The following is a 144,179-nucleotide window of genomic DNA, read 5'->3' as shown; positions in this document are numbered from 1 at the left end:
CGCCATCTCCCCAGCCCATCCCCCAGCCAAAATCCCAAAGAGAACAAATTCCTGCAAGGGAACTTGCTCGCTCCGCGCAAACACCCAACTCTGTGCTTCTGCAGAGGCAAATCTCCGGCAGCGAATCTGACTCCCTCCCGCTGCCACAGGGCCCCTCCTGAAGTGGATCACCTAAGGAGAAGCGAGCTAAGCCTGCCCCTCCTGCCCCCGTGCACCTTGCCTACCCACCCCAGCTAATACGCCAGATCCCCAGCACCACAAGCCTGGCAGTGTGCAAGTAGCCCAGACGGGCCATGCCACCCCACAGTGAATCCCGCCCCTAGGACAGGGGAAGAGAAGGCACACGCCAGTCTGACTCTGGCCCCAGCGGTGGGCTGGGGGCAGACATCAGGTTGGACTGCGGCTCCGCCCACCAACTCCAGTTATACACCACAGCACAGGGGAAGTGCCCTGCAGGTCCTCACCACTCCAGGGACTATCCAAAATTGACCAAACGGAAGAATTCCGCTCAGAAGAATCTCCAGGAAATAACAACAGCTAATGAACTGATCAAAAAGGATTTAAATAATATAACAGAAAGTGAAATTACAATAATAGTCATAAAATTAATGGCTGGGCTTGAAAACAGTATAGAGGACAGCAGAGAATCTCTTGCCACAGAGATCAAGGGACTAAGGAGGAGTCACGAGGAACTGAAAAGCGCTTTAAACGAAATGCAAAACAAAATGGAAACGACGACGGTTCGGATTGAAGAGGCAGAGGAGAGAATAGGTGAACTAGAAGATAAAGTTATGGAAAAAGGAAGCTGAGAGAAAGAGAGATAAAAAAATCCAGGAGTATGAGGGGAAAATTAGAGAACTAAGTGATACACTAAAAAGAAATAATATACGCATAATTGGTATCCCAGAGGAGGAAGACAGAGGGAAAGGTGCTGAAGGGGTACTTGAAGAAATTATAGCTGAGAACTTCCCTGAACTGGGGAAGGAAAAAGGCATTGAAATCCAAGAGGCACAGAGAACTCCCTTCAGACGGAACTTGAATCGATCTTCTGCACGACATACCATAGTGAAACTGGCAAAATACAAGGATAAAGAGAATATTCTGAAAGCAGCAAGGGATAAACGTGCCCTCACATATAAAGGGAGACCCATAAGACTCGTGACTGATCTCTCTACTGAAACTTGGCAGGCCAGAAAGGCTTGGCACGATATCGTCAGTGTGCTAAACAGAAAAAATATGCAGCCGAGAATCCTTTATCCAGCAAGTCTGTCATTTAGAATAGAAGGAGAGATAAAGGTCTTCCCAAACAAACAAAAACTGAAGGAATTCGTCACCACTACACCAGCCCTACAAGAGATCCTAAGGGGGATCCTGTGAGACAAAGTACCAGAGACATCGCTACAAGCATAAAACATACAGACATCACAATGACTCTAAACCCGTATCTTTCTATAATAACACTGAATGTAAATGGATTAAATGCGCCAACCAAAAGACATAGGGTATCAGAATGGATAAAAAAAAAAAAAAAACAAGACCCATCTATTTGCTGTCTACAAGAGACTCATTTTAGATCTGAGGACACCTTTAGATTGAGAGTGAGGGGATGGAGAACTATTTATCATGCCACTGGAAGCCAAAAGAAAGCTGGAGTAGCCATACTTCTATCAGACAAACTAGACTTTAAATTAAAGGCGGTAACAAGAGATGAAGAAGGGCATTGTATAATAATTACAGGTTCTATCCATCAGGAAGAGCTAACAATTATAAATGTCTATGTGCCGAATACTGGAGCCCCCAAATATATAAAACAATTACTCATAAACGTGACCAACCTTATTGATAAGAATGTGGTAATTGCAGGGGACTTTAACACCCCACTTACAGAAATGGATAGATCATCTAGACACACAGTCAATAAAGAAACAAGGGCCCTGAATGATACATTGGATCACATGGACTTGACAGATATATTTAGAACTCTGCATCCCAAAGCAACAGAATATACTTTCTTCTCGAGTGCACATGGAACATTCTCCAAGATAGATCATATACTGGGTCACAAAACAGCCCTTCATAAGTTTACAAGAATTGAAATTATACCATGCATACTTTCAGACCACAATGCTACGAAGCTTGAAATCAACCACAGGAAAAAGTCTGGAAAACCTCCGAAAGCATGGAGGTTAAAGAACACCCTACTAACGAATGAGTGGGTCAACCAGGCAATTAGAGAAGAAATTAAAAAATATATGGAAACAAACGAAAATGAAAATACAACAATCCAAATGCTTTGGGATGCCGCGAAGACAGTCATGAGAGGAAAATACATTGCAATCCAGGCCTATCTCAAGAAACAAGAAAAATCCCAAATACAAAATCTAACAGCACACCTAAAGGAACTAGAAGCAGAACAGCAAAGGCAGCCTGAACCCAGCAGAAGAAGAGAAATAATAAAGATCAGAGCAGAAATAATATAGAACCTAAAAAAACTGTAGAGCAGATCAACGAAACCAAGAGTTGGTTTTTTGAAAAAATAAAATTGACAAACCTCTAGCCAGGCTTCTCAAAAAGAAAAGGGAGATGACCCAAATAGATAAAACCATGAATGAAAATGGAATTATTACAACCAATCCCTCAGAGATACAAACAATTATCAGGGAATACTATGAAAAATTATATGCCAACAAATTGGACAACCTGGAAGAAATGGACAAATTCCTAAACACCCACACTCTTCCAAAACTCAATCAGGAGGAAATAGAAAGCTTGAACAGACCCATAACCAGCGAAGAAATTGAATCGGTTATCAAAAATCTCCCAACAAATAAGAGTCCAGGACCAGATGGCTTCCCAGGGGAGTTCTACCAGACGTTTAAAGCAGAGATAATACCTATCCTTCTCAAGCTATTCCAAGAAATAGAAAGGGAAGGAAAACTTCCAGACTCATTCTATGAAGCCAGTATTACTTTGATTCCTAAACCAGGCAGAGACCCAGTAAAGAAAGACAACTACAGGCCAATATCCCTGATGAATATGGATGCAAAAATCCTCAATAAGATACTATCAAATCGAATTCGACAGCATAAAAAAAGAATTATACACCATGATCAAGTGGGATTCATTCCTGGACTGCAGGGCTGGTTCAACATTCACAAATCAATCAATGTGATACATCACATTAATAACAGAAAATATAACAACCTTATGATCCTGTCTATCGATGGAGAAAAAGTATTCGACAAAATTCAGCAGACTTTCTTAATAAAAACCCTCGAGAAAGTTGGGACAGAAGGAACATACTTAAAGATCATCAAAGCCATTTATGAAAAGCCCACAGCTAATATCATCCTCAGTGGGGAAAAACTGAGAGCTTTCCCCTGAGACCAGGAACACGACAGGGACGTCCACTCTCCTCACTGCTGTTTAACATAGTGTTGGAAGTGCTAGCATCAGTAATCAGACAACAAAGGAAATCAAAGGCATCAAAATTGGCAATGATGACGTCAAGCATTCACTTTTTGCAGATGACATGACATTATAGGTGGAAAACCCGATAGACTCCACCAAAAGTATGCTAGAACTGATACATGAATTCAGCAAAGTCGCAGGATACAAAATCAATGTACAGACATCAGTTGCATTCTTATACACTAATAATGAAGCAACAGAAAGACAAATAAAGAAACTGATCCCATTCACAATTGCACCTAGAAGCATAAAATACCTAGGAATAAACCTAACCGAGGATGTAAAAGATGTGTATGCTGAAAACTATACAAAGCTTATGAAGGATTTTGAAAAAGACATAAAGAAATGGTAAAAACATTCCATGCTCATGGATTGGAAGAATAAATATTGTTAAAATGTTAATACTACCCAAAGCTATGTACACATTCCATACAATCCCAATCAAAATTGCACCAGCATTCTTCTCGAAGCTAGAACAAGCAATCCCAAAATTTGTATGGAACCACAAAAGACCCCGAATAGCCAAAGTAATTTTGAAGAAGAAGACTAAAGCGGGAGACACCACAGCCCCAGTCTTTAGCCTCTACTACAAAGCTGTAATCATCATGACTGCATGGTATTGGCACAAAAACAGACACATAGACCAAAGGAATAGAATAGAAACCCCAGAACTAGACCCACAAACGTATGGCCAACTCATCTTTGACAAAGCAGGAAAGAAGATCCAATGGAAAAAAGACAGTCTCTTTAACAAATGGTGCTGGGAGAACTGGACAGCAACATGCAGAAGGTTGGAACTAGACCACTTTCTTACACCATTCACAAGAACAAACTCAAAATGGATAAAGGACCTGAATGTGAGACAGGAAACCATCAAAACCCTAGAGGAGAATGCAGGAAAAAACCTCTCTGACCTCAGCCACAGCAATTTTTTACTTGACACATCGCCAAAGGCAAGGGAATTAAAAGCAAAAATGACCTACTGGGACCTTATGAAGACAAAAACCTTCTGCCCAGCAAAGGAAACAATCAAAAACCTAAAAGGCAACCAAGGGAATGGGAAAAGAGATTGGCAAATGACATATCGAACAAAGGGCTAGTATCCAAAATCTATAAAGAGCTCACCAAACTCCACAACCGAAAAACAAATAATCCAATGAAGAAATGGGCAGGAAGCATGAATAGACACTTCTCTAAAGAAGACATCCAGATGGCCAGCAGGCACGTGAAAAGATGCTCAATGTCGCTCCTCATCAGGGAAATACTAATCAAAACCCCACTCAGATATCACCTCACGCCAATCAGAGTGGCTAAAATGAACAAACCAGGAGACTTTAGATGCTGGCGAGGTTATGGAGAAACGGGAAGCCTCTGGCACTGTTGGGGGGAATGCAAACTGGTGTAGCCGCTCTGGAAAACAGTGTGGAGGTTCGTCAAAATTAAAAACAGATCTACCCTATGACCCAGCAATCGCACTGTTGGGAATTTACCCAAGGGATACAGGAGTGCTGATGCAGAGGGCCACTTGTACCCCAATGTTTAGAGCAGCACTTTCAACAATAGCTAAATTATGGAAAGAGCCTAAATATCCATCAGCTGAGGAAAGGGTAAAGAAATTGTAGCTTATATACACAATGGAGTACTACGTGGCAATGAGAAAGAATGAAATCTGGCCTTTGATAGCAACATGGATGGAACTGGAGAGTGTGGTGCTAAGTGAAATAAGTCATAGAGAGAAAGATAGATACCATATGTTTTCACTCTTATGTGGATCCTGAGAAACTTAACAGAAGGCCATGGAGGAGGCGAAGGAAAAAAAAAGTGAGAGAGGGAGGGAGCCAAGCCATCAGAGACTCTTAAAAACTGAGAATAAACTGAGGGTTGATGGGGGTGGGAGGCAGGGGAAAGTGGGTGATGGGCATTGAGGAGGGCACCTGTTGCAATGAGCACTGGGTGTTGTATGGAAACCAATTTGACAATAAATTTCATATTAAAAAAGATAATAATAATAATAAAAAGTTCGTGAGATAGTGTAGCAGCAGCTTTTCAGGGATTATGGAAATTCACAACACATCTGGCACCAGGCTTCACCCTGAACGACCTTGTTCCAGCACCAGCGAATGTGGCCGTTTTCTGGGGTCCAGTGGGACCAAGTGGCTTCAACAGTCTCTACCAAATGTCCTTCCAGCAGTGGAACTGCTTTTCTCCGTGTAGCCCGAGGACCTCCCGGCCCCTACTCTGTTCCCGGGGATTCGCCCTTCCCACCAGAGCACCACCAGGTATCGAGCTGCAGAGTTGCAGACTTTGTGCTTCCCTTGCTTACAGTCTTAATGGAATATAAACCCTCTCCTTTCTCCCTTTTTAGTTTAGTCCCCGTGGCTATTTCCAATTTTCCACTTTCTCTCCAGCTGCTTTGGGGGAGGGGTGCTTTTCCTGCATTCATCCCCCCCTGCCCAGTCTCCACCTTCTCTCCACCCACAAAAGCACCTCCCTTCCCATGGCTTCTCGTTCCCCAAGTTCACCTCTCTGCGCCACGTACCTGCTGAATTCTGGGTTCCGGTTGTGCAGATTGTTGTACTAACCTCCAGTCAATTTGCTAGGTGTGTGGGATGGTTTAGTGTTGGTCTGGCTCTATTTCATGGACACGAGACACACAAAAAACTTCCATGCTGTTCTGCCATCTTCTGTCCTAAGAAACTTTTAATTAACCTGAGGTTGAATTTTTTTCTCCCATGCGGTCTTCTAAAACCTGTAAGTTTACATTGAATTCTACACTCCACGTCAAGTTAATTTTTTTGTGATGGCGTGAATTCCTTTCTTTAAGTTTTTGCATATAAGTGTCTAATGATTCCCGTATCACTTGCTGAAAGCAACATTGTCCTATTGAAATATCATTGGTGCTTCTGCCAAAAGCCAACTGACCATTTATTTCTGAATCTATTTCTAAACTCTCTATCCTGTTCCATTGATCTGAGTATCTATCTTCTTTCATCAGTATCTTTTAAGTAGGGTTCATGCTCAGCGTGGAGCCCAGTGTGGGGCTTGAACTCATGAACCTGAGATACGACCTGAGCTGAGATCAAGAGTCAGACACTTAACCCACTGAGCTACCCAGGTGCCCTACAAATATCTTGATTATTGTGTCCTTGTGCTAGTCTTCAAGCATGGGAGAATGAGTGCTCCTACCTTGTTCTTTCTCGAATTTGCGGTGAAAATCTTCTTTAAAAAGAAAAGTTCAGGTAGTGGCCATCGTTTTATTAGAATTCCAATACCCAGTTAATGGAATCTGGGCTCCTTGAAGAAATGGTTGATTATTAGTCAGAGGTAGGAGTTATACAAGGTGAGTCTGGAGCATATGTGCTGCTGGAAAAGAGGGGAGCACTTAACATAATGTTGGGTGGTCAAAGGGATCGAGAGACCAGACGAACGAATTCCCAATGGCTAAAGCAACAGCAATTTAAGCAACAAAATAAATGGCAAAATAAATAAAGTACCATTGTACTATAAACCGAAATAAAAAATAAATATCCATCAGCCCATACCAGGATAAAAGAATTGATCAAATAGATACATGGGGGCAATGAGACAAAATTTGCATGCAGAATTCCAAATACAGCTCCAGGTATCATTCTACTCTTGCTTCAAGGAGACGGGTATAACTCCTCGCTCTCTAAGTACGCACTGCACATAATGATTTCCTTCCAAAAACTCTTTACAGAATCATATGGAAGGGAAAACAAAGAATAACTTTACAATGGAACACCTGGCAAATAGTACCGGACTGAAGAAAGTTATCATCAACAGTGACAGGCCATATTCATAGCACGCGCTCTTGATACAATGTGGTAAAAGTGACTCTGGACCTGTGTGGGCTTCCTCCCCAAATATATGACACCGGTCTACGCCTGAGAAAAATATCAGACCAATCTCAACTGAAGGATATATTTTTTAAGTACCTAGAAAGTCCTCCTCAAAACTATCCACATCATCAAAAACAAGGAAAATCTGTAACACCCAGGGGGAACTTAAGAACACATGACAGCTAACTGTGCTGTGGTAACATGGATGGGATCCTGGAATAGAAAATCTGAGTAAATTATGCATGTTAAATCATAAAAAGATATATCACTTTTGTTTCTGAATTGTAACAAATATACACCATTAAGATAGCATGTTAATATAAGAGTACAGTGTGTTTGGGAACTCTGTACTATCTTTGCAATTTCTTTCTGTGCATTTAAAATTGTCCTAAAAATAACCTGTATTTAAAAAAGTAAAATCAGCATGTAGGTGACGACCAAAAAGAAAAAATCTTACTTGGTTTCGGATTTGAATTGACTTAATCCTCGATCAACTTGGAGAAATCATAACCATTTTGAAGCTTCCCATCTAGGACCATAGATAGTGTAGTTATCAACTTACTTGTCTTAATTTCTCTTATAAGTACTTCATAATTTTCAGCACATAGATGGCACATACATTTTGGCAGATATACACTAATTTACTGTGATACTGTAACCAAATTAACATGAGTTTGCTCCTTGGTGAGTCACAGAAAGGAACTACACCATGTGAGGTGTCACAAAAAGGAAACTTTATTTGCAACAAATGAGATCGTGGGCAGTAACTTCCAAAGTCATGACTCCCGAAGCAACGGTGAATAGGTTCCTTTTTTCATATGAAAAAAAATTTTTTAATGTTTATGTTTGAGAGAGAGAGAGAAAGCAGAGTGTGAGCAGGGGCGGGGAGGGGCAGAGAGAGAGAGGGAGACACAGAACTCGAAGCAGGCTCTAGGCTCCGAGCTGTCGGCAGAGAGCCTGACTCGGAGCTCGAACTCACAAACCATGAGATCATGACCTGAGCCGAAGTGGGACGCTCAACAGACTGAGCCACCCGGGAGCCCCTCCTTTTGTTTTGAATTAGGATGAAAAAGAGGATCCACGTCACCATAGGTAGAGGAGGGCATGAGGTCACACATGCACCTCAAGGAAACAGGCCTCCACGCACACCGTGTGTTGTGTAAATAAGTCTTGTGACAAGGCGCGTGCTCCTCCTTGGGTAGAGATTTTAGAATTATAATGGGGTAAAGGTATCATCAATCACTCTAGAGGTCACTCCATGGTCCATCTGAGCAGGTGTGAGTCAGGATGACACTCAAACTGTCCCCGGGGGATCTGGGCAGGCTGAAAGTTTTTGTCAAGACAGTCACTATGTTTGAGGGATGGTATTGCTTTCCACTTGCCAGAGTTAAGAGAGACACCGGTAAGAGGATTTGCTTAAGGAAAAATTTGGGGAAAAGGTGGGTGAGTATAAGCTGGTGGGCAGTAAAGGTCACATCTTGGGGTCTAGCAAGTGACAATACTAACGTAAATGGTTTTTTTGTTTATTTCAATTTCCAATAGCTTATTTTTAGCACATAGACACATTACTGAATTTCACATACTGTCCTTGATCTGGAACCAAATTAAACTCACATATTAGTGTTAGGAGGAATGAGGCGAAACGCTGGGATTTTCTATGTTGGCAATTATGTCCTTTGCAAATGGGTGTCGTTCCTTTTTGCATTCCAATCTGTATCCCTTTTTTATTTCTTGCTTACTGAACTGAAATGGCCTCCCTTGGGATGGTGAAGAGGGGTGATGAGTCCAGATATCTTTGCTTCTTTACCGGTGTTAAAGGAAAGCACTCAATCTTTCGCTGCTCAGTAGATTACTAACTGGAGGGTTTGTTTCTTTCTAATGTCATTATCATATTGAGGAAAATCTCACTTATGCCTACTTTACTTATTCCTAGTTTACTGAGACGATTTATCATGAAATGATGGCGACTTTGGGGTGCTTTGCCTGCATCTACTACCACTACACGGCTATCACGTGGTTTTCCTTCCTCAGCCTATCATTCAGGTCAATCACCCCAATTCATTAATCTTGCACATGTGGAATTAGCCCCACTCCATCATGATGTATAATCTTCTCAATAAGTTGTTCCGTGCAATTCGATGTGCAACTAACTATTTGTTAGGAATTTTTGCTTGTTTTGTGCACATGGGCTGTGGATTCTTGGCTATCTGGTTTCACTATCCAAGTAACACTGGCCTCACAGAAAAAGATGGAACATTTTCGATTTTTTTCTGTCTTCTGGATCACGTTTATTTCCCCTTTTAAATTTGACTCTTTATTCAGTATTTACTAGAATTCAGATGCACCAGACAACCCATCTGGGGTCCTCTCTGGATTGTTTTAACTACAAATTGAATAACTCTATCTGGACATACAATGAGTTCAAATTATCAAATTCTTCTTAAGCGTGTTTTGAAAGATCAATTTTTTCTAGAAATCAATGTCTTTTAGGTTTTAGAATTCATTGGCAAAAAATTCTTCATCATGTTCCCTTATAATCATCAGTAAATCCTTCAATATCTGTCCATTCACGCTTCAAATTGGTCATTTAGGCCTATTCTTGATCGGTCCAGCTGGAGGTTGATCACCGTCGTCGGCTTTTGCAAAACTCACTGTTATATTTGTTTTATTATTTCTTTTATTTCCAACTTCACTTATTTCTGCTCTTCATTTTGTGATTTCCACCTTTATTTGATTTGGGTTTTGTGTCTTTTCCTTATTCTACTTTCTCAAGGCAGAAGTTGTGATTCCTGATTGGAAAAGCTGCTTCCAATGTAAGCATTTTCCCTGTGAACACCGAACGAACTGCCTCCACATATTTTGATCTCTTGATGATTTGCTCTAATCCAGTTCAAACTACGCCAAATTTATCCTTTAGAACAAACAACGGCAAAAACATTTTTTAAATTTTCTTCATGACTTAATCTGAGGGGAGGAAGAATTTACTCCAACGGACTAAACTAAAGAGTTTCAAATGGAGCTTGACCTTGCCACCTCACTTTTAAACTTCTTGCCTCCACAACAATGAAAAAATCAATGTGTGTTGTTCAAAGACACCCAGGTTGTGGTAGTTGTCACGGCAGCCCAAGGGATCACTACAACACCCTGTAACCAGCACCGAGATTACTACACCCCATATTATCAGCACCTGAGTTGCACCTTGGACATGGTTTCTTTCCAAGCATAACGTTGCACCATGGTAAAGACTAGTCATTTCCCATTACTATTCGTTTTAGGAATACTCCATATGGCAGGAAATTTTGTCCTCATTTCTAATAGCATAGGTTAGAGTTACCTGGTGTAGAACCTTATAAATAACTGGAATGTTATAGGAGGAGTGATTTTGTGTCTGGGTTTTTTTCTTGCTCAACTTACGTTTGTGCTTTTAATCCACAAAGACACGGACAGAATGAAAAGAAATACCATAAACAGGTGCTCAGAGACACAATAACAGGACATCATAAATTGAAGTGAATCAAATAAAGATTTTTTTTAACTGGTGAAGATTTTATTGGCGAAACCAAACAGACTGATAACACGTTGCAGTGGTAACCAAGAGAGGAAGCAGGAATTCTTGAATGCTGTTGACTGCAGATAGAGAGGTAGAGCATCTATTGTAATATTCAACGTCTATGCAAATTTAATGCAGACACATTTTGACACAGAAAAGACACTGCTAGACATTTACCTTATATATATGCTCTATGGCAAGTAAAATAGTACAAAGTGCTTTCATCCACACAATTCTAAAATTCTGGGACAAACCTAAACATCCATTGGAAATAAAACATTTATCAGTGTAACATTTGCAGAAATTTATACAAGTAATGCAGCTACCTATGTACTGATATGGAACACACGCGTGGTACATTTTCAACAGAAACATAAAGGATCGTTACTGTCGTTTGTAGCCACATAACATTTTGTTTAGCAGACGGCCTGTGTATACTTGTACTTTACTAGAATACCTCTGGAATACTATATAAACCAGTTACATGTTGTGCCTCTGAGGTGGCAACCAGGTGAATAGAGGACAAGATGGTTGGGAGCTTGTGTTCATCGTTTAGGACCTCTTATACTGTGAACATTGCAAATGTAGTCACTACCTATTTGAATCAAGATCTTTTAGTTATATTTTAAATGTAAAGTCTTACACTGAAACTTTTCTCACATTCTCTGATGGAATGGTTCTTGAAATTTCAAAAAAAAAAAAAAAAGAAGCTTCATTCCTGGATGGTTGATTTTACTATTTCTAAAATGTACTCTTTTATCCATGCTGAGGGATGTGTGAAAGATCATAATCTTTCATACGCCATGCATAGTTGACTAATTTGAGTGAATACCCTGTTTTTCCTTACAGCTGTTAAAGAATGAAAATAGTGAACATTTGATCACAGCGCTTCTTTAATTATCAGGGCCAGAGAACTCCTTTTCACAAATGTAACGGAAGCTTTTACTACAATCAGCACTGTAAATATTTGATGGTTTCAGGTGTCCACATTTCACATGAGATAAACTCTGTTGGAAATTCCTGCACCAGAAAATAAATTCATTTTAGAAAGACATTTCTCAGGCAAAATTTATCACAAATTGAAAACATATGTGCAGTTATTTCAATGGCCTTACAAATGTTGAGAGGGACATAGAGCGTTAAGATCAGGAAGCATAATTGTCTCTAAGCCTAATGAAATGTTGCCAATGGACCATTGGAACTAGTGAAGAAGTACAAAGGGTAGTGTAGACTGTGAGGTAGAGGGAGTTATACATATACACTTGAAATATGCTCCTAAGACTCCTGACACGTCTGGGAAGTGATCATATAAAGAATGGGTATGAAGTGATACACTGAAATTACATATAAACATATTTCCAAGTGCCTATACTTCAGATTGATGTGCCCAGAGCAAGCAATTCCACTGCTAGCCTCACTTTGAGCAAAAACGGTGCTGATTTGCCCTTAAAATAGTGTGCACTTTTTCTCCACTGAGCCTAATGTCTTCCACACCAAACGAAGCATTAGACGTCGGTGAAATTGGGCAATGAGAATAAGGAACCTGGATTTTAAATATGAAGTCTGGGCTACACTGTCCAGAAAAAAAAAACGTTTCTTAGTTTTAATTTTCACCCAAATCTTCATGAATCTGATGGGAAGTAACCATTTCAAGAAATAAAATGGAGGTGTCCCCAACTTTTTACATTCAGCTGTTGTTTCAGTAGGACTTCTTTGTAGGGGGTTCCATTGCCCTCCCTGCCCCTTCATGGGTTTCCTTCTGTCTCTTGAAACACTTTTCTCGGTGATGTTTTCTGGTTATCCTCTTGTCCCCTTATCGTAACATGACCTTAAACATGAGGGTGTCCGAGGGTTCGGCCCTTCGATTCCCGAGAACCAACCCAACCTCGCACTTGTCACACTGTCTAGTCACTGCTGCACACAACATTTGCAACCCAGGCACAGACCTCTCACCTGATCGGCATGATCATCTATCACAAGGCCCATGCGACACCCCTGTACATACCTAAATGCTTAACAGTTTTACTAATATTGTATCTAAAACTGAATTCCAAATATGCCTTATTAGCGTGCATGGGAACGTCATTCTTACCACTCTTGGACCAAAACCCTTGACACCATCCCTGATTTGTCCGTCTCACACACATCTTTGGAACAAGTGTAGAATCTGGCCACATGGCCATCTCAGCTCAACAGACTGTCCAGAGTGCGTCTCCAAAGCAGGAGCCAGCTTTTGTCCCTCCTCCGCTTAAAACCCTCTAATATCTTCTCATGACCCTCATGAACCAATCCAAGATCTTACATTTTTCTGATCCCTACATGCTCTCATCGTCACTCCCTCTCTGACCTACTTCTCTCCCACCTCGTTCCCCTTGCTCCAGCATCCCAGGCCCTCTTGCTATTTCCTCAGGGATGCTAAGGACACTCCTACTGCTGGGATGCATTTGTATCAGCTAATCCACATGCCCTGCTCATTCAACATGCTGTACGAACTTCATTTCTCAAGGAGTCTGTCCTGACCACTCCACTGAAAGCAGTGAAACCTCTCCCTCTTTCCTTCATACACAAAAGACACTTTGCACTATAGCAAAAAGGAAGAGATTTCACATCACTCCATAGCATGTATCACCCCCTAATGTGCCATGTAATTCACTTGGCACATTGAGATTGTCGTCGCTCATCACCAAGAGCTCCATCAAGCCTGCATTGGAATGTACTATCCACAATGGCAGAGGACTGTAGAGTGTTTCATTCACCACTATAGCTTCAGTGGCTAGAAGGGTGCCTGGCACATTGTGCGCCATCAATAAACAGCCTGCTAAGTAGCCCATGTTTCTCATACTGGCCCCCATGCTACCTAGATTTAGTTACAACGGATCACTTTTCTTCATTTTCTAAACTCATTTCATAGACATCAACTGACAAACCCATGGGATTTATTAATGAAACAGGGCTACCAGAAATTCTTGTGGACTTGTGCTAGACAATAACATGTATGATATTAAACACCACATTAAAGCTGCAAGATTACTAAATGACTCCTTTGGAAAAGCTCTTTTGTTGTTGTTGTTCTCGAATGATACCAAGCAAACAGGTACAAATTTCATGTACAGAGGAGGCTGGCTGTAGCCACTTTCCTCTCCTCATTACCTTTTTACCATTTCCTGCAACCATATCTGTGGACGTGCTTGTATCATAACATACAAGATACAAAAGCAAAATGTCATTTCACTGGGTTTGGCAGGACCTTCATTAAAGAACATGGAATAAGTCATGCTCTTTGGGTCTCTTGAGGTCTCAGATTTGCATTCGGTTGCCGATCTAAGAAGCGAGATCAAATGGAATGAACGATATTCCCTAAGTCCCCAAGGATCTGTTCCTCTTCTTCACCAATAATCTACCAATCCGTTACTGAGCAGGAAAGGGAGCAAAGCCATGAAATGAAAACTTACAGCTTCTGAGATAAGGGTGAGCCATCCAGCCATTGCCAGGGATACCTGCCTTCTTGAACCTTAATTAATCCAATCCAATGATTGTATTTTATTTTTGATTGAATAAGGACCTGTGAGAATATTGGAATTATGAGTATTATTCATAGCGTCAGTGAAAACATCATACCCACAGAGGACTCATAAATAAAATACCGGGCACTTTTATCTTCAAACACTTTTATGATAAATGGAACAGGCAGGTTCATTTCTGCATGGGGTAGAGAAGACACAGGAATGGAAATGCTTCAGTGAAGGACTCACCCAAGTCTTTGTGACTGGATCCAAGATATCAGCAAAGGGGCAGGATGGACTTAGAAAAAACAATTCTCCCCATACCATCAAGTAGAGAGATAAATATGATGGCACTAAATCAGGAACATTCTTCATCATAAGTCGCCTTAAAGCATGTAAAAGACAAGCCTCAAGTCTGGAGATATATGCAAAAATTTACAGCATAAATATGTATTTCTAGAAATAAACAAGGAAAGAACTACCCAATAAGAAAAAAAATGGACAGGGGGACCCTGGGAAGATGGCGGCGTAGGAGGACGCTGGGCTCACGCGCGTCCTGCTGATCACTTAGATTCCACCTACACCTGCCTAGATAACCCAGAAAACCGCCAGAAGACTAGCAGAACGGAGTCTCCAGAGCCAAGCGCAGACGACAGGCCCACGGAAGAGGGTAGGAAGGGCGGCGAGGCGGTGTGCGTTCCACGGACTGGTGGGAGGGAGCCGGGGTGGAGGGGCGGCCCGCAGGCCAAGCAGAGCCCCCGAGTCTGGCTGGCAAAACAGAGGGGCCCGACGGAGTGTGTTCCGACAGCAAGCGGGACTTGACATCTGGAAGGTTATAAGCTAACAGCTCTGCTCGGAGAACGGGAGGCCTAGAGGACAACGGGAGGGAGAGGTGTTGAGCCCCAGACGACAGAGCTCGTCGTGGCGGGGAACAAAGGCACTCACCAGCGCCATCTCCCTCGCCCATCCCCCAGCCAAAATCCCAAAGGGAACCGGTTCCTGCCAGGGAACTTGCTTGCACTGCGCAAACACCCAAAGCTGTGCTTCTGCAGATCCGTCCCTCGTCCCTCGTCCCTCGGGCGGGTCTGACACCCTCCTGGTGCCGCAGGGCCCCTCCCGAAGCAGATCTCTGAAGGAAAGGTGAGTTGAGCCTGCCCCTCCTGCCCCCGTGCACCTTGCCGATCCACTCCAGCTAATACACCAGATCCCCAGCACCACAAGCCTGGCAGTGTGCAAGTTGCCCAGACAGGCCACGCCACCCCACAGTGAGTCCCGCCCCTAGGAGAGGGGAAGAGAAGGTACACACCAGTCTGACTGCGGCCCCAGCGGTGAGCTGGGTGCAGACATCAGGTCTGACTGCGGCCCCGCCCACCAACGCAAGTTATTCAAGACAGCACAGGGGAAGTGCCCCGTAGTCCCGCACCACTCCAGGGACTATCCAAAATGACGAAACACAAGAATTCCCCTCAGAAAAACGTCCAGGAAATAACAACAGCTAACGAACTGATCAAAAATGACTTAAACAATACAACAGAAAGTGAATTTACAATAATAGTCATAAAATTAATCGCTGGGCTTGAAAACAGTATAAGGATAGCAGAGACTCTCTTGCTACAGAGATCAAGGTACTAAGGAACAGCCAGGAGGAGCTAAAAAAAGCTATCAACGAGCTGAGAAATCAAATGGAGACAACTATGGCTCGGATTGAAGAGGCAGAGGAGAGAATAGGTGAACTAGAAGATAAAATTATGGAAAAAGAAGCTGAGAAAAAGAGAGATAAAAAAAATCCAGGAGGATGAGGGGGAAATTAGAGAACTAAGTGATACACTAAAGAGAAATAATATACGCATAATTGGTATTCCAGAGGAGGAAAAGACAGGGAAAGGTGCTGAAGGTGTACTTGAAGAAATAATAGCTGAGAACTTCCCGGATCTGGGGAAGGAAAAAGGCATTGAAATCCAAGAGGCACAGAGAACACCCTTCAGACGGAACTTGAATCGATCTTCTGCACGACATATCATGGTGAAACTGGCAAAATACAAGGATAAAGAGAAAATTCTGAAAGCAGCTAGAGATAAACATGCTCTCACATATAAAGGGAGACCTATAAGACTCGTGACTGATCTCTCTACTGAAACTTGGCAGGCCAGAAAGGAATGGCAGGAGATCTTCCATGTGATGGACAGAAAAAAAAATATGCAGCCGAGAATCCTTTATCCAGCAAGTCTGTCATTTAGAATAGAAGGAAAGATAAAGGTCTTCCCAAACAAACAAAAACTGAAGGAATTCGTCACCACTACACCAGCCCTACAAGAGATCCTAAGGGGGATCCTGTGAGACAAAGTACCAGAGACATCGCTACAAGCATGAAACCTACGGACATCACAATGACTCTAAACCCGTATCTTTCTATAATAACCCTGAATGTAAATGGACTAAACGCGCCAACCAAAAGACATAGGGTATCAGAATGGATAAAAAAACAAGACCCATCTATTTGCTATCTACAAGAGACTCATTTTAGACCTGAGGACACCTTCAGAGAGTGAAGGGAAGGAGAACTATTTATCATGCCACTGGAAGCCAAAAGAAAGCTGGAGTAGCCATACTTCTATCAGACAAACTAGACTTTAAATTAAAGGCGGTAACAAGAGATGAAGAAGGGCATTGTATAACAATCACAGGGCTAACAATTATAAATGTCTATGTGCCGAATACAGGAGCCCCCAAATATATAAAACAATTACTCACAACCATAAGCAACCTTATTGATAAGAATGTGGCAATTACAGGGGACTTTAACACTCCACTTACAGAAATGGATAGATCATCTAGACACACGGTCAATAAACAAACAAGGTCCCTGAATGATACATTGGATCACATGGACTTGACAGATATATTTAGAACTCTGCATCCCAAAGGAACAGAATATACTTTCTTCTCGAGTGCACATGGAACATTCTCCAAGATAGGTCACATACTGGGTGACAAAACAGCCCTTCATAAGTACACAAGAATTGAAATCATACCATGCATACTTTCAGACCACAATGCTATGAAGCTTGAAATCAACCGCAGGAAAAAGTCTGGAAAAACCTCCAAAAGCATGGAGGTTAAAGAACACCCTACTAAAGAATGAATGGGTCAACCAGGCAATTAGGGAAGAAATTAAAAAATATATGGAAACAAATGAAAATGAAAATACAACAATCCAAACGCTTTGGGATGCAGCGAAGGCAGTCCTGAGAGGAAAATACATTGCAATCCAGGTTGAAATTAATGAAGGTACTTATAAGCGGTCTTGAACTTTTTTTTTTAATTTTGTTTTTAACGTTTATTTATTTTTGAGACAGAGAGAGACAGAGCATGAACGGGGGAGGGTCAGAGAGAAGGAGACACAGAATCTGAAACAGGCTCCAAGCTCTTAGCTGTCAGCACAGAGCCCGACGCGGGGCTCGAACCCACGGACCGCGAGATCACGACCTGAGCCGAAGTCGGCCGCTTAACCGACTGAACCACCCAGGCGCCCCCCCCCTTTTTTTTTTTTTTTTTGAATTTTTAAAATTTGTTTGAACCAACGTGCTAGTTTGTACTTCATTTATTTCTCATATTTACGAGTGAATCGTTCATAATCATATCATTATTTTAATAAGAATTTTATAAACAAGAAACACAGCGTTCTTTTTTTTTAGGTAAGCTTTACATGCAACATGGGATTGAACTCACAACCCCAATATCAGGAGGCACATGGCCCACCAACTGGGCCAACCACATGCCCAGTGGTTATTGGCCTGGATGTTTTATTTTGTTTTGTTTTTTGAAAACATAGGGCTTTTAACTCATCCTTCACAAGACACTTATAGAAATATCAATGCTAGAAGTAGATGATGTAACTAGAACTCAGTGCCTACATGGAATATTTATGGAATCATTAGAAGGAACCCCACAGAATCCATTCTACTGACTTTATATTGCCAAACATTAAAAGTAATGGCAAATGTGATCCACATTTTCTCTTCTAGAAAAGAGATGCTCTCTCTGTCATTCTGGATTATAAGCAAAAGGAAAAAAATCATTTCCAAAGAATCATTCCAGGGTGCCTGAGTAACTCCGTCAGTTGAGTGTCTGACTTTGGCTCAGGTCATGATCACACGGTATGTGAGTTTGAGCCCGCGTCGGGCTCTGTGCTGACAGGTAAGAGCCTGGAGTCTGCTTCACATTCTGTCTTCCTCTCTCTCTGCCCCTATCCCACTCGCACTCTGTCTGTCTCTTGAAAAGTGAATAAATGTTAAAAAATAATTAAAAAAAAAAGAAGCATTCTAGCTACATTCAACCTCTTCATTTTTCAACCTCTTTTCCCATGGCCATGAAGGGAGAGACTGATATACCCTTTGAAGTTTAATCCCTCCCATATACTGATGAAGGAACAACAGAACTCATTACAATGAGAAATTATCTCTTCAGAATGCTCATACCCTTGAAGCAGTTCTTTTGCCCTGTATTAGCCCCGAGAAGCGAAACGCTGAGCCGTTTGAAGCATACTAAGTGTTAAGGTGCAATATATACAATACTAAAGACTGAAGATCATTCCATGCATGGCATGCCCAGAAGAGCTTTTCTTCTTGATTTAAATCAATGGTTCTTCTTGGTCACTTGTTACACCTATGTCTCTTCCACAGAGAAATCTGCGCCAGTTAACAAAGTGCTTCAATTGGAGGAAAGTCGAAACAATTATCTGAACTCCAGACATGCATTGCATACTCAAAGCATTTACTCGGCTTTAGGAAAGTAGACATACTTGCTCTTCTTTAGTATCAATCTTCAGGAGACTAGCCTGCAGATCTTGGCATGACACCATGCTCCTCTCCCAAGTTTTCTCCTCTTTTGAAAAGTGGTAACAGCTTTTTCCACAGCAGTACCAGTTTCCTTGAAATGTGTCATTGTCTTCATTCCATGCTCATGGATTGGAAAACAAACATTGTCAAAATGTTGATATTACCCAAAGCAATCTACACACTCGATGCAATTTCTATCAAAATCACACCAGCGTTCTTCACAGAGCTAGAACAAACCCAAAATTTGTACGGAACCACAAAAGACACTGAATAGCCAAAGGAATGTTAAAAAAGAAAACCAAAGCTGGACACATCACAATCCTGGATCGAGCTGTTTTACAAAACGGTTTTCATCAAAACCGTATGGTATTGGTACAAAAGTAAACACACAGGTCAACGGGACAGAACGGAGAACCCAGAAATGGAGCCACAAATGTGTGGCCAGCTAATCTTTGGCCAAGCAGGAAACAATATCCAATGGAAAGAAGACAGTCTCTTCAGCAAATGGTGTTGGAAGAACTGGACAGCAACATGTAGAAGAATGAACCTGGACCACATTCTTACACCATACACAAAAAACAACTCAAAATGCATGACAGACCTAAATGTCAAAACCATCAAAATCCTAGAGTAGAAAACAGGAAACAACCTCTTTGACCTCACCTGCAAGACCTTCTTACTCGACATGTCTTCAGGGGCAAGGGAAACAAAAGCAAAAACGAACTATTGGGACCTCATCAAGATAAAAAGCTTCTGCACCACGAAGGAAACAATCAGCAAAACTAAAAGGCAACGGACAGAATGGAAGAAAATATTTGCAAATGAAATATCAGACAAAGGATTAGTATCCAAAATCTATAAAGAACTTACGGAACTCAACACTCAAAAGGCAAATAATCCAGTGAAGAAATGGGCCAAAGACATGAACAGACACTTTTCCAAAGAAGACATCCAGATGGCCTACAGACACATGAAAAGATGCTCCACATCACTCATCATCAGGGAAATACAAATCAAAACCACAGTGAGATACCACCTCACACCTGCCAGAATGGCTAAAATGAACAATTTGGGCAAGAACAGATGTTGGCAAGGAGGTGGAAAAGGGGGAACATTTTTGCACTGCTGGTGGGAATGCAAGCAGGTGCAGTCACTCTGGAAAACAGCATGGCAGTTTCTCAAAAAATGAAACATAGATAGAGCTACCCTATAATTAGAAACAATAATGGCACTACTAGGCACTTGGCCAAAGGACACACAAATGCTAATATGAAGTGTCACGTGCACCCCAATGTTTTGCACCAGTTTCAATAATAGCTAAATCATGGAAAGAGTCCAAATGGCCATCACCGATGAATGGGTAAAGACGGTATATTCTACAATGGAATATCACTCAGCCATCAGAAGGAACGAAGTCTTGCATTTGTAACAATGTGGGTGCAAGTAGAGTGTATCGTGGTAAGCAAAATCAGTCAGTCAGAGAAAGAGAAATATAAGATTTCACTCATATGTGGAATTTAAGAAACAAAATAGATAAACATAGGGGAAGATAAGGAAAAACAAGCTAAAAACATAAAGGGAGGCAAACCGTAAGAGGCAAACCAGAAGAGACTCTTCAATACAGAGAAAAAACTGAGGGTTGCTGGCGGGCTGTTGGCTGAGAGGAGGGCCAAATGGGTGATGGGCATTAAGGGGGACACCTGTTGGGATGAGCACTAGGTGTTGTATATAAGTGACGATTTCCTAAATTCTACTGAATGAATTACCAGACTATATCTATGTTAACCAGCTGGGATTTAATAATTTCTTTTGAAAAAGTAATGTGTCATGATCTTTATCTTGAAAACAAAGCCACATGATCCTCAACCACAAGACCACTTAGAGACCTATGCTTTCTTTATGTATACATATATATATATATACACATACATATATATACACATATATACATACATGTATGCATACATCTTGCTTACATCAGACTGAATGACTGAAAAATAGGTGGTTTTCCTGTATCCCAAACGTCTCATGTTGAGAATAGCTTTGGGGTCAAATTGTGGAGCCAGAGACTGACAGACGTCAGACCATTGTTAAAATGACACTGAGAAATCCTGACTTCCCAAGTACAGATACACTGCTCCAATAGGAAGCAGTTCTCCCTTCGGGAGAAATTCACCTAAGTGAATATAAGAGGGTGGTATTAATTCCAAGAGATCTAGACTGGAGAAAATTCCTCCACAAGCAGAAATTAATCAAATCAACATGACTTTGTGAAAGTCAAGAATTCAACTAGCTAGAAGAAAGAAAATGGATTTAATTTTAAAAAGTGAGAAAGATTAAAGGACTTGACAAAATACAGTGTGAAGTTTTAAAATGATACATTAAAACTGAACAGAATGAGATAATCCCATGGAGGAAAAAAAACTGTAAACTATCAGTATAATCATTCAGTACATACCTGTAGTGGTTACAGGTACAATTGTACAGGTACAATTAAGTGATCTTCAACTTCTGCTAAGGAAGCATTCTTGTCTTCTGGTTCTTTCATATCTTGCCTGATTTCTCCAGACCACCTGTGAAAAACTTCAATTCATTTTATAAAACTAAGGTCTTGAATGCTTGTAATAGATCATTTTATTATGATCACTTACTTACTCTACTTCTAAATGGCACAGTGAGTGGCACTGACTAAATGAAAGTACGATCAGAGAAACGGCCAGGTTACAATATGTTGAAGTGTCAGAACATAAAACAGATTTTTAAATAAAATGATAACTCGCTATACATTATTTTGGAAGTACGTGAGACAGGAATCAACTTTTATAAAACAGAAATGTGAACAGGAAGTGAAATATACTTTTAGTTTCTATGCCACTTACTCTTCAAATAATGATTACAAAGTTGGTGAAATGAAGTAGCCAGTATTTTATTTAGCATGTAGTATTTGCACAGGAAGCTAAACACCAGGGATTTGACTCTCCTCTAGTACAAGCTTATAATTAATACACTGAATATACATAGAGGAAGAGCACACATGGCGACTTCTAACATGCAAAAAGTAAGTGAAAAATCTCTGAGCAAGTTGGCAGTATCTTCTCCAAACTCACACATAAAAAAAGTGTAAAATCACGCAGTATATGGCTCTTTAAGTGTACAAAGACGAAAAGAAAGGTCCCTTAAGGATTTGTTAGGCAGCTAGGAATCGTCATTTCCAGCTCTCTACCACCCATCACTGAACCAAATGCAACGTCTACTTGTAAAACTCCAACATCAATTGCACAGTCTCCTGATGTACTCCGTGGCAATAAATATAACTACTGCTTCAACTCAGTCATCCATTCCAGTGTTCATATACTGGATCTGAATTGAAAAGACACCTTAAAGGGCCCCTGGATGGCTCAGTTGGTTAAGCGTCTGACCTGGGCTCAAGTCATGATCTCACAGTTCATGAGTTGGGCCCCGCATCTGGCTCACTGTTATCAGCACAGAGGCCACTTCGGATCCTCTGTCCCCCTCTCCCTGGGTCTACCCCCCCCCCTCCTGTGCTCTCTCTATCTCTTTCTCTCAACCATAAATAAAAACCATTTTAAAAAAAACCACCCACATTAAGACCTCCTGTACCTAAATACTACCATTTCTTGGCACAAATCAATTCCCTTGTCCTTTCCTTTTTGTCCTTTTGAATAACTGTGGTGAGAGTGGACGTTCCTGTCTTGTTCCTGACCTTAGGGAGAAAGCTTTCCATTTTTCCCCATTGAGGATGATATTAGCCTTGGGTCATTCACATATGGCTTTTTGATCTTGTGGTTTGATCCTTCTATCCCTACTTTCTTGAGGGTTTTTATCAAGAAAGGATGCTGTATTTTGTCAAATGCTTTCTCTGCATCTATTCAGAGGATTTTATTATTCTTGTCCTTTCTTTTATTGATGTGATGAATCATATTGATTGTTTTGCAGATATTGAGCCAGCCCTACATCCCAGGTATAAACCCCACTCGGTCGCAGTGAATAATTTTTTTAATGTATTGTTGGAGCCGGTTGGCTAATATTGAGGATTTTTACATCCATGTACATCAGGGAAATTAGTCTGTAGTTCTCCTTTTTAGTGGGGTCTCTGTCTGGTTTTGGAATCAACATAATGCTGGCTTCATAGAAAGAGTTTGGAAGTTTTCCTTCCATTTCTATTTTTTGGAACAGTTTCAAGAGAACGGGTGTTAACTCTTCCTTAAATGTTTGGTAGAATTCCCCCTGGAAAGCCATCTGGCCCTGGATTCTTGTGTTTTGGCAGATTTTTGATTACTAATTCGATTTCCTTACTGGTTATGGATCTGTTCAAATTTTCTCTTTCTTCCTGTGTCAGTTTTGGTAGTGTATAGGTTTCGAGGAATTAGTCCACTTCTTCCAGATTGCCTATTTTACTGACAAAAATTGCTCATAATATTCTCTGATGATTGATTTTATTTCTGTTGTGTTGGTTGTGACCTCTCCTCTTTCATTCTTGATTTTACTTATTTGGGTCCTTTTCTTTTTCTTCTTGATCAAACTGGCTAGTGGTTTATCAATTTTGTTAATTTCTGCTCTAATCTTTATTACTTCCTGTCTTCTGCTGGTTTGGGGTGTTATTTGCTGTTCTTTTCCCAGCTCCTTAAGGTGTAAGGTTGTGTACCTGAGATCTTTCTTCCTTCTAATTTAAGAAGGCCTGGATTGCTATAAACTTTCTTCTTATAACCGCCTTTGCTGTGTCTCAGAGTTTTGGGGATGTGGTGCTATCATTTTCATTGACTTCCATACACTTTTTAATTTCCTCTTTAACCTCTTGGCTAGCCCATTCATTCCTTAATAGGATGTGCTTTAGGTTCCAAGTATTTGTTACCTTTCCAAATTTTTTCCTGTGGTTGATTTCAAGTTTCATAACGTTGTGGTCTGAAAATATGCATGGTATGATCTTGATATTTTTGCACTTGTTGAGGGCTGATTTGTGTCCCAGTATGGGGTCTATCCTGGAGAATGTTCCATGTGGACTGGGGAAGAATGTATATTCTTCTGCTTTAGGATGAAATGTTCTGAATACACTGATAAAAGTCTAGCCAGGCTTTTCAAAAAGAAAAGGGAGATGACCCAAATAGATAAAATCATGAATGAAAGTGGAATTGTTGCAAAAAATCCCTCAGAAATACAAGCAATTATCAGGGAATACTATGAAGAATTATATGCTAACAAACTGGACAACCTGGAAGAAATAGACAAATTCCTAAACACCCACACACTTCCAAAACTGAACCAGGAAGAAATAGAAAGCTTGAACAGACACATAACCAGTGAAGAAATTGAATCAGTTATCAAACATCTCCCAACAAACAAGATTCCAGGACCAGATGGCTTCCCAGGGGAACTGTACCAGACTTTTAAAGCAGAGATAATACCTAACCTTCTCAAGCTGTTCCAAAAATAGAAAGGTAAGGAAAACTTCCAGACTCATTCTATGAAGCCAGCATTACTTTGATTCCTAAACCAGACGGAGGCCCAGGGGGGAAAAAAAAAACCCTACAGGCCAATATCCCTGATGAATATGGATGCAAAAATCCTCAATAAGATGCTAGCAAATCGATTTAGACAGCATATAAAAAGAATTATACACAATGGTCAAGTGGGATTCATTCATGGACTGCAGGGCTGGTTCAACATTTGTAAATCAATGTGATACATCACATTAATAAAAGAAAAGATAAGAACCATATGATCCTGTCTATGATGCAGAAAAAGCATTCAACAAAATTCAGCATCCTTGCTTAACAACCCTTGAGAAAGTCGGGATAGAAGGAACACAAAGATCATAAAAGCCATTTATGAAAAGCCCACAGCTAATATCATCCTCAAAGGAAAAAAAACTGACAGCTTTCCCCCTGAGACCAGGAACACGACAGGGACATCCACGCTCATCTCTGCTGTTTAACATAGTGTTGGAAGTGCTAGCATCAGCAATCAGACAACAAAAGGAAATCAAAGGCATCAAAATAGGCAATGATGATGTCAAGCATTCACTTTTTGCAGGTGACATGATATTATAGGTGGAAAACCCGATAGACTCCACCAAAAATCTGATAGAACTGTTACATGAATTCAGCCCAGTCGCAGGATACAAAATCAATGTACAGAAATCAGTTGCATTCTTATACACTAATAATGAAGCAACAGAAAGACAAATAAAGAAACTGATCCCATTCACAATTGCACCAAGAAGCATAAAATACCTAGGAATAAACTTAACCACAGATGTAAAAGATGTGTTTGCTGAGAACTATAGCTTATGAGGGTATTGAAGAAGACATAAAGACATGGAAAAACATTCCATGCTCATGGATTGGAAGAATAAATATTGTGGATGGCGGCATAGGAGGACGCTGGGCTCACCGCGCGTCCTGCCGATCACTTAGATTCCACCTACACCTGCCTAAATAACCCAGAAAACCACCAGAGGATTAGCAGAATGGAGTCTCCGGAGCCAAGGGCAGACGAGAGGCCTCTGCCTCTCGTAGGAAGGGGGTAGGAAGGGCGGCGAGGCGGTGCACGCTCCACGGACTGGCGGGAGGGAACCGGGGTGGAGGGGCGGCTCCTCGGCCAAGCAGTGCCCCCGAGTCTGGCTGGCAAAAGCGGAGGGGCCTGACGGACTGTGTTCCGACATCAAGGGCAATTTAGCGTCTGGGAGGTCATAAGATAACGGCTCTGCTCAGAAAGCGGGAAGGCTGGAGGACAAAGGGAGGGAGAGCTGCTGAGCCCCCGGACGACAGAGCTCAGCTTGGCGGGGAACAAAGGCGCTCGCCAGCGCCATCTCCCCAGCCCATCCCCCAGCCAAAATCCCAAAGAGAACAAATTCCTGCAAGGGAACTTGCTCGCTCCGCGCAAACACCCAACTCTGTGCTTCTGCAGAGGCAAATCTCCGGCAGCGAATCTGACTCCCTCCCGCTGCCACAGGGCCCCTCCTGAAGTGGATCACCTAAGGAGAAGCGAGCTAAGCCTGCCCCTCCTGCCCCCGTGCACCTTGCCTACCCACCCCAGCTAATACGCCAGATCCCCAGCACCACAAGCCTGGCAGTGTGCAAGTAGCCCAGACGGGCCATGCCACCCCACAGTGAATCCCGCCCCTAGGACAGGGGAAGAGAAGGCACACGCCAGTCTGACTCTGGCCCCAGCGGTGGGCTGGGGGCAGACATCAGGTTGGACTGCGGCTCCGCCCACCAACTCCAGTTATACACCACAGCACAGGGGAAGTGCCCTGCAGGTCCTCACCACTCCAGGGACTATCCAAAATTGACCAAACGGAAGAATTCCGCTCAGAAGAATCTCCAGGAAATAACAACAGCTAATGAACTGATCAAAAAGGATTTAAATAATATAACAGAAAGTGAAATTACAATAATAGTCATAAAATTAATGGCTGGGCTTGAAAACAGTATAGAGGACAGCAGAGAATCTCTTGCCACAGAGATCAAGGGACTAAGGAGGAGTCACGAGGAACTGAAAAGCGCTTTAAACGAAATGCAAAACAAAATGGAAACGACGACGGTTCGGATTGAAGAGGCAGAGGAGAGAATAGGTGAACTAGAAGATAAAGTTATGGAAAAAGGAAGCTGAGAGAAAGAGAGATAAAAAAATCCAGGAGTATGAGGGGAAAATTAGAGAACTAAGTGATACACTAAAAAGAAATAATATACGCATAATTGGTATCCCAGAGGAGGAAGACAGAGGGAAAGGTGCTGAAGGGGTACTTGAAGAAATTATAGCTGAGAACTTCCCTGAACTGGGGAAGGAAAAAGGCATTGAAATCCAAGAGGCACAGAGAACTCCCTTCAGACGGAACTTGAATCGATCTTCTGCACGACATACCATAGTGAAACTGGCAAAATACAAGGATAAAGAGAATATTCTGAAAGCAGCAAGGGATAAACGTGCCCTCACATATAAAGGGAGACCCATAAGACTCGTGACTGATCTCTCTACTGAAACTTGGCAGGCCAGAAAGGCTTGGCACGATATCGTCAGTGTGCTAAACAGAAAAAATATGCAGCCGAGAATCCTTTATCCAGCAAGTCTGTCATTTAGAATAGAAGGAGAGATAAAGGTCTTCCCAAACAAACAAAAACTGAAGGAATTCGTCACCACTACACCAGCCCTACAAGAGATCCTAAGGGGGATCCTGTGAGACAAAGTACCAGAGACATCGCTACAAGCATAAAACATACAGACATCACAATGACTCTAAACCCGTATCTTTCTATAATAACACTGAATGTAAATGGATTAAATGCGCCAACCAAAAGACATAGGGTATCAGAATGGATAAAAAAAAAAAAAAAACAAGACCCATCTATTTGCTGTCTACAAGAGACTCATTTTAGATCTGAGGACACCTTTAGATTGAGAGTGAGGGGATGGAGAACTATTTATCATGCCACTGGAAGCCAAAAGAAAGCTGGAGTAGCCATACTTCTATCAGACAAACTAGACTTTAAATTAAAGGCGGTAACAAGAGATGAAGAAGGGCATTGTATAATAATTACAGGTTCTATCCATCAGGAAGAGCTAACAATTATAAATGTCTATGTGCCGAATACTGGAGCCCCCAAATATATAAAACAATTACTCATAAACGTGACCAACCTTATTGATAAGAATGTGGTAATTGCAGGGGACTTTAACACCCCACTTACAGAAATGGATAGATCATCTAGACACACAGTCAATAAAGAAACAAGGGCCCTGAATGATACATTGGATCACATGGACTTGACAGATATATTTAGAACTCTGCATCCCAAAGCAACAGAATATACTTTCTTCTCGAGTGCACATGGAACATTCTCCAAGATAGATCATATACTGGGTCACAAAACAGCCCTTCATAAGTTTACAAGAATTGAAATTATACCATGCATACTTTCAGACCACAATGCTACGAAGCTTGAAATCAACCACAGGAAAAAGTCTGGAAAACCTCCGAAAGCATGGAGGTTAAAGAACACCCTACTAACGAATGAGTGGGTCAACCAGGCAATTAGAGAAGAAATTAAAAAATATATGGAAACAAACGAAAATGAAAATACAACAATCCAAATGCTTTGGGATGCCGCGAAGACAGTCATGAGAGGAAAATACATTGCAATCCAGGCCTATCTCAAGAAACAAGAAAAATCCCAAATACAAAATCTAACAGCACACCTAAAGGAACTAGAAGCAGAACAGCAAAGGCAGCCTGAACCCAGCAGAAGAAGAGAAATAATAAAGATCAGAGCAGAAATAATATAGAACCTAAAAAAACTGTAGAGCAGATCAACGAAACCAAGAGTTGGTTTTTTGAAAAAATAAAATTGACAAACCTCTAGCCAGGCTTCTCAAAAAGAAAAGGGAGATGACCCAAATAGATAAAACCATGAATGAAAATGGAATTATTACAACCAATCCCTCAGAGATACAAACAATTATCAGGGAATACTATGAAAAATTATATGCCAACAAATTGGACAACCTGGAAGAAATGGACAAATTCCTAAACACCCACACTCTTCCAAAACTCAATCAGGAGGAAATAGAAAGCTTGAACAGACCCATAACCAGCGAAGAAATTGAATCGGTTATCAAAAATCTCCCAACAAATAAGAGTCCAGGACCAGATGGCTTCCCAGGGGAGTTCTACCAGACGTTTAAAGCAGAGATAATACCTATCCTTCTCAAGCTATTCCAAGAAATAGAAAGGGAAGGAAAACTTCCAGACTCATTCTATGAAGCCAGTATTACTTTGATTCCTAAACCAGGCAGAGACCCAGTAAAGAAAGACAACTACAGGCCAATATCCCTGATGAATATGGATGCAAAAATCCTCAATAAGATACTATCAAATCGAATTCGACAGCATAAAAAAAGAATTATACACCATGATCAAGTGGGATTCATTCCTGGACTGCAGGGCTGGTTCAACATTCACAAATCAATCAATGTGATACATCACATTAATAACAGAAAATATAACAACCTTATGATCCTGTCTATCGATGGAGAAAAAGTATTCGACAAAATTCAGCAGACTTTCTTAATAAAAACCCTCGAGAAAGTTGGGACAGAAGGAACATACTTAAAGATCATCAAAGCCATTTATGAAAAGCCCACAGCTAATATCATCCTCAGTGGGGAAAAACTGAGAGCTTTCCCCTGAGACCAGGAACACGACAGGGACGTCCACTCTCCTCACTGCTGTTTAACATAGTGTTGGAAGTGCTAGCATCAGTAATCAGACAACAAAGGAAATCAAAGGCATCAAAATTGGCAATGATGACGTCAAGCATTCACTTTTTGCAGATGACATGACATTATAGGTGGAAAACCCGATAGACTCCACCAAAAGTATGCTAGAACTGATACATGAATTCAGCAAAGTCGCAGGATACAAAATCAATGTACAGACATCAGTTGCATTCTTATACACTAATAATGAAGCAACAGAAAGACAAATAAAGAAACTGATCCCATTCACAATTGCACCTAGAAGCATAAAATACCTAGGAATAAACCTAACCGAGGATGTAAAAGATGTGTATGCTGAAAACTATACAAAGCTTATGAAGGATTTTGAAAAAGACATAAAGAAATGGTAAAAACATTCCATGCTCATGGATTGGAAGAATAAATATTGTTAAAATGTTAATACTACCCAAAGCTATGTACACATTCCATACAATCCCAATCAAAATTGCACCAGCATTCTTCTCGAAGCTAGAACAAGCAATCCCAAAATTTGTATGGAACCACAAAAGACCCCGAATAGCCAAAGTAATTTTGAAGAAGAAGACTAAAGCGGGAGACACCACAGCCCCAGTCTTTAGCCTCTACTACAAAGCTGTAATCATCATGACTGCATGGTATTGGCACAAAAACAGACACATAGACCAAAGGAATAGAATAGAAACCCCAGAACTAGACCCACAAACGTATGGCCAACTCATCTTTGACAAAGCAGGAAAGAAGATCCAATGGAAAAAAGACAGTCTCTTTAACAAATGGTGCTGGGAGAACTGGACAGCAACATGCAGAAGGTTGGAACTAGACCACTTTCTTACACCATTCACAAGAACAAACTCAAAATGGATAAAGGACCTGAATGTGAGACAGGAAACCATCAAAACCCTAGAGGAGAATGCAGGAAAAAACCTCTCTGACCTCAGCCACAGCAATTTTTTACTTGACACATCGCCAAAGGCAAGGGAATTAAAAGCAAAAATGACCTACTGGGACCTTATGAAGACAAAAACCTTCTGCCCAGCAAAGGAAACAATCAAAAACCTAAAAGGCAACCAAGGGAATGGGAAAAGAGATTGGCAAATGACATATCGAACAAAGGGCTAGTATCCAAAATCTATAAAGAGCTCACCAAACTCCACAACCGAAAAACAAATAATCCAATGAAGAAATGGGCAGGAAGCATGAATAGACACTTCTCTAAAGAAGACATCCAGATGGCCAGCAGGCACGTGAAAAGATGCTCAATGTCGCTCCTCATCAGGGAAATACTAATCAAAACCCCACTCAGATATCACCTCACGCCAATCAGAGTGGCTAAAATGAACAAACCAGGAGACTTTAGATGCTGGCGAGGTTATGGAGAAACGGGAAGCCTCTGGCACTGTTGGGGGGAATGCAAACTGGTGTAGCCGCTCTGGAAAACAGTGTGGAGGTTCGTCAAAATTAAAAACAGATCTACCCTATGACCCAGCAATCGCACTGTTGGGAATTTACCCAAGGGATACAGGAGTGCTGATGCAGAGGGCCACTTGTACCCCAATGTTTAGAGCAGCACTTTCAACAATAGCTAAATTATGGAAAGAGCCTAAATATCCATCAGCTGAGGAAAGGGTAAAGAAATTGTAGCTTATATACACAATGGAGTACTACGTGGCAATGAGAAAGAATGAAATCTGGCCTTTGATAGCAACATGGATGGAACTGGAGAGTGTGGTGCTAAGTGAAATAAGTCATAGAGAGAAAGATAGATACCATATGTTTTCACTCTTATGTGGATCCTGAGAAACTTAACAGAAGGCCATGGAGGAGGCGAAGGAAAAAAAAAGTGAGAGAGGGAGGGAGCCAAGCCATCAGAGACTCTTAAAAACTGAGAATAAACTGAGGGTTGATGGGGGTGGGAGGCAGGGGAAAGTGGGTGATGGGCATTGAGGAGGGCACCTGTTGCAATGAGCACTGGGTGTTGTATGGAAACCAATTTGACAATAAATTTCATATTAAAAAAGATAATAATAATAATAAAAAGTTCGTGAGATAGTGTAGCAGCAGCTTTTCAGGGATTATGGAAATTCACAACACATCTGGCACCAGGCTTCACCCTGAACGACCTTGTTCCAGCACCAGCGAATGTGGCCGTTTTCTGGGGTCCAGTGGGACCAAGTGGCTTCAACAGTCTCTACCAAATGTCCTTCCAGCAGTGGAACTGCTTTTCTCCGTGTAGCCCGAGGACCTCCCGGCCCCTACTCTGTTCCCGGGGATTCGCCCTTCCCACCAGAGCACCACCAGGTATCGAGCTGCAGAGTTGCAGACTTTGTGCTTCCCTTGCTTACAGTCTTAATGGAATATAAACCCTCTCCTTTCTCCCTTTTTAGTTTAGTCCCCGTGGCTATTTCCAATTTTCCACTTTCTCTCCAGCTGCTTTGGGGGAGGGGTGCTTTTCCTGCATTCATCCCCCCCTGCCCAGTCTCCACCTTCTCTCCACCCACAAAAGCACCTCCCTTCCCATGGCTTCTCGTTCCCCAAGTTCACCTCTCTGCGCCACGTACCTGCTGAATTCTGGGTTCCGGTTGTGCAGATTGTTGTACTAACCTCCAGTCAATTTGCTAGGTGTGTGGGATGGTTTAGTGTTGGTCTGGCTCTATTTCATGGACACGAGACACACAAAAAACTTCCATGCTGTTCTGCCATCTTCTGTCCTAAGAAACTTTTAATTAACCTGAGGTTGAATTTTTTTCTCCCATGCGGTCTTCTAAAACCTGTAAGTTTACATTGAATTCTACACTCCACGTCAAGTTAATTTTTTTGTGATGGCGTGAATTCCTTTCTTTAAGTTTTTGCATATAAGTGTCTAATGATTCCCGTATCACTTGCTGAAAGCAACATTGTCCTATTGAAATATCATTGGTGCTTCTGCCAAAAGCCAACTGACCATTTATTTCTGAATCTATTTCTAAACTCTCTATCCTGTTCCATTGATCTGAGTATCTATCTTCTTTCATCAGTATCTTTTAAGTAGGGTTCATGCTCAGCGTGGAGCCCAGTGTGGGGCTTGAACTCATGAACCTGAGATACGACCTGAGCTGAGATCAAGAGTCAGACACTTAACCCACTGAGCTACCCAGGTGCCCTACAAATATCTTGATTATTGTGTCCTTGTGCTAGTCTTCAAGCATGGGAGAATGAGTGCTCCTACCTTGTTCTTTCTCGAATTTGCGGTGAAAATCTTCTTTAAAAAGAAAAGTTCAGGTAGTGGCCATCGTTTTATTAGAATTCCAATACCCAGTTAATGGAATCTGGGCTCCTTGAAGAAATGGTTGATTATTAGTCAGAGGTAGGAGTTATACAAGGTGAGTCTGGAGCATATGTGCTGCTGGAAAAGAGGGGAGCACTTAACATAATGTTGGGTGGTCAAAGGGATCGAGAGACCAGACGAACGAATTCCCAATGGCTAAAGCAACAGCAATTTAAGCAACAAAATAAATGGCAAAATAAATAAAGTACCATTGTACTATAAACCGAAATAAAAAATAAATATCCATCAGCCCATACCAGGATAAAAGAATTGATCAAATAGATACATGGGGGCAATGAGACAAAATTTGCATGCAGAATTCCAAATACAGCTCCAGGTATCATTCTACTCTTGCTTCAAGGAGACGGGTATAACTCCTCGCTCTCTAAGTACGCACTGCACATAATGATTTCCTTCCAAAAACTCTTTACAGAATCATATGGAAGGGAAAACAAAGAATAACTTTACAATGGAACACCTGGCAAATAGTACCGGACTGAAGAAAGTTATCATCAACAGTGACAGGCCATATTCATAGCACGCGCTCTTGATACAATGTGGTAAAAGTGACTCTGGACCTGTGTGGGCTTCCTCCCCAAATATATGACACCGGTCTACGCCTGAGAAAAATATCAGACCAATCTCAACTGAAGGATATATTTTTTAAGTACCTAGAAAGTCCTCCTCAAAACTATCCACATCATCAAAAACAAGGAAAATCTGTAACACCCAGGGGGAACTTAAGAACACATGACAGCTAACTGTGCTGTGGTAACATGGATGGGATCCTGGAATAGAAAATCTGAGTAAATTATGCATGTTAAATCATAAAAAGATATATCACTTTTGTTTCTGAATTGTAACAAATATACACCATTAAGATAGCATGTTAATATAAGAGTACAGTGTGTTTGGGAACTCTGTACTATCTTTGCAATTTCTTTCTGTGCATTTAAAATTGTCCTAAAAATAACCTGTATTTAAAAAAGTAAAATCAGCATGTAGGTGACGACCAAAAAGAAAAAATCTTACTTGGTTTCGGATTTGAATTGACTTAATCCTCGATCAACTTGGAGAAATCATAACCATTTTGAAGCTTCCCATCTAGGACCATAGATAGTGTAGTTATCAACTTACTTGTCTTAATTTCTCTTATAAGTACTTCATAATTTTCAGCACATAGATGGCACATACATTTTGGCAGATATACACTAATTTACTGTGATACTGTAACCAAATTAACATGAGTTTGCTCCTTGGTGAGTCACAGAAAGGAACTACACCATGTGAGGTGTCACAAAAAGGAAACTTTATTTGCAACAAATGAGATCGTGGGCAGTAACTTCCAAAGTCATGACTCCCGAAGCAACGGTGAATAGGTTCCTTTTTTCATATGAAAAAAAATTTTTTAATGTTTATGTTTGAGAGAGAGAGAGAAAGCAGAGTGTGAGCAGGGGCGGGGAGGGGCAGAGAGAGAGAGGGAGACACAGAACTCGAAGCAGGCTCTAGGCTCCGAGCTGTCGGCAGAGAGCCTGACTCGGAGCTCGAACTCACAAACCATGAGATCATGACCTGAGCCGAAGTGGGACGCTCAACAGACTGAGCCACCCGGGAGCCCCTCCTTTTGTTTTGAATTAGGATGAAAAAGAGGATCCACGTCACCATAGGTAGAGGAGGGCATGAGGTCACACATGCACCTCAAGGAAACAGGCCTCCACGCACACCGTGTGTTGTGTAAATAAGTCTTGTGACAAGGCGCGTGCTCCTCCTTGGGTAGAGATTTTAGAATTATAATGGGGTAAAGGTATCATCAATCACTCTAGAGGTCACTCCATGGTCCATCTGAGCAGGTGTGAGTCAGGATGACACTCAAACTGTCCCCGGGGGATCTGGGCAGGCTGAAAGTTTTTGTCAAGACAGTCACTATGTTTGAGGGATGGTATTGCTTTCCACTTGCCAGAGTTAAGAGAGACACCGGTAAGAGGATTTGCTTAAGGAAAAATTTGGGGAAAAGGTGGGTGAGTATAAGCTGGTGGGCAGTAAAGGTCACATCTTGGGGTCTAGCAAGTGACAATACTAACGTAAATGGTTTTTTTGTTTATTTCAATTTCCAATAGCTTATTTTTAGCACATAGACACATTACTGAATTTCACATACTGTCCTTGATCTGGAACCAAATTAAACTCACATATTAGTGTTAGGAGGAATGAGGCGAAACGCTGGGATTTTCTATGTTGGCAATTATGTCCTTTGCAAATGGGTGTCGTTCCTTTTTGCATTCCAATCTGTATCCCTTTTTTATTTCTTGCTTACTGAACTGAAATGGCCTCCCTTGGGATGGTGAAGAGGGGTGATGAGTCCAGATATCTTTGCTTCTTTACCGGTGTTAAAGGAAAGCACTCAATCTTTCGCTGCTCAGTAGATTACTAACTGGAGGGTTTGTTTCTTTCTAATGTCATTATCATATTGAGGAAAATCTCACTTATGCCTACTTTACTTATTCCTAGTTTACTGAGACGATTTATCATGAAATGATGGCGACTTTGGGGTGCTTTGCCTGCATCTACTACCACTACACGGCTATCACGTGGTTTTCCTTCCTCAGCCTATCATTCAGGTCAATCACCCCAATTCATTAATCTTGCACATGTGGAATTAGCCCCACTCCATCATGATGTATAATCTTCTCAATAAGTTGTTCCGTGCAATTCGATGTGCAACTAACTATTTGTTAGGAATTTTTGCTTGTTTTGTGCACATGGGCTGTGGATTCTTGGCTATCTGGTTTCACTATCCAAGTAACACTGGCCTCACAGAAAAAGATGGAACATTTTCGATTTTTTTCTGTCTTCTGGATCACGTTTATTTCCCCTTTTAAATTTGACTCTTTATTCAGTATTTACTAGAATTCAGATGCACCAGACAACCCATCTGGGGTCCTCTCTGGATTGTTTTAACTACAAATTGAATAACTCTATCTGGACATACAATGAGTTCAAATTATCAAATTCTTCTTAAGCGTGTTTTGAAAGATCAATTTTTTCTAGAAATCAATGTCTTTTAGGTTTTAGAATTCATTGGCAAAAAATTCTTCATCATGTTCCCTTATAATCATCAGTAAATCCTTCAATATCTGTCCATTCACGCTTCAAATTGGTCATTTAGGCCTATTCTTGATCGGTCCAGCTGGAGGTTGATCACCGTCGTCGGCTTTTGCAAAACTCACTGTTATATTTGTTTTATTATTTCTTTTATTTCCAACTTCACTTATTTCTGCTCTTCATTTTGTGATTTCCACCTTTATTTGATTTGGGTTTTGTGTCTTTTCCTTATTCTACTTTCTCAAGGCAGAAGTTGTGATTCCTGATTGGAAAAGCTGCTTCCAATGTAAGCATTTTCCCTGTGAACACCGAACGAACTGCCTCCACATATTTTGATCTCTTGATGATTTGCTCTAATCCAGTTCAAACTACGCCAAATTTATCCTTTAGAACAAACAACGGCAAAAACATTTTTTAAATTTTCTTCATGACTTAATCTGAGGGGAGGAAGAATTTACTCCAACGGACTAAACTAAAGAGTTTCAAATGGAGCTTGACCTTGCCACCTCACTTTTAAACTTCTTGCCTCCACAACAATGAAAAAATCAATGTGTGTTGTTCAAAGACACCCAGGTTGTGGTAGTTGTCACGGCAGCCCAAGGGATCACTACAACACCCTGTAACCAGCACCGAGATTACTACACCCCATATTATCAGCACCTGAGTTGCACCTTGGACATGGTTTCTTTCCAAGCATAACGTTGCACCATGGTAAAGACTAGTCATTTCCCATTACTATTCGTTTTAGGAATACTCCATATGGCAGGAAATTTTGTCCTCATTTCTAATAGCATAGGTTAGAGTTACCTGGTGTAGAACCTTATAAATAACTGGAATGTTATAGGAGGAGTGATTTTGTGTCTGGGTTTTTTTCTTGCTCAACTTACGTTTGTGCTTTTAATCCACAAAGACACGGACAGAATGAAAAGAAATACCATAAACAGGTGCTCAGAGACACAATAACAGGACATCATAAATTGAAGTGAATCAAATAAAGATTTTTTTTAACTGGTGAAGATTTTATTGGCGAAACCAAACAGACTGATAACACGTTGCAGTGGTAACCAAGAGAGGAAGCAGGAATTCTTGAATGCTGTTGACTGCAGATAGAGAGGTAGAGCATCTATTGTAATATTCAACGTCTATGCAAATTTAATGCAGACACATTTTGACACAGAAAAGACACTGCTAGACATTTACCTTATATATATGCTCTATGGCAAGTAAAATAGTACAAAGTGCTTTCATCCACACAATTCTAAAATTCTGGGACAAACCTAAACATCCATTGGAAATAAAACATTTATCAGTGTAACATTTGCAGAAATTTATACAAGTAATGCAGCTACCTATGTACTGATATGGAACACACGCGTGGTACATTTTCAACAGAAACATAAAGGATCGTTACTGTCGTTTGTAGCCACATAACATTTTGTTTAGCAGACGGCCTGTGTATACTTGTACTTTACTAGAATACCTCTGGAATACTATATAAACCAGTTACATGTTGTGCCTCTGAGGTGGCAACCAGGTGAATAGAGGACAAGATGGTTGGGAGCTTGTGTTCATCGTTTAGGACCTCTTATACTGTGAACATTGCAAATGTAGTCACTACCTATTTGAATCAAGATCTTTTAGTTATATTTTAAATGTAAAGTCTTACACTGAAACTTTTCTCACATTCTCTGATGGAATGGTTCTTGAAATTTCAAAAAAAAAAAAAAAAGAAGCTTCATTCCTGGATGGTTGATTTTACTATTTCTAAAATGTACTCTTTTATCCATGCTGAGGGATGTGTGAAAGATCATAATCTTTCATACGCCATGCATAGTTGACTAATTTGAGTGAATACCCTGTTTTTCCTTACAGCTGTTAAAGAATGAAAATAGTGAACATTTGATCACAGCGCTTCTTTAATTATCAGGGCCAGAGAACTCCTTTTCACAAATGTAACGGAAGCTTTTACTACAATCAGCACTGTAAATATTTGATGGTTTCAGGTGTCCACATTTCACATGAGATAAACTCTGTTGGAAATTCCTGCACCAGAAAATAAATTCATTTTAGAAAGACATTTCTCAGGCAAAATTTATCACAAATTGAAAACATATGTGCAGTTATTTCAATGGCCTTACAAATGTTGAGAGGGACATAGAGCGTTAAGATCAGGAAGCATAATTGTCTCTAAGCCTAATGAAATGTTGCCAATGGACCATTGGAACTAGTGAAGAAGTACAAAGGGTAGTGTAGACTGTGAGGTAGAGGGAGTTATACATATACACTTGAAATATGCTCCTAAGACTCCTGACACGTCTGGGAAGTGATCATATAAAGAATGGGTATGAAGTGATACACTGAAATTACATATAAACATATTTCCAAGTGCCTATACTTCAGATTGATGTGCCCAGAGCAAGCAATTCCACTGCTAGCCTCACTTTGAGCAAAAACGGTGCTGATTTGCCCTTAAAATAGTGTGCACTTTTTCTCCACTGAGCCTAATGTCTTCCACACCAAACGAAGCATTAGACGTCGGTGAAATTGGGCAATGAGAATAAGGAACCTGGATTTTAAATATGAAGTCTGGGCTACACTGTCCAGAAAAAAAAAACGTTTCTTAGTTTTAATTTTCACCCAAATCTTCATGAATCTGATGGGAAGTAACCATTTCAAGAAATAAAATGGAGGTGTCCCCAACTTTTTACATTCAGCTGTTGTTTCAGTAGGACTTCTTTGTAGGGGGTTCCATTGCCCTCCCTGCCCCTTCATGGGTTTCCTTCTGTCTCTTGAAACACTTTTCTCGGGGATGTTTTCTGGTTATCCTCTTGTCCCCTTATCGTAACATGACCTTAAACATGAGGGTGTCCGAGGGTTCGGCCCTTCGATTCCCGAGAACCAACCCAACCTCGCACTTGTCACACTGTCTAGTCACTGCTGCACACAACATTTGCAACCCAGGCACAGACCTCTCACCTGATCGGCATGATCATCTATCACAAGGCCCATGCGACACCCCTGTACATACCTAAATGCTTAACAGTTTTACTAATATTGTATCTAAAACTGAATTCCAAATATGCCTTATTAGCGTGCATGGGAACGTCATTCTTACCACTCTTGGACCAAAACCCTTGACACCATCCCTGATTTGTCCGTCTCACACACATCTTTGGAACAAGTGTAGAATCTGGCCACATGGCCATCTCAGCTCAACAGACTGTCCAGAGTGCGTCTCCAAAGCAGGAGCCAGCTTTTGTCCCTCCTCCGCTTAAAACCCTCTAATATCTTCTCATGACCCTCATGAACCAATCCAAGATCTTACATTTTTCTGATCCCTACATGCTCTCATCGTCACTCCCTCTCTGACCTACTTCTCTCCCACCTCGTTCCCCTTGCTCCAGCATCCCAGGCCCTCTTGCTATTTCCTCAGGGATGCTAAGGACACTCCTACTGCTGGGATGCATTTGTATCAGCTAATCCACATGCCCTGCTCATTCAACATGCTGTACGAACTTCATTTCTCAAGGAGTCTGTCCTGACCACTCCACTGAAAGCAGTGAAACCTCTCCCTCTTTCCTTCATACACAAAAGACACTTTGCACTATAGCAAAAAGGAAGAGATTTCACATCACTCCATAGCATGTATCACCCCCTAATGTGCCATGTAATTCACTTGGCACATTGAGATTGTCGTCGCTCATCACCAAGAGCTCCATCAAGCCTGCATTGGAATGTACTATCCACAATGGCAGAGGACTGTAGAGTGTTTCATTCACCACTATAGCTTCAGTGGCTAGAAGGGTGCCTGGCACATTGTGCGCCATCAATAAACAGCCTGCTAAGTAGCCCATGTTTCTCATACTGGCCCCCATGCTACCTAGATTTAGTTACAACGGATCACTTTTCTTCATTTTCTAAACTCATTTCATAGACATCAACTGACAAACCCATGGGATTTATTAATGAAACAGGGCTACCAGAAATTCTTGTGGACTTGTGCTAGACAATAACATGTATGATATTAAACACCACATTAAAGCTGCAAGATTACTAAATGACTCCTTTGGAAAAGCTCTTTTGTTGTTGTTGTTCTCGAATGATACCAAGCAAACAGGTACAAATTTCATGTACAGAGGAGGCTGGCTGTAGCCACTTTCCTCTCCTCATTACCTTTTTACCATTTCCTGCAACCATATCTGTGGACGTGCTTGTATCATAACATACAAGATACAAAAGCAAAATGTCATTTCACTGGGTTTGGCAGGACCTTCATTAAAGAACATGGAATAAGTCATGCTCTTTGGGTCTCTTGAGGTCTCAGATTTGCATTCGGTTGCCGATCTAAGAAGCGAGATCAAATGGAATGAACGATATTCCCTAAGTCCCCAAGGATCTGTTCCTCTTCTTCACCAATAATCTACCAATCCGTTACTGAGCAGGAAAGGGAGCAAAGCCATGAAATGAAAACTTACAGCTTCTGAGATAAGGGTGAGCCATCCAGCCATTGCCAGGGATACCTGCCTTCTTGAACCTTAATTAATCCAATCCAATGATTGTATTTTATTTTTGATTGAATAAGGACCTGTGAGAATATTGGAATTATGAGTATTATTCATAGCGTCAGTGAAAACATCATACCCACAGAGGACTCATAAATAAAATACCGGGCACTTTTATCTTCAAACACTTTTATGATAAATGGAACAGGCAGGTTCATTTCTGCATGGGGTAGAGAAGACACAGGAATGGAAATGCTTCAGTGAAGGACTCACCCAAGTCTTTGTGACTGGATCCAAGATATCAGCAAAGGGGCAGGATGGACTTAGAAAAAACAATTCTCCCCATACCATCAAGTAGAGAGATAAATATGATGGCACTAAATCAGGAACATTCTTCATCATAAGTCGCCTTAAAGCATGTAAAAGACAAGCCTCAAGTCTGGAGATATATGCAAAAATTTACAGCATAAATATGTATTTCTAGAAATAAACAAGGAAAGAACTACCCAATAAGAAAAAAAATGGACAGGGGGACCCTGGGAAGATGGCGGCGTAGGAGGACGCTGGGCTCACGCGCGTCCTGCTGATCACTTAGATTCCACCTACACCTGCCTAGATAACCCAGAAAACCGCCAGAAGACTAGCAGAACGGAGTCTCCAGAGCCAAGCGCAGACGACAGGCCCACGGAAGAGGGTAGGAAGGGCGGCGAGGCGGTGTGCGTTCCACGGACTGGTGGGAGGGAGCCGGGGTGGAGGGGCGGCCCGCAGGCCAAGCAGAGCCCCCGAGTCTGGCTGGCAAAACAGAGGGGCCCGACGGAGTGTGTTCCGACAGCAAGCGGGACTTGACATCTGGAAGGTTATAAGCTAACAGCTCTGCTCGGAGAACGGGAGGCCTAGAGGACAACGGGAGGGAGAGGTGTTGAGCCCCAGACGACAGAGCTCGTCGTGGCGGGGAACAAAGGCACTCACCAGCGCCATCTCCCTCGCCCATCCCCCAGCCAAAATCCCAAAGGGAACCGGTTCCTGCCAGGGAACTTGCTTGCACTGCGCAAACACCCAAAGCTGTGCTTCTGCAGATCCGTCCCTCGTCCCTCGTCCCTCGGGCGGGTCTGACACCCTCCTGGTGCCGCAGGGCCCCTCCCGAAGCAGATCTCTGAAGGAAAGGTGAGTTGAGCCTGCCCCTCCTGCCCCCGTGCACCTTGCCGATCCACTCCAGCTAATACACCAGATCCCCAGCACCACAAGCCTGGCAGTGTGCAAGTTGCCCAGACAGGCCACGCCACCCCACAGTGAGTCCCGCCCCTAGGAGAGGGGAAGAGAAGGTACACACCAGTCTGACTGCGGCCCCAGCGGTGAGCTGGGTGCAGACATCAGGTCTGACTGCGGCCCCGCCCACCAACGCAAGTTATTCAAGACAGCACAGGGGAAGTGCCCCGTAGTCCCGCACCACTCCAGGGACTATCCAAAATGACGAAACACAAGAATTCCCCTCAGAAAAACGTCCAGGAAATAACAACAGCTAACGAACTGATCAAAAATGACTTAAACAATACAACAGAAAGTGAATTTACAATAATAGTCATAAAATTAATCGCTGGGCTTGAAAACAGTATAAGGATAGCAGAGACTCTCTTGCTACAGAGATCAAGGTACTAAGGAACAGCCAGGAGGAGCTAAAAAAAGCTATCAACGAGCTGAGAAATCAAATGGAGACAACTATGGCTCGGATTGAAGAGGCAGAGGAGAGAATAGGTGAACTAGAAGATAAAATTATGGAAAAAGAAGCTGAGAAAAAGAGAGATAAAAAAAATCCAGGAGGATGAGGGGGAAATTAGAGAACTAAGTGATACACTAAAGAGAAATAATATACGCATAATTGGTATTCCAGAGGAGGAAAAGACAGGGAAAGGTGCTGAAGGTGTACTTGAAGAAATAATAGCTGAGAACTTCCCGGATCTGGGGAAGGAAAAAGGCATTGAAATCCAAGAGGCACAGAGAACACCCTTCAGACGGAACTTGAATCGATCTTCTGCACGACATATCATGGTGAAACTGGCAAAATACAAGGATAAAGAGAAAATTCTGAAAGCAGCTAGAGATAAACATGCTCTCACATATAAAGGGAGACCTATAAGACTCGTGACTGATCTCTCTACTGAAACTTGGCAGGCCAGAAAGGAATGGCAGGAGATCTTCCATGTGATGGACAGAAAAAAAAATATGCAGCCGAGAATCCTTTATCCAGCAAGTCTGTCATTTAGAATAGAAGGAAAGATAAAGGTCTTCCCAAACAAACAAAAACTGAAGGAATTCGTCACCACTACACCAGCCCTACAAGAGATCCTAAGGGGGATCCTGTGAGACAAAGTACCAGAGACATCGCTACAAGCATGAAACCTACGGACATCACAATGACTCTAAACCCGTATCTTTCTATAATAACCCTGAATGTAAATGGACTAAACGCGCCAACCAAAAGACATAGGGTATCAGAATGGATAAAAAAACAAGACCCATCTATTTGCTATCTACAAGAGACTCATTTTAGACCTGAGGACACCTTCAGAGAGTGAAGGGAAGGAGAACTATTTATCATGCCACTGGAAGCCAAAAGAAAGCTGGAGTAGCCATACTTCTATCAGACAAACTAGACTTTAAATTAAAGGCGGTAACAAGAGATGAAGAAGGGCATTGTATAACAATCACAGGGCTAACAATTATAAATGTCTATGTGCCGAATACAGGAGCCCCCAAATATATAAAACAATTACTCACAACCATAAGCAACCTTATTGATAAGAATGTGGCAATTACAGGGGACTTTAACACTCCACTTACAGAAATGGATAGATCATCTAGACACACGGTCAATAAACAAACAAGGTCCCTGAATGATACATTGGATCACATGGACTTGACAGATATATTTAGAACTCTGCATCCCAAAGGAACAGAATATACTTTCTTCTCGAGTGCACATGGAACATTCTCCAAGATAGGTCACATACTGGGTGACAAAACAGCCCTTCATAAGTACACAAGAATTGAAATCATACCATGCATACTTTCAGACCACAATGCTATGAAGCTTGAAATCAACCGCAGGAAAAAGTCTGGAAAAACCTCCAAAAGCATGGAGGTTAAAGAACACCCTACTAAAGAATGAATGGGTCAACCAGGCAATTAGGGAAGAAATTAAAAAATATATGGAAACAAATGAAAATGAAAATACAACAATCCAAACGCTTTGGGATGCAGCGAAGGCAGTCCTGAGAGGAAAATACATTGCAATCCAGGTTGAAATTAATGAAGGTACTTATAAGCGGTCTTGAACTTTTTTTTTTAATTTTGTTTTTAACGTTTATTTATTTTTGAGACAGAGAGAGACAGAGCATGAACGGGGGAGGGTCAGAGAGAAGGAGACACAGAATCTGAAACAGGCTCCAAGCTCTTAGCTGTCAGCACAGAGCCCGACGCGGGGCTCGAACCCACGGACCGCGAGATCACGACCTGAGCCGAAGTCGGCCGCTTAACCGACTGAACCACCCAGGCGCCCCCCCCCCTTTTTTTTTTTTTTTTGAATTTTTAAAATTTGTTTGAACCAACGTGCTAGTTTGTACTTCATTTATTTCTCATATTTACGAGTGAATCGTTCATAATCATATCATTATTTTAATAAGAATTTTATAAACAAGAAACACAGCGTTCTTTTTTTTTAGGTAAGCTTTACATGCAACATGGGATTGAACTCACAACCCCAATATCAGGAGGCACATGGCCCACCAACTGGGCCAACCACATGCCCAGTGGTTATTGGCCTGGATGTTTTATTTTGTTTTGTTTTTTGAAAACATAGGGCTTTTAACTCATCCTTCACAAGACACTTATAGAAATATCAATGCTAGAAGTAGATGATGTAACTAGAACTCAGTGCCTACATGGAATATTTATGGAATCATTAGAAGGAACCCCACAGAATCCATTCTACTGACTTTATATTGCCAAACATTAAAAGTAATGGCAAATGTGATCCACATTTTCTCTTCTAGAAAAGAGATGCTCTCTCTGTCATTCTGGATTATAAGCAAAAGGAAAAAAATCATTTCCAAAGAATCATTCCAGGGTGCCTGAGTAACTCCGTCAGTTGAGTGTCTGACTTTGGCTCAGGTCATGATCACACGGTATGTGAGTTTGAGCCCGCGTCGGGCTCTGTGCTGACAGGTAAGAGCCTGGAGTCTGCTTCACATTCTGTCTTCCTCTCTCTCTGCCCCTATCCCACTCGCACTCTGTCTGTCTCTTGAAAAGTGAATAAATGTTAAAAAATAATTAAAAAAAAAAGAAGCATTCTAGCTACATTCAACCTCTTCATTTTTCAACCTCTTTTCCCATGGCCATGAAGGGAGAGACTGATATACCCTTTGAAGTTTAATCCCTCCCATATACTGATGAAGGAACAACAGAACTCATTACAATGAGAAATTATCTCTTCAGAATGCTCATACCCTTGAAGCAGTTCTTTTGCCCTGTATTAGCCCCGAGAAGCGAAACGCTGAGCCGTTTGAAGCATACTAAGTGTTAAGGTGCAATATATACAATACTAAAGACTGAAGATCATTCCATGCATGGCATGCCCAGAAGAGCTTTTCTTCTTGATTTAAATCAATGGTTCTTCTTGGTCACTTGTTACACCTATGTCTCTTCCACAGAGAAATCTGCGCCAGTTAACAAAGTGCTTCAATTGGAGGAAAGTCGAAACAATTATCTGAACTCCAGACATGCATTGCATACTCAAAGCATTTACTCGGCTTTAGGAAAGTAGACATACTTGCTCTTCTTTAGTATCAATCTTCAGGAGACTAGCCTGCAGATCTTGGCATGACACCATGCTCCTCTCCCAAGTTTTCTCCTCTTTTGAAAAGTGGTAACAGCTTTTTCCACAGCAGTACCAGTTTCCTTGAAATGTGTCATTGTCTTCATTCCATGCTCATGGATTGGAAAACAAACATTGTCAAAATGTTGATATTACCCAAAGCAATCTACACACTCGATGCAATTTCTATCAAAATCACACCAGCGTTCTTCACAGAGCTAGAACAAACCCAAAATTTGTACGGAACCACAAAAGACACTGAATAGCCAAAGGAATGTTAAAAAAGAAAACCAAAGCTGGACACATCACAATCCTGGATCGAGCTGTTTTACAAAACGGTTTTCATCAAAACCGTATGGTATTGGTACAAAAGTAAACACACAGGTCAACGGGACAGAACGGAGAACCCAGAAATGGAGCCACAAATGTGCGGCCAGCTAATCTTTGGCCAAGCAGGAAACAATATCCAATGGAAAGAAGACAGTCTCTTCAGCAAATGGTGTTGGAAGAACTGGACAGCAACATGTAGAAGAATGAACCTGGACCACATTCTTACACCATACACAAAAAACAACTCAAAATGCATGACAGACCTAAATGTCAAAACCATCAAAATCCTAGAGTAGAAAACAGGAAACAACCTCTTTGACCTCACCTGCAAGACCTTCTTACTCGACATGTCTTCAGGGGCAAGGGAAACAAAAGCAAAAACGAACTATTGGGACCTCATCAAGATAAAAAGCTTCTGCACCACGAAGGAAACAATCAGCAAAACTAAAAGGCAACGGACAGAATGGAAGAAAATATTTGCAAATGAAATATCAGACAAAGGATTAGTATCCAAAATCTATAAAGAACTTACGGAACTCAACACTCAAAAGGCAAATAATCCAGTGAAGAAATGGGCCAAAGACATGAACAGACACTTTTCCAAAGAAGACATCCAGATGGCCTACAGACACATGAAAAGATGCTCCACATCACTCATCATCAGGGAAATACAAATCAAAACCACAGTGAGATACCACCTCACACCTGCCAGAATGGCTAAAATGAACAATTTGGGCAAGAACAGATGTTGGCAAGGAGGTGGAAAAGGGGGAACATTTTTGCACTGCTGGTGGGAATGCAAGCAGGTGCAGTCACTCTGGAAAACAGCATGGCAGTTTCTCAAAAAATGAAACATAGATAGAGCTACCCTATAATTAGAAACAATAATGGCACTACTAGGCACTTGGCCAAAGGACACACAAATGCTAATATGAAGTGTCACGTGCACCCCAATGTTTTGCACCAGTTTCAATAATAGCTAAATCATGGAAAGAGTCCAAATGGCCATCACCGATGAATGGGTAAAGACGGTATATTCTACAATGGAATATCACTCAGCCATCAGAAGGAACGAAGTCTTGCATTTGTAACAATGTGGGTGCAAGTAGAGTGTATCGTGGTAAGCAAAATCAGTCAGTCAGAGAAAGAGAAATATAAGATTTCACTCATATGTGGAATTTAAGAAACAAAATAGATAAACATAGGGGAAGATAAGGAAAAACAAGCTAAAAACATAAAGGGAGGCAAACCGTAAGAGGCAAACCAGAAGAGACTCTTCAATACAGAGAAAAAACTGAGGGTTGCTGGCGGGCTGTTGGCTGAGAGGAGGGCCAAATGGGTGATGGGCATTAAGGGGGACACCTGTTGGGATGAGCACTAGGTGTTGTATATAAGTGACGATTTCCTAAATTCTACTGAATGAATTACCAGACTATATCTATGTTAACCAGCTGGGATTTAAAAATTTTTTTTGAAAAAGTAATGTGTCATGGTCTTTATCTTGAAAACAAAAGCCACATGATCCTCAACCACAAGACCACTTAGAGACCTATGCTTTCTTTATGTATACATATATGTGTATATATATGTATATCTTGCTTAAATCAGACTGAATGACTAAAAAATAGGTGGTTATCCTGTGTCCCAAAAGCCTCATGTTGAGAATAGCTTTGGAGCCAAATTGTGGAGCCAGAGACTGACAGACGTCAGACCATCGTTAACATGACACTGAGAAATCTTGACTTCTCAAGTACAGATACATGGCCCCAATAGGAAGCAGTTCTCCCTTCGGGAGAAATCCACCTCAGTGAATATGAGAGGATGGTATTAATTCCAAGAGATCTAGACTGGGGAAAATTCCTCCACAAGCAGAAATTAATCAAATCAACATGACTTTGTGGAAGTCAAGAGTTCATTTAGCTACAAGAAAGAAAATGGATTAATTTTTAAAAGTGAGAAAAATTAAAGGACTTGACAAAATACAATGTAAAGTTTTAAAATGATATATTAAAATGGATCAGAATGAGATAATTCCATGGAGGAAACAACTGTAAACTATCAGTATAATCATTCAGTACATACCTGTATTGGGTAGTAAAATTAAGCGATCTTCAACGTCTGCTAAGGAAGCATTCTTGTCTTCTGGTTCTTTCATATCTTGCCCGATTTCTCCAGAACACCTGTGAAAAACTTCAATTCATTTTATAAAATTAAGGTCTTGAATGCTTGCAATAGATCATTATAATCACTTACTCCTAAATGGCACAGTGAGTGGCACTGACTAAATGAAAGTACGATCAGAGAAACGGCCAGGTTACAATATGTTGAAGTGTCAGAACATAAAACAGATTTTTAAATAAAATGATAACTTGCTATACATTATTTTGGAAGTACGTGAGACAGGAATCAACTTCTATAAAACAGAAATGTAAACAGGAATTGAAATATACTTTTAGTTTCTATGCCAGTTACTCTTCAAATAATGATTACAAAGTTGGTGAAATGAAGTAGCCAGTATTTTATTCAGCATGTAGCATTTGCACAGGAAGCTAAACACCAGGGATTTGGCTCTCCTCTAGTACAAGCTTATAATTAATACACTGAATATACATAGAGGAAGAGCACACATGGAGACTTCTAACATGCAAAAAGTAAAAAATCTCTGAGCAAATTGGCAGTATCTTCTCCAAACTCACACATAAAAAAGTGTAAAATCACGCAGTATATGGCTCGTTAAGTGTACAAAGATGAAAAGAAAGGTCCCTTAAGGATTTTTTAGGCAGCTAGGAATCGTCATTTCCAGCTCTCTACCACCCATCACTGAACCAAATGCAACGTCTACTTGTAAAACTCCAACATCAATTGCACAGTCTCCTGATGTACTCCGTGGCAATAAATATAACTACTGCTTCAACTCAGTCATCCATTCCAGTGTTCATATACTGGATCTGAATTGAAAAGACACCTTAAAGGGCCCCTGGATGGCTCAGTTGGTTAAGCGTCTGACCTGGGCTCAAGTCATGATCTCACAGTTTTTGAGTTGGGCCCCGCATCTGGCTCACTGTTATCGGCACAGAGGCCACTTCGGATCCTCTGTCCCCCTCTCCCTGGGTCCACCCCCCACCCCTCCTGTGCTCTATCACTTTCTCTCAACCATAAACAAAAACCATTTAAAAACCACCCACATTAAGACCTCCTCTACCTAAATACTACCATTTCTTGGCACCAATCAATTCCCTTGTCCTTTCCATTTTGTCCATCCAAGGACACGTAGTACAGAACCAATTTTGGCAGGACCTCCAAGAAGCTTGCAGCATAGTCTTTATGCACATCTAAAAATAGCCAGCTTCACTGGGGCTCTTGGCTAACACTGCATTGAGCAAGCCACTCTTGATCTCAGGGTTGTGAGGTCAGGCCCAAGTTGGGTGGGGAGCTTCCTTGAATAATTTTTAAAAAAATTTTTTTTAATGTATAAAATAGCCAATTTTGGAGCACACTTGTCATTCACCATCTCATCTCCCCTTGAGGTTCTGAAACTCAAGTGACAAAAAAAGATCACAAAATTGTACACATACACACTAATGCTGACCAACGCTTACATTTTCTTCACCATTTCACCTCTCAATATAACACAGTATAGTTCTTAAATCACACTCTTTTCTCAATTCAACAGCTATTTCAAGTATTTATACTTTGCCTAAATTATCTGGAGCACCTCCTTGACTCTCCCTCTCTCTGAGCACATGGCCTCATCTGCTCCTTCGCATGGAGTCACAGCACGGATACCTTCTCCTCACCTTGCTGCACCTCCTCTTATAGATAACACAGGTATCTCTCACTCTACCCCAGAAAAAAAAAAATGGGCTTCGCATTGAAGAAGTGTGAAATTCTCACCCCTGCTCTGGATTTCATCCCGTACCGAATCTTTGGTGATCTTGGTCTCCTACTGTCAATTTCTCTCTTGAACCCTCCACAGTTTCCTTCTCATGGTTCCCTTCTCTTGCATATGACCATCTCAAGTCAGCTTTCCCACAAAGTTCCTGTCCTTTCTTTACATATTGTTTGTAACAGAGTTCTTTTCTTTACTCTCAGATTGGGTGCTAACATAAGATTGTTCACATTCCTTCATTCATGAGACACTTACCACATTGCTCTCAGAACTGGTTTGTCTTCCTTAGCAAGTTGTGAGCTACCCCGAATTGTAGCCAGGACCTTAAGCATTGCATTTATTTACTTTGCTAGTCATTTCATCTCATCTCCCTACTTCTCTCACACGATGTTACTAATGCACATTTCAATTACTTCCTTCGTACAGTTTATATATAGGGTTATTGCCTCTTTGTGTATTTCCTGAAATATTACTATTTATTGTATTTGTTTTGCACTGTTTCATCTTATAAAAGTGTATCGTGACATGAACAAACTTTTGAGCTCTTGCTTTGTTTTTCCATTTCATATGCTCTTGCTAAAATTCATGCATATTATTGGATACCATTGTCGTTGTTTTGACTGTCACATAAATTCCATTGGCAAATCAATTGGAGAGATCTCATTTACTCTCCCATTAATGATCTTTTGAGTAGTTCTGATATGTTCGACATTGTGAATAGCACTGCTACAAACTGTCCTGTAGAAGTTCATTTCTGTGTATGTGCAAGTATATCTGTTGGATATACACTTAGGGTGAGAATTACTGAATCATGTTGAGCTGTAGAAGAGAGTACCAAACTCGCTAAGTGTTTGTTTGTATCAGGTTATACTGCCTTTAACAACGCTCGAGATCATATAGATCCACATAATTTCAAGTCTTGGTAAATGTTTCGCTTAGCCACCATTAAAATAAATACTTTTCTGTATTCACTGATCTCTGAATTCACTGATCTGTATTCACTGTATTCACTATCTCTGCTTCCTAAGGTGTGAATGAGTTTTAGCCATTACTGTCAGGCTTTGACAATACCCACTATCCCACTGGAGCTACTCTAGAAAATATCATTTCGGCCTCTCTCTTGCCAAATTTAATAAGCATATCTCTAGCCATTATATACCTGATCCTCCAGTAATAGTTGGAACCCTTGACTACCTTTGCCTTCTCTCCATGATACCATAATGTTTTGGATCCCCTCCTACTTGTTTAACTAAGCATCATTGCTTGCCACTGTTTACTCATCTACCTAATTCTAAATGTTGATTTACCCTGAGATCCCCCGCCTCACCCTTGTTCTTCTAGCATAATCTCTCCCTGGTTTCACAAGGTAGAGCGTGGTATAGCTTCTTCTTTCCTATGCTATCTTTTCCCAGACTTGTACATTAATCCGTGAATCCACAATTCATGTCTCTAATCTAGATGTCTCTCTTGATCTCCAGACCTTTAATTCTACCCTGTACATGCTGATGATCTGTGTCTTCCGCCAAAGCTCATCTAACAGACACAGACCAATCTCATTCTTTCTGGTCATCTCCACTGATATGTCACAAGCACCTCACTCTTCTCCATTATTCACACACACACACACACACACGCACATCCCAAATCAGCCTTCTGTTCTTGTGTTTTTCTATAACATTTAATGGCATAAATTTGCCAAGATGTATAAACTTCATGTCAAATGGTATCACTGATTCACTTGTTTCCCTCACACACTCAATAAAATGTACATCTTAGCAATTCTACATTTTAAATATTTCTCAAATGTGGTCCCTAACCCTTCATTAGTTCTTTCATAGCACTAATTCAGTCATTCTAACTAACCCTTAATCCTGAAACATTCTCCTATTTTGTCCGTCCATGCACTTTCCAGTCGATTCAGATTAATCTTTCCTAAATCCCTTTCTGCTCATGGGACATGAGTCATGTTGTTCCCTCACAGAAAATCTTCCAAGTTTCTTTTCTTTTGAGAACAAATCTAATATATCTTAACCTGAGATTAATATTATACAGCTTCCGGGCAAGTAAAAGAAGTAGCTAGAAATGGGTTTGACGGTCAAACCCATTTCTAGCTACTTCTTTTATTTGTCCGGAAGCTGTAATTCCCTGGGACATCAATATGTTCTGTGGTTCATGTTGTTTTCTGCCTGGATGAGTCTTCTCTACCTTGAGTGTCCTGTGTAAACTCCACCTATCCTTTACCTCGTATCAATTATTATCTCTAGAGGAAAGATTTCTTGACCTCAGCATAGAATATGCCATCCACCTGACGGCAATAGTCCATGAAGCATAAAAAATGACAGTATCCCAGCAATAATAATATTTCATTTTAAAACTGCTTCTTATAAGAAAAATGTCCCCTTTAACCTGAGCTTATTAAGAGCTGACTTTTTAAAATCCCTGTTTCTTGTGCCAGAGAAGATACTCAAAATTTTTGCTCACAGAATGAAACAAAGAATAATAACCATCAGGAAACTCATATTAAAAACAAGTGTTGCATACACATTTGTTTTAAAAATTGACACGGAATATATAAAAACTGATAGAGAAAACAAATAAGCTTTTTATCCCTCTATATTTTAAGCAGTGTTGCACCATGGTAAGGAATATAAAATTCAAATCAAGATTTTTCCAATTCTCTGTTCACATGGAAAAACTCCCCCCATACAAAATATAAGGAGGAAAATATATATAATATATGTAGGCCTCAAGGTACAAAATTTTGTGCCAACACAGCTATGACATACACTAGTTTGCATGGTAGAAAGGTTAAGTGATAGCAAAATAATAAAATCACATCGCCAATATTATCATCAACAGCATCATGATTACTACCATTTCTATAGGGCTCCATAGTTTCTAAAGTTTCCGTAGAGTTTCAGTAGTTACAGCATTTCCTTTATCAGTCTGGCTCATTGTTCTTGTGAAATGTGTGTGCCTGATACTCACACATATCTCCTAAGCCTGTGATCCCCAGCAGGAGGCATAAACATAGAAATCCCAGGGTTAATGCAAAGATATGCCATGGAAACCCTGTCCAAAATCAGAGAGCAAAATATACAGTAAGCATTGAGCACAGCAAGGTCCTCGGAATTAGAACAAAATGGAATCGCATTCTGGAATTTAAAATGAATAGTGCTATTTACGGTGGTCACAAATCTCATCGCTTATTACATTTAAATACACCCATTGACATCTTGAGCACCAGAGAGTATCAAATATGTACAGACACCATTATCACGATTTCACTAGTTTTTACTTGACATCGTGGTGTTTTCAGATATCAAGAAAACAAACTAAAAACCTTTACCTCTCCTTTTAACCATTGGACGTCTTTTGTCCTGTTGCCTTGAATGGACTGATTTCAGCTCTGTGTATCTTGCTCTCTCCTCGCTCATTTCTGAGGGCTGCAGTCAAACAACACGGCTCGATTCCTACACAATAGTCCATGAGGCACAAAAAATGACAGTATTCATCATGAAGTAACAGGGACAGCTACATGAATGGTAAGCATGTTCATCTGACATAAGCTAATGTTTATCTGTGAATATTAGGAAAAACTTTATTTCAGTTTTTCTTTGTACTACCTTTTAACAGATGGTTAATAATGGTCCACTATGCTTACAAGCTTGTTACGTTAAGTGTTTGCTGTTTTTAAAATAACTGAATTCATTGCCAAATTTTTAAAAGGATAGGGGCGCCTGGGTGGCGCAGTCGGTTAAGCGTCCGACTTCAGCCAGGTCACGATCTCGCGGTCCGTGAGTTCGAGCCCCGCGTCAGGCTCTGGGCTGATGGCTCGGAGCCTGGAGCCTGTTTCCGATTCTGTGTCTCCCTCTCTCTCTGCCCCTCCCCCGTTCATGCTCTGTCTCTCTCTGTCCCAAAAATAAATAAAAAATGTTAAAAAAAAAAAAGGATATATTCCAGCCTCACCTAAAAATCTACATTTATATCTTCATTTGAAAATTCATGTTTCACCACTTAGTGTCTGGGTTATGCCCAAATGGCAAATATATTGACACCAAATAGACTAAGCCACTGCTTACTAAAGACACACACACCAATTGGACAAAAACCGTGCCTGCCACATTGCTTATGTCCTAGTCTGCTCATTCATTCACATTATCCCTTGAACTTCATAATCGGTGGTTCTTGACTCCTTTTTACAGTGTAAGGAAAATGTGGAGACCATGAGATGCAAGGAAAGGGAGGTTAGGACTACATTAAATGAGGGAGGCATAACTTGTCCTTCTAACAACAGTGCTGCACAGTGATGATCTTATTTGTAGATGCGGAAAACTGAGGCTCTGTGTGCATAAACAGTATTCTCAAGGTCAGAAGGCTAGTAAATGGTACTCTTGAGTTAAATAAATATATATAAGTAAATATATATACAATATATTAAATGTAGTCTAGATCAAATATAGATATAAATATAATAACAGATTATACATTATATGTAACTAGGTTTACATATGCATATGTATGTAATGCATACATATTACATATGTAATATATATTTATAGTATATATTTATTGTATATGTAATATATATTTATTGTAATATAGATACTTGAACTAAATATATATTTATTGTATTTAGTTCAAGTATCTATATTACATGGAACTTATTTATATGGACCCAAAATATGATCCTTCACTTACCCTTTGCTTATATAAATAATACTTTCCAAAAATTACCTAATAATCTCTTTCTCCTAGAAAAATATTTATATACATAGGGATTACAAGTGAGAAAGCGTTTTTCCCAAAAGAAAATTTTGATACATGTATAAACAACCAGATAACTGTTCTTCCTAAATAGATCTGACTCTTGTGTTTTGAAAATATCTTAATATTTCCCCATTTAATTACTTTCAAATGTCAGTGAACCTGAACAATCACCAAATAATGATAAAATGTATAAACATATTGTCATTAGTTTTTCAGAAAAAGATTCTCTCTACCAAAGTGGCAAATTATAAGGTAAATGTTGTCATAATGTCATTTTCCAAGCTAACAAACTTTTGTTTAATTATATTTTAATTAAATATCTGTAAAATAAAGTAACAAGAAAATAAATTTATAAATATAAACCTGGGTTTATTTTGATAGAAAAATAATCATATTGTCAAAGCATTAAACTTTTTTACGACACTTAATGAAAGAAGAGGGACTTGCCAATCAGTTTGGGAGATAAGTAAAAAAACCCCACAGATTTATATTGTCTAAAAAAGGATTAAATATTCTTTAAAACATCTAAGGATTAAAGAAATCATATCAGCATAGGAAATATTTTGACCCAATGCATTCTGATCCACTCCTTTTCTCACTTGCAGAATAAAGTTAACGTTCAATATGGATTAACACGGATCCAGGAGTCAGTTCTTGGGACAACAGTCCAAAGCCCTCCCAACTTTGTCCACAGCTTTCCCATAGCAAATGCTACTTTATCCCTCTCTGCTGGACAATGTGACAGCACAGGCACGGGTCACCCAACCTCATTGGCTGCAATACCTCATCGTACTTGGGATTTCACAGCCAGAAAAGAGCTTGGTCAGGATCACAGCTATGATGATGTGCTGACTCTGCGGACCTTTTGCCTCTGCTTTGACTCCAGAAGGTACTCGTTGACGTGCTTGACTGACTCTCAGAGAGACCCTGTCAGGAGAAAGACAGCCGATGGCCATGTGACATTAGATACTCCCCTGCATGGTTTCCACTGGCCTCAGGGTCTCCTTTACTCTTGCACTCTGTGTCAGACAGGAGTCCTAGAGACCTCAAATGCTGAAGTTTCAGACATTCTGTGGATCAGTACAAACCTGAGTTTCAGCAGTTACCTTGAGGCATAAAAACAAAAAGGCATTCTCAAAATTTCATGAGGTTAGGAAATGCTTAACAATAAAATTTAAAGATTATAAAAATAAAAGGGAAATATCCATATTCTACCTGGCATGATTTATACATCTTCTTTTTATAGAATGAAGATAAGTTCCCAATTTTAAATATATATATATGGCAAAAGTAGATAAATAGTAAAGTGTGCATAAACGTTAGCCTGTTTTTTTTTATTTTTTTTAAATTTTTTATTTTAATATATGAAATTTACTGTCCAATTGGTTTCCATACAACACCCAGTGCTCATCCCAAAAGGTGCCCTCCTCAATACCCATCACCCACCCTGCCCTCCCTCCCACCCCCCATCAACCCTCAGGTTGTTCTCAGTCTTTAACAGTCTCTTATGCTTTGGCTCTCTCCCACTCTAACCTCTTTTTTTCTTTTTTTTCCCCTTCCCCTCCCCCATGGGTTTCTGTTAAGTTTCTCAGGATCCACATAAGAGTGAAACCATATGGTATCTGTCTTTCTCTGTATGGCTTATTTCACTTAGCATCACACTCTCCAGTTCCATCCACGTTGCTACAAAAGGCCATATTTCATTTTTTCTCATTGCCACGTAGTATTCCATTGTGTATATAAACCACAATTTCTTTATCCATTCATCAGTTGATGGACATTTAGGCTCTTTCCATAATTTGGATATTGTTGAGAGTGCTGCTATAAACATTGGGGTACAAGTGCCCCTATGCATCAGTACTCCTGTATCCCTTGGATAAATTCCCAGCAGTGCTATTGCTGGGTCATAGGGTAGGTCTATTTTTAATTTTCTGAGGAACCTCCACACTGCTTTCCAGAGCGGCTGCACCAATTTGCATTCCCACCAACAGTGCAAGAAGGTTCCTGTTTCTCCACATCCTCTCCAGCATCTATAGTCTCCTGATTTGTTCATTTTGGCCACTCTGACTGGCGTGAGGTGGTATCTGAGTGTGGTTTTGATTTGTATTTTCCTGATAAAGAGCGACATTGAACATCTTTTCATGTGCCTGTTGGCCATCCGGATGTCTTCTTTAGAGAAGTGTCTATTCATGTTTTCTGCTCATTTCTTCACTGTGTTATTTGTTTTTCGGGTGTGGAGTTTGATGAGCTCTTTATAGATTTTGGATACTAGCCCTTTGTCCGATGTGTCATTTGCAAATATCTTTTCCCATTCCGTTGGTTGCCTTTTAGTTTTGTTGGTTGTTTCCTTTGCTGTGCAGAAGCTTTTTATCTTCATAAGGTCCCAGTAATTCACTTTTGCTTTTAATTCCCTTGCCTTTGGGGATATGCCAAGTAAGAGATTGCTACGGCTGAGGTCAGAGAGGTCTTTTCCTGCTTTCTCCTCTAAGGTTTTGATGGTTTCCTGTCTCACATTCAGGTCCTTTATCCATTTTGAGTTTATTTTTGTGAATGGTGTGAGAAAGTGGTCTAGTTTCAACCTTCTGCATGTTGCTGTCCAGTTCTCCCAGCACCATTTGTTAAAGAGACTGTCTTTTTTCCATTGGATGTTCTTTCCTGCTTTGTCAAAGATGAGTTGGCCATACGTTTGTGGGTCTAGTTCCGGGGTTTCTATTCGATTCCATTGGTCTATGTGTCTGTTTTTATGCCAATACCATGCTGTCTTGATGATTACAGCTTTGTAGTAGAGGCTAACGTCTGGGATTGTGATGCCTCCTGCTTTGGTCTTCTTCTTCAAAATTACTTTGGCTATTCGGGGCCTTTTGTGGTTCCATATGAATTTTAGGATTGCTTTTTCTAGTTTCGAGAAGAATGCTGGTGCAATTTTGATTGGGATTGCATTGAATGTGTAGATAGCTTTGGGTAGTATTGACATTTTGACAATATTTATTCTTCCAATCCATGAGCAGGGAATGCCTTTCCATTTCTTTATATCTTCTTCAATTACCTGCATAAGCTTTCTATAGTTTTCAGCATACAGATCTTTTACATCTTTGGTTAGATTTATTCCTAGGTATTTTATGCTTCTTGGTGCAATTGTGAATGGGATCAGTTTCTTTATTTGTCTTTCTGTTGCTTCAATGTTAGTGTATAAGAATGCAACTGATTTCTGTACATTGATTTTGTATCCTGCAACTTTGCTGAATTCATGTATCAGTTCTAGCAGACTTTTGGTGGAGTCTATCGGATTTTCCATGTATAATATCATGTCATGTGCAAAAAGCGAAAGCTTAACTTCATCTTTGCCAATTTTGATGCCTTTGATTTCCTTTTGTTGTCTGATTGCTGATGCTAGAACTTCCAGCACTATATTAAACAGCGGTGAGAGTGGTCATCCCTGTCATGTTCCTGATTTCAGGGAAAAAGCTCTCAGTTTTTCCCCGTTGAGGATGATGTTAGTTGTGGGCTTTTCATAAATGGCTTTTATGATCTTTAAGTATGTTCCTTCTATCCCAACTTTCTCCAGGGTTTTTATTAAGAAAGGGTGCTGGATTTTGTCAAAGGCCTTTTCTGCATCGACAGGATCATATGGTTCTTCTCTTTTTTTTTGTTAATGTGATGTATCACTTTGATCGATTTGCGAATGTTGAACCAGCCTTGCATCCCAGGAATGAATCCCACTTGATCATGGTGAATAATTCTTTTTATATGCTGTTGAATTCGATTTGCTAGTATCTTATTGAGAATTTTTGCATCCATATTCATCAGAGATATTGGCCTGTAGTTCTCTCTTTTTACTGGGTCTCTGGCTGGTTTAGGAATCAAAGTAATACTGGCTTCATAGAATGAGTCTGGAAGTTTTCCTTCCCTTTCTATTTCTTGGAATAGCTTGAGAAGGATAGGTATTATCTCTGCTTTAAACGTCTGGTAGAACTCCCCTGGGAAGCCATCTGGTCCTGGACTCTTATTTGTTGGGAGATTTTTGATAACCGATTCAATTTCTTCGCTGGTTATGGGTCTGTTCAAGCTTTCTATTTCCTCCTGATTGAGTTTTGGAAGAGTGTGGGTGTTTAGGAATTTGTCCATTTCTTCCAGGTTGTCCAATTGGTTGGCATATAATTTTTCATAGTATTCCCTGATAATTGTTTGTATCTCTGAGGGATTAGTTGTAATAATTCCATTTTCATTCATGATTTTATCTATTTGGGTCATCTCCCTTTTCTTTTTGAGAAGCCTGGCTAGAGGTTTGTCAATTTTGTTTATTTTTTCAAAAAACCAACTCTTGGTTTCGTTGATCTGCTCTACAGTTTTTTTAGATTCTATATTGTTTATTTCTGCTCTGATCTTTATGATTTCTCTTCTTCTGCTGGGTTTAGGCTGCCTTTGCTGTTCTGCTTCTAGTTCCTTTAGGTATGCTGTTAGATTTTGTATTTGGGATTTTTCTTGTTTCTTGAGATAGGCCTGGATTGCAATGTATTTTCCTCTCAGGACTGCCTTCACTGCGTCCCAAAGCGTTTGGATTGTTGTATTTTCATTTTCGTTTGTTTCCATATATTTTTTAATTTCTTCTCTAATTGCCTGGTTGACCCACTCATTCGTTAGTAGGGTGTTCTTTAACCTCCATGCTTTCGGAGGTTTTCCAGACTTTTTCCTGTGGTTGATTTCAAGCTTCATAGCATTGTGGTCTGAAAGTATGCATGGCATAATTTCAATTCTTGTAAACTTATGAAGGGCTGTTTTGTGACCCAGTATATGATCTATCTTGGAGAATGTTCCATGTGCACTCGAGAAGAAAGTATATTCTGTTGCTTTGGGATGCAGAGTTCTAAATATATCTGTCAAGTCCATGTGATCCAATGTATCATTCAGGGCCCTTGTTTCTTTATTGACTGTGTGTCTAGATGATCTATCCATTTCTGTAAGTGGGGTGTTAAAGTCCCCTGCAATTACCACATTCTTATCAATAAGGTTGCTTATGTTTATGAGTAATTGTTTTATATATCTGGGGGCTCCGGTATTTGGCGCATAGACATTTATAATTGTTAGCTCTTCCTGATGGGTAGAACCTGTAATTATTATACAATGCCCTTCTTCATCTCTTGTTACAGCCTTTAATTTAAAGTCTAGTTTGTCTGATAGAAGTATGGCTACTCCAGCTTTCTTTTGGCTTCCAGTAGCATGATAAATAGTTCTCCATCCCCTCACTCTCAATCTAAAGGTGTCCTCAGATCTAAAATGAGTCTCTTGTAGACAGCAAATAGATGGGTCTTGTTTTTTTATCCATTCTGATACCCTATGTCTTTTGGTTGGTGCATTTAATCCATTTACATTCAGTGTTATTATAGAAAGATACGGGTTTAGAGTCACTGTGATGTCTGTATGTTTTATGCTTGTAGCGATGTCTCTTGTACTTTGTCTCACAGGATCCCCCTTAGGATCTCTTGTAGGGCTGGTGTAGTGGTGACGAATTCCTTCAGTTTTTGTTTGTTTGGGAAGACCTTTATCTCTCCTATTCTAAATGACAGACTTGCTGGATAAAGGATTCTCGGCTGCATATTTTTTCTGTTTAGCACACTGAAGATATCGTGCCAAGCCTTTCTGGCCTGCCAAGTTTCAAAGGAGAGATCAGTCACGAGTCTTATAGGTCTCCCTTTATATGTGAGGGCACATTTACCCCTTGCTGCTTTCAGAATTTTCTCTTTATCCTTGTATTTTGCCAGTTTCACTATGATATGTTGTGCAGAAGATCGATTCAAGTTCCGTCTGAAGGGAGTTCTCTGTGCCTCTTGGATTTCAATGCCTTTTTCCTTCCCCAGTTCAGGGAAGTTCTCAACTATAATTTCTTCAAGTACCCCTTCAGCACCTTTCCCTCTCTCTTCCTCCTCTGGGATACCAATTATGCGTATATTATTTCTTTTTAGTGTATCACTTAGTTCTCTAATTTTCCCCTTTATACTCCTGGATTTTTTTATCTCTCTTTCTTTCAGCTTCCTCTTTCTCCATAACTTTGTCTTCTAGTTGACTATTGACTATTATTGATTATGACTATAATTCTAAATTCACTTTCTGTTATATTATTTAAATCCTTTTTGATCAGTTCATTAGCTGTTGTTATTTCCTGGAGATTCTTCTGAGGGGAATTCTTCCGTTTGGTCATTTTGGATAGTCCCTGGAGTGGTGAGGACCCGCAGGGCACTTCCCCTGTGTTGTGGTGTATAACTGGAGTTGGTGGGCGGGGCCGCAGTCCGACCTGATGTCTGCCCCTAGCCCACTGCTGGGGCCACAGTCAGACTGGTGTGTGCCTTCTCTTCCCCTGTCCTAGGGGCGGGATTCACTGTGGGGTGGCGTGGCCCGTCTGGTCTACTTGCACACTGCCAGGCTTGTGGTGCTGGGGATCTGGCGTATTAGCTGGGGTGGGTAGGCAAGGTGCACGGGGGCAGGAGGGTCAGGCTTAGCTCACTTCTCCTTAGGTGATCCACTTCAGGAGGGGCCCTGTGGCAGCGGCAGGGAGTCAGATCCGCTGCCAGAGGTTTGGCTCCGCAGAATCACAGAGTTGGGTGTTTGCGCGGAGCGAGCAAGTTCCCTGGCAGGAACTGGTTCTCTTTGGGATTTTGGCGGGGGGATGGGCAGGGGAGATGGCCCTGGCGAGCGCCTTTGTTCCCCGCCAAGCTGAGCTCTGTCGTCCGGGGGCTCAGCAGCTCTCCCTCCCTTTGTCCTCCAGCCTTCCCGCTTTCTGAGCAGAGCTGTTAACTTATGACCTCCCAGACGCTAAGTCGTGCTTGCTGTTGGAACACAGTCCGTCCGGCCCCTCCGCTTCTGCCGGCCAGACTCGGGGGCTCTGCTTGGCCGGCGAGCGGCCCCTCTGCCCCGTCTCCCTCCCGCCAGTCCGTGGAGCGCGCACCGCCTTGCCGCCCTTCCTACCCTCTTCCGTGGGCCTCTCGTCTGCGCTTGGCTCCGGAGACTCCGTTCTGCTAATCCTCTGGCGGTTTTCTGGGTTCTTTAGGCAGGTGTAGGTGGAATCTAAGTGATCAGCAGGACGCGCGGTGAGCCCAGCGTCCTCCTACGCCGCCATCTTCCGGAACTCCTAGCCTGTTTTTTTTTTTAACAAAATCCTAAGGATATCCAGATTGCTTAATATATTACAAATCCTAAATACCTAAAAATTGAGATGAATGATTTGAAAAATATCACATTTCTACTTATTTCTGTGTTCTCTTTAAATTGTTTGAAGAAGCAGACTCTTTACATAAAAAAAAAAAACTTAGGACAAAACAAAGACACATGATTACAATATTGAATACATTTGACCATACTCCTTTGAAAGCATCAAAGCCAAATTCATCTGTTACACTATTTTTAGCAAGTATTATCAGAGCATGTTTGTTTTTTTAAATAATGAGTGTAAGCAATTATATTTATTGTATAAAGGTAGAATTGACAAGATTAACATTAAGAATGTTGTCGAACTTAAACACTTGTAAGATAGTGGCAATATCTATCTTTTGTTACATTTATATGATTTTTAAGTATAAAGGAAAATATACACACACAGACACATACCCTAAAGCTGAGCAATGAGCTGTTTTTCAGGATAGTTTATGAAATGCTTTTATTTTGTTTCTTAAATATAAAAATATATGGTTATAATATAAAAGTACATATTTATGCATATTAAAAAATAGGTTTTATATATGAAAAATTGTATGTAATTTAAACTTTATAACGTGGATTACCTTGTATTATCCCTGTTGGATTGTATAATCTGTTTATGCTGTTACACACGAAATGCAGATATTTTACCCAGTGTGAGTTAGCCTGTTTGCTTGAAGGCAGCTCAAAGCAGCCATTTAGAATCTAGAGAAAAAAATAAACTCTCTGAAAGCATGTTTTAAAATACATTATTTGTGGGGTGCCTGGGTGGCTCAGTCGGTAAAGCGTCTGACTTCGGCTCAGGTCATGATCTCACAGTTTCTGAGTTCAAACCGCACATCAGGCTCTGGGCTGACAGCTCAGAGCCTGGATCCTACTTGAGATTCTGTCTCTCTCTCTCTCTGCTCTTCCCGTACTTGCTCTCTCTCTCTCTCAAAAACAAACAGTAAAATACATTATTTGTTCCGTGCAGTGAGCAGTTCTATGCCCTGTTTAACCCTACAAGTAAGTGTTAGGCAGGAACAAAAGCAGAAACCATATGATATGGTTTTTTCATATCAACCACATTGATCTGTCCATCTGAAGGGCCCCCAATGCTGTGAAGCTTCAAGCGTCTTCTTAGAAATGTGCACTAATAACAATAAATCCACCTCAATGCCAGCCACACCAGGGGAAGTCTTTTCAAAAGCACTTCCTCCTGGTTGGAGCTCCCTTTTCCATCACTCCCAAAGCACAACTGTCTCATCCTCTTCTAAATACTGGTGGGAACACATGTGAAGTCTCTAGCTTTCTTTTTTCTGGTTTGCCTTTGGCTCACGCTGTTTCTTTTTAAGATCTAGCTCATTGCTTTCAGGAAGTAGGTTTCTGACAGGAATAGAGATAATGAAGAAAGCATTCTACAAATTTCCCATGCGACAGGGCTCTCTCTTAAAGGCAGACACGTTTTTCAAGCATGCCCAAGGACTGTGATCTGCCAGGCCCCGGGGTGTAATTCCTCTACACGGCAGCCAGACATCTCTATCTATGCCTTGTGTCAAATTCCCCAATGCCAAACGACGTCATTTAACAGAAATGTATTTCATCATTTCTTTTGCTACCAACTATTATATACCTCACTGGTAAGGAATGCTTAAGCCAGCACATGGACTTTGCACGTTATTTTAGAGGGTGGACTTTGCACGTTTATTTTTGCACTTTAAACTCTCAGGGCAGCTCTGTTTTTCGGGTTGTGGGGTGATAAGACCCGCTGCAGTTTATTCCCCTTGTGCTTCCGAAACAGCAGCTGAGTGAAGTGACTGACTTTGGAAGTCCCATGCTCTTTAGCAGCATCCAGCAGACCTTTTATGCAAATGAGTCTGCTGGGAGATTGGGCTTCAGGATCAGAATCTATTAGGTGGTATTGAATAACAGGTGTATATGTCAGGAACCAAGCAGAAAATGGACTCTAAAAGTTAGCACAGGTTACAGGAATGTGTTGCCTCTGATCTTTTACAAAGTTGTAGGGATGACATTTATTTTTGTTTCATATTAACAAATCATCTGGTACATCTATATCCCTAAAAATTTGGAACAAACATCCAATGAGAAGCAATTATTAACAATTTTTGTTCTTAGGGCTTTTTTAAAATATATTTTTTTCGTTCATTTATTTATTTTTGAGAGACAGAGTGAGACAGAGCACAATTGGGGGAGGGGCAGAAGACGAGACACAGAATCTGAAGCAGGCTCCAGGCTTCATGCAAATGTTCAGCACAGAGCCCGACATGGGGCTCGAACCCACAAACAGTGAGATCATGACTTGAGCCAAAGTCGGTCACTTAACCGACAGCGCCACCCAGGCGTCCCAGCTCCTAGGGCTTTTTAAATAAGATGCCAGCTTTATCATACCTAAAATAGAATAGGTTCTAGAATACCTTTCAAACCATATAGCTTTAAATATTTTATCAATAGTATTACAGCAAGTAAAAAGATAAAGTATTATGGTGGGAATATACGTATATTACTGTATTTTTAGGATTGACATTTTAATTTTCTATTTTGAGGGATGAGGCTATTTTTAATAACCTCATTATAAAGACGTTATCCCCAAAGGCCTTTCTGTCTTTAAAACACCCACACACTTTTTTACCTCAATGTCAGAGTATTTTTAGTGCTTCTTAAAATGTTTCTTATACCTCTTTTCTACTTCGACTTTTATTTTTCCTGTAAGGTTTCACTGAAACATCACTCATGCTCACTGTCTTTACAGTCAGGAAGCCTCGCCTGCATCAAAGAAAAGTACATACAATAGTGGCATTGAGCAAAAAAGAATAAGGTAGTAGAAACCACGATTTAACTGCAAGATGAAATAATAAGTAAGTAAAATGAGAGGGAGAGAGAGAGAGAAAGCATGATGATAACTTAAGTCAAGAGAACAAGCAGTGTGGTAGCAGAATCTAACTAAATTACTGTGAACTTTATGATAAAGCAGGCAGATTCCATAAAACTTTAAAATAATTTGGGGCTCCTGGGTGGCTCAATCAGTTGAGCGTCCGTCTTCAGCTCAGGTCATGATCTCACTCTCCATGAGTTCGAGCCCCACGTCCGGCTCTGTGCTGACAGCTCAGAGCCTGGAGCTCGCTTCAGATTCTGTGTCCCCACCTCTCTCTGCCCCTCCCCTGCTCATGCTCTGTCTCTCTCTGTCTCAAAAATAAATAAATAAAAATTAAAAAAATTTTTTTGAAATAATATTCCAAGAGCAAAGTGCAAGAAGAAACAGGTTTCCATTTTTATTTTTCAAAGTATGTACTTCTTATATACTATTCTCACTTATTTCTTCTTGTATACTAAAATTGGTAAAGGCAAGAGGCATAGGAGTTTGTGTGAACAGAAATGAAAGGCATGAAGGGAGACAGTTTGCTTTATTTCTGAGCTTAGAGTATTTCCATGTGTAATTGTTTTTCAATAACACACATTAGTGTTTTAAATCTCAAATTATTTGGGAGCATTTCTTTTATACTTGTGCCTTTATTTTTTTTTTTAATTTTTTTTTCAACGTTTTTTATTTATTTTTGGGATAGAGAGAAACAGAGCATGAATGGGGGAGGGGCAGAGAGAGAGGGAGACAGAATCGGAAACAGGCTCCAGGCTCCGAGCCATCAGCCCAGAGCCTGACGCGGGGCTCGAACTCACGGACAGCGAGATCGTGACCTGGCTGAAGTCGGAAGCTTAACCGACTGCGCCACCCAGGCGCCCCTATACTTGTGCCTTTAGTAGCTAAAGATTTTTCCTTCTCCAGTCACTGCTTCTCTTGAAATTTTTTCTTACCTTAGTTTCAAGTACAGTCTCTAGTTCAGTAAACCGTCAATAGAAACAGAATTATCATTTTAAAAAAGCATGATTTCCGCTTAATGGGGTTTAGGACCAATGGGCAAAGAAGGAATTCTTGAGACACCTGTGATGCAAAAAGGTGATTTTATTAAACACGGGGACAGGACCTGTGGGCAGAGAGAGCTATCCTGGGATTGGGAGAAGTGACTGATTATATATTTTTTAGTTAGTGGGGATTAAGGAGAGCGTAAGCCTCTGAGGAATTTGGAAGCAAGGTTTTCAGGGCCATGAGGAGCTAGCCACAGTTAAGATAAGGTTAGTTTTAGTTTTTAAAAAAACAAAAACATGAAGGAAGGCAGCCATGAGTTCCTCAAGGAAGGTCACACTCTGCATGTCTCAGGCGTCTTATCCATGGGCTGCTAGCTGGAAGGAAATTTAATTTTGACTGTATTACCCCTGCCTTTGTTTCACTCTCATGCTTCCCATTTTTGCTGTTTCCTGTCATATAGCCTATTTCCAACAATTATGAAATAGTATTACGTTATGTTTTTTACAGGAAAGGTCAAAGTAAACTCCCTGTTTACTAGTCACCTATCTTTAGTGCCATTTTAGTAGAGGCAGCAATGTAAACCAGACCTCTCTAAGAATTTGAGTTACCTAAAAATGTGAGAGGGACTGAGTTCATTATCACTTGAGATTTTTAACCAGAATTAAGATGGGCCAGAGGGGAGCAAAGATGGCGGCACAGTGCCAGGACTCTAGGCTTGTCTGGTCCCTGGAAAACACTAGAGGACTATAAAGTCATTCTGAATTCCCAAGAAATTGACCTGACAACTCACAGAACACCCTCCACCACTAGAGGGAGAGGAGAAGCCACATCAATGGAGGTAGGAAGTGCAGAAATGTGGTTTGGGGCAGAAGCAGGTCATGGATGCTGTGGAGGGGAGGGGCCCCAGGCACAGAGAGAGGCTAGAGAGAGAAGCACACAGGGTAACGCACAGGAGACACTCCCCCAAAGCCATTACCTGGGAAGAGGAGAGGGACTGATTTTCCTGACTCTTTGGAACCAGTGGGGCCTGAAGACTGGACTTCTAGAGGTCACTGGGCTTGGCTGTGATACAGCCCAGAGGACACTGCCCACCACAGGTGGCATGATCTGGGGATCTCCTGGAGCACCCGGAGAAAGACAGTTCGCTCTTCTTGAAGCACATCTGTGAGAGGTGACATGGTCAGAGTCGCCTCTCCAGGGACAAAGGGGCTGCCAGGTGCCATCTCCCTCCTGTTCCCCTCAGCACAGTTGCCGAGACACCTGATGAAGGCAGTCAACCCAGACACTGACTGCCCAGCCAGCTGGCTCCTAGCCCCACCCCACTATGCTCTGGTGCCACTGCCCTTCTGAAGAACACCCTGGGCACCTGCCCACACCAGGTCCCTAAGGCGCAGAGTTTTAAGTCAGCAGTCTCAGCTGGGATAGAGCCGGGAAGGCACTGCGCTGTTCCTGGAGAGAAGACAGGCAAACATCCTGGAGGCACACAGCTTGAAACTGTCTTGCCCCGGGGTGGGGATTATTCGGTCTTCTTATAGTGCCTCCCTGAGAGCAGCAAGCACAGAGACCCCTCTCTGGGGACAGGGGAGCTCGTGGCCATGACCCACCTGCCCCTCAGCCCAAGCAGGGAAGCCCCTGCAGTGAACAGCAGAGCAGTGACGCTGGCTGGCTGACCTCCTGACACCAAACCCCACACCCTGTGCCCCCGCAGTGCTGCCCCATAGGGAAACCTCTTCATGCATATTTATAGCTTATGTGCTTTCCCAGGACAATATGAATATGACGCGGTAACCACATCTCTGGTGTCATCCTCAGAGACAAAAGAGCAGCCAGTTTCCTCCGAAGTGAAAACTTACACTGCACCCTCCAACCCGACAAAGATAACAAAAAAACAGAATCATCTAAAGAAGAAGGTGAAATTCACATAGAGGACCTAGGTCACCCGTTCCCCCCTCGGATACCCTGTGTGTACCTGTCAAGTAACTAAAACAGAAGCCACTGGCTCCAAATTGAGACAGTCAGTTTCGTGAGGTTGCTTGATCTACACAAAAAGCAGTGTTAAAATCCAAATGCCTGTGGTTAGTATACTCCAGAGAATTGAAGTCGTTTGGATGCAATCATCATACTTTCGTAACTGATTCAAGTATAGAAATCGGTTCTTCTCAATTGGTTCGGAAACAGGATGCCTCCATATGTACAACTGACTCATTCTGTGAAGCTTCCAGGAATAACACTTGATTGACATTATTTGATACATGTTTGGGGTTATAATTTCTTCTGTGTAATAGCTGTGCCTATCCTAATGCGGAAATCATAGTGAGGTTCCAGTGAGAAAACTGTGGATGTCTGTCCATGTATGAAACCATGTGATGTTGCAAACTAATAAATACCTTCTGACGGCCGGTCAAGAAAAGTGATTTGAACAGATAACATTTTCGAAGCGTGTTTACGTTTGTAAAACCAATTCCATATATCTAATATTCCACTTTGAATTCCTAAGTTATTGAGATAAATCAAGCAATTTTTTTGTGTAAGTAGAGTAAGACGTGGTAACAGACAAGGTAGTCGAACCCAGGCGTGTAACTCTGGGTTCACTGTTGTTTCCAACTGATCAATGTTCTTCTCAATTTATAATTCCCAGTTTGAAGACATTTAAGTGTTAGCGTCTTGAATTTACGGGATAGTCCCGGTCAAAACACTGCTCTATTTTTTTATGGCTCTTTTTTTTTTTAAGTTTATTCATTTATTTTGAGAGAGAGAAAGACAGAGAGGGAGAGGGGCAGAGAGAATCCTAGGCAGGCACACGGTGAGTGCAGAGCACCACATAGGGCTCAAACTCACAAACACTGAGGTCATGACCTGAACCAAAACCAAGAGTTGGAGGAGGCTTAACTGACTGAGCCACCCAGGTGTCCCAAAACTCTGCTCTTTAATTCAGTGTTTTCTCTGCTGACCTCTTCCGTGTCTTATTTTCTCCCTGGGCAGGGTTTTCAGTGTCATTTGCCTGGTGTTTCACTGTAGTGATTCTTGGAATCTTCTGTTTTCTTTCTCCTTAACAGCTAAAGTCTTGGGATTCACTGGTAAGTTAAACAAGATCTGTGCCCTGAAACAAATATCTCCCTCTTTAGGGATTACTGTTTTCACTAGTCTTCCTCTTCTGCTAGTTCCATAGCTATGATCTCCAGTTCTACCCAGGAAACCATGCCACCTTCACCTCTAATGTAATTACCTGGCCATTTACAAAATTCCTCAGACGTTTCTGTCTCCTTTACGTACAAAGCCAGGATCATATTTGAGGTTTTGGATGGTCCAATGTATTGGACCAGGAAAGGATGTATTTGAGGTTTTGTAGACAGTCAATCATGCTGGGTACAGAGTAAATTTCTCTCCGCTCTCTGACACCTCTTTTCAATAAATTGTCCTGTCCTCTTGAGTGTACCTCCATGTCTCCATTCTGCAGCTCATATGAGGTTTTTAAATCGTTCATTCTCAGAAACATTTAATACAATCACCAATAATTTTTCTCCTGTACTATTTCAATCATGTCTCGAAGTCAACAGACTTTCAAACTCCTATTTGAATTGAATTCAACTTCTGCAAATATATCTCTGATCATGTGACCAAATGCCAAGAAACCATTAACGGTTCTGCCTTCTTTCCTGCATTAAGGTAAAGTTCCACTACTTATATCTGTTTTCATGAATCATAATCTGATTCCAACCAAATAATTATAAGCTCAAGAGCCATGGCTCAAGGGCTATAGACTCTCACTGTGCTTATCAAGATCTAATACATTTCCTTAAGTATATATTTCTTAATTTAAGATATGCTCTTAAGACAAGCTCCAAAGACTCTAAATGGTTGATTTTTTTTATAATAGTGGTTTTCTTTAGTTATGATTGTTTTACTGAAGAGTAGTTCTACAGAGATTATTATGTCACGATTCTGCAAGGAAGACTCCTATTATGTGCATTTTAATATAGTCTTTCGAGGTGAAAACCTCTACATTCGCTAGCCATGACACTTTCTGGGAATCTTACACATCATGGATGCTTATCTAGTCTTTTCTGGATTCATCTATAGCTTACATCTCAATCCTGCATCTGGCAAATCACAGCAATGTGAGAGAAGAAATTGTGCTATAATTGTGTGAGCTCAATTGTCTAACCTCAAACAGAGGAAGTTGAGGAATAACTTTAGGATGATTCAAGTTACATAATCAGAGTGCCTCACAATGCCGTAATCCAAGTGTTTTATTCCCTATTAATTAATGAGCACCTGGAAGAATTTCCAGGTCATACTTTTTTTCATTATTCTCTCTTCCCGGGCTCTGGGAGATGATTTTCATGTGAAGGTTTGTTTTATTTAGTTCTTATTTACTTATTTAGTTACTTAGTTGTTTTCCTTTCAAGTTTTTATCTAAATACCAGCTGTTAACATATAGTGTAATTTTAGTTTCAGTAGCACAATTTTGTGATTCATCACTTACGTACAACACCCAGTGCTCATCACAACAAGTGCCCTCCTCAATGCCCATCACCTATCTGACCCATCCCCCCACCACCTTTTCTCTGGTAACCTTCAGTTGGTTCTCTATCGCTAAGAGTCTGTTTCTTGGCTTGCCTCTCTTTTTTGTCCCGGTGTTTACTTATTTTGCTTCCTAAATTTCACTAGGAGTGAAATCATACAGTGTCTGTCTTTCTCTGGCTGATTTCTTTTACTTAGTGTAATATGCTCTAACTCCTTGTCATTGCAAATGGCAAGGTTTAATTCTTTTTATAGCTGAGTAATATCTCATTATATGTATATATACCACTTCTTTATTAATTCATCAGTTGATAGACATTTGTGCTGCATCACAGGAGAGTTCTACTATTAACTTTGTGAGGAACCTCCATACTGTTTTCCAGATGGCTGGACCAGTTTGCATTCACACCAACAGTGCAAATCAGATCCACTTTCTCTGCATCCTTGCTGACACCGGTTGTATCTTGTGTTGATGATTTTAGCCATTCTGACAGGCGGGACGTGATATCTAACTGTAGTTTTGATTTGTATTTCCCTGATGATGAATGATGTTGAGCATCTTTCATGTGTCTGTTGGCCATCTATGACTTCTATGAACAATGTCTATTCATGTCTCCTGCCCATTTTTGATTGGATTATTCACTTTCTGGGTGTTCAATTTTATAAGTTCTTTAAATATTTTTAATACTAACCCTTAGAAGATATGTCATTTGCAAATATGTCCTCCCGTTCCAAAGGTTGCCATTTAGTTTTTTTGAGGGTTTCCTTCACTGTGTAGAAGGCTTTTAGTTTGATGAGGTCGCAATAGTTCACTTTTGCTTTTGTTTTCCTTGCCTCTGGAGACATGTCTAGTAAGAAGTTGTTATAGCCAATGTCAAAGAAGTTACTACCTGTGTTCTCTTCTAGGATTTTGTTGGTTTCCTGTCTTACATTTAAGTCTAATCAATCTTGAAATTGTTTTGTATGGTGTGAAAAAAGTGATCCAGTTTCATTCTTTTGCAAAAAATACCATTTATTGAAGAGACATTCTTCTTACCATTGGATATTCTTTCCTGCTTTGTCGAAGATTCATTGACCACATACTTTTTGAGATCATTTCTGAGTTTTCAGTGCTGTTCCATTGATCGATGTGTCTATTTTGGTGCCAGTTACCACACTGTTTTGATTACTTCAACTTTGTGATATAAGTTGAAGTCTAGAATAGTGATACCTCCAGTTCTTCTTTTCTTTTCCAAAGTTGCTTTGGAGTGTTTCATGGCTGTATACAAATTTTAGGATTGTTTCTTCTAGCTAACTCTGTAAAAAATGCTGTTGGTATTTTTTTTTTAATTTTATTTTTTATTTTTTAAAATTTACATCCAAATTAGTTAGCATACAGTTCAACAATGATTTTAAGAGTAGATTCCTTAATACTCCTTACCCATTTAGCCCATCCCCCCTCCCACAACCCTTCCACTAACCCTGTTTGTTCTCCATATTTAAGAGTCTCTTATGTTTTGTCCCCTTCCCTGTTTTTTTATTATTTTTGTTTCCCTTCCCTTATGTTTATCTGTTTTGTCTCTTAAAGTCCTCACATGAGTGAAGTCATATGATATTTGTCTTTCTCCGACTAATTTCGCTTAGCATAATACCCTCCGGTTCCATCCACTTAGTTGCAAATGGCAAGATTTCATTCTTTTTGATTGTTGACTGATACTCCATTGTGTGTGTGTGTGGGTGTGTGTGTGTGTGTATACCACATCTTTATCCATTCATCAGTTGATGGACATTTGGGCTCTTTCCATACTTTGGCTATTGCTGATAGTGCTGCTATAAACATGGGAGTGCAGGTGTCCCTTCAAAACAGCACACTTGTATCCCTTGGATAAATGCCTAGTAGTGCAATTGCTGAGTCGTAGGGTAGTTCTATTTTAGTTTTGTGAGGAACCTCCATACTGTTTTCCAGGGTGGCTGCACCAATTTTCATTCCCACCAACAATGCAAAAGAGATCTTCTTTCTCCTCATCTTCGCCAACATCTGTTGTTGCCTGAGATGTTAATGTTTGCCATTCTGACAGGTGTGAATTGTGTCATTGTGGTTTTGGTTTGTATTTCCCTGATAATGAGTGATGTGGGGCATTTTTTCATGTGTCAGTTGGCCATCTGGATGTCTTCTTTGGAGAAGTGTCTATTCATGTCTTTTGCCCATTTCTTCACTGGATTATTTGTTTTTTGGGTGTTGAGTTTGATAAGTTCTTTGTAGATTTTGGATACTAGCCCTTTATATGATATCTCATTTGGAAATATCTTCTCCCATTCTGTCGGTTGCCTTTTAGTTTTGCTGATTGTTTCCTTCACTGTGCAGAAGTTTTTATTTTGATGAGGTCCCAGTAGTTCATTTTTGCTTTTGTTTCCCTTGCGTCCAGAGATGTGTTGAGTAAGAAGTTGCTGCAGCCAAGATCAAAGAGGTTTTTGCCTGCTTTCTCCTCAGGGATTTTGATGGCTTCCTGTCTTACATTGAGCTCTTTCATCCACTTTGAGTTTATTTTTGTGTATGGTGTAAGAAAGTGGTCCAGGTTCATTCTTCTTTGTGTCACTGTCCAGTTTTCACAGTATCACTTGCTTAAGAGACTGTCTTTATTCCCTTGGATATTCTTTCCTGCTTTGTCAAACATTAGTTGGCCAAATGTTTGTGGGTCCATTTCTGGGTTCTCTATTCTATTCCACTGATCTGAGTGTCTGTTCTTATGCCAGTACCATACTGTCTTGATGATTACAGCTTTGTAATATAGCTTGAAGTCTGGGATTGTGATGCCTCCTGCTTTGGTTTTTTTTTTCTAGATTTTTTTGGCTATTCAAGGTCTTTTCTGGTTCCGTACAAATTTTAGGATTATTTGTCCTAGCTCTGTGAAGGATGTTGGTGTTACTTTGATAGGGATTGCATTGAATATGTAGATTGCTTTGGGTAGTATGGACATTTTAACAATATTTGTTCTTCCTGTCCAGGAGCATGGAATCTTTTTCCATTTCTCTGTGTCTTCTTCAATTTCTTTCATAAGCTTTCTATAGTTTTCAGTGTAGAAATTTTTCATCTCTTTGCCTAGATTTATTCCTAGGTATTTTATGGGTTTTGGTGCAACTGTAAATGGGATTGATTCCATCATTTCTCCTTCTGTTGCTTCATTGTTGGTGTATAGGAATGCAACCAATTTCAATCAAATATATATTGAATCAAATATATATTCAATCAAAATATATTGATTTTATATCCTGCAACTTTGCTGAATTCATGAATCAGTTCTAGAAGTTTTTTGGTGGGATCTTCTGGGTTTTCCATATACAGTATCATGTCATCTGTGAAGAGTGAAAGGTTGACCTCCTCCTGGCCGATTTGGATGCCTTTTATTTCTTTGTGTTGTCTGATTGCAGAGGCTAAGACTTCCAATACTATGGTGAATCACAGTGGTGAGAGTGGACATCCCTGTCTTCTTCCTGACCTTAGGAATAGAGCTCTCCGTTTTTCACCATTGAGGATGATATTAGCATTGGGTCACTCTTATATGGCTTTTATCATCCCTAGGTATGATCCTTCTATCCTTACTTTCTTGAGGGATTGTATCAAGAAAGGATGCTGTATTTTGTCAAGTGCTTTCTCTGCATCTATTGAGAGGATCATATGATTCGTGTCCTTTCTTTTATTGATGTGATGAATCACGTTAATTATTTTGTAGATATAGAACCAGCCCTGCATCCCAGGTATAAATCCCACTTGGTCGTGGTGAATAATTTTTTTAATGTATTGTTGGAGTCGGTTGGCTAATATCTTGTTGAGGATTTTTGCATCCATGTACATCAGGGAAATTGGTCTATAGTTTTCCTTTTTAGTGGGGTCTCTGTCTGGTTTTGGAATCAACGTAATGTTGGCTTCATAGAAAGAGTTTGGAAGTTTTCCTTCCATTTCTATTTTTTGGAACAGTTTCAAGAGAATAGGTGTTAACTCTTCCTTAAATGTTTGGTAGAATTCCCCCTGGAAAGACATCTGGCCCTGGACTCTTGTATTTTGGCAGATTTTTGATTACAATTCAATTTCCTTACTGGTTATGGGTCTGTTCAAATTTTCTATTTCTTCCTGTTTCAGTTTTGGTAGTGTAAATGTTTCGAGGAATTTGTCTATTTCTTCCACATTGCCCATTTTATTGACATATAATTGCTCATAATATTCTCTTATTATTGTTTTTATTTCTGTTGTGTTGTTTGTAATTTCTCTTCTTTCATTCTTGATTTGCTTATTTGGGTCCTTTCCTTTTTCTTCTTGATCAAACTGGCTAGTGGTTTATCAATTTTGTTAATTCTTTCAAAGAACCACCTTCTGGTTTCGTTGATCTGTTCTACTGTTTTGTTTTGTTTTGTTTTTTTGGTTTCTATAGCATTAATTTCTGCTCTAATCTTTATTATTTCCTGTCTTCTGCTGGTTGTGGGTTTTATTTCTGTTCCTTTTCCAGCTCCTTAAGGTGTAAGGTTAGGTTGTGTATCTGAGATCTTTCTTCCTTCTTTAGGAAGCCCTGGATTGCTATTTGTCTTTCCTCTTATGATTGCCTTTGCTGCGTCCCAGAGGTTTTGGGATGTGGTGTGATCATTTTCATTGACTTCCATATGCTTTTTAATTTCTTCTTTAACTGCTTTGTTAGCCCATTCATTCTTTAGTAAGATGTTTTTCAGTCTCCAAGTATTTGTTACCTTTCCAATTTTTTTTCTTGTGGTTGATTTCAAGTTTCATAGTGTTGTGGTCTGAAAATATGCATGGTATGATCTCAACCTTTTTGTACTTAGGGCTGATTTGTGTCCCAGTATATGGTCTATTCTGGAAAACGTTCCATGTGCACTAGAGAAGAATGTATATTCTGCTGCTTTAGGATGACATGTTCTGAATATATCTGTTAAGTCCATCTGGTCCAGTGTGTCGTTCAAAGCCATTGTTTCCTTGTTGAGTTTTTGATTAGATGATCTGTCCATTGTTGTGAGTTGGGTGTTGAAGTCTCCTACTATTATGGTATTACTATCGATGAGTTTCTTTATGTTTGAGATTAATTGATTTATATATTTGGGTGCTGCCACATTTGGCGCATAAATGTTTACAATTGTTAGGTCTTCTTGGTCTCTAGACCCCTTGATTATGATATAATTCCCTTCTGCATCTCTTGATACAGTCTTTATTTTAAAGTCTAGATTCTCTGATAAAAGTATGGCTACTCTGGCTTTCTTTTGTTGACCATTACCATGATAGATGGTTCTCCATCCCCTTATTTTCAATCTGTAGGTGTCTTTAGGTCTAAAGTGGGTCTCTTGTAAAACAGCATATAGATGGGTCTTCTTTTCTTATCCATTCTGTCACCCTATGTCTTTTGATTGGAGCATTGAGTCCATTGATGTTTAGAATGAGTACTGAAAGATATGAATTCATTGCCATTATGATGCTTGTAGAGTTGGAGTTTCTGGTGGTGTTCTCTGGACCCTCCTAATCTTTTGTGGCTTTTGGTGTATACATATATATATTTTTTTCATCTTTTCTCCCCTAAGAGATTTCCCCTTAAAATTTCTTTCAGGGCTGGTTTAGCAGTCACAAAATCCTTTAATTTTTGTTTGTCTGGAAAACTTTTTATATCTCCTTCTATTTTGAATGATAGCCTTGCTGGATAAAGAATTCTTGGCTGCATATTTTTCTGATTCAGCACATTGAATATATCCTGCCACTCCTTTCTGGCCTGCCAAGTTCCTGTGGATAGGTCTGCTGGTAACCTGATTTCTCTTCCCTTGTAGGTTAGGGACTTTTTTTCCTTGCTGCTTTCATGATTCTTTCCTTGGCTGAGTATTTTGTGATTTTGACTATGATACGCCTTGTTGATGGTCAGTTTTTTGTTGAATCTAATGGGAGTCCTCTGTGCTTTCTGGATTTTTTGTCTGTGTCTCTCCCCAGGTTAGGAAAGTTTTCTGCTATGATTTGATTTGCTCACATAACCTTCTACCCCTATTTCTCTCTCTTCCTCCTCTGGGACCCCTATGATTCTGATGTTGTTCCTTTTTAATGAGTCACTGATTTCTCTAATTCTTAAATCGTGTTCTTTTGCCTCAATCTCCTTTTTTTTCTGCTTCGTTATTCTTATAAGTTTGTACTCTGTATCGCTGATTCTCTGTTCTGCCTCATCCATCCTTGCCGCCGCTGCATCCATCTGTGATTGCAGCTCAGTTGTAGCATCTTTAAATTCATTCTGGCTATTTTTTACTTCTTTTATATCTGCAGAAAGGGATTCTAATCTATTTTCGACTCCACCTAGTATTCTTATTATCATGATTCTAAATTCTGGTTCAGACATCTTGCTTGTGTCTGTGTTGGTTAAATCCCTGGCAGTCATTTCTTCGTGTTCTTTCTTTTGGGGTGAATTCCTTTATTTTGTCATTTTGAAGGGAGAAAAGGAATTAGTGAGGTAGAAAAATTGAAATTAAAGAAATTAAAATTTAAAAAATATTAAAATTAAAAATTAAAAAGACACACACAAAAATTGAATAAATGATGCTAGATCCTAGGTCTGTTTTGGCCTGGGTGTAGAAAGTGGTTTGACAGATTAGAGAAACAAACAAAGAAACCAAAACAAAAACAAAAAAAGAAGGGGGAAGAGCAAAAAAAAAAAGGAAATCGTTTGAGAATTTGAAAAAATGAATACACTAAAGTAGACTAATATACACAAAAGTAGAGAATATAGTAGAAAAAATTATAGAAAAATATTTTTAATAAAAATTAAAAAGAAATATGAATTTTTTTGTTTTTTGTATTTAAGAAAAAAGAAAAGAAATGAAAAAGAGACAAAAATTAAAAAAGAAAAGACAAAAAAAGAAATCCTTTGAAAATTTGAAAAAGTGAATACACTGTAATAGACTGAAATAAAATGATGGGAGTAAGATAAAATTTTTAAAAATTTACATAAAAGCAAAAAATATAGTAATAAAAATTAAATAAAAATATTTTTAAAAGAAATTGAAAGTAAAAATGAAATTTTTCTGCATTCAAGAAAAAGAAAAGAAGTGAAAAAGAGAAAAAAGAAAAAGAAAAAAGGAAATTATTTGAAAATTTGAAAAGGTGAGTACACTGAAATAGATTAAAATAAAATGATGGAAGTAAAGTAGAATTTGAAAAAATTTACACAAAAGTAAAAAATATAGTAATAAAAATTAAAACATATATTTTTAATAAAAATTGAAAATAAAAATGAGTTTTTTCTCTTTCTGTATTCAAGAAAAAGGAAAGAATTGTAAAAGAGAAAAAGGAAAAAGGGAGAGAAAAAAATTGAATAAATGCACCTGCTAACAGTTGAAGTAGGACTGAAATTGCTTCGTTTTCCCCTAGAGGTCAGTCCATGTAGCTCTTTATAGTCCATAAATAAGGCCGGCGGTGAGGTTTGTGTTCTTGAAGAGCGAAGTTGGCCCAGTTGGGCAGGGCTCGGTGTAACAGCTCCGCTCTCCACTAGATGGTGCTGCTGGCCTACTGGGGTGGATTGTTGCGGTGCTCGTCAGTGCGCATGCGCTTGACGGTGAAAATTGGCGCCACCCAGCCTATTCTCCTGGATCAGCAATGGTGCACCTGTCCTCCATCTTCAGCTCTCATCCACTCCCCGCTTTTCCACTCTCCAGACCAGGCCCCAGGGAGTACCTCTCTCCAGAGTTTTGCCTCAGATGCAGCTGTTTTCCCAGGCCCCTTACTTCTGAAGGACTGCGGCTTTGACCCGCTCCGCCCCTCTGCGGGAGGGTCTCACCGAGCAATGGCCGAATGTCACCTGCACTCAGGAACTTCCGCTGGATCCTGCTATTACCAGTGCCCGGAGACTGCGGCCAGGTGCCAGCCTGCCCCCAAAAAAGATCGCGAGACAGTGTAGCCTCAGCGTTTCAGGGACCATGGAAAATCGCAACACACATCTGGCACCAGGCTTCACCCTCAACGACCTTGTTCCAGCACCAGCGAATGTGGCCGCCTTCCGGGGTCTGATGGGACCAGGTGGCTTCAACAGGCTCTACCAAATATCCTTCCAGCAGTGGAACCGCTTTTCCCCGTGTGGCCCGAGAACCTCCCGGACCCCACTCTGCTCCTGGGGATTCACCTTTCCCACCAGAGCACCGCCAGGTATCAAGCTGCAGAGTTGCAGCCTTTGCGTTCCCCTTATTTACAGTCTTAATGGAATGTAAACCCTCTTGTTTCTCCTTTCTCCCTGTTTAGTTTAGTCCATGTGGCTGTTTCCAATTTTCCACTTTCTCTCCAGCTGCTTTTGGGGAGGGGTGCTTTTCCCATATTCTCTGCCCCCCCCCCCAGTCTCCATCCTCTCTCCGCCCTCAAAGGGGTTCCCTACCTTTCGGGGGGTCCTGCTCCCCAAGTTCAGCTCTTCGTGTCGCGTACCTGCTGAGTTCTGTGGTTCAGGTTGTGCAGACTGTTGTGTTAATCTTCCAATCAGTTTTCTAGGTGTGTAGGATGGTTTAGGGTTGGTCTGGCTGTATTTCATGGACGCGAGACACACAAAAAACTTCCATGCTGTTCCACAGTCTTGGCTCCTCCCCGACAATATTTTTTTTATAAAGAACCAGACTTCTTAAAGTCCTAGAGTCTTCCTCTCTCATTTCAGAATGTCCTTGCTTTTTTATGGGCTGTACCAATATGCCAGCCTCTGGCAGAGATGATGCTGGAATATTGGGTGCACCAGCATGAGCGACATCAGACCCCTCACCTCTGCCCTTTCACGTGGAGACAGCCACGTTATGAGCACAGGCTGGTGGAGTAAGAGAGTATCAGCTCTCCGGGTGAGGATTAAGAAGCAAACGTCTCCATACTGTTTCTGCAACTCACACGGATTTAGGAAGACCTGAGTTAAGATCAAGAGCCACACTTAACTGACTGAGGCACCCAGGTGCCCAGCACTATCTTGATCATTGTGTCTTTGTATAAGTCTTCAAGTACGATCATGTGAGTTCTCCTACTTTGTCCTTTCTCAAATTTGTTTTGACAATTTTTTTTGAAGTTCAGTTAGTGGCCATATTTTTATTAGAATTCCAATACCCGCTAAAGGGAATCTGGGCTCCTTGGAGAGATGGTTAATATTAAGTCTGGGGTAGGAAATACACAAGATGAGCCTGGAGCATGTGTACTGCTAGAAAATAGGGGAGTGCTTAAACTAATGGAGGTGTGTCCAAGGGATCAAGGGACCAGGTGAACGAATTCCCAATGGCTAAAGCAACAGCAATTTAAGCAACAAAATAAATGAAGTACTCCTGGACTATAAACCAAAATATAAAATAAATATCCATCAGTCCATAATAACATAAAATAATTGATCAAAAATAAATGGGGGTAATGAGACAAACTTTTCATGTAGAAGAATTCCAAATATAATTCCAAGTATACTTTTACTCCCGCTTCAAGGAGAAGGGCCTAACTCATCGCTCTGTAAGTATGCATTGCACGTAATGATTTCCTTCCAAAAAATCATTATAGAATCATATGGAAGGGAAAACAAAGAATAGCTTTACAATGGAACACCTGGCAAATATTACCACACTGAACAAAGTTATCAACGGTGACAGGCCATATTCATAGCACGCACTCTTGATACAATGTGATAAAAGTGGCTCTGGACCTGTGTCGGCTTCTGCCCCAAACTTATGGCCCCAGTCTACTCATGAGAAAAATATCAGACTGAGGGATATTTTATAAATAACCAGAATGTCCTCCTCAAAACTATCAAGATTGTTAAGAACAAGGAAAATCTGTAACACCAAAGGGGAACTTAAGAAGACAGGGCAGCTAACTGGGACGTGGTAACCTGGATGGGATCCTGGAATAGAAAATGTGAGTAAATTATGCATTTTAAGTAATAAAAAGATATTAGTTTTTGTTTCTTAATTATAACAAATATGCAATACTAATATAGCATGTAAATATATATTGCGTGCAGAGTATTTGGGCACTCTGTACTATCTTTGCATTTTTTTCTGTACATTTAAAATGATTCTAAAAACAAAGTATTTTAAAAAGTAAAATCAGTATGTAAGTTTCTACCAAATAAAATCTTACTGGGTTTCTGATTTGGATTGACTTAAATCATAGATTAGTTTAGGGAGAAGTGAAGTTATAACCATATTGAGGCTTCCCATCTAGGAACATAGTATAGTTATCAATTTATTTATCTTCTTTTTTTTTAATGTTTTTAATGTTTATTTATTTTTGAGAGAGACAGAGTGTGAGCAGGGAAGGGTCAGAGAGAGAGAGGGAGACACAGAGTCCAAAGCAGGCTCCAGGGCTATCAGCACAGAGCCTGATGCGGGGCTTGAACTTACGGACTGAGAGATCATGACCTGAGCCGAAGTCAGATGCTTAACTGACTGAGCCACCCAGGTGCCTCTATTTGTCTTCTTTAATTTCTCTTATTGGTGTTTTATAATTTTCAGCATATAGATGGTACATATGTTTTGGTATAAATGCACTTTATGTGATACTGTACCCAAACCAAAGTGAGTTTGCTCCTTGGTGAGTCACAGATAGAAACGACACCAAGTGAGTTGTCACACAAAGGAAATTTTATTTGCAGTAAATAAGGACATCATGGGGAGTAACTAAAGTCGTGACACGCAAAGCAATGGAGAATAGGTTCCTTTTTTTTAGAGCTAGGATGAAAAAGAGGATCCACATCACCATATGTAGAGAAGCACATGGGGTCACACATGCACCTTAAGAAAACAGGCCTCCACACACACTGTGTGTTACATAAATAAGGCTTGTGCTCCTCCTTGGGAGAAGATTTTAGTATTATGATGTACAGACAGATATTATCAATCATTCTAGAGGTCACTCCATGGTCTATCTGAGCAGGCGTGAGTCGGGTTACACTCAAACTGGTCCAGGTGATCTAGGCAGACTGAAGGTTTTGTGAAGACAGTCCCTATTGCTTGGGGGTGGTATTGCTTTCCACCTGCCAGAGTTAAGAGAGAAACTGGAAAGAAGATTTGCTTAGGGGAAATGTGGGACAAAGGTCGGGGAGTATAAGCTGATGGGCAGTAAAGGTCAGATCTTGGGGTCTAGCATGTGACAATACTATTGTAAATGGTATTTTTGTTTATTTCAATTTCCAATAGCTTAATTTTAGCCTATGGAAACAAACTGATTTTACATACTGTCCTTGATCTGAAACTGGACTAAACCCACTTATTAGTTTTAGGGGGATATGGGCAAAACTTTAAAGTTTTCTATGTTGGCAATTATGTCATTTTGCATTCCAATCTGTATCCCTTTTTTATTTCTTGCTTTGAACTGAAATGGCCTCCCTTAGGAAGGTTAAGAGGGGTGGTGAGTGCAGATATCTTTGCCTCATTACCAGTGTTAAGGGAAAGTACTTAATCTTTCACTGCTAAGTATAATATTACCTGGAGGGTTTGTTTTCTTAAATGTCATTATCATGTTGAGGAAAATCTCACTTATTCCTAGTTTACTGAGATGATGTATCATGAAGTGATGGTGAATTTGTGGTGCTTTATCTGCATCTTCTAAGGTTATCCTGTAGTTTTCCTTCCTTAGCCTATCAATCAGGTAAATCACCCCAATTCGTTAATCTTGCATATGCGGAGTAAATCTGACTCCATCATGATGCGTAATCTTTTCAATAAATTGCTCTATGAGATTCAATGAACTATTTGTTAAGGATTTTTGCCTATGTTTTGTGCATACAGGCTGTAGATTCTTGTCTATTGGGTTTCACTATCCAAGGAACACTGGCCTCACAGAATGAGTTGGAATATTTTCTAATTTTGTCTGTTTCCTGGAAGAGTTTTTTTTTTTCTTTTTAAATTTTATTTTCATTCCGTAAGTATTTCCTGGAATCCACCATTGAAGCCATCTGGGGTTCTCTCTGGAATGTTTTAACTACAAATTGAATAGCTCATTTTAGATATACAATGACATCTAGATTATCAAATTCTTCTTGAGTGTGTTTCGAAACATCAATTTTTTCAAGAAATCAATGTCTTTTAGGTTTTAGAATTTATTGGCAAAAACTTCTGCATAATATTCCCCTATAATTGTCAGTGAATCCTTCAATGTCTGTAATAATGTCACTCTTATTCCTCGTATTGGTGATTTATGCCTGTTCTTTCTCTTGATCAGCCTGGCTATGGGTTTATCAATGTTTTGGGCCTTTTCAAAGCTTACTGTACATTTCTTTTATTATTTCTTTTATTTCCGACTTCACTGATTCCTGCTCTTCATTTTATGACTTCTTCCCTTCACTTGATTTGGGTTTTATTTCCTTTTCTTATTCTAGGTTTTCAAGGCAGAAGTTGCAATTATTTATTTTTAATGTTTATTTATTCTTGAGAGACAGAGCATGAGCAGGGGAGGGGCAGAGAGAGAGAGGGAGACGCAGAATCTGAAGCAGGCTCCAGGCTCTGAGCTGTCAGCACAGAGCCCAATGCGGGGCCCAAACCTGCGAACCACAAGATCAAGACCTGAGCTAAAGTGGGACGCTCAACCCACTGAACCACCCAGGTGCCCCATAGAAGTTGTGATTATATTAGCAGCAACGAGGATGGAACTGGAGGGTATTATGCTAAGTGAAATAAGTCAGTCAGAGAAAGACAGATATATGTTTTCACTTATGTGTGGAACTTGAGGGACTTAACAGAAGACCATGGGGGAAAGGAAGGGGGAAAAAATAGTTAAAAACAGAGGGAGGGAGGAAAACCATGAATGACTCTTAAATCCAGAGAACAAACTGAGGGTTGATGGGAGGGGCAGAGGAGAGGAGAAAATGGGTGATGGGCATTGAGGAGGGCACTTGCTGGGATGAGCACTGGGTGTTGAATGCAAGGGATGAATCATGGGCATCTACCCCCAAAACCAAGAGCACACTATATACACTATATATTAGCCAACTTGACAATAAATTATATTTTGAAAATAAAAGCACCTCAGTAAAAATTAAAAGAAGTTGCAATTATTGATTGATTAGAAAAATTACTTCAAATGTAAGCATTGAATGTTATACATTTCCCTGTAAACATTGATTTCACTGCATCCCACGTATTTTAATATCTTGTTGATTTCTTTTCATCCAATTCAAACTATTCAAAATTTTTCCTCTAAAACAAACAGAAAAGATATTGTTTAAATTTTCTTCATGATTTTGTCTGACCTATGCATTATTTCAAAAGGTATTGTTTAATTGTCAAATATTGTGAGACTTTTCAAATATTTTCCTGTTATTTGTTCTAGAATGAATCCACTGAGTGATCTCTAATCTGTGTGACTTCATTTTTTTTTTAATTTGTTGAGACTACTATTAAGGACTAACCATGGTTTAAAAATATTTTAATGCTCTATATGCTTTCAACAGAATGTGCATTCTTCTATTGTTGACTGGAGAATTCCATAAATGCCATTCAGGTCAGTTTGGTAGATAACACTATCCAAGTCCTCACTATCCTTACTGGTTTTGTGAATGTAATTATTGAGTATTAAGAAAGGAGTCTTGGAGCGCTAGGTGGCTCCGTCGGTTAAGCATCTGACTTTGGCTCCGGTCATGATCTCCTGCTTCTTGAGTTTGCCCCACATAGGGCTCTGTGCTAACAGCTCAGAGCCAGGAGGCTTCTTTGGATTCTGTGTGTCACTCTCTCCCTGCCCATCCTCTGCTCGAGCTCTGTCTGTCTCTCTCTCTCAAAAAAAAAAAAAAACCAAAAAACTAAACATTGAAAAAATTTAAAAAATAAATTTAATTTTTAATTATAGTGTCCAGCTATAATCATAGATGTGTCTATTTTTCCTTTTAATTCTATAAAGGTTATATTTTGTTACTTCAAACTATTTCTAACACAGAGAAGGCATAAAAAGCCATATAACAAACACAGGTACTAACTTTAAAAACTTTAAACGTGGAATAGATACTGGTATTTTTCCATGTGCTTTAGATTCAGACCTAGTGGGAAGGTCCTTGAACTCCTTCCCAAGCCCATTTCCCTACTTCTATAGGGAAAACCTGCTCTTGAAGTTTATGTGTATCCTTTGTCTTCTTTTCCAAGATTGTTTTGACTACTGATGGTCATACAGATTCTGTATGTTACCTTAGAGAAGTTCCATGTGCACTTGAGAAAAATATGGATTCTGTTGTGGGTAGACTGTTGTCTACAAGACTCCTAGGTGTGTTGGATCGAAGTGTTTTTCAAGACTTCTGTTTTCTTTACTGATCTTCTGTCTGATTTCCTGCAAGCCAAGTCTAGTAGTGAAGAACTCCCTTAGGTTTTGTTTGTATCAGGAAGTCTATCTCTCTGTCTCATTTCTTTTTTTTTTTAATTTTTTTAAGTTGATTTATTTACTTTGCTAGAGTGAGAGATCACAAGTGGGAGAGAGAGGAGAAAGAGGGAGAGAGAGAGAATTCCAAGCAGACTTCACACTGTCAGCACAGAGCCTGATATGGGGCTTGAACCCACAAACCTTGAGATCATGACCTGAGCAGATACCAAGAGACAGAGGCTTAACCTTTGTCTATGACAAAGGAAACATAAAACAACAACCTCAAAAAGCCATGCACACATTCAGTGTAATCCCTATCGAATTTCTAATGGCATATTCACAAAGATAGAGAAGACAATCCTAAAATTTATTTGAAACAACAAAAGAACTTCAGTAGACAAAGCATTCCTGAGATGAAGAACAAAACTGGAGGCATCCCAATTCCTGGTTTTAAACTATACTACAAAGCAATAATAATCAAAATAGCATGGTACTGGTGTAAAAATAGACTAATGGAACAGAATCAAGGGCCCCAAAACAAACCCATGCATATAGACTCTACTGATATTGACAAGTAAGCCAAGAAAACTCAGTGGAGAAAGGATAATCTCTTCAGTAAATGATGTTGGGAAAACTGGACAAACATGTAGAACACTGAAACTGGACCCCTATCTTAAACTCAAAATTGACTCAAAATGAATTAAAGGCCAAAACATAAGACCTGACACCATAAAACTGCATGGAGAAAACCTAGAGTAAAAGCTCCTGGCCTTGGTCATGGTAATGACTTTTTTAGATAGGACACCAAAAGCACAAGAAACAAAGGTAAAAATAAATATGCTGAAATTCTACTTCCCACTACCTGTATGACCTTATTTGGAAATAAGGTCTTTAGAGATGTAATCAAGTTAAAATGAGGTCATTAGGGAGGGGGCGAATCAAATATGGTGAGTCTCCTTATAAGGAGGAGGACATGTGAACAGTGACAGAGAAGAAGAATGCCCTGTGATGACAAGGGAAAGATGGGGTGACACAGAGACAAACCAAGAAACACCAAGGATCACCCACAACCACCAAAAGCTGGGAAGAGGAGAGGAAGAATTTACTCCAATGGAGTAAAATAGTCTCAAACGGAGCTTGGCCCTGCCACTGCAATTCTAAACTTCTCACCTCCACAACAATGAAAAACTAAATGCACGTTGTTCAAAGACACCCAGGTTGTGGTAGTTGTCATGGCAGCCCAAGGAATCACTACAACACCCTGTAACCAGCACCCAGATTATTACACTCCATATTATCAGCACCTGAGAAATGCACCTTGGACATGGTTTCTTTCCAAGCATAACTCTGCACCATGGTAAAGACTAGTCATTCCCCCATTATTATTCTTAGGAATAAATCCATACAGCAGGAATTTTGACCTCATTTCTTTCTTTTTATATATTTTTTAAATATTTATTTATTTTTGAGAGAGAAATGGAGTGTGAGTGGGGGATGGAACAGAGAGTGAGGGAGACAGAATCGGAAACAAGCTCCAGGCTCTGAGCTGTCAGCACAGAGCCGAATGCAGGGCTCGAACCCGTGAACCATGATATCACGACCTGAGCTGAGGTTGGTTGCTTAACTGATGAAGCCACCCAGACGCCTCTGTGCTCATTTCTAATAACATAGATTAGATTTGCCTGGTGAGGAACCTTATGAAAAAAGTATAATTTTATAGGATGAACGATTTTATGTCTGGTTTCTTTGCTCAAACTTAGGTTTGTGATATTAATCCACAATGACATGGACAGATAGTTTAAATGAAAAAAATACCCTAAACATATGCTCAGCCTCACAAATACCAGGAAATTATAAATTGAAATGACACAAATAAACCTTTTTTTCAATTGGTGAAGATTTTACTGGGAAAACCAAGCAGATTGATAATACACTATGGTGGGAAAGTGGGGAAGCAGGAATTCTTGGACGTTGCTGTCTGCAGATATAGACGTACAACCTCTATTGAAATACGAAATGGTCTATTAAAATGTAATGTATACACACTTCGATGCTGAAAGTACACTGCTAGACATTTACCCTACATTTACCCTATATCTATCCATGATGGTAAATGAGACTGTATTAAGTGCTATTCATTCCACCATTGTGTAACAACTGTAAACTTTTAGGACAAACCTCAATATCCATTGGAAACAACACTGGTAAATAAAGTGTTGGCACATCCATTTGGCGTATCATTTCCTGCAGCTTACAAAAAGTGAGGCACCTTCTTATGTACTGATACGAAATAAACCATGTGACATATTTTTGAGCAAAAACATAAAGAAGCAATACAACTGTTTGTAGTTGTGTTTCGCCGATAGCATGCCTTTGGTGGTACTTTTCTAGAATATCTCCAGAATACTATCAAAACTAGTTACATGTTTGTCTCTCAGATGGCAACTAGGTGCATAGGGGCCAAGATGGGGTGAGAGAATTTGTTTATCAGTTCGTACCTCTTATGTTTTCAGCAATGTGAATGCATTAATCACCTATTTGAATCAAGATCTTTTATTTACTTTTTAAATGTAAAATCTTATACTCAATCAAAATGAATTTGTTTCATATTCTCTGATGGCTTGGTTCTTGAAATTTCAAAAAAAATGTATTTTTAGATGTATAATTTTGCTATTCTTGTATCCTTACTAAGGGATGTTTGAAACATCACAATCCTACATAAATCATACATAATTGACTAATCTGAGTGAAAACCCTATGTTTTTTCTGAATACCTGTTAAAGAATAGAAATGTTAAAACTTTGATCACAGTACTTCTTTTAATTATCAGGGCCAGAGAACTCCTTTTCACAAATGTGATGAAAGAGTCTGCTACAATTAGTAGTAAAAATAATTGATGGCTTGAGGCATGCACATTTTACAGTCGGTCCACGGTGTTCTAAATTCCTGCACCAGAAAATAAATTTATTTTAGAAAGACATTTCTCAGGCAAAATTTATCACAAATTGAAAACATATGTGCAGTTTTTTCAATGGCCATTCAAATGTTGAGAGGGACATATAGCCTTAAGATTATGAGGTCTAATTGTATCTAAACCTAATGAAATGTTACCAATGGACCACTGGAACTAGTGAAGAAGTACAAAGGGTAGTGTAGACTGTGAGGTAGAGGGAGTTATACATATACACTTGAAATATGCTCCTAAGACCCCTGACATGTCTGGGAAGTGATCAAATAAAGAATGTTTATTAAGTGACACACCGCAATTACATATAAACATATTTCTAAGTGCCTATAATTCAGATTGATGTGCCTAGAGCAAGCATCTCCACTGCTAACCTCACTTTGAGCAAAAAAGGTGCTGATTTGCATTTAAAATAGAGTGCACTTTTTCTCCACTGAGCCTAATGTCTTCCACACCAAACGAAGCATTAGACTTCGGTGAAATTGGGCAATGAGAATAAGGAACCTGGATTTTAAATGTGAAGGCTGGGCTACACTGTCCAGATAAAAACGTTTCTTAGTTTTAATTTTCACCCAAATCCTCAGGGATCTGATGGGAAGTAACCATTTCAAGAAATAAAATGGAGATATCCCCAACTTTTTACATTTAGCTGTTGTTTCAGTAGAACTTCTTTGTAGGGGGTTTCATTGCCCTCTCTGCCCCTTCATGTTTTTCCTTCTGTCTCTTGAAGCACTTTTCTCTGTGATTTTTTTCTGTTATCCTCTTGTCCCCTTATCTTAACATGAACTTAAACATGAGGGTGTCCGAGGCCTCAGACCTTAGATTCCCGAGAATCATCCCAGCCTCGCACTTGTCATACTGTCTATATACACTGCTGCACACAACATTTGCATCCCAGGCACAGACCTCTCACCTGATCGGCATGATCATCTATCACAAGGCCCATACGACATCCCCGTACATAGCTAAATGCTTAACAGTTTTACTACCATTGTATCTAAAACTGAATTCCAAATATGCCTTATTAACGTTCATGGGAACGTCATTCTTACCACTCTTGGACCAAAACCCTTGACACCATCCCTGATTTGTCCGTCTCACAAAGATGTGTGATCTTTGGAACAAGTGTAGAATCTGGCCACTTGGCCATCTCAGCTCAACAGACTGTCCAGAGTGCGTCTCCAAAGCAGGAGCCAGCTTTTGTCCCTCCTCCGCTTAAAACCCTCTAATATCTTCTCATGACCCTTATGAACCAATCCAAGGTCTTACATTTTTCTGATCCCTACATGCTCTCATCGTCATTCCCTCTCTGACCTACTTCTCTCCCACCTCGTTCCCCTTGCTCCAGCATCCCAGGCCCTCTTGCTATTTCCTCAGGAATGCTAAGGACACTCCTACCTCTGAGTCTTGACCACAGCTGTTGTTACTGCTGGGATGCATTTGTATCAGCTAATCCACATGCCCTGCTCATTCAAGATACTGAACAACACTGGGGTGCCTGGGTGGCTCAGTGGGTTACGCCTCTGACTCTTAGTTTTGGGTCAGGTCATGATTTCATGGTTTGTGAGTTTGCGCCCTGTGTTGGGCTCTGCGCTGGCAGTGTGGAGTTGACTTGGGATTATTGCTCCCCTCTTTGCCCCTCCCCTGCTCACTTATGCACGCTCCCTCTCTCTCAAAAATAAAAATAAAAAATAAAAACAGATACTGTACGAACATCGGTTTTCAAGGAGTCTGTCTCTGACCACTGCATTTAAAGCAGTGAAATCTCTTCCTCTTAATTTCGTAGACAAAAGATATCTTGTGATAGAGCTAAAAGTAAGACCTCACACCACCAAGTAGCTTTTATCATCCTCTAATGTGCCATGTAATTTACTTGGCATATTGGGATTGTCATCACTCATCACCAAGAGCACTATGATGTTTGCATTGGAATGTAATATCCATAAGGGCGGGACACTGTAGCGTGTTTCATTCACCACTATAGCTTCAGTGGCTAGAAGGGTGCCTCGCACATCATGGGCCATCAATAAACAGCATGTCAAATAGCCTGTTTCTCATGGTGTCCCCATGCTACTTAGATTCAGTTAAAACAGATCGCTTTTCTACATTTTCTGAACTCGTTTCCTGGACATCACCAACAAATCTATGTGATTTACTAATGAGACAGGGCTTCCAGAAATTATGTGGACTTCTGCTAAATAATACCATTGAAGATTTTAATGACCATGTTAGAGTGCAACATTATTAGATGACTTATTGGGATAAGCTCTTTTTTTTGTTTTTGTTCTTGAATGATACCAAGAAAACAGGTACAGATGTCACTTCCAGAGAGAACTGGCTTTATAAATACAACTTTTCTTTCCTCGTTGTATTTTTAACATTTCCTGCAACCGTACATGTGTACCTGCTAGTACTGTAGAACATACAAGAGAAAGATACAAAAGCAAAATATCATTTTACTGTGTTTGGAAGGACCCTCCATTAAAGAACATGGAATAAATGGTGCTCTTTGGTTCTACTGAGGTCTCAGATTTGCATTCAGTTGCCTATCTAAGAAGCGAGATCAAATGCAATTAAAGATATTCCCTAAGTCCCCAAGGATCTGTTCCTCTTGTTCACCAATAATCTACCAATCAGTTACTGAGCAGGAAAGAGGGCAGGAAGATGGTGAAATAAAAACTTACAGATTCTGAGATATGATTGAGCCATCCAGCCACTTTCGGGGATTCTTGAGTCCTACCTTTAATCCAATCCAATAATTGTATGTTATTTTTGATTGAATGAAGATCTGTGTGTAAACCAGAATAATTAGGATTATTCACATCAATGAAAATGCCTTACCCACAGAGGACTCCTAAAATACTGAGCATTTAGATCTCCAAATGCCACTATGATAAATGAAGGAGGCGGGCTAATTTCTCCATGGGGCAGAGAAGACATTGAAATGGAAATGCTTCAGTGAAGGAATCACTCAATTCTTGGTGACTGGATGAAAGATATACAGAAAGGGAGACAATGAACTTTAAAAATATCTCCATGTATGATGAAGTCGATAGGTAAATATGACTGCACTAAACCTGGAACTTCTCTTCATAAGACATCTTCTTCTTCTCTTCTCTAAGACACCTTAGAGATTGTATAATACAAGCTTCAAATATGGAGATATCTGCAATAATTTAAAGAACAAATACATGTTTCTAGAAATCAAGAAGAAAACAAAATTATCCAATAAGAAAAAATGGACAAAAATTGAGAACATATTTCAAATAAATAAGGCATCATCTCAGTTGGTTGTGTCCAACTTCGGCTCAGGTCATGATCTCCCAGTTCCTGAGTTCAAGCCCCACCTTGGGCTCTGTGCTGACGGCTCAGAGCCTGGAGTTTTCTTTGAATTCTGTGTGTGTGTGTCTGCCCCTTCCCCACTCAAACTCTGTGTCTCTCAAAAATAAACTTTAAAAAAGTAGTTCAAGTAAATAAGGAATATAGCCATATGTATAGAAAGGTACCAAGCTCACTAGAGATCAGAAAAGTGCAAATCAGGGCACCTGAGTGGCTCAGCTGGTTAAGCATCCGGCTCTTGATTTCAGCTTAGGTCATGGTCTCATGATTTTTGAGATTGAGCCCCACATCAGGCTCTGCGCTGACAGGGCACAGCCTGCTTGAGATTCTCTCTCTCTCTTTCTCTCTCTGACCCTCTCTTGAGCTCTCTCTTTCTCTTTCTCTCTCTCAAAATAAGTAAACATTTTAAAAATGCAATTCAATTCCACAAGGATATATCTTTTTTTTTTTTTAATTTTTTTTTCAACGTTTTTTATTTATTTTTGGGACAGAGAGAGATAGAGCATGAACGGGGGAGGGGCAGAGAGAGAGGGAGACACAGAATCGGAAACAGGCTCCAGGCTCCGAGCCATCAGCCCAGAGCCCGACGCGGGGCTCGAACTCACGGACCGCGAGATCGTGACCTGGCTGAAGTCGGACGCTTAACCGACTGCGCCACCCAGGCGCCCCTCCACAAGGATATATCTTACAACTATTCAAGTGGCAGAAATTAAAATTAACACCAAGTTTGTGTGATGATAGAGATCAAACATATCTTTTAAGCTGTTGCTCAAATCATATTGAAAAATAATTTGGAACTATTGTATAAAATTAAACTGTTACAAACATTGCCCAGTGATTCCACTCCTAAGGATGATATGATAAATAGAAGTGAGGACACACAGAACAATTTTTCACAGAAGCGTGCCTAAGCATGTTTAATGAAGGAATATTCATAACAACAAAAGGTGGAAACAACCCAAATTCCCATCATCTAGAGAATGGATGAAGTATATCCACACTGTGGAATATTATATGGCAGTGAAAATGAAGAAACTATACCTACATGTTAACACAGCATTTCCCACTTACTTGCTTTGTGCCCTTAAGCAAATAAAACTTCTTTGAACATTTTCTTATCTATACAGTGGGAATCCCTATCTCTTTTAAGATTTTGTGGACTGGATAATGTATGCAGTCTCTAAAATATCTTTAACATAAAAATACTGTAAGTTATTTGTTATCATTATTCCAATTGACATATTTTATTTCCTTCAAATATTTCCTATGGATGCAAATGTGAAGCAACAAATTAATGTTCTTTCCTAAAATGAATGTAATCTAATCATCCTCCCTCTTTCTCTTTCTCTCAAACACACACACACACACACACGCATGCACACACACCAATTTTTTTTCACTGTAACTGTGTAAGAAAAAATTTTAATACAGTATGTTTAAATGCCTAAGGAAAATGGATGGGTATTATATAAACATGACAAATACTTGCTTTATCATCTCTAGGTCTCTGAAGAAACACTAAACCTAAATATTCTTTGATTCTTTTACTCACATAATTTTGCTAGATATTAGGGGTACACAGAAATGTATCAAATGCAATCTCAGTTTTCAGTATCAATGGATTTAAGGCACTGTTTTCATCACACTCTTAGGCTTTACAAAGCAGCAAAACAGAGGAAATCCTAAACTATCAGTGTAAGAGTAATGCTGTTCCACAGCAAAGTCTGTCACAGGTCTGTATAGTATATCAGCAGTCCAGTTCAGACACTGAAAGCCAGGCTATCACAATGAGGTAATAGACTATGAAACTTAGATTTTGCTCTGATCAATGGCAAAAGTCTCAATAAATTTCAAAGGCTGTAGATTAGTTCATGGAAATGCAAGGAGAACAGGTATAAGAAGAAGTTTCATTGAAACTCTGAAGTCCGGGGGCGCCTGGGTGGCTCAGTCGGTTAAGCCTTCAACTTTGGCTCAGGTCATGATCTCACGGCCCGTGAGTTAAAGCCCCGCGTCGGGCTCTGTGCTGACGGCTGAGAGCCCGGAGCCTGCTTCAGATTCTGTGTCTATCTCTCTCTCTGACCCTTCCTCGCTTACACTCTATCTCTCTCTCTCTTTCAAAAATAAAACAGTGAAACTCTGAAGTCCAGAAACTTCAGTGGCAGGACTAAAACTGAAGAAAACTGGATTGGAAATTACAAGGGAAATATGGGTAATAAATAAGTTAATTTCTGAGTGAAAAGTCTCAGATCATTTAGGAATTGATAGAGAACAACTGAGGTTTAAATTCATCAAGGTACTTATAAGCTGTAGCTGGATTTTTAAATTTGTTTGAATCCATATGCTGTTATCTAACTCACTTGTTTCCAACAGTTAAAAGGTATTCATTCATATTATTATTTTAATAAGAGTTTTATAAATAAGAAAATATAGAAGTTTTTTTTGTTTGTTTTGTTTTGTTTTGTTTTGTTTGTTTGTTTTTTTAAGTAAGGCCTAGACGTGGGGCTTGAACTCACAACCCAAAGATCAAGAGTCAAATACCCTACCAACTGAGACAGCCAGGCACTCCTGAGTGTTCTCTTTTCTTTAACATAGGGTTTTTAACTTATCCTTCACAAGATACAATAGAAATAATATTGCTTTGAATAATTAGTGTAACTGGAATCAGTGCCTAAATGGAATCGTTAGAAGGAAATCATCAGAATCCATTCGATTGACTTTATATGCCCAAACTACATAAGGAATAGCAATGTGATCTAAATTTTTCTCTTCTAGAAAAGAGATGTTTCCTCTGTCATCCTGGATTATAAGTAAAAGAAAAGTACATTTTTTTAAATTTTTTTAACTTGTATTCATTTTTGAGGGAAAGAGAAAGAGTGTGAGTGGAGGAGGAACAGAGAGAGAGGGAGACACAGAATTTGAAGCAGGCTCCAGGCTCCAAGCTGTCAGCACAGAGCCCAATGCGAGGCTTGAACTCATGAACTGTGGGATCAAGACCTGAGCCAAAGTTGGCCACTTAACCAACTGAGCCATCCAGGCACCCCCCCCCCCCCAAATACGTTTTTAAACAATCATTGCAACTACATTCAATCTCTTTATTTTTCATCCTTTTTTCTCATGGCTATGAAAATGAGTCTCATCTTGCCTTAAAAGTCTCATCTTGCTGTGCCTCGGTGGCTCAATCGGTTAGCGTCCAACTTCAGCTCAGGTCATGTTCTCTCACTTTGTGAGTTCGAGCCCGCGTCTGGCTCTGTGCTGACAGCGCAGAGCCTGGAGCCTGCTTCAAGTTCTGTGTGTCCCTGTCTCTGCCCCTCTCCCCCCTCTTAAAAATAAATAAACATTAAAAAAAGTTTAAGAAGTGTGATCAGTCCCAAGGCTCCTGGGTGGCTCAATCGGTTAAGCCGGCTTCAGCTCAGGTTATAATCTCACACTTGTGAGTTTGAGCCCCTTGGGCTCTGCACCGATGCTGACAACTTGCTTGGGATTCTCTCTCTCTGCCCCTCCCCCACTCACACCGTCTCTCACTCAAAATAAATAAGCTTAAAAAAAAAAAAGTGTGATCAGTCCCAAATACTGATGAAGGAACAGAACCGAGTACAATACGAAATTGTCTCCTTCAGGCTGCTTTTTCTTTCACCCTGTATGAGCCCTGAGAAGCTAAATACTGAACTATCTGATGTATACTAAAATGGGAAGATGCAACACCTAGACTAAAAAGACTGAAAAACATCTCACGTCACCATTTCCCTGGCTGAAAACGATGGTTCTTCCAGGTCTCTGTTACACCAGGTCTCTGTGTCTCCTCCTCGGCAGAGACATCTGCACCAGTTAACAAGTGCTTCCAAACAAAGTGGCCAAATTATACCGGAGGCAATTCTAACAATTATCCTAGCTCAAGACATACAAATTTCCCAGAAAGCATTTACTCAGGTTTAGTAGAGTAGACGTACTTGCTCCTCTTTAGTATCAATCTTCACGAGACTAGACTGCAGATCCTGGCATGCCACCTTTCTCCTCTCCCAAGTTTCCTCTTCTTTTGAAAAGTGGTAACAGTTTTTCGACAACAGTACCATTTTCCTTGAAATGTGTCATTGTCTTCATTCCATAATCATGGGTTAGAAAACAATATTGTTAAAATGCCGATACTACCCAAAGCAATCTACATATTCAATGCAATCCCTATCAAAATAACACCAGCATTCTTCACAGAGAGAGAACAAACAATCCTAACACTTGTATGGAACCCAGAAAAACCCAGACTAGTCAAAGGAATATTTAAAAAGAAAACCAAAGCTGGAGGCATCATAATTCCAGACTTCATGCTGTATTACAAAGTTGTTTTCATCAAACAGTACGGTACTGACACAAAAACAGACACATAGATCAATGGAACAGAACAGAGAACCCAGAAATGGACCCACAAATGTATGACCAACTCATCTTGGACAAAGCAGGCATAGACACTACAGTGGAAAAAGACAGTCTCATCAGCAAATGGTGTTGGGAAAACTGGACAGCGACATGCAAATGAACCTGGACCACTTTTTGACACCATACATAAAAATGTACTCAAATGGATGAGATGCCTAAGGCAGGAAACCATCAAAATCCTCGAGGAGAAAACAGGCAACAACCTCTCGGACTTCGGCCATAGAAACTTCTTACTAGACATGTCTCCAGAAGCAAGGGAAATAGAAGCAAAAATGCACTATTGGGACCTCATCAAGGTAAAAAGATTCTACACAGTGAAGGAAAGCATCCACAAAACGAAAAGGCAACCGACAGAATGGGAGAAGATATTGGCAAATGACATATCAGATAAAGGGCTAGTATCCAAAGTCTATAAAGAACTTATCAAACTCAACACCCAAAAAACCAAATAATCCAGTGAAGAAATGGACAAAAGATATGAACACACACTTTTCCAAAGAAGACATCAGATGACTGACAGTCACATGAAAAGATGCTCCACATCACTCATCATCAGGGAAATACAAATCAAAACCACAATGAAATACCACCTCACACCTGTCAGAATGGCTAAAATGAGCAATTCAGGCAACAACAGATGTTGGCAATAATGTGGAAAAAGGGGAACCCTTTTGCACTGCTGGTGGGAATGCACACTGGGGCAGCCACTGGAGAACAGAATGGAGGTTCCTCAAAAAAATTAAAAATAGAACTACCCTATGACCCTATGCAGTTCTGCACTACTGCAACTGCACTACTAGGTGTTTATCCGAAGGACACAAAAATGCTGAAGGGGAACGTGCACCCAATGTTTATAGCAGCACTATCAACAATAGCCAAACTGTGGAAATGGACCAAATGTCCATCGATGAATGGATAAAGATGTAGTGTATATATATATACATAAATATATATATATGTATATATATACACACACACACATATATATAATGAAATATTAGCCATCAAAAAGAATTAAATCTTGCTATTTGCAGCAATGTGGATGGAACTAGAGTGTATTGTGCTAAGCAAAATAAGTCAATCAAAGACAAGTATCATATGATTTCACTCAATGTGGAATTTAAGAAACACAACAGATGAACATAGGGGGAGAGAAGAAAAATAAGATAAAAAACAGAGAGGGAGGCAAACCATAAGAGATATTTCAATGCAGAGAACAAACTGAGGGTCACTGGAGGGGTTTGGGTGGGGAGATGGGCTAAATTGGTGAATGGCATTAAGGAGGGCACTTAGGATGTGCACTGGGTGTTACATATGTACATGATGAATCACTAAATTCTGTTCCTGAAACCATTACTACACTGTATGTTAACTAGCTTGGATTTAAATAAAAGAAAAAAGAAAAAATAACCGAATGCGTCATGGTCTTTATCTTGAAACAAAAGCCGCATGATCCTCAACCACGAGACAACTTAGAGACCCTTCCTTTCCCTGTATTTCTTCCTTACTTCACACTGAATGATGAAAAAAAAATAGGTGGTTTTCCTGTATCCCAAAAGTCTGTTGGGAATAGCTTTTGGCCAAACTGTGGGGCCAGAGATCATGTCTCAGACCTCAGACCATTGCTCGGATTACACTGAGAAATCATGACTTCCCAACTACAGATACACTGCTCCAATACGAAGCAGTTCTCCCTTCAGAAGAAATCCACCAAAGTGAATATAAGAGAATGGTATTAATTCGAAGGGATCTATATTGGAGAAAATTCATCACAGGCATAAATCACTCAATCAAATCAAAATGACTTTGTGAAAGGCAACAGTTCAATTAGCTATAATAAAGAAAATGGATTTGATTTTTTAAAAAGGTCAGCAAAATTAAAGAGCCTAACTAAGTTCAATGTAAAGTTTTAAAGTTATATATCAAAATGGGATCATTTTGACATATGGGGGTCATTCCATGGAAAAAAAAATCTGTAAATTACTAGTGTAATTATTCAGTACATACCTGTACTGAATTGATTACAGTGAATTGAGTGATCTCCAACTTCTGCTAAGGAAGCATTTTTTTCTTCTGTTTTTTTCATATCTTGCCTGGTGGCACCAGAACACCTATGAAAAACTTCAATTCATATTATAAAATTAAGGTCTTGAATGCTTGTAATAGATCACTTTATTATAATCACTCTAATTCTAAATGGCATAGTGAATGTTGCTGATTAAATGAAAGTACAACCAGAGAAAATGTTAGGTTAAAATATGTTGAAGTGTCAATGGGGCACCTGGGTGGCTTAGTCGGTTAAGTGTCCAACTTTGGCTCAGGTCATGATCTCACGATCCATGCGTTCGAGCCCCGCATCGGGCTCTGTGCTGACAGCCCGAAGCCTTCTTTGGATCCTCTTGCCCCCCCCCTTCTGCCCACCCCCACTCTCCTGTGTTCTCTCTATCTCTCTCTCAAAAATAAAGACATTAAAAAAAAAAAAAAGAGAGAAAGAGAGAGATTAAGACCTCAAGAACCTAAATCCTACCATTTCTTGTGACTAACCAATTCCCTTGTCCTTTCCTTTTTGTCTATCCAAGGACACATGGTATAGAACTAATTTTGGCAGGACCTCTAAGAAGATTGCAACATGGTATTTATGCGCCTCTAAAAATAGTCAACTTCACTGGGGCTCCTGGCTGGCTCAGTCCATAGAGCAAGCCACTCTAGATCTCAGGGTCATGGGGGTTGGGTGTGGGGCCTCCTTGAAAAATAAAAACAAAAATTTTAAATATACAGAAATGGCCAATTTTGAAACACAAGTTTCTGCAACTCAAATGACAAAAAAATCACAAAACTGTACACATACAAACTAATGCTGACCAACGCTTACAGTTTTCTTCACCATTTCACCACTCAATATTAGTATAGTTACTGAGTCACACTCTTTTCTCAATTCAACAGCTATTTCAAGTATTTATACTTTGTCTAAATTATCTGGTGCACCTCCTTGCCCCTTCCTCTCAGAACATGGCCTCATCTGCTCCTTTGCATGGAAACAGTCACCAGCAAGGATACCTTCTCCTCACCTTCCTGCACCTCCTCCTACAGATACACAGGTATCTCTCACTCTACCCCAGAAAAAAATGTGCATTGCATTGAACAAGTATGAAACTCTCACCCCTGCTCTGGATTTCATCCCGTATCGAATCTTTGGTGATCTTGATCTCCTACTGTCATTTTCTCTCTTGAACCCTCCACAGTTTCCTTCTCATGGTTCCCTTCTCTTGCATATGATCATCTCAAGTCAGCTTTCCCACAAAGTTCCTGTCCTTTCTTTTTCATATTTTTTGTAACAGAGTTCTTTTCTTTACCGTCAGATTGGGTGTTAGCATAAGATTATTCACATTCCTCCATTCATGAGACACTTACCACATTGCTCTCAGAACTGGTTTTTCTTCCTTAGTTAGCAAGTTGTTACCTACCCCAAATTGTAGCCAGGACCTTAAGCATTACATTTATTTACTTTGGTAGTCATTTCATCTCATCTCCCTACTTCTCTCACATGCTGTAACTAATGCACATTTCAATTACTCCCTTCATACGTTTTACATACAGTATTATTCCTTCTTTATGTATTGATTCATTTTTAACTATTTCAGCTGATAAAAATGTATCAGGACATACACATATGTTTGTGCTCTTGCCTTTTTTTTCCATTTCATATGCTTTTGCTAAAATTCATGCATATTGTTGGATACCATTGTCGTTGTTTTGACTGTCACATAAATTCCATTGGTAAATCAATTGCAGAGATCTCATTTACTCTCCCATTAATGATCTTTTGAGTGGTTGTGAGATGTTCGATGTTGTGAATGGCACTGCTACAAACTGTTCTGTAGATGTTTATTTCTGTGTATGTGCAAGTATATCTGTTGGATATACACTTAGGGTGAGAATTACTGAATCATGTTGAGTTTTAGAAGATAGTACCAAACTGACAACGTGCTTGTATCAGGTTATACTCCCTTTAACAATGTTCGAGATCATATAGATCCACTTATTTACAAGGCTTGGTAAATGTTTCACTTAGTCATAATTGAAAAAATACTTTTCTGTATTCACTGTCTCTGCTTCCTAATGTGTGAATGAGTTTTAGCCGTTACAGTCAGGCTTTGACCATACCCACTATCCCACTGGAGCTACTCTAGAAAATATTTCGGCCTCTCTCTTGCCAAATTTAATAAGCTTACTTCTAGCCATTATAATACCTGATCCTCCTGTACTATTTGGAACCCTTGACTATCTTTACCTTCTCTCCATGATAGCATAATGTTTTGGACTCCCACCTACTTGTTTAACCAAGCATCATGGTTTTTCACTGTTTTTACTCATCTTTTACCTCCAGCTAAATGTTGATTTATCCTAAGATCCCCCGCCTCACCCTTGTTCTTCTAGCCTAATCTACTCTCCCTGGTTTCACAAGGTAGAGCATGGTCCAGCTTCTGCTTTCCTCTATGATATCTTCCAGTATCTTTCATCCAGGCATCTTCCTTGATCTCCAGACTTTTAATACCACCGTGTACGTGGTGATGGTCTGTGTCTGCTGTTAAACCCACTCTAACAGACACAGACCAATCTCATTCTTTCTGGTCATCTCCACTGATATATACAAGCACCTCACTCCTTACCATTATTAGCACACCTACGCAAACACCAAACCGTACTTAGTGTTCTTCTTGTGTTCTCTGTAATATTTAGTATTATTTAGTAATATTTAGTAATATGTAATTTTAGTAATTAAAATTTAGTAATATTTAATATTTGGAAGACATCCATCAAGGTGTGTAAGCCTCATGTCAAATGGTATCACTGATTCAATTGTCTCCTTCACGCACTCATATTCTAGCAATTCTTCTCATTGAAGATTTCTCATATATGGTGCCTATCCTTCATTACTTCTTCGTAACACTAATTCAGTCATTCTAACTAACCCTGATTCCTGAAACATCCTGTTATCTTCTCCCTCCACCTACTTGCCGATCTGTTGAGATTGACCTTTCCCAAATCCCTATCGCCTCATGGGACAGGAGTCAAGTTTTTCCCTCACATAAAACCTTTCAGTGGTTTCTTTTGTTTTTAGAACAGATCTAAAATTTCTTAAGATATTAAAATTATCAAAACGTGCATACCTAGGCAAACCTATTTACAGCTACTTCTTAATTCTCCTAAAACATCCGTTCTTTGATTCTTGTTTTCTATGCCTGGATAAGTAGTCTCTCTACCCCAAGCTTCCTGATTAAGTCCTACCTGTCCTTTACAGCATATCAATTATTATCTCCTGGAGGAAAGTTTTCTGGCCCTCAGCATGAAGTATTCTATTCAGCTGTTATCTTGAAGCCATTACCCCAGCCCTAATAATATTTTATTTTAAAAACTGCTTTGTTTACGGGCACCTGGATGGCTGTCAGTTGAGTGTCTGACTTCGGCTCAGGTCTTGATCTTAGGGTTCATGATTTCCAGCTGCTCATCAGGCTCCCTGCTGTCAGCACAGAGCCCACTTAGGATCTTCTGCCTTCTCTTTCTGCCCCCGACCCCAGCTCATGCTCTCTCTCTCTCTCTCTCAAAAATAAATAAAACATTAAAAATAAATAGGAGTGCCTCGGTGGCTCAGTTAAGCATATGACTTCTGCTCAGGTCACGATCTCACGGTTGATGAGTTTGAGCTCAGCACCGGGTTTTGCACTGGTGGTGAGGAGCCTGCTTGGGATTTTCTCTCTCCCCATCTCTCTCTGCCCCTCTCCCATTTGCGTGCTCCCTCTCGCTTTCAAATAAATAAATAAATAAATAAACCTCATCTTTAAAAAATATATAACTGTTTCATTTAAAAAAAAATCTTCCCCTTTAAACTGAGCTCATTAAGTGCTGACTTTTTAAAAGTCCTGTACCTTTAGTATCTATCATATAAAGGTCCTGACCCAGAAAGATCCTCGAAATTGTTGCTGAATTCATGAGCCAAAGGATTAAAAAATCAGGAAGAAGATATTTAAAAAGCATTGTATATAAATTTTTAACAATTGATATGAAAAATATAAAAAGTGATATAAAAATAAATCAACCTTATATTCCTCTGTGATTTAGGCAGTATTGCAGTATGATAAGGAGTGTACTACTCAAAGAAAGATTTTTCCAATTCTCTGGTCATATGGAAAACTTCCTCCTTCACAAAATATAAAGATGAATATATATGTAAACCTCACTGTACATTTCAGCAAAATTTTGTGCCATTACAGCCATGACATACACTATTTTGTGTGGTATAAAAGCTAAGTGATGGCAAAATAGCAAAATCATTGTCATCGATATAAACACCATCATGATTACTAACATTTCTATAGGACTCTATAGTTTACAAAGGCTCAGCAGAAGTTCAGTTATGGTATCTCATTTTTCACTCTAGCTCATTGTTCTCATAAAAAAAAAAAATGTGTGTGCCCGATACTCACGCATATATCTCAAGCCTGTGTTTGCCAGCAGGAGGAAAAAACATGTAACTCCCAGGGTTAATGCAACCTTACGCCATGGAAATTCTGTACAGATTCAGAAAGCAAAAACATACAGTAAGCATTGAGCTTAGGAAAGCCCTCAGAGTTGGAACAAAATGGAATTCATTCTGGAATTGGAAATGAATATCCCTTTTTACTGTGATTACAAATATCCTTGAATTTTACATTTACATATACCCCTTGATCTATGAAGAACTGGACAAATAACATCAAATATACAGAAACCCAATTATCATGATTTCACTTCTTACTTGAAATCATATTTTCACAAAATAAGAAAGCAAACAAAAAACTTTACCTCTCCTTTCATCCATTGAACATCTTTCGTCCATCTGTCTCCTTGAATAGGGTGATATCAGATTCGTGCACGTTGCTCTCTACTCGCTCATTTTTGAGGACTGGAGGCAAAGAACACAGTTCGAATCCTGTGCAAAGTGGCCTGAGGCATTAAAATGGCAATATTTCTCATTACGTAACAGGGACAGCTAAATGAATGATAAGCATGATCATCTGAAATAAACAGGTTAAAGCAAATATCTGGGAATATTAAGGAAAATTTTTTTTCATCTTTGTAATGCCTTACAACAGAGATTCTACACAATTAAATAATGGTCCATGACCATTTTGTGGGCATGTTATGTTAAGCATTCACTTCTTTCAAAATCATTGAATTCATGGCCAAAATTTAATAATTGATATATTCCATACTCACCTAAAACTCTAGGCTTATATCATCTTTTGAAAATTACGTTTGATCACTTAGTGCCTGTGTTATGCCAAAATGGCAATTATATTGACACCATGTAGAGTAAGCCCTTCTTACTAAGGACACACACACACCAATTTGACCAACACTGCACCTGCTACATTGCTTATGTCAGACCCCGCTCATTCATTCATATTATCCCTTGAACTTTAGAGTCAGTAGATCATGACTCCTTTTTAAAGTATGAGGAAAATATGAAAATCATGAGATTCAAGGAAAGGGAGTTTAGGAAGTAACATTAAATGAGGGAAGCATGACTTATAATTCTAACAGTGGTGATTGATTTCTTTTCTGTTTGTGGATGAGGAAAACTGAGCTTAAAGGAATATATATAGTATTCCCAATGTCAGACTGTAAATGATACTCTTTAGTTAAAATAAACTTATATTATAAATATATATAAATAAACATGCATAAAATATATTAAATGATAGTCTAGTTCAAGTAAATATATGTCAAAATATTATGTTATATTTAAAAGGGAAATATATACTCAGTTCAAGTATACATGTCATAAAAATAGCTTATTTATGTTTATCCAAAAATATGATCCTTCACCTACACTTGGCTTATAGAAATAATATTTTCACAAAAAATACATAATAATATCTCTCCCCTAGAAATAAAATACACAGTGATTAAAGAGGAGAAGATATTTTCCCCAAAAGAATATTTTTGGTAACTGTAGAAAGAATCAGATAACTGTTTTTCCTCAGTAGATATGGTTTTTGGTTTTTTAAAAGATCTTAATATTTCACCATTTAATTACATTATAGTGTCAGAAAACTTGAACAATCATCAAATAATGATAAAATGTATATACACACTGTCATTTGTTTTTCAATAAATATTCCCTCTACAAAAGTGCCAAATTATATATCTTGTCTTAAGGTCGTGTATTCCTAGCTAACCGGTTTTTGTTTAGTTGTATTTTAATTGACTGCCTGTATAACAAAATAATAAGAAACTAAATTGGAAATATAAAGCTGGATTTATTTTGCTAGAAAAATACTCCTATTGTCAAAGCATCAAACTTTTTTATTACACTTAACTGAAAGAAGAGAGAATTTAACCTTTGGATAGTTCATTGCTAACTGGTTAGGTAGCACCCATAGAGGTAACAGGGGAAAAATCACAGATTTATACTATCTAAAAAAGAATCACATACTCCTTAAAACACCTCAGGATTAAAAAATCATATTCTGCATCAGAAATATTCTGATCCACTCCTTTCCTCATTTGCAGAATAAAGTTAACATTCAATATGGATTAACATGGATCCAGGAGTCAGTTCTTGGGGCAACAATCCAAAGCCCTCCCAACTTTGTCCACAGCTTTCCCATAGCAAATGCTTCTTCATCCCTCTCTGCTGGACAATGTGACAGCACAGGCACGGGTCACCCAACCTCGCTGGCTGCAATACCTCATCGTACCTGGGATTTCACAGCCGGAAAAGAGCTTGGTCAGGATCACAGCTATGATGATGTGCTGGCTCTGGGGGCCTTTCACCTCTGCTTCGACTCCACAAGGTACTAGTTGACGTGCTTGACTGACTCTCAGAGAGACCTTGTCAGGAGAAAGATAGCCGATGGCCATGTGACATTAGATACTCCCCCGCATGGTTTCCACTGGCCTCAGGGTCTCCTTTACTCCTGCACTCTGTGTCAGACAGGAGTCCTAGAGACCTCAAATGCTGAAGTTTTCAGACATTCTGTGGATCGGTATAAACCTGAGCTTCAGCAGTTACCTTGAAGCATAAAAAAACAAAAAGGCATTCTCAAAATCTCATGAGGTTAGGAAATGCTTAACAATAAATGTAAAAATTTATAAAAATAGAAAGGGAAATATCCACATTCAACTTGACATGATTTTTTTTCCTTTTACAAAATGAAGGTAAATTACCAATTACTTTATTTTTACTATTTATATATATAAATAAATATTATAAATTGTGTATACATTTTGGACTCTGTTTTTAACAAACATCCTAAGGATAGCCATATTGCTTAATACATTATAGTAAATCTAAATACATAAAAATTGAGATAAATGATTTGAATATAGCACATACTTATTTGAATAATAGCACTACTTACTTGTTGTGTCCTTTTTAAACTGCCTGAAGAAACAGAGTCTTTACATAATAAAAATTAGGACAGAAAGAAAGAGACATGTTTAAAACACTAAATAGGTTTGACTGTGCTCCTTTTAAAGCATTAAAGTCAAATTCATCTATTCAACCTCTTGTAGCAAAAACTATCAACGCATTTTTAAAACTATATTATGTGTTTAATTCAGTGAGCAGCTCTATGCCCTTTTTAACCCTACAAGTAAGTGTTAGGCAGGAACAAAAGCAGGAACCATATGGTACGGTTTTTTCATATCAACCACATTGATCTGTCCATCTGAAGGGCCCCCAATGCTGTGAAGCTTCAAGCGTCTTCTTAGAAATGTGCAGTAATAACAATAAATCCACCTCGATGCCAGCCACACCAGGGGAAGTCTTTTCAAAAGCACTTCCTCCTGGTTGGAGCTCCCTTTTCCATCACTCCCAAAGCACAACTGCCTCATCCTCTTCTAAATACTGGTGGGAACACATGTGAAGTCTCTAGCTTTCTTTTTTCTTGTTTGCCTTTGGCTCACGCTGTTTCTTTTTAAGATCTAGCTCATTGCTTTCAGGAAGTAGGTTTCTGACAGGAATAGAGATAATGAAGAAAGCATTCTACAAATTTCCCATGCGACAGGGCTCTCTCTTAAAGGCAAACACGGTTTTCAAGCATGCCTATGGACTGTGATCTGCCAGGCCCCGGGGTGTAATTCCTCTACACGGCAGCCAGACATCTCTATCTATGCCTTATGTCAAATTCCCCAGTGCCAAACGACGTCGTTTAACAGAAATGTATTTCATTGTTTCTTTTGCTACCAACTATTATATACCTCACTGGTAAGGAATGATTAAGCCAGCACATGGACTTTGGACGTGTATTTTAGAGGGTGAAGAGTACGACCTCTAAACTCTCAGGGCAGCGCTGTCTTCCGGGTTGTGGGGTGATAAGACCCGCTGCAGTATATTCCCCTTGTGCTTCTGAAGCAGCAGCTGAGTGAAGTGACTGACTTTGGAAGTCCCATCCTCTTCAGCAGCATCTAGAATATCTTCAGTGCAAATGAAGAGTTTGGGCTTTATTAGGCAGTATTGACTAACATTTGTGTATATAAGGAACCAAGTGGAAAATGGACTCTAAAAGTTAGCATAGGTTGGGGGTGCCTGGGTGACTGACACATAAGCATCCAACTTCGGCTCACGGTCATGGACTCATGGTTTGTGGGTTCCGGCCCTGCCTCTGGCTCTGTGCTGTTAGCTCAGAGCCTGGAGCCTGCTTGGGATTCTGTGTCTCCCTCTCTCTCTGCTCCTCCGCCTCTCATGCTCTGTCTCTATCCCTCTCTCAAAAATAAATAAACATTAAAAAAAAAATTTTAAGGTTTAAGTTATCATAAGTTTATAGGAATGCATTGCCTGTTTTTTAATCTTTTTAAAAACTATATTATTTGTTTAATTCAGTAAGCCGCTCTATGCCCTATTTGACCCAGAAGTTAAGTGTTAGTCAGAAACAAAAGCAATTTTGTTTTGTTTTTTCATATCAACCACATTAATCTGTCCTTTTTAAAAGTTGTATAGATTACTTATCATTGTTTAATATTAACAGATCAGTTGATACATATGTATTTCTAAAAATTTGAGGCAAACAACCAATGAAAGCAATTATTATTTCTTTATTTTTTTCTTTGTTTCTTTGTTACTTTCTTTCCTTTTTTTTAAGTCTGTTTATGTATTTTGAGAGAGAGAGTACAAATGGGAAGGACAGAAGAGAAAGAGGTAGAGAGAGAGAGAATCTCAAGTGGGGCTCAAACTCTCAAACTGTGAGATCATGACCTGAGCCAAAGTCAGATGCTTAACCAACTGAGCCACCCAGATACCTCAGCAATTTTAGTTCTTAGGGCCTTAAATAAGATCCCAGATTTATCATAACTAAAATAGATAAAATAGGTTCTATAAAAGCTATCAAACTATATAGCTTTAATATTTTATCAACAATATTTACAATAAATAAAAATGTAAAGTATTATTGTCAGACTATGGGTGTATGACTATTTTTTAGGATTTACTTTTAATTTTTCTAACTATTTGAGGAATGAAGCTATCATTTAGCCAATTATAAGACATTATCCACAAAGATCTCTCTGTCCTTAAAACCTTCACACACTTTTGTAACCCAATAACAATGTATTTTTCGTGCTTTTTAAAATATTTCCTGTACCTCTTTTCTTCTTCATCATTTATCTATCCTGTAAGGTTCCAGTAAAATATTACTCATGTTCACTATTTTTACATTCACCAAGTCTCGCCTGTGTCAAAGAAAAGTAAAAACTCTAATGATAGGTGAAAAGAATGATAAGGTAGTAGAAACCAAGATTTAATACCAAGATGAGGGGTGCCTAGGTGGCTCAGTCGGTTAAGTAACCGACTTCAGCTCAGGTCATGATCTCAGTTTGTGAGTTCGAGCCCCGCGTCTGGCTCTGTGCTGACAGCTCAGAGCCTGGAGCCTGCTTTGGATTCTGTGTCTCCCTCTCTCTCTGCCTCTCCTCCACTCATGCTCTGTCTCTGTGTCTCTAAATAAATAAATAAATAAATGTTAAAAAAAATACCCAAGATGAAATCATAAATAAATACAATGAGAAAGAGAGATCTTCCTGATGACATAGTAGGACAGAACAAAGCAGAATAGTAGCAGGGTCTATAACTAAATTTCTGTGAACTTCATAATAAAGCAGGCAGACTGCATAAAATTTGGTGATAATATTCCAGAAGCAAAGGTCCATAGAAAATAAGTTTTCATTTTTATTTTTTATATTATTTTTCTTATATATTCTTTCCACTTCTTTGTTTTTATAATAAAAATGATAAAAGTTAAGTGAGTGTGAAGAAATTATGAGTCCAAAATTCTTGGTAATGTTACCAGGCGAGGAATAAGGACATGTGATTTATCTCGAAAACAAATAGCTTATGTGAACAGGAATGAAAATGATGAAGGGAGACAGTTTGCTTTATTTGTGATCCTTAGACTATTTCCACGTGTAATTTTTGTTCAATAACATACATTGGTACATTAAATCTCACATTATTTGGAGCATTTCTGTTACACTTTTGCCTTTAGTAGCTAAAGATTTAGGCCTTGATTTGCCGTCTCCAGTCACAACTTCTCTTGCATTCTTCTTACCTTAGTTTCAAAAAGGGTCATTAAAGCTCTTCATTAAAGACTTCAGCATTCACTAAATCTGTCAGCAGAAACAGAACTACCATAAAATAAGAGTTGTTTCCTCTCATGCTTTCCATTTTTCTTGTTTCCCCATTATATACCCTATCTCAAGCAGAAATTATGAAATAATATTCAGTTGAATTGTGTTTTTATAGAAATGTCAAGATAGACTCTCTTGTTTTCTAAGTCACCTATCTTTAATGCCATTTTGGTACAGGCAACAATGCAAAACAAACCTTTCTAAAATTTGAGTTGCCCAAAAGTGTGAAAGATACTGAGTTCATTATCACTTGAGATTTTAAACAGAAGTAAGATCGCCATAGTTTAAAATCTTGTGGAAGGAACATCCACACTAATGGTATTTTCCATTCATAATGTACAAAATTTTATTACATAGAATGGAAAACTCTCTTTGAACCTATTTTGTAAGAATAAGATAAATGGTTATAGTGTATATATATATATGGAAAATATATATATATGGAATATATATATAAATGGAATTTATATAAAAAGATAATATTAACTAGATCTGGCTGTCAAAGTAGGCTTAAAAGAGCTGTTGGTAAAATGGATCTTTGAGAAGATCAATAATATTGACAAACACTTAGCTAGACTGATATAAAAAAAAGAAAAGACACAAATTATCAAATCAAGAATGAAATTACCTCATTAATGATTCTACAATATTAAAAGATAAGAGAATATTATGAACCATTTGATACCAATAAATTTCACCAATTAAGTGAAATAGGCAAAAATCTTTAGAAGTCACAAACCACCAAAGGTCAATCAAAAAAAAGTAGATAAACTAAATAATCTCTATGTCTATTTAAAAATATGATATTCTACTTAAAAACTCTTACATACACTCACACACACACACACACACACATACACTCTAAGACTAGACAGATTCACCAGAGAATTCTACTAAACATTAAAAGAAGAAACATTACTAGTTCTACACAAAGTCTTCCAGAAAATTTTAAAATAAAGAAAACATTTCCCAATTCATTCTATGACTTAAGAATAATCAATAACCTCAGATGGGAGGTGGGAGCAGGGAGGATGAGTTATATAAGTGATGGGATTAAGGAAAGCACTTGTGATGAGCACAGGGTGATGTATGGAAATGTTGAGTCACTATTTTGTATACCTGAAACTAATACTATGCTGTGTGTTAACTAACTAGAATTTAAATTAAAAAAAACTTAAAAAAAAATCAGTAACCTGAAAAAAAAACCCACAGTAAAACACTATTAAAAAATAAAATGACATGGGGCGCCTGGGTGGCTCAGTCGGTTGAGCGTCCGACTTCGGCTCAGGTCATGATCTCACAGTTCTGAGTTCGAGCCCCGCGTCGAGCCTGCGTTGGGCTCTGTGTTGACAGCTCAGAGCCTGGAGCCTGCTTCACATTCTGTGTCTCCCTCTCTCTCTGCCCCCTCCCTGCTCATGCTCTGTCTCTCTCTGTCTCAAAAATAAATAAACATTAAAAAAAATAATAAAATAAAAATAAAATGACACTCCTTGTACCCAGTAGGATGCCTACTACACAAAATAATAAATGTTTGCAAGGAGGTGAAGAATTTGCATTTTTTGTGCACTACTGATGGAAATGTGTAATGGTGCAGCTATTTTATTATTTATGCAGGTCATAAATAACCTGACAGTCTCTGTGTCCCCAGAAGGAGACCCTAATATCCTGCAGTCACAAGACCGAGATTGCTGAAAACCAAATGCAGAATCTCATCCTGCTTCTAGTTGGTCACAAGGCAAATTGAACCCTCCACCTCATGAGATATCTAGTGTTAAAGTGAGGGCATTGATTAGAAGAGAATGAGATCCTGTGGGTTGGAATGGAGTGGAGTGGAAACATACAGGAAGAACCCTATGAAGCTGAAGACACTGAACACAGAAATCCTGATGAAGCGTCCCCTCTCCAGGAGAAGTGTCCTCTCTGATCCCGCGGTAGTACCTTCTCCACTTTCACTGATAACAGCTTGTCCATCCCTGTCTGAGAGGATCAACCCTGTGCTACCTCAGTATAATATAATGGCCTACCCTGAAGCAGTAGCCATGCAAGACAAGATTGATTCCCCTCAGGACACATCCCCAAAACCCCCCTTTGCTTCCACATCTATAACTATACTCGTCCCAGTGGGCCCTTCAAGGTGTAATTAAGACAAGAAAGCCTGTACTCCAAAAGAATACCTGAGTATTTATATGCACACAAATGTGTATACACAGAAATCCGGAAAACGTATGTGAGAATGGATATTAAGATTGTGGAACAATGGTGGAAGGAATATAAGGTTGGATGAGGCGGATTACAAACCTTCTTCAACTCATAATGGGGGTATGTTCTGATAAACCCATTGTAAGTTGAAAATATCTCAAGTCCGAAATGCATTTAATACACCTAACCTCCCCCAAATCCTTTTACCTAGCCTAATTTAAAAATGCTTAGAACTTTTCATTAGCCTACACTTGGGCAAAATCATCTAACACAAAACCTGTTTTATATAAATGCTGGCTATTTCATGTAATGTGATGACCCTGCACTGAAAGTGAAAAACAGAGTAGTTTTATGGGTACAGAAGATTTCTCTAAGTATATTGGTTGTTTACCCTTGTGATTGTGTGGCTCACTGGGACCTATAGCTCACTGCCACTGCCTGGCATCTTGAGAGATTATCATGTCACAAAACATTAGCTCAGAAAAAGATCAAAGTTCAAAATTTAAAGTATGGTTTCTACTGAATATGCATTGTTTTTGCACCATTGCAGAGTGGAAAAATCAAAAGTCAAGTTTTCTGAGTTAGGGACCATCTGCATAATGATAGGAGCTCACAAAGAATATCACAATTAAGTGACATTCTTCACTTAATGTTACTGATCAGGGAGTTAGGAGTAATGCTAACAATTTGATTAGTTGGTTGGCTGAAGCATGAGCCAAAATGTGGCCCATAGTGAGAAGATTAGACATGCTACACCTGCCTTGATTTAATGTAGAGGAAGAGATTCAAAGGCCTATGGAAATTGGAATGTTAGAGTGGATTTGTCATTGAAGACATACTCAAACACACAGACAGGGTAGAAAAGACACACCTTTTACCACTACTTTGAGAAACAAATTTATGAGATGAGCCCAAGCATTCTTGCAGACCTCTGTGATAACTGTTCTCTGTAGGCCAGACCTTACAATGGGCACTATAGACATTGAATTGTGAAACCTAGAAGCAATGAAAGTAATTGGATCCCAAGGTGCAAGGGACAAGTGGTGGCCATCAGTGGCCAAATGCAAGGTGGGTGCAGTTCCCATAATTGAGAGCAGAGTCAAAGCAGCAGTCAGAATAATCTGGCTTGTGCAGATCTATGGCATTGGCTGGTAGAGGTAGGGTGTTCCTAGAAGTGAAATAGAGGGGAAGCCTAAAACATTCTTACTTGATTTGTATAAATAGAAAAGCTCTAGGTCAAGTGAACAAGTGTGTAACCTGAATAATAAAAACAGACACTTATAGCTGCTCAATCAATTCCCAGATTTGAGCCAGTTTATAGACCCAAGTCCCTGAATAAAGAAGAGACCAAATCCTCTTGAGGAATTACCCTGGAACACCACCTTGTAGGAGGGAAACTGCATTGAAGAAAAGAAAATAATCACACCTTTTGGGAACTACTGGACATTGGTTCTGAACTGACACTTAAATTCTAGAAGAACCCAAATATCATGATGGTCCAGAAGTCAGACTAGGGCCTTTATAGAGGTCATGTGATCAGTTTTAGCTAAGGTTTGTCTCAATGTGAGCCCAGAAGGCCCCTCAACCCATCAGCTTCAGAATGTATGATTGGAATAGATACACTCATCAGTAGAATTGCCATATTGGTTCCTTGAACTATACAGTGAGGGGTACTATGGTGGGAAAGACCAAGTGAAAACCACTAAAACTACCTCTACCTAAGAAAATAGTAAAACAAAAACAGTACTACATCCCCGGAAGAATTGCAAAGGTTAACACCACCATCAAGGACTTGAAGGATACAGAGGTGATGATTCCCACCACATCCTCATTCAACTTGCTTACTTGGCCTGTGCAAAAGATGGGTGGATCTTGGAGACTGGAAAGAATTATTGTACATTTAATTGGGTGGTAACTACAATTGTAAATACTGTACCAGATACTATTTCATCACTTGAGCAATGGCCCTCTTTTCTAAATACCACCGGTTCTTTAACTGTTGATTACATCTAACATAGGTTTTGTGTGTGTGGATTCATTAGGATTTTCCATATATAAGACCATGTAATCAACAAATAGAGACATTAGTACTTCTTTTCCAATTCTGATGTTATTTCTTTTTCTTGCCTGATTGATCTGGCTAGGGCTACCAGTATTCTGTTGAATAAGGAGTGGTGAAAGTGGACACTCTTGTCTTCTTTCTGATCTTAGAGGAAAAACTCTCAATCTTTTATCTTGAGATGCTGGTGGCTAGTGCTTGTAAATATATGGTCTTGATTATGTTCCAATATGTTCCTTCTGTATCCAGTATGCTGTGAGTTTTTACTGTAAAAGAATGTTGTATGTTATTAAATGCTTTTTTTGCATCTTTATGATGATCATGTGATTTTTACCTTTCACCGTATTCATGTGATGAACACGTTTATTGACTTGTGTATGTTGGCTCATCCTTACATCTTGGATATAACTCACATTTGATCGTGGGATATAATCTTTTTAGGTGCTATTGAATTTGCTTTGCTAATATTTTGTGGAGAATTTTCCCATCTGTATTTGTCATGGATATTGACCTGTAGTTTTCCTTTCTTGTGGGATCTTTATGTGGCTTTGGTAATGGGGTTATGCTGGCCTTGTAAAATTAGCTTCAGAGTGTTTCTTCCTCTTTGTTTTTTTGGAAGAGTTGAGGATAGACATTAATTCTTTAAATCTTTGACATAATTCACCAATGAAATCACCTGGTCCTGGACTTTTCTTCATTTTGATCACTGATTCGATTTCCTTACATGTTATTGGTCTGTTCAAATTTCTTTTTCTTTATAGTTCAATCTTGGTAGGTTTTATATTTCGAAAAATGTGTCCATTTCTCTAGGTCATTCAGTTTGTTGGCATGTACTTGTTCATAGTATTCTCATGTCCATTGTATTTCTGTGACATCATTTGCAATGTCTCCATTTTTATTTTTAATATTTCTATTGGGTTCTCTCTTTCATGGTTGGTCTAACTAAAGGTTTGTCAGTTTTATCTCTTTTCAAAGAACCAACTTTTAATTTTGTTAATTTTTCTATTGTTTACCTGTTCTCTATTTCATTTGTTTCTGCTCTAATCTTTATTATTTCCTTCCTTCTGCTAACTTTGACTTATTTTTTATTCCTTTTCTAGTTCCTTGAGGTCTAAAGGCAGGTTGTTTATTTGGGAACTATCTTTTTTCTTGATCTATGCTTTCATCACTATGAACCTCCCTCTTACAAGTGCTTTTGCTGTATCATATAAGTTTCAGGATTTTGTATTTCCATTTTTGTTTGTATTATACATTTTTTAGTTCCTTTTTGATTTTGTGTTCCGTTGATTGTTCAGCAGTGTGATATTTGATTTCTACATATCTTTCCTTATTGATTTTCCAGTTAACCTCCTGTTTTTGGTTTGCACTTTTTTACCATGGTTGTCAGAAGATAATTGGTATGATCTTAAGCTTTTTCAAATTTCCTAAGCACTGTTTGTGGCCTACCATATGATCTATCCTAGAAATTTTTCTATGTGCATTTGAGAGAAATGTGTATCATGATGTTGGATGGAATGCTTTGTATATATTTATTAGGTCCATTTGGTCTATGATATTGTCAAATCTAGTTTCCTTTTTTTTATAGTTTATTTATTTATTTTGAGAGAGAGACAATGGGGAGGGGCAGAGAGAGAGAATCCCAAGCAAGCTCCACACTGTCAGCACAGAGCCTGATACAAGACTCGAACTCACAAACCGTGAGATCATGACCCGAGCCAAAATCAGGAGTTGGTCACTTAACCAACTGAGCCACCTGGGCACCCCTTTATTGATTCTCTTCAGAGATGACCTATCAATTGTTAACAGTGGGGCATTAAGGAATCCAATTTTAATTGTATTGCTGATTATTTACCCTTTTAGTTCTGTTAGTATTTGCATTATATAGTTATGTGTTCTAATATTGAGTGCACAAATATATACAACTGTATCATCTTGATGGGTTGGCCCATTTCTCATTATATGATCTTCTTTATCTGTTTTGGCCATTCTTAACTTAAAGTCTATTTAGTTTGATAAACATATGTCTACTTTTCGGGTTTTTAGTTCCAATATGCTTGAAATAAACTTTTTCATCCTTTTACTCAGTGTATGTGTATCTTTAAACCTAAAGTGAGTCTCTTGTAGACAGCATATTGTTGGAAATTGTTTTTCATCCACTCACTCAAGCTATGTCTTTTGATGGGAGAATTCCACCCACTTACATTTGTAGCAATTATTCATAGGGAAGGGCTTACTGTTGCCATTTGTTCACTGTTTTCTGACTATTTTGTAGGTCCTTAGTTACTAGATTATCTTACTGTCTCATTTGTGATTTGATAACTTTGTAGAGTGATATGCTTTGACTTTTTTATCATAATCTTTTGCGTATCTACTAAAGGTTTTCCCTTTGTAATTACCACTATGCTTAGATAAAATTTATTTATAACATCCTACTTTAGGCTGATAACAACTTAATTTCAACAGCATACAGAAAATTTGAACTTTTATTTTTCCCCACCCATCACATTTTAGGTTACTGATGTTACAGCTTTTATCCATTTAAAAATTATTAGAGTTATGGTTATTTTTAATACGTTTGTTTTTTAACTTCAACCTAGAGTCATAAGTGAATTATGAATTACCATTACTAGCTTTTTAGAAAACTGACTTTGATGATACAGTCATTACCAGTGAGTTTTACACATACATTCATATGCCTTTGGGATACTAATTAGCATCTTTTTATTTCCCTTGGAAGATGGCTTTTAGCATTTCATGTAAGGCAGAGCTAGGCTTTAATCTTCTCTTTGTCCAAGACTGTCTTTACCTCTCCTCAATTTCTGTAAGACGACTTTGCCATGCATAGTATTCTTGGTGGACTGAGGGGTTTTGTTCAATATTTTGAATCTATCATCCCGCTCTTTCCTGGCCTGTAATGTTTCTGTTGAGAAATCTGCCTATAGTCTTATTGGGGGAAGGGGTGTTCTTTGCGATGTGTTGGTTTTTCTTGCTTCTTTCAAAATTCTCTCTTTATCTTTGACTTTTGACAATTTAATTACAATGTGTCTTGGTGTAGCCTTTTTCAGGTTCAACTTATTTGGGGTTTTTGGTCATCCTAAATATGGATATCCCCCATATATAGATGTGGGGAATAAGTTTAGGAATTCCCTGAGCTTGCACCAATGGGTTAACAGGCATAAAGAATTAGAAGGCCACAGGATGTACACACCCAAGTTTGGATAAACAAGATTAGGTAAATAAGATTAGGTAAATGGGGCAAAGACCCCCAGTATAGGACAAAGGTGTAGGAATAGGGGAATCTCAGGATGAAAATATCCAAGATGAGGTAAACAAGATTGGGTATTTGGGGTGGAAATGCCCCCCCCCCCCAACTTAGTACAATAGCAGAAAGCTGCTTTCACAGGAAGGAAGAACCAAATGAGGTAAAAAGGTAAATAGGGCTATAGACTGAAGCAGGGTGAAGTTGCCCAGAGCAGAGCTGATTAGCAAAAGAAAGGTGCCTTGTTGACCCTGAGGCAGCATGCTCTGTCTTTCTTGTCCCCTAGACCAGTTTAGGTAAACAGAGGTGGTGCCTCACGTCCGCTGTAAACAACCTTCTGCCCGGTTCCAGGATTTTGTTCTGTATTGACCCAAACCCCTAACACCGTATATCTTCAAAACCCCCTTTCCCTCATGCCCATGAGTTAACATTCATGATTTCATCATCTCTTTGTGCACATCATCACATTTGTAAGCCTTCTGATCCTAATAAAAACAGAACAAGGACCCTTACTCAGGGCTCTTATCTCCTCCTGGACATTAGCCTCTCTCTCATTTGTAATCCCATGTGTCTCTTTCTTGCTGGACAAGGACTCCAGACCCAGAGTCTATGACATATATAGATCTTCTGTCTATATATATCTATAGATCTAACTATCTATAGATATCTTCTATCTATCTATCTATCTATATCTTCTTTATCCGCTTATTAGTTGATGGTTTGGAATCTCTGTAATTTGACTATTGTTGATAATGCTGCTTTAAACATTAGGGTGCATGTTTCCTTCAAGTCAGTATTTTTGTATCTTATGGGTAAATACCTACTAGTGCAATTGCTGGGTCATAGAGTAGTTCTATTTTTAACTTTTTGAGGAACCTCCATACTATTCTCCACAATGGCTGTACTAGTTTGCATTCCCACCAATAGTGTAAAAGGGTTCCCCTTTCTCTGCATCATCACCAACATCTGTTGTGTCCTATGTGGTTCATTTTAGCCATTCAGACAGTCGTGAGGTGGTATCTCATTGCAGTTTTGGTTTATATTTCCCTGATATAAGTGATGTTGAGCATCTTTTCATGTGTCTATTAGCTATTTGGATATCTTTGGGAAAATGTCTGTTCATGTTTTCTGCCCATTTCTTAACTGGATTATTTATTTCTTGGTGTTGAGTTTGATAAATTTTTTATAGATTTTCGATACAAACCCCTTATCAGATAAGTCATTTACGATTATCTTCTCCCATTCCATGGGCTGCCTTTTAGTTTTATTGGTTGTTTCCTTCACTGTGAGAAAGATTTTCACCTTGATGAAGTCCCAATAGTTCCTTTTGCTTTTATTGCCCTTGTATCTGGAAATGTATGTAGTAAGAAGTTGCTGTGGCTAAAGTCAGAGAGGTTGCTTCCTGTTTTCTCCTCTAGGATTTTGATGGCTTCCTGTCTAACATTTAGTTCTTTTATCCATTTTTGAATTTATTTTTATGTATGGTATAACAAAGTGGTCCAGGTTCATTGTTCTGCATATCACTGTCCAGTTTTCCCAACACCATCTGCTGAAGACTGTTTTCCATTGCATATTCTTTCTGGTTTTGTTGAAGATGAGTTTACCGTATAGTCATGGGTCTATTTCTGGGTTTTCTTTCTGTCCAGTTTGTCTATGTGACTGTTTTTGTGCCAGTACCATACTATCTTGATGACTACAGATTTGTAATGTAGCTTGAAGTCTAGAATTGTGCTACCTCCAGCTTTACTGTTTTATTTTGTTTTTCAGGATTGCTTTGGCTATTGAGTGTCTTTTGTGGTTCCATACAGAGTTTAGGATGGTTTGTTCTAGCTCTGTGAAAAATGCTAGTGGTATTTTGATAGGGATTGCATTAGATGTGTAGATTCCTTTGGGTAGGATAGACATTTTAACTATATTTGTTATTTAAATCTATGAACATGGAATGTTTTTCCATTTCTTTGTGGCATGTTCACTTCATCCATAAGTGTTTTATATTTTTCAAAGAACAGAATTTTACTTCTTTGATTAGGTTTATTCCTAGGTATCTTATGGTTTGGGTACAATTGTAAATGGGATCAACTCCTTGATTTCTTTTTCTGCTGTTTCATTATTGGTGTGTAGAAATGTAACATCTTTCTGTATGTTGATTTTATATTTACAACTTTGCTGAGCTCATATTTCAGTTACAGCAATTTTTTTGGTTGAGTCTTTTGGGTTTTCTACATAGAGTATCATGTCTGCAAATAGTGAAAGCTTAACTTCTTCCTTGTCAATTTTTTTGTCTTTTATTTCTTTTTGTCATCTGATTGCTGAGGCTAGGACTTCCAGTACTATGTTAAGTAACAATGATGAGAGTGGACATCCCTGTCTTATTCCTGACCTTAGAGGAAAAGCTCTCAGTTTTTCTGCAGTGAGGATAATATTAGCTGTGGGTCTTTCATATATGGACTTTTGAAACTGAGGTATGTTCCCTCTATCCTTACTTTATTGAGGGTTTTTATCAAGAATAGATGCTGTATTTTGTCAAATACTTATTCTGCATCTATTCAGAAAATCATACGTTCTTATCCTTTCTTTTATTAATGTAGCGTATCACATTGTTTGATTTGTGGATATTGAACCAGCCCTGTAGCACATGAATAAATCTCATTTTATCATGGTGAATAATTCTTTCAATGTACTGTTGGATTCAATTTACTACTATCTCATTGACAATTTTTGCATCCATGTTCATTGGGGATATTTGCCTGTAATTCTCCTTTTTAGTGTACTCTGGCTTGTTTTGGAATCAAAGTAATGCTAGCCTCAGAATGAGTTTGGAAGTTCTCCTCCCATTTCTATTTTTTGGAACATTTTGAGAATATGTATTAACTATTTGAATGTTTGGTAGAATTCCCCTGGGAAGCCATCTGGCCCTGGACTTTTGTTGGAAGATTTTGACCACTGATTCAATTTCTTTGCTAGTTATGGATCAGATCAAATTTTCTATTTCTTCCTATTTTAGTTTTGGTAGTTTATATGTTTCTAGGAACTTACCCATTTCTTCCAGATAGCCCAATTTGTTGACATATAATTTTTCTTAATATTCTCTTATAATTGTTTGTATTTCTGCAGTATTGGTTATGATCTATCCTCTTTTATTACTGGTTTTATTTATTTTTGTTCTCTCTCTCTCTCTCTCTCTTTTTTATGTCTGGCTAGGAATTTATCAATTTTATTAATTCTTTCAAAGAACCAGTTTTTAATTTCATTGATATACTGGGTTTTTGGTTTGTTTCTATATCATATATTTCCCTTCAAATATTTATTATTTCCCTTCCTCTGCTGGCTTTGGGTTTTATTGGCTGGTTTTTTTTTTGTTGTTTGTTTGTTTATTTGTTTGTTTAGTTCTTTTAGGTATAAGGTTAGGTTAGTATTTGAGACTTTTCTTGCTTGTTATTGTAGACCTGTATTACTATATAGTTTCCTCTTAGAATCACTTTTGCTGCATCCCAAAGTCTTGGACTATCATGTTTTCATTTTCGTTTGCTTCCATGTATTTTTTTAAATTTCTTCTTTAATTTCCAGGTTAATTCATGCATTCTTTAGTAGAATGTTCTTTAACCTCCAGGTAGTTGTGGTCTTTCCAAATTTTTTCTTGTGGTTAACTTCAGGTTTCATAGCATTGTGGTCAGAAAATACGAACGATATGATCTCAGTCTTTTTGTACTTGTTGAGGGCTGATTTGTAACCCAGTATGTGATCTATTTTGGAGACTGTTCCCTGTGCACTTGAAAATAATGTATATTCTCCTGATTTAGGTTCAAATGTTCTGAATATATTTGTTAAGTCTATCTGGTCCAGTGTGTCATTCAAAATCATTGTTTTCTTGTTGACTTTCTGCTTAGATGGTCTGTCCATTGTCGTAATGGGGTTTTAAAGTCTTTTACTAATATTCTATTGTTATCAATGAATTTCTTTATGTTTGTTTTTAATTGATTTATATGTTTGGGTTCTTTCAAGTTGGGGGCATAAATATTTACATTTGTTATGTCTTCTTGTTAGATAGACCTCTTTAGTATGATATAATGCTTTTCTTCATTTCTTGTTACACTCTTTGGGTTAAAATCTAGTTTGTTTGATAGAGGTATGGCTTGTCTTTCTTTTGACCTCTGTTAGAGTGATATATGGTTCTCCATCACTTCACTTTCAATCTGCTGGTGTCTTTAGGTCTAAAATGAGTGTCTTGTAGGAAGCATATAGATGGGACTTTTTTTTTTAATCCATTCTGATATCCTATGTCTTTTGATTGGAGAATTTAGTCCATTTACATTCAGAGTGATTATTGATATATATGAATGTAGTGCCATTGTATTACCTGTAAAGTTGGTGTTTCTGGAGATTTTCTCTGTTCCTGTCTAGTCTTTGTTGCTTTGATCCTTCTTTCCCACCCAAAAAGCCCCTTTTAATATTTCTTGCTGGGCTGGTTTAGTGGTCACAAACTCCTTTAGTTTTTGTTTTTCTGGGAAACTCTTCATCTCTCCTTTATTCTGAATGACAGCCTTGTTGGATAAAGGATTCTTGGCTGAATATTTTTTGCCATTCAGCATGTTGAATACATCCTGCCCCTCCCTTCTGGCCTGGCAATTTTCTGTGGACAGATCTGCTGCAAACCTGATCTATCTTCCATCCTAGGTTAAGGACTTTTTTCCCTTGCTGCTTGCCAGGATTCTTTCCTTATCTCTGTACTTTGCAAGTTTTACTACAATATGGCTTGGTATTGGCCTGTTTGTGTAGATTTTGATGGGAGTTCTCTGTGCCTCCTGGATTTGGATGTCTGTTGCCTTCCAATTATTAGAGATGTTCACGGCTATAATTTGCTTAAATAAACTTTCTGCTGGGGGTGGAGTCAACATGGTGAAGAAATAAGGGGACCAGAAGTTCCTTTGTCCCTCAAACACAGAAGTATTGAGGCCAGAAGACTTGGAATTCCAGGAATTTGGGTTACAGAGTGACAGAAATATCTCCAGGGGCCCACAGGAACAACTTGGCAGGCCATAGGTACATGGCTGTGAACTGGGAGAGATAAAACAGGTGGCATAGGCATGAGGGGGGATCCCCTTCTGTTGAGAGACAAAAGGAAGAGAAAGAGAGGCTGTGGAAGTGTAGGATAGAATTTGGACAAGAGAAAAGCCATGGACCAGGGAACAGAAAAAAACGGAGAAAGAACCAATTTCTTCCTCATTCTAGGATTGCACGGCTTTCTCTGAACTGGGGCTTCCTTGTGTGCAAACCGGGAGAGGAGGGGAGCCAGCGCCTGGCTTGGTAGCCAGCTCAGAAGTGCAGTCAGAATGAGAAATCCTCTCCTTTGAGTGCTGTGGGAAGAAGGAAAATAGTTTCCAAGGACAAAAGACTTTGCAGGCACCTGCCAGCCAGAGGCCCTTTGTCCACTAGCTGGTGGACATGTGAACTGAGACATGTGAAGCAGGATCCTTTAAGGATTGGGGTGGCATGGAAGACTGTGGAGTGGGACAAATCAGCGCACTCATGCCCATGCAGCACTGTGACAAGCCAGAGGGCCTTTGTTGGCTGACTGGGTGGAGTGACACTTCCCTGGAATCAAAACCAGGGTGTGCTGAGTGGGATCCTTTAAGACATTCAACACACCAGCCTCTCATGTCCTCTTGGCACTGTGAGGAGCCAGAGACCCTTTGTCAGCTGGTTGGGCAGAGTGGCACTTCCCCAGAACTGTGGCACACAGAGGGGGACCCTTTAAGACATCAGGGTTTGACTCCCAGCCTAGAGCCTGGCAGGTGCAGGGGACTGTGGAACAAGACAAACCAGCGCACTCGCATTGTGCAGGGCACTGTGAGCATGGCTTGACCAGAGTGGTTTGGGATACCTGGTCTGGATGGGAGAGACTGGGGTGTTGCCATTTTTCTCCCCATCACCAACATGGTGGGACTTCAGGGAACAGTCAACGGGCCCAGAGTGGAGGCAGGACCCGCCTACACCAAACCAGGACCCTCCACACTTGGTAACTGCATATCTACCAGATCAAGATTGACACTGGCAGAACCAGACAGCCCCTCCTCCAGACCAGGACAACCACCAGTTCCAAAGCACCATCAGATATCAGTCCAGCAGTTTTACATTTTCTAACTTGATTCTTCATCAATTCTTATTAAATATATATATATTTATTAAATATATTTATTAAATATATTTATTTAATAATAAATATTTAAATATTTATTAAATATATATATATATATTTCTTCTTCTTCTTCTTCTTCTTCTTCTTCTTCCTTTTCTTCTGCTTATTCCTTCCCTTCTCTATTCTGGCTATCCTGGTTGTTGGTTTGTTTAAGCAGACATTTTTAATCCATTCTTTTTACACCTCTTCTGTATCTCCCTCGTCTTCATTTTCCTCTCTGTCTGGATTAAACCATATCGTTTCTCTGATTCTCTGCTTGGTCATTTTTTTTTCATTTCTTTTTCCTCATGCCTGTCATGTCTCTCTTTGTAGGGGATAAGGCTTCTTCCACCACCACCACCACCTCTTTTTTAAAATTTTTCCAGGATTACGTCAATGAACAATCAAAGCACACCTGGTGGAAGGCCCAAACCACCAATACGAGTAAGGAAATAAAGCAACCAGAGTCACAACAACCAGAGACCACACAACACATGCCAAAAACACTTCCTGAAGGTCCATACCCTGGACAGTGTATGACCCCCTTTTAATATAACAGTGCTCACAGGTGCAGGACCCATAATAAGCTATTAAAATACATAAGGAACACAAAATTAGCCAAAATGATGAAATGGAGAATTCTCCTCAAAATAAATTCCAAGAAGAAATGACAGCTAGAGAATTGCTCAAAACAGATATCAGCAATATAACGGAACACGAATTTGGGATAATAGCCATAAGATTAATAGCCGGGCTTGAAAAAAGCAGAGAAGACAGGAGAGAATCTATTGCTGTAGGATCAAGGAACTAAGAAATAGTAACAATGAATTAAGAAATGTTGTAAATGAGGTGCAAAATAAACTAGATGTAGTGACAGCAAGGATGGGGAAGGCAGAGGGGAGATTAAGTGAAATAGAAAATATATGGAAGCAAAGGAAAATGAAAACATGACAGTCCAAACCCTTTGGGATGCAGCAAAGGCAGTTCTAAAAGGAAAATACATTGCAATCCAAGCCTATCTCCAGAAACAAGAAAAATCCCAAACTCAAAACCTAATTGCACACCTAAAGGAACTAGAATCCGAACAGCAAAGAAATCCTAAAGCCAGCAGAAGAGAAATAATAAAGATTAAAGCATAAATATACAATATAGAATAAAAAAAAAAAGCCAGTAGAACAGATCAATGAATCTAAGAGCTGGTTTTCTTTAAAAAAATTAACACAACTCATAAACGCTTAGTCAGACGTCTCAAAAAGAAAAGGGAGAGGTATGAAAAATTATGTGCCAACAAACTGGGCAACCTAGAAGAAATGAACAAATTCCTAGACACCCATACACTACCAAAATTGAAACAGGAATAACAGACCCACAACCAGCGAAGAAATTGAATTAGTTATCAAATATCTAGAAAAAAATAAGAGTCCTGGGCCAAATCCTATCAGACATTTAAGGCAGAGTTAATACCTATCTTTTCAAGCTGTTCCAAAAAATTGAAATGGAAGGAAATCTTCCAGGCTCATTCTATGAAGGCAGCATTACCTTGATTCCCAGACCAAAGAGAGACCGCACAAAAAAGGAGAATTATAGGCCAATATCTCTGATAAACATGGATGCAAAAATTCTCAACAAGATACTAGCAGATTAAATTCAACAGTATATTAAAAGAATTATTCACCATGATCAAGTGGGATTCATTCCTGGGCTGCAGGGATGGTTTAATATTTCTAAATCAATCACTATGATAGATCACGTTAATAGAAGAAAGGATAAGAACCATTTGATCCTGTCAATAGAAGCAGGAAAAGCATGTGACAAAATACAGCATCCCTTCTTAATAAAAACCCTCAATAAAGTCAGGATAGAAGGAACATACCTTACCATCATAAAAGCCATATATGAAAGGCCCACAGCTATTATATCTTCAATGGGGGGAAACTGAGAGCTTTCCCCTGAGATCAGGAGGTGTCCTGGCAGGGACAGGGATGACCACTGTTGTTTAACATAGTGTTGGAAGTACTAGTCTCAGCAATCAGACAACAAAATGAAATAAAAGGCATCCAAATTGGCAAAGAGGAAGTCAAATTTTCATTTTTTGCAGATGACCTGATACTCTACATGAAAACCCAAAATACTCCACCAAAAAGCTGCTAGAACTGATACATAAATTCAGCAAAATTGCAGGATACAAAACCAATGTACAGAAATTGGTTGCAGTTGTATACACAAATAATGAAGCAACAGAAAGAGAAATCGAGAAATTGATCCCAAATACCGAAAACCATAAAATACCTAGGAATAAACCTAGCCTAAGATGTAAAATATCTGTATACTGAAAACTAGAGAAAACTTATGAAAGCATTGAAGAAGACACAAAGAAATGGAAAAACATCCCAGGCTCATGGATTGGAAGAACAATTATTGTTAAAATGTCAATACTTCCCAAAGTGATCTATATGTTCAATGCAATCCCAGTCAAAATTGCACTGGCATTCTTCTCAAAGCTAGAACAAACAATCCTAAAATTTGTATGGAACCACAAAAGACTGCGAATAGCCAAAGTAATGTTGAAAAAGAAAACCAAAGTGAGAGGCATCACAATCCCGGACTTTAGCCTCTACTAAAAAGCTGTAATCATCAGGACAGTATGGTATTGGCATAAAAACAGACACACAGACTAATGGAATAGAATAGAGAACCCAGAACTGTACCCAAAAATGTATGGCTAACTAATCTTTGACAAGGCAGGAAAGAAAAAAGGCAGGCTCTTTAGCAAATGATGCTGGGAGAACTGTACAGCAACATGCAGAAGGAAACTGGACCACTTTCTTCCACCATACACAAAAATAAACTCAAAATGGATGAAAGACCTGAATGTGAGACAGGAAACCATCAAAACCCTAGAGGAGAACAGGCAACAACCTCTTTGACCTCACCCACAGGAACTTCTTACTAGACATGTCCCTAGGGGCAAGGGAAATGAAAGCAAAAAAAAACCAAACAAACAAACAAACAAAAAAACTATTGGGACCTCATCAAGATAAAAAGCTTCTGCAGTGCAAAAGAAACAATCAACAAAACTAAAAGGCAACCTATGGGATGGGAGAAGTTATTTGCAAATGACCTACTTGATAAAGGGTTAGTATCCAAAATCTATAAAGAACTGACCAAACTCAACACCTGAAAAACAAATAATCCAGTGAAGAAATGGGCAGAAGACATGAATAGACACTTTTCCAAAGAAGACATCCAGCTGGCCAACAGACACATGAAAAGATGCTCAACATCACTCATCGTCAGGGAAATACAAATCAAAACCACAGCACCTCACACCAGAGTGGCTAAAATTAACAACTCAAGAAACAACAAATGTTGGTGAGAATGTGGAGAAAGGGGAACCCTCTTGCACTGTTGGTGGGAATGCAAACTGGTGCAGCTGCTCTGGAAAACAGTGTGAAAGTTCCTCAAAAAAATTTAAAATAGAACTACCCTATTACCCAGCAACAGCACTACTAGGAATTTATCCAAAGGATAAAGGATACAGGAGTGCTGATTCATAAGTGCACTTGTACCCCAATGTTTATAGCAACACTTTCAACAATAGCCAAATTATGGAAAGACCCCAAATATCCATCAACTGATGAATGGATAAAGAAGATGTGGTTTATATATATGTTATACAGTGGAATACTACTTAACAATGAGAAAGAATGAAATCCATCGTTTGCAACAACATGGATGGAACTAAGGGTATTTTGCTAAGTGAAATAATTCAGTCAGAGAAAGACAGATATCACATGTTTTCATTCATATGTGAAACTTGAGAAACTTAACAGAAGACCATGGGGGAAAGGAAAGAGAAAAAAATAGTTTCAGAGAGGGAGGCAAACCCATAATAGACTCTTAAGTACAGAGAAAAAGCTGAAGGCGGTTGGGAGTGTGGGATTGGGGGAGTGGGGAAAATGGGTGATGGGCATTGAAGAGGACACTTCTTGGGATGAGTGCTGGATATTGTATGTAAGCAATAAATTGTGGGAATCTGCCCCCAAAACCAAGAGCTCACTGTATACACTGTATGTTAGCTAACTTGACAATAAATTATATTTTTTAAAAAATTAAGGAAGAGAGAAGGAAAGAAAGAAAGAAAGAAAGAAAGAAAGAAAAAGGAAGGAAAGAAGGAAGGAAGGAAGGAAATATAAAGAAAGAAAGAAAGAAAGAAAGAGAAAAGAAGGAAGAAAGAAAAAAAATTATTTTAAATACCTCAAAAAATAAATAAATAAACCTGTCCCTTTTTCCTCCCTCTTCTTCTGATACTCCTATAATATGAATGTTATCATACTTTATGGGCTGCTGAGTTCCCCAAGTCTACATTCATGATTCAATATTTTTCTTTCCCTCTACTTTTCAGCTCCTTATTTTCCACAATTTTATCTTACAAATTGCTTATTCATTCCTTCCATCCTTGTAATCATTATGTAAATTCAGTCAGTTTGGCTTCCCAGCTATAGCATTTTTTTCTTTTTATTTCTGCCTGACTAGTTTTTAGGTCTTTTATCTCTGTGGTAAGGGACTCTCGGGGATCATCTATGCTTTTCTCAGGCCCAACTAGTATCCTTATGATTGTTGTTTTAAATTCTGGTCCAGGCATACTACTTATATCCAAGCATGAACTTATTTTGAGATGAACTCCTCCATCTTGACATTTTGTCTAGGTCTCTGTCTTCTCTGTGTTAGGAAATACTGTTATGTATCCTGCTCCTGAGAGTAATGGTTATATTAAGAAGAACTCATATACCGTCCAGGGTCTGGCACTTCGCCAAGTGTTTCTGGTCTAACCTGTGTGCACTCTGCTGTTTTGTTTTGTCTGCTCTTTTCCTCAGATCAGTCCTTTGCAGAGTCTCTCCTTGCCTGCGGTGGGGAGTGTTGGGACTTAGTCTATTGTGTGGAGAGTTTTAACTAAATGTGCTTTGACCTGCTTGCTAGAAGAAGCTAGATCCTATATCCGCTTGAGCTGAAGCTTTGCTGCCCTCTGTGGTCAGTGGACTTGGTGCATGGGAGGGTTTGTGCTGGTCCTTCTGGGAGAGGGGCCTGCTTCTACCCTGACTCTCAGGCACACTTGCCCTAGTAAAAAAACACCTGCATTACACAGTGGGGCAGAACTTGGCGTAAGTGGCACAAGCCTCCACTCTGGGCCCCGTTTTGTTCACTGAAGTCTGTCTGTGCTGATGAGGAGGGGTAAAAATGGTGTCATCTGGCTCTTTCAGCCCCAGAGAGGGGAGTTCAAGCCCACTGCTATTCAGGAAGCCTTCACAGAAGAGCGAACAATCAATCTCCTTTTGTTTGTCTCAGGCTTCCCTCAGATCCCTGCCTTCACCTTGTCTGTGTCCCAGCCGTCTGCCCACCTGGCGGTGCAACGCTCCTGTGTTTTATTTCAGGTGAACTGGATGGGTTTCAGGACTCCAAATTTTAGGGACCTGGCATGACACAGACCTGCCCTGATATGCTGCGGGATGGTCTCGCTGTGTCGGGGCTGGCGCAGGTTTGTCCCAGAAGGGCACCAACATGCAGGAGCTTGGAATTTATGGTGAAGTGCGGCCAAAAGCCAGCACCCAGGTTAGCTGCCCTCAGCCGGTGTCTCTACTTTATGCTAATGAACAGGGCAGTTCAACTGTCTCTCTGTCTCCTTCAATGGGACCCAGAGGATCCTCAGAACACACTGTCTGCTCCTGGGCCTCTGCCCTCTTCTCCACAGGAGCACCTCTATGCCCACCATGCTGCAATCCAGTGATGACATCAACTTCTAAACTTCAGACTTTCCGTTCTGCTGCTTGTAAAAACTTGTTATTATCAGCCCCTCTCATTTTCCCTGTCAATGCTTTTGGAGAAGTGTTTTTTCTTATGCAATGCCCTGTGCCCTGCTCTCTCTCTCTCTCTCTCTCCTTGATCAAGGCTCACTCCCCTCTGCAGCACTGGCAATTCTTTTCTCCCCCCAAATCACGTCTCCACACCTCCTACCTTCCACAACGTGGCCTCTTTTCTCCCCCTAGTTGTGCAGTTTGTTCTCTCAATCCTTAGATCAATTTTCTGGGTGTTCAGAATGATTTGATAATTATTTAGCTTTGTTTGAGGGATGAGGCAAGCATACGGTCCTCCTACAACTGCACCGTCTTAACTTCCAATCCCATCCAAATCCATATTTAGATTAAATTCAATTCCTATCAGGGTTCCAATGATACTCTTCATAGAAATAGGATAAACAATCTTAAAACATTTAAAGAGCCACAAAAGACCCTAAAGAGTCAGAGAAATCCTGGGAAAGAAAAAAAGCTGGAAGCAACACACTTTCTGATTTCAAACCACATTACACAACTGTAGTAATCAAAACAGTGTGGTGTTGGCATAAAAACAGATACATAGATCAATGGAAGAGAACAGAGAGCCCAGAAACGAACTCACACATATATAATCAATTAATCTGAAAAGTCACTGAAAACACACAGAAGGGAAATCATAGTCTCTTCAACAAATGGTGCTGGGGAAACTGATATCCACATGCAAAAGAACAAAATTGAACCGCTATCTTACACACGAAACTCACAAAAACTAATTTGAAAGGGGTGGAAGACTTGGGGCGCCTGGGTGACTCAATCGGTTAAACATCTGACTCTTGATTTTCGTTGAGGTCATAATCGCACAGTCATGAGATCCAACCCTGCATCAGGCTCTGCTCTAAGGGTGGATCCTGCTTGGGATTCTCTCTCCCTCTCTCTCTGACCCTACCTGACTCACGCTCTCTCTATCAAAATAAAGTAAATGAAATTAAATAATAAGAAATGGATGAAAGACTTAAATGTAAGATCTGAAATCATAAAATTCCTCAAAGACAACATAGAGGAAAGCTCCGTGACATTATCTTGGCAATGGTTTGTTTTTAGATATGACAACAAAGCACAGGGGAAAAAAAGGAAACTAAAATAAACAATGCACCTCACACTACAAAGCTTTAGCTTTGTAGCTAAAAAAAAAAGAGAAGAAACAACAAAATGAAAAGGAAACCTAAGAATGGGAGAAAGTAATTGAAAACCATATATCTTTTAAGGGGTTAATATCCAAAATATATAGGAATTCATATAGCTCAACGTCAATATAATAATAATAATAATCCCATTCAAACATGAGCAAAGGACTTGAATAGACATTTTTCAAAAGAAGATATTCAAATGACCCACAGGTACCTGCAAATATGGTCAACATCATTTATCATCTTGGAAATGCCAGTCAAAACCATGAGATAATCACTTCACATGTGTTATTATGGCTATCATCAAAAAGGCAAGAAATAAGAAACAGAGAAAGACAAATGCTATTTGGTATCACCTACATGTAGAATCTTTAGATGAATGAATGAATAAATAAATAAATAAATAAAATAGCCAAACTTATAGAAACAGAAAGTACAATGCTGGTTGCCATAGGTTGGGGGAGGTAGGGGAAATAAGGATGTTGGTCAAAGGGTACAAACTTTCAGTTTCACGATGAATACATTCTGAGCATCTAATGTAGAGTGTGGTGGCTACAGCAAATAGCACTAATACTGGATTGTATATTTGAAATTTGCTAACAGAATACATCTTAAGCCTTCTCACCTCCTCCGCCTGCCAAAAAAGTAACTATGTGACATAATGGATGTGTTAATTAACTATTTCACAATTTATATGTCTGTAAAATCATCACATTATACATTTTAAATATATACAATTTTGTCAGTTACATTGAATAAAGCTGAGACATATTTTTTAAAAAGTTAAAATAAATTAAAACACCCTTAAAAGGGTAAAAGTCTAACAATTTCAACACACTTTAAAAATAATGTTTTCTCTTAACCATAACAGATAAAATCTAGGAAATAATGTCTTATTTTGAGGAAGTATTCATTTGAAGTAGTACTTCTTTAGTTTAATTTTCAATCTGTTATTTTCTGAGATCTTGCTAAAATAAAAGGTAATACTGTTTTAAAATTCAAGCAAGTAGAGTGATCTTATTTTACTAAAAACAGTTGTATGTTCTATGCATCTACCCACTTATCTACCTATATATCCTACTGTTATATGTTTACAAAGTGTATACGCACAATGATTATTCTAGGTGATATAAAATATTTTTGTATTTTTTAAGACGTTCTTCTTTGTACTTATGTGAAATTTTAAGCGTCTGTGAATATTGGGGAATAACGAAAAGATGTGCCCTGACTTCACTGGCTCATGAGATGGACCCAAGCACTCAGAGGCTCTTCCCCCCATTCCTTGTCCTTGGAATGTGGGTTCTGCTTGCCTTTCTTGCTCCCAGGGGCTGTGCCAAGGCCACAGCTTTGAGCTTTGAGCTTTGAGCTAGTGATGTGATATTGAGAACACCTATACCAGTTAAGGTCTCTTTTTAAACTTTTAAGATTTAGCAGGTGGGTGCAGGAATGCATCCACTTTGCTGCTGCCCAAGACAAGCCTCATAAGTTCCCTTTGCTTATTAAACCTGCCACCTATCAATCTGGAGTGGCCTGCTTCTTTCTTCAATCTCACTCTGACCTCTGAGTACACGTGCCAATTTCAGATCACACCAGGAAAATTCCAGAGAGGGCTGCAAACCAGCAGTAAAGAATATATACATAAAGAACTATTAAACTATTATGAGTTGACCACACAAGAAAACAATGACTAGAAGGGAGTTTAAACAAATTTTGAGTGATTATTGATGGTGAAATTTTTCCTTTGTAATTTTATCCAGTATACCAATTTCTAAAAACTTTTAACTCTGTCCTCCCAGATGTTTTAGCTGCATAATTTCCTGTATTTAAGAATGTTGGGCCAAATTTTTTAATTTCACATGTCATATTTGTGATCATGTAGACACAACAGGGAAACATTTACAAAAGCTGGAAAATATCAAGAAGCTACAGAAATGTAGTCATTAAGTATAGCAAAAATATATATATTTTAACTCTTGATGATTAGGAGATAAACAAGAACTGTACATGTGTCCCAAAGATCACCAATTCTGTATCATATTTGATTATAGCTTAAAAATAAAGTCTATGACACATATATTTTAAACACACTTGATAGACATATATTAAAATGGTGTACATTTAAATATATGTTTCATTTGTATATACATGCTTAACATTTTTTAAATTTATGCCATTTTAATTAATTAGAAAATGACATATGGGGAGGGGAACTAATGTCTTAAAAAGTGGTGGTTAGCATTAAGTGGAGTCACACAGAACTCATATTTGCTGAACGAAGAAAAAATATATGACTGAACTAATGTATACATGAATGAATATATAAATGCAGACAGAATTACAAGGCTATTCCCCTAGCTCTTTTCTTGTTCTCTGAGTTTTTCCCTCCCTGTCACTCATACCCTGAAAGCCACTCTTTCTCACCCAGCCTGGGACAAAGCTGAAACTAATTTACAAAGAAAGTACTCTAAGAGAAGGAAGAAGTGCACTTGTTGAACCTGATGTTTTCCCACAGGCACTTGGGAAGGGAAAGGCAGAAAGAATAGCACAAGATGATGGGGAGATGGACACCAACAAGAGATCTTTTGAACATAATGGGACAGAAAGCAAGAAATAACCCAGTTGTCCTGGATCATGCATTTTCTACCACCTCTCTGTCATCTTTGGGTGATTTACTATCTGAACAGTTCTGGACACTTTCAAGCTCTCCTCAACAGAAGGTAGGAAACTTGAATGTTCTATTGAGGGTGGGGGCAGGGGGGTTGGAACCACAAAGGGATAATCTTGGCCGCTGACCAAAATAAAACTGAACTGAACTTATTCATAAATGGGATTCCCTTAAGAACAAGCAAAGCAGAGATCTTCTGCTACAGAAAGGAGGAGTGAACCTTAACAAGGTAAAAATGTAAACCTTCATTCTGAGAGCAGATTCTATTGGGGAGATAACATTTAAGCAGAAAATATGGCTCTGAAATGGCAACGCTAATTGAGAATGTTTGAAGAAATCAATAGCAGTTTATCTTGTCAGAGAAAGCAATTTCAAGGAAGAAATTCTGATTCAGCATATGGTATTAGGAAACATAATAAATGCTTTCATTATGAAATGATGAAAAATAAACAAGATCAGAAGGTCTGGAAGTGTGGTCCTGGGACCCAGAGCATAAGCATTACCTGAGAACTATTTAAAATGCATTCTTGGGATATAGCTTGAAATCTGGAATATCATGCCTCCAGATTTGCTTTTCTTTGTCAAGATTGCTTTGGTTATTCAGGGATTTTTTGTGGTTCCATAAAAAAATCTATGATTTCTTGTTCCAGCTTTGTGAAAAATGCTAATGGTATTTTGATAGGGGTTGCATTAAATGTGTAGATTGCTTTGAGTAGTATAAACATTTTGACATTATTTGTTCTTTCAATCCATGAGCGTGAAATGTTTTTCCATTTCTTTGTGTCTTCTTCAATTCTTTCATAAGTGTTTTATAGTTTTCAGAGACAGATTTTTTGCTTCATTGGTTAGATTTATTCCTGGGTATCTTATGGTTTTGGTGCAATTGTAAATGGGATCAACTCCTTAATTTCTCTTTCTGCTGCTTCATTATCGGTGTATGGACATGCAACATATGGAAAAGCTGTCCGTGTGTTGATTTTATATCCTGTGACTTTGCTGAATTCATGTTTCAGTTCTAGCAATATTTTGGTGGAGTCTTTCAGGTTTCCTACACAGAGAACCTTGTCGCCTGCATATAGTGAAAGTTTGACTTTGTCCTTGCCAATTTGTATGCTTTTATTTCTTTTTGTTGTCTGAATGCTGAGGCTAGGACTTCCAGTACTATGTTGAACAACAGTGGTGAGAGTGGACATCCCTGTCGTGTTCCCGACCTTAGGGGGAAAGCTCTCAGCTTTTCCCCACTGAGGATGATATTAGCTGTGCGTATTTCTTATATGCCCTTTATGATATTGAGTTATGTTCCCTCTACCCTTATTTTGTTGAGGGTTATTATCGAGAATGGATGCCGTATTTTGCCAAATGCTTTTTTGGCATCTATTTAGAAGATCATATGGCTCTTATCCTTTCTTTTATTAATGTGGTGTATCATGCTGATTGATTTACAGATATTAAACCACCCCTACAGCCCACTTGATTGTGGTGAATAATTCTTTTAAAGTACTGTTGGATTCAATTTGCTAGTATCTTATTGAGAATTTTTGCATCCATGTTCATCTGGGCCATTGGCCTATAATTCTTTTTAGTGGGGTCTTTCTCTCATTTTGGAATCAAGGTAATGTTGTAGTCATCAAGATAATATGGTATTGGCACAAAAACAGACACATACACCAATGGAACAGAACAGAGAACCCAGAAATGTACCACAACTATATAGTCAACTCATCTTCAACAAAGCAGGAAAGAATATCCAATAGAAACCAGACAGCCTTTTCAACAAATGGTGTTGGGAAAACTGGACAACGATATGCAGAAGAATGAAACTGACCACTTTCTTACACCATACATAAAACTAAATTCGAAATAATGCAAGACCTAAATGTGAGACAGGACATCGTCAAAATCTTAGAGGAGAAAACAGGCAGCAACCTCTCTGACCTTACCCAGAGCAACTTCTTACTAAACACATCTCCAGACACGAGGACAACAAAAGCAAAAAATGAACTATTGGGATTCCATCAAGGTGAAACGCTTCTGCACAGTGAAGGAAACAATCAACAAAACTAAAAAGCAGCCTATGGAATGGGAGAAGATATTTGTAAATGACATATCTGATGAAGGGTTTGTTTCCAAAATCAATAAAGAACTTACCAAACTCAATACCCAAACCCTAAATAATCCAGTTAAGAAATGGGCAGAAGACATGAATAGGCATTTTTCCCAAAGAAGATATCCAGATGATCTGACAGACACATGAACAGATGATCCCCATCAATCATCAGCAGGGAAATACAAATCAAAACCACAAGGAAATACCACCTCACACCTGTCTGCATGGCTAAAATGAACAACACAGGAAATAACAGATGTTTGTGAGGATGTAGAGAAAGAGGAGCCCTCTTACACTGTTCGTGGGAATGCAAAGTGGTGCAGCCACTCTGGAGGTTGCTCCAAAACTTAAAACTAGAACTACCCTAAGACCCAGCAAGTGCACTACTAGGTGTTTACCCAAAGGATACAATACTGATTTGAAGGAACACACGCATCCCAATGTTTATAGCATTATCAACAATAGCCGAGTTACAGAAAGAGAGCAAATGCCAATCAACTGATGAATGGATAAAGAAAATGTGATACACACACACACACACACACACACACACACAGGGATTCAATTCAAACCTACACAGAGATATATAGCTCTGAACTCAACTTTCAGTGTTACCTCTCAAAGACTTCTCCACTTAGTGGATTTACACTTGTGTTTTTTCATGCTCACCTAGCTTCCTACCAGCACCTCACCTTCTTAATCCACCTTCACTAATTACCGGTTGCTTAAAGCTCAGAAAAATATCATCATTTGATATTGCTTTGCCAAAGTGTATCCAAACCAATAGTAAAATATAAAATATAGTTAAGTGACACATAAATGCGTGTTAGATCACCTACTTTTCTATGCCAACTCCACCATCCATCATCATGAAGATAGCTGAAAGTCCATTATCAAAGATACTATAAAATACTCTATGAAAATAAAACATAAAAATAGACTCAGACACTTCCTGAGAGGTTACCAACATATCTAGCCCAGCAACTGGAGCTAAAACCACACAGGAAGTCTCAAACTCAAGGAGCTCACTGTGTACCTCAAAGCGCTATGCAGGAACATTTCACTGTGTGAGACAAGGTGACCCCAACAAGGGCCTCCTATCTTCCCTCATTTTCATACAAGGTCTAGAAACAAGGTAAAAGGTAGATTTTTAAAATAACATTGATCCAAAATTTACATTTGAAATCTTGGCTTAGTTTAAATTTAGCCTCTTCAGTATGGATCCTTCCGGTATGGTCTGTAATGAACTTTCACATGAGAATCTGATATTGTACTAAAGTGGCTACTGCTTGAAATTGTAGTGTTTGGTCCTAGAAGTTGCTTTTTCCTTGTTGTTGTTGTTGCTGTTCCGGTATTTTTTGTTCCTCTTCAAACATGAGTAAGAATGAGCTAATTCTGTGTGCTGCCATCTATATTTCATTGTTTACCAGCTGAAGAAAATGAACTTTTAGGTAATTTTTGTGCCAGCTATATTTTTTTTAGGTTTAGGGAGATTTGTGTTATTATTTCAGTTCTGCATAAATCACCTCAGCTAATCCTTACACATATACTATGTTGTGTTAAAACACCGAGTTCCAGAGAAGAGGGAAAATCTTGTAAAAATCTGTATTAGAAAACCTAATTTCAGTGTCACAATCCAAATGTTGGTAAACTCAACCAAGACTTTTAAGTAACAGTGTTCTATGTTGTAATCTACCTGAGGGACAGTATCAATAATGTATTTCTCACAGGCAGATAATATCTCTTCCAGTAGGTAAATACTTGCAAAGATTATTTACTCATGCATCCTGTCTGCTCTTGGAAACCTTTGAACAATGAAAACTTTATACAAAGTTCAGTATGTCACACTCATAAATTGAATATTTGACAGTTCAAATTCAGAGAATTGTGACTATAAGATGAGATAAAGAAAACCCATTATTAGTCTTTAACACTGCATCTATCACATAGCTTTCAGAATATCTGCTTCTCTCTCTCTCTCTCTCTCTCTCTCTCGACCACGTGTTCACTAAGGGCAGAAATTGTGTCTTACACACAGTGCAATATCTGGCATATAAAAAACACTAGATAATTATTGAGTAAATGAACCTTTTAAGATTTTTAAACATTGATTCATTTTTGAGAAACAGAAAGAGACAGAGCGTGAGTGGGGGAGGGGAAGAGAACGAGGGAGGCACAGAATCCGGACCTGGCTCCAGCCCAGAGCCCCACGCGGGGCTCGAACTCACAAACCACGAGATCATGACCTGAGCCGAAGTCGGAGGCTTAACTGAGCCACTCAGGTGCCCCAAATAAATGAATTGTTTATGGCTTAACATAGTAGAGGACAAAGAATCTTAAATTGTGATAAATACAAAAAACTTCTATTCCATTGGTTTGTTGTCCTCACACTGACTTCTTAATGACATACAATGCTATTTCTAGCTAGTCATTGTTAAAAAGCAGAGCAATAAGGAAAATATGAAGGAAAAAACCTTAAAATTGCCTTATAAAATTATGTCAATATATTTCCGTCCCACATTCTCTATCTTGTACACGATACGGACCTCACATTATTTTACAATCCAATTGTTTTCAATTAACATTATGTCAGAAGCATTTATCATATCATGGAATATTTCATCAAAATCATTTTAAAGTTTGCATAGCTTTCAACTGGATGGTTGCATCATATATATTCGACCTTCCCACTATTGTCGGACATGTGATCTTCCCTGGAATTTGGCAATTCAAATAGCGCTGAGGTAAAAAATCTAAGCGTGCGGCCGTTTGTAGCAGACGGAGTTCTGCAAGTTGAGTCATGAGGTCAAAAAGTACTACCAGTTTTAACACTCAAATATATTTTGCTCAGTTTACTTGCAGTAGTGGTTTCCTAACATTCCCAATAGCAGTTTATGAGAATACACATTACTTCATTCTTAAGAGCAAGATCTCTCTAAATTTAGGAGCCTTGATTTTAGAGCTTCGTCGGTGTGGTGATGCCATCTGGTGGTGATCGTACAAAATTACAAAATCAGAAATGAAAAAGATTGTTTAAAAACTGTAGCAAGCAGAATCGAATTTATAAAGTGTCAGCAGACAGTAGAGGTCTTACAAGTTTTCAAAAAGAATTCTTGCCATTTGGATTTTTAAAAATAATCAGTAACCATGTAAAATAAAGCTTACACGAAATTAGAGAAAGACAAATATCATATGACTTCACTCATGAGAACTTTAAGAGACAAAACATAAGGGAAGGGAAGCAAAAATAATATAAAAACAGGGAGGGGGACAAAACATAAGAGACTCTTAAATATGGAGAACAAACAGGGTTACTGGAGGGGGTGTGGGAGGGGAGGTGGGCTAAACGGGTAAGGGGCATTGAGGAATCAACTCCTGAAATCGTTGTTGCACTACATGCTAATTAATGTAGATGTAAACGAAAAACTAAATTAAATAAAAATTTTAAAAAAACAGAAAGTAAAATAAAGCTTACCAACTGTTTCAAATGATACTCCTTAATTCAGCCTGAATGCCTGTGGCACCGCTCACAAGGTGGCTACTCTATCAAGTGCTAAAGAAGACATGAGTCACAATGCATGACCTCGAAGAGTTTACAGTTTAATCAGGATACGTGAAAGCAAATTGACCATTACAAACTTGATCCTAGGCATTTGCAGACAGAAGATAATATTTATACTTTGAATTGTATAAAATGGCCTCCAAATCACCTCCCCTACCTCCTAGTACTCACGCCATAGCCTAATCCTTTCCTCAGGAGTGTGAGCTGGTTTCCATAACTCTCCCCCCATCTCCTCCCCACCTCCACAAGGGCAAACTGCTATCCTGTGAGTAGCCCTACAGAGGGACCCATGGAGCAAGAAATTGGGGTCTCCAGGCAATAGCCAGGAAGGTCCGAAGGAGGCCAGCCAACAGCCATGTCCGTGAGCTCAGAAGAGGATCCTTCCTAATCAAGCCTCCAGTTGAGACCCCCACTGTGGCCCACACCCTGGGGGTAGCTTTGTGAGCCATGCCTCGCTGCTGGTGCAGGAGAACTGGGAGATCAGTTGTAGGGTGATGTATTATACAGAAATACCTAATGGTATTTAGGTATGGAGGTATCCCTCCACTAATAGAGGGAATTTGAAACCTGTCTCAACATTTAAACATTAATTTCAATTTAGTTACTGAAGTCCTATACAAAATGTAAAATGCAGTTAAAGAATCTAACTCTAAAAAAATAAATAAATAAATAATAAAAATAAGCAAAGAGTCGAACTTTCTGAACACCTGAAATGCCTTACGTAGCAAACGTACTCAAATAAGACTGTTTCAAAATCTATTGTTCTTCTTATTCTTAAACTCAACCTGAAACATAGCAGTAGTTTTAAAGCTTCATTTTGCTTATTATTCCTTTAATTTTTTTTAATTTTCCAAGGCTATGATTGTACTTTCCAGTAGGTGTGTTACTATGTCCTCTGATACCTTCCTGGTCTTACGGTAATCTCCCTAGATCATAAAAGCCAAAGTATTTCAGGAAATGTTTTATCAAATAACTGATTTTTAGCCAGAGTTTGGGACCTGTTTCCTTTTCCCACTGTGATCTAACTGAAACTACAGACCGTTAAGTTACTTCTTGTTTTAGAGATAAACGTCATGTGTTACAAAAACAGCACATTTTAATTTCTTACCTTTCACACGGGTTTTGGATTTTTACGACCTGTGTTATAAAATCTTTAGTATCAATGATATAAGTTTCATGTCTCATTTAGCCAACATTTCTTTGATATGATATGATATGATATGATATTATGATATTATGATATTATTGTTGATAGTATGTGTAACACTATGTCCAGGCATACCTCAGAGATATTGTGGGTGCGGTTGCAGACCACCTCAAGAAAGCAAAGATCATAAGAAAGCAAGTAAATGAATATTTTGGTTTCCCAGCGCATAGAAAAGTTATGTTTAAACTATACTGTAACCTATTAAGTGTCTAACAGCATCATGTCTTTTTAAAAAAATGTGCATACTTTTTTTTTTTTTTTAATTTTTTTTTCAACGTTTTTTTTTTTTTATTTTTATTTTTGGGACAGAGAGAGACAGCATGAACGGGGGAGGGGCAGAGAGAGAGGGAGACACAGAATCGGAAACAGGCTCCAGGCTCCAAGCCATCAGCCCAGAGCCTGACGGACCGCGAGATCGTGACCTGGCTGAAGTCGGACGCTTAACCGACTGCGCCACCCAGGCGCCCCGTGCATACTTTTTTTTAAAAGAAATTTTATTTGCTTATTTTGAGAGAGGGAGAGAGAGAGAGGGAGGGGCAGAGAGAGGGGGAAAAAGAGAATCCCAGGCAGGCTCCACACTGTCACTGCAGAGCCCTACACAGGGCTAGAACTCATGAAACTCGAGATCGTGACCTGACACAAATCAAGAGTCAGACACTTAACCCACTGAGCCACCCAGGTGCCCCTATAAAGTGCATACTTTAATTTAAAAATAGCTTGTTGCTGGGGCGCCTGGGTGGCTCAGTTGGTTAAGCATCCAACTTCAGCTCAGGTCATGATCTCACAGGTCAGTTCAAGCCCCGTGTGGGGCTCTGTGCTCACAGCTCGGAGACTGGAACCTGCGTCAGATTCTGTGTCTCCCTCTCTCTCTGCCCCTCCCCTGCTTGCACGTGCTCTCTCTCTCTCTCTCTCTCTCTCAAAAGAAAATGAATAAACATTAAAAAAAATACTTTGTTGCTTGCTAAACAGTGTTAATCATTATGTGAGCTTTCAAAGAGTTATCATCTTTTTGCTGGTGGAGGGTCTCACCCCGATGTTGATGACTGCTAACTGACCAGGGTGGCAGTTGCTGAAGGCTGGGGTGGCCGTGGCAACTTCTCAAACTAAGACAATGAAGTTTGCTGTGTAAGTTAACTTTTCCTTTCACTGGAACCCAAATCTCTGATATTAGTATTCATCTCCCTAAATGATTAAAAAAACCCCTTAAATAGCAAACATACGCTGACCCAATGTCAAATAAAAGAAGATAATCTTTCCTGAATTTTCTAGGAGCAGTTAAAGTCTGTGATTGACTCTTGGGGAAAAAGGACTTAGATTTCCCCGGAGGTGTTCGAACATGGTAGATCACCACTTAGCAGGGACTTTTAGACGTAAAAACCCTGTTCAAACTTTATGATTCTGTTAAAAATAAATGCTCACTAGAATCATATTTCCTGTCAGAAGTTCTAGGTTGTATTTTCTTCCTTTTGCCATGAGATTTCACATTATGTAAATATCCCCCTCGGTCATTTCTGGGAGGAGAGAAACCTATTGTCAGGAGATTTCACATTATGTAAATATCCTCCTGGTTCAAGAAAAAAAAGTCGTTACGTACAATTCATACATCCCATATGACATATGGGATTTAGTTGTCAGTAAAAAAATAATATGTGAGGGGGCACCTGGGTGGCTCAGTCCGTTGAGCATCCAACTTTTGATTTTGGCTCAGGTCATGATCCCAGGGTAGTGTGTTTGAATCCCACATTGAGCTCTGTGCAGACAGTGCAGAGCCTGCTTGGGATTCATTCTCTCTCTCTCTCTCTCTCTCTGTCTCTCCCTCTCTCCCCTTCTCTCTCTCTCTCTCTCCAAATAAATAAATAAACTTAAAAAAAATAATATATGAGTAGCTTTTCTTCCTTTTTATGACTATTCCTTTGAACTTTGCATTTCTAAATAAAGCTTATCTTGGGTTTTCCCATTTGTGATCTTCTGTAGTTTGAGAGATGCTGCTGTGTGAATGAAGGATGGAGAAATTGTTAAATCTGAGGGGGGCAAAACTATCAGGTGTTAAGACATTTTGAAGAGGCTCCCTTCTTACTATAATCAGAAAAATAAAATAAAATAACAGGTCAGGGAATAACATACATAAAAGCAGAGCTGTCAGAGAAAAGGCAGCTTGGACTGCCTGTGAGAATTAAGGTCCTTTTATTTTCAAAAACTTTTTTTAATGTTTATTTTTTTGAGAGACAGAGTGCAAGCAGGGGAGGGGCAGAGAGAGAGGGAGACACAGAAACCGAAGCAGGCTCCAGGCTCCAAGCTGTCAGCACTGAACCCGACGCGGGGCTCGAACCCACAAACCCTGAGATCACGACCTGAGCTAAAGTCAGAGGCTTAACCGACTGAGCCACCCCGGTGCCCCCATAAGGCCCTTCGATTTTTAAACCACGAATCACAAGGAGTTTCCATGTGCTTCGCCTTGTTTTGTTTTTAATCTTAAACCATCTTGTTTGATAGCACAGCACATCCTATGTGTACTGTAATATCAGATGATAAGAACACAGCTTATTGCTACAGTAATAACAAATACAGAATCGTTCTGATTCCTCCATCTTGTTTTCCCCATTTGTCAAACCATCTGTTTATATTTTTAATTCAGCGTGAGTTCCCTCTCCTGTGTGATGAAGAACCAACTGAAATTGACAACCGTGGACAGGTGGTTCTTAGACATACATCTGGACACATATAACAAAGAAATCTAGAGATCAAGTGACTGAGCACTGGTCCAACAGCTCAACAACATCATCAATGCCACCGGCTCTCAAAATCTTTCTAATCTGTCTTTGCATTTGTTGACAGCCTCATTGCTACAATATAGCTGCCACGGCTCCAGGTAACTGTCAGTGTTCTGGCAAACAAAAGAGAACAGAGGCAATGCAAGCCATTCCAGAAATCTTCTAGCGAAATTTGCCTTAAGTTTTAATGGCCAAATGTGAGCTGCATGGCCACTCTCACTGCATGGGGAGCCAGGAAATGAGTAACTTGTGGGACTAGCAGGGGAAAAAGTGATTTGGAGTGGCTCATGGGTTGGCCAACAGTCTCTGTCACCCTAGGCTAAGGCTAACACAAGATTTAACCAGATATCAACAAATTTTTGAGGAGTTACTACTTATACCCCCAAATAAATGTAGAAGTAATGCAGCCACGAGGGCATTTTTACTTCTCAGAAAAAAGAACCGGGAACTAGATACCACAGACTACAGTGAGTAAAAAAAAAATCTTGTACTGTGTTACTTGTTTGGTATTGTTATCCTCTGCTAGTTTCTCTGTAGAAATCATCAGTGAAAATAAGCAAACTGATAAGGGAATGAATAAACAAATCTTAAAAGCAAAGGAATCTAAAGAATTGCTTTTGAGGAAATCAACACAATAGACTTAGAAACCTTCCCCCCGAAGTATGTGTCCAAGTTGGTGGTGATACTAAATACCATAGGTAGTGAAACCTTTAATGCAAAGGAAAGAGAGATGAGTTTCTGGGACCTGCATCAAAGAAGAAAAGAGAAACAGTTTGGGCCTCAGCAGGAATCTTCAGACACTTTTCGATGTCTCTTTAATAGTCCTTCTCACATCCATAAATAGCTGCCCCTTATTTGCCTGCTCTGGCTGAACACCATACCGGTTTGTCCCAATTCACAGCTTCTCTCCAGCAGTGTCCTATATCCTCCTACCTTTCAGCAGTTCAACAGTCATGGAAAGCTGTGCATTTGGCCTGTAAATCATTCTGAGTGAAATGCCATTCTCCTGTCTTGTCCACCTGGCAAAATACATAGTTGTCTTGTAAAAACAATTGAATGGATTTCTTTGAAGAAGTCCTCTCTGTGCCTGAGCAGAGTTAATTCTATCCTCCCGATGAGTTCTCAGAGCACCTTAATTATGACCCAATTACTCATGCTTCCACATTGAGTTTCAATTATTTGTGGAGATTTCTCCCTGGGGAGGTCTCAGCACTCTAAGGGGAAGGTCTGTGATTTAATTACCATTATTATTTCAGTATTAAGGACAATGCCTTACACATAGTCAGTGTTAAACAACTTTTGGGGGTGCCTGGGTGGCTAAGTCAAGCCTCCCGACTCTTGATTTCAGCTACAGTCATGATCTCATGGTCCTCAGATCAGGTCCTGACTCAGACTCTGAGCTGGGCATGGTGCCTTCTTGAGATTCTCTCTCTCTCTCTCTCTCTCTCTCCCTCCCTCCCTCCCTCTGCCCTATTCTTCTTGCACGCATGTGCGCATGTGCACTCGCTCTCTATTAAAAAAAAAAGTCAAACAAATTAAAAAAAAATTTTTTTAAAATATTTATTTATTTTTGAGACAGAGAGAGACAGAGCATGAATGGGGGAGGGTCAGAGAGAGAGGGAGACACAGAATCTGAAGCAGGCTCCAGGCTCTGAGCTGTCAGTTCAGAGCCCTACGCGGGGCTCGAACTCATGGACCGTGAGATCATGACCTGAGCTGAAGTCGGATGCCTAACCGGCTGAGCCACCCAGGTGCCCCCAAATTTTTGAAACAAGTGAATAAAGGAACAAATGAATGCCCTTTTAGGAGAGACAATTATAAACAAATCTAAAAAGAAGGAGCTGTTGGTTCTGTTTTCTGGTATCTAAGAAAGAATAATTTGATGCTCTCAAATGGGTTTGTTTCAATTAAAACGCAAAGGGCTCATATCCAAAAAGTTTTCAATGTATAAGGAAAAAAGAAATCTCATATAGTTGTCTACATGCCTCCAGAGAACACAACATGCCCTATCTGGATTATCGTTTATAACTAAGAATTAAGGCTAACTAAAAAAGATGATTTAAAAAAATTTACAAAAATAGTATTTCTAAAGAAGGAGGAAAGTAAACTTCTATCTTCACTTTTCTCAGTCTTTTTTTTTCATTTTTTTTTTTAACGTTTATTTATTTTTGAGACAGAGAGAGACAGAGCATGAACAGGGGAGGGTCAGAGAGAGGGAGACACAGAATCCGAAACAGGCTCCAGGCTCTGAGCTGTCCGCACAGAGCTGGACGCGGGGCTCAAACTCACGGACCGCGAGATCATGACCTGAGCCGAAGTCGGCCGCTCAACCGACTGAGCCACCCAGGCGCCCCTTTTCTCAGTCTTTGAAATTCACTTCCAAAAGAAACTCTGGAGGACCCAGCACTGTTCTGTTACCAGAATACCAATTTTTCTACTCAATAATCTTCTTTTAATTTAATACAATTCTACCTGAAAATCCAGGAGGTGTACTCCCCCCTTCCCCAAAGTTTTATTGTTGTGAGTTTATTCTCCCGTTGTTTTTGAATTTCAAATATCAATCTCCATCAGACAGAATTAAGGATATTAGCACAATATCTAGAAACAGTAGCCGATAACATCTTTGACCTTACTGGAATGTGCCATTTACAGCTTGGTCAGATAGAGAGGTGACAGGGGATCACCTTCCCTAACACAGGCTGAACAGAAAGAAAAGACCTGATGGGCAGAACAAGTGAAAATATTCCCAGAACTAGAAGAAGGGATCTTGACCTTTCAGACACATTCTGAAAGTTTCTGTTCTGGTCATAATTCTTACATATGTTTGCATTTTTCTTGAAAGACGTTTGCTCCTCTCATCACCCAGGGGAGGGAGCCCAAAACAAGTATCTGCAAAGTAACTATTTTTGACCGATGAGTGGAGGACAAAATAATAACATAGATGACTAATGAAAGAAAGGAAGGGAGGAAGGAATGGAGAGAGAGAAAAAAAAGAAAAGAGAGGGAAATGGGAAATAATTTGGTCAAAATTGTGAGCTAGTTAGCTAAATCTCTGTAATCATTTTGCATGTAGTTTCCATACAGGGCTCTCATCTTTCCCTGATGTTTGCATGATGGCAAAGGAAATCCAAGAAGAACTAAGAGAGGATACAGAATGTTCTGTCTGATAGCACCTCCCACATCGGGGCAGACAGAGCAAAAGAAGAAAATACACAAGAGAATTCTCCGCTTAGAAAAATACTACAAATTCAAGCTGTGGGAAAATGGGAGAGAAGAAAAGTGATCTCTTAATTAGCCAGAGGAAAGATTACAAATAATGAAATATTGTCATTGTCTAATTGCTCTTATGTTTTACTTTGTTAAACTGTTGCCTAGAAAACAGCACAACCTTCTTTTCTTCCAAGGAAAGAATAAAAGAATAATAGTCAAATATTTAAATTATATTATAAGGTATGTATTATATTATACATATATATTATACATATATATACATATACATTATATTATACATATACACATATAACGTATATTATACATATGTTACCACCACGTGTGGAAACATAAGCAAAGTTATATATTTGTGCTTCTAGCACAAATATGACACTACTTGATATGTTCACTGTGTGGTTCCTCG

The 144,179-nt window shown here is 39.3% G+C and overlaps 1 protein-coding gene across 1 annotated transcript; it reads right to left on the bottom strand.

Moving 5' to 3' along the window:
• Window positions 1-45,059: 45,059 nt before the first annotated feature.
• On the bottom strand, window positions 45,060-103,903 carry LOC131483883 (T-cell surface glycoprotein YE1/48-like). Its single transcript, XM_058682250.1, has 6 exons — window positions 103,602-103,903; window positions 101,701-101,841; window positions 101,343-101,426; window positions 47,688-47,795; window positions 45,231-45,388; window positions 45,060-45,137 (listed from the first exon to the last, which is right to left on the bottom strand). The coding sequence occupies exons 2-6, from the start codon at window positions 101,732-101,734 to the stop codon at window positions 45,060-45,062; spliced, it is 462 nt and encodes a 153-aa protein (XP_058538233.1). The 5' UTR covers window positions 101,735-101,841; window positions 103,602-103,903.
• Between the last annotated feature and the right edge of the window lie 40,276 nt (window positions 103,904-144,179).

This window comes from Neofelis nebulosa, chromosome 8 (assembly GCF_028018385.1).
Source record: "Neofelis nebulosa isolate mNeoNeb1 chromosome 8, mNeoNeb1.pri, whole genome shotgun sequence".
Lineage (NCBI taxonomy): Eukaryota > Metazoa > Chordata > Mammalia > Carnivora > Felidae > Neofelis > Neofelis nebulosa.
The sequence above is the reverse complement of the archived record's forward strand: the minus strand, read 5'-3'. Positions and strand labels throughout refer to the sequence as shown.

Excerpts from the sequence above, each read along its gene's own strand:
- LOC131483883 (XM_058682250.1), bottom strand. The coding sequence starts at position 101,734 with ATGGACGAAAGATGTTCAATGGATGAAAGGAGAG. Across the intron at positions 101,427-101,700 it reads TTCAATGGATGAAAGGAGAG|AATTTCCATGGCGTAAGGTT; the intron begins GTAAAGTTTTTT and ends GAATCTGTACAG. Across the intron at positions 45,138-45,230 it reads TTGATACTAAAGAAGAGCAA|CACTTTGTTAACTGGCGCAG; the intron begins GTATGTCTACTT and ends CTCCAATTGAAG.